Raw genomic sequence first — 144179 nt, 5'->3', positions numbered from 1 at the left:
CCCAATGCAAGCATACTTGTTCACTCTTCAACATGGAAGATGTCCAGAATAATATAGGAAATAATTAAGATTTGTTTGGAAAATGGAGGGAGTATATCAATAACCTTTGGCTAAAATACATAGGAACAATGTGACTACTGTTTATTCTTCAACCTACTTGACTGTCTGGCTAATCTCTAAACATTGTGCCAAATGGACACTGAGCTATAGGGCCTGGAGAAGTGTGTCCCATAGGAACTTCATTCGTTATCCCCTGGGTCTTTGTTTTGCTTTGTTTTGTTTTGAAAAGATTATATACCAGCATGTGGCCTATGTGCTGAAGGTACAGAGGTTTGCCAAGAAGGGACATCTTGCACAACAGCACCTCACAAGTTTGCACCTCTCATTCAGAAATGTACCCCAAATCCAACTCAGTGTATAGACCTAAAGAGGGCCATCTCATTGTATACTCATCAGGGTCATCTCTGAAGTAAAATGCAATATCTGTGGTGAGAGAACTTCATAGATAGATATTTTGGGATGAAGGAAAAACCAGAGTAGACAACAGAAAGAAACACAGAGAGGTAGACAGAGAATGTCAAGGAATCCAAAGGACTAAATGCCAACACTGGTTCTTTTAACTCAAATAAATAAAATTAGAAATGAAAGAGGAGATACTAAAAGTGATGCTTCAGACATAAAAAGGATCATAAGGGACTACAATTGTGGACAATTTTATGCCAAAAAATTAGATAACCTAGAAGAAATGAATAAATCCCTAAAAAATACAACCTATCAAGAATGAATCATGAAGGAATTGAAAACTTGAACAGACCATAATGAATAAGGAGATTGAATCAGTAATCAAAACCCTCTCAAAAACAACAAAAAAAGTCCAGGACCAGATGGCTCCACTGGTGAATTCCACCAAACACTTAAAGGAGAACTAACACCAATCTTTCTTAAACTCATGCAAAAATTTGAAGAGGGAACATTTCCAAACTCATTTAATGAGGCCAACATTACCCGGATAGTAAAGCCAGACAAAGTCACCATAAGAAAAGGTAACTACAGGCCAATACCTTGATGAACACAGATGCAAAAATCCTCCACAAAATACTAGCAGACTGAATTCAACAGTACATTAAAAGGATCTTAACCATGACCAAGTGGAATTTATCCCTGGGAGAGAAGGATGGTTCAACATACAAAAATCAATTAATGTGATACACCACATTAAGAAAGTGAAAAAAAAAAAACACATTGTAATCTCAACAGATGCAGAAAAAGCATTTGACAGAATTCAGCTAAATTTTATCATAAAAGCTCTCAACAAGTAGATATAGAAGAAACAGCTCAACAAAATAAAATTTTCTTCTTAAAAAAGAAAAAAAAAAACTCCTGTCATTGTGATAACATGGGTAAACTTGGAGGACATTGTAGGCTAAGTGAAATAAACCAGTTACAGATGGACAAATATTGCATGATTTCACTTAATATAAGCTACCTAAAAGAGTCAAACTCATAGAAGCAGAGAATATATAATGGTGGTTACCAGGGGCTGGAGGGTGAGGAAAATGGGAAGTTGTTTAATTGGTATAAAGTTTCAGTTATGCAAGGTGCATAACTTCTAGAGATCTGCTGTCCTACACAATGCCTACCGTTAACAATAGTGCACTTAAAATTTTCTAAACTGGGTAGAGCTTATCTTTAACACACACACAGAAACTTTTGGAGGTTATGGATATTATCTATTATCTTAATAGGATGGTTATGTTTTCACTGGTGTATGCATATGTCCAAACTAAATTGTGTACATTAAGTATGTGCAATTTTGGGTACATACATTATACCTCAACAAAGCTCTTAAAAAGAATAATGGCATGCTTTCCCAATCGACCTCTGTTTCATTCTTCTTTCTAACCCATTTTTCACATGGTAGCCAGAAGACTGCTGTAAAATATAGATTAGATCCTGTGGCTTCCCTACTTAAGACCCTCAAGTGCTTTCCCCTTACACTGTTGTCAAATTCTAACCTTCCTACACCCCAGACTCAATGTCTTCTTTCTACTCCTTACCCACAGAAGCCTTATTCACATCACAGACCATTGCATTTACTGTGTGAAATGCCTCCCCTCCCCAGAAGTCTACATAATCATCTCTTTATCTTCAGTCAGGTCTTTATGCTTCTATCGTTTCCTTCAGTATGGTGTCTCTGGCTCCCCTGCATAACTCAGCAGCAACCACTCCCCCCATTCTCTATCATATCTCTCGTACTATTCCCTCCAGATTGTATTTGTCAGTCTCAGAAATGATCTGTATATTCACTCATTTATTTTAATATTGCCTAATTCTCTCCCATGGTGCTTGGCATATAATAAATACTCAATAAATAATGTCTATGAATGGATGAGCTAGTTGTATGGCCTTGCTTGAATTATTTAATTTCTCTGAGTCTCAGTATCCACATTTATAAATTGAAAGCATTACATGAGGAATTCCCTAGATACATGAAATCTCTACCCTATGGCCTGAGTTTATGATTTGGGACTGGGATAGGGGAAAACATGGTTCCAGGATGTGACACGGGATTGGTCCTTGATAAATTAAATATCTTAAGAAAAAAAAAGTTATAATATAGGCAATAGCTCTAATTAAGTCCATATTTACAGACTGTCAGTGAAATGTGATTATAGAGAAAGCAAATGTCATTCTAAGCAGATGGTTATCTATAAAACCTCACAAAGACTGGGTGTTGTCTAGAATAGCGGGTATGAACTGGGCCATGAAGGATGAGCCACATATGGATAAATATCCCACACAGTATTGATTTATTTTAAGGTAATCTCATTTATCTCTGGCCTTGGGCTGATGGAATATGTCATGCTAAAGTATGGTGTCTGGCCAGATGGCATCTGGTGCCTAATTCTGCCACACTCCAACTTTGTGATCTTGGATAATTAGCTGATCTCCTTGAACCTGTGTCCTCCTCTACAAATTGGGATTCATAGTATCAATTAAACAGGATTAGGAGAACTTGACTAAGTTATATCATACAAGGCCTATGAATGTATAGAACAGTGACTCACTCCTATTAGGCCCTCATGAAACATTTAAAAAAAACGAAAATAGTAACATAAACAACTACATGTTTCAAGTTTTATTAGGCCATCAAAAAATTTTTTAAAAAGAACCAAAAGGTATGGAAGTATATAAGACTAAATGTTTCAAGTTTACAATCCACCATTAACTCTGGGCCATTCACTTTCTATGAAACTGTATGAGTCACCTCACATTCCTTGACTGTTTCTCAATACCATGTTAGGTGTCAGTCACTGGGTGACACTTAGAAGCTCATAGTCATGCGGGGGGGAAACTATTCTTCCCCCTGTCTTCTCCCCCAAATTAAATACACAGGGAGAAGTACAAAAAGAGAGGTACTGCTAACGTTTGAAACTGTTGACAAACTCTAAGACTTTCAGAAATATCCCAAGTTTGATAATATCACTTTGGCAAATACCATTTCTCTCATAAACTATTGAAAGATTGTCAAACTTGGAAGAGCTTCAAGATGGCGGAAGAGTAAGACATGGAGATCACCTTCCTCCCCACAAATGCATCAAAAATACATCTACATGTGGAACAACTCCTACAGAACACCTACTGAACGCTTGCAGAAGACCTCAGACTTCCCAAAAGGCAAGAAACTCCCCACGTATCTGTGTAGGACAAAAGAAAAAAGAAAAAACAGAGACGAAAGAATAGGGATGGGATCTGCACCAGTGGGAGGGAGCTGTGAAGGAGGAAAGCTTTCCACACACTCGGAAGGCCCTTCGCGGGCGGAGACTGTGGGTGCACGGAGGGGGGAAGCTTCAGAACCACAGAGGAGAGCGCAGCAACAGGGGTGCAGAGGGCAAAGCGGAGAGGTTCCCGCACAGAGGATCAGTGCCGACCAGCACTCACCAGCCCGAGAGGCTTGTCTGCTTACCCGCCGGGGTGGGCGGGGGCTAGGAGCTGAGGCTCGGGCTTCGGTTGGAGCGCAGGAAGAGGACTGGGGTTGACTGCATGAACACAGCCTGAAGAGGGCTAGTGCGCCACGACTAGCCGGGAGGGAGTCCGGGAAAAGGTCTGGAGCTGCTGAAGAGACAAGAGACTTTTTCTTGCCTCTGTTTTGGGGTGCATGAGGAGAGGGGATTCAGAGCACGGATGAAAGGAGCTCCAGAGACTGTCTCGAGCCACGGCTATCAGCATGGACCCCAGAGACGGGCATGGGATGCTAAGGCTGCTGCTGCCGCCACCAAGAAGTCTTTGTGTAAGCACAGGTCACTATCCTTAACTCCCCTCCCACAAGCCTGTGCAGCCCCCCACTGCCAGGGTCCCGTGATCCAGGGACAACTTCCCCGGGAGAACACCCAGCGTGCCTCAGGCTAGCGCAATGTCATGCCAGCCTCTGCCGCCGCAGGCTCACCCCACATTCCGTATCCCTCCCTCCCCGCGGCCTGAGTGAGCCAGAGCCCCCGAATCAGCTGCTTCTTTAACCCCGTCCTGTCTAAGAAAAGAACAGACGCCCTCAGGCGACCTACACGCAGAGGCAGGGCCAAAACCAAAGCTGAAACATAGGAGCTGAGCAAATAAAGAAGAGAAAGGGAAATCTCTCCCAGCAGCCTCAGGAGCAGTGGATTAAATCTCCACAATCAATTTGATGTACCCTGCATCTCTGGAATACCTGAATAGACAATGAATCATCCCAAATTCAGGAGGTGGACTTTGGTAGCCGTGAGATATATATATATATATATTTTTTTCCCCCCTTTTTCCCTTTTTGTGAGTGTGTATGTGAATGCTTCTGTGAGTGATTTTGTCTATACAGCTTTGCTTTTATCATTTGTCCTAGGGTTCTGTCTGTACTTTTATTTGTTGTTGTTTTGTTTTTTTAGTATACTTTTTAGCACTTGCTATCATTGGTGGATTTGTTTCTTGGTTTGATTGCTCTCTTCTTTCTTGCTTTCTTTTTTCTTTTATTACTTTTCTTAAAAAAATTAATAATTATTTTTTACTTTTTATTTTAATAACGTTATTTTATGTTATTTTACTTTATTTTATCTTCTTTCTTCCTTCCTTCCTTCCTTCCTTTCTTTCTTTCTTTCTTTTCTCCCTTTTATTCTGAGCCATGTGGATGAGAGGCTTTTGGTGCTCCAGCCAGGCATCAGGGCTGTGTCTCTGAGCTGGGAGAGCCAAGTTCAGGACACTGGTCCACGAGAGACCTCCCAGGTCCATGTAATATCAAATGGCAAAAATCTCCCAGAGATCTCCATCTCAACACCAAGACCCAGGTCCACTCAATGACCAGCAAGATACAGTGCTGGACACCCTATGCCAAACAACTAGCAAGACAGGAACACAACCCCATCCATTAGCAGAGGGGCTGCCTACGATCAAATAATACCACAGACACTCCAAAACACACCACCAGACATGGACCTGCCCACCAGAAAGACAAGATCCAGCCTCATTTATTAAAAGCAGCAAGGGAAAAACAGCAAATAACACACAAGGGAATCCCCATAAGGTTAACAGCTGATCTTTCAGCAGAAACTCTGCAAGCCAGAAGGCAGGGGGGAGGACATATTTAAAGTGATGAAGGAGAAAAATCTACAACCAAGGTTACTCTACCCAGCAAGGGTCTCATTCAGATTTGACATAGAAATTAAAAGCTTTACAGACAAGCAAAAGCTAAGAGAATTCAGCACCACCAAACCAGCTTTACAACAAATGCTAAAGGAACTTCTCTAGGCAGGAAACACAAGAGAAGGAAAAGACCTATGATAATAAACCCAAAACAATTAAGAAAATGGTAATAGGAACATACATACTGATAGTTAACTTAAATGTAAATGGATTAAATGCTCCAACCAAAAGAGATAGACTGGCTGCATGGATAAAAACAAGACCCATATATATGCGGTCTACAAGAGACCCACTTCAGACCAAGGGTCACATACAGACTGAAAGCGAGGGGATGGAAAAAGATATTCCATGCAAATGGAAATCAAAAGAAAGCTGGAGTAGCAATTCTCCTATCACACAAAATAGACTTTGTTTTAACGACTATTAAAAGAGACAATGAAGGACACTACATAATGATCAAGGGATCGATCCAAGAAGAAGATATAACAATTGTAAATATTTATGCACCCAACATAGGAGCACCTCAATACATAAGGCAAATACTAACAGCCATAAAAGGGGAGATTGACAGTAACACATTCATAGTAGGGGATTTTAACACCCCACTTTCATCCATGGACAGATCATCCAAAATGAAAATAAATAAGGAAACACAAGCTTTAAATGATACATTAAACAAGATGGACTTAATTGATATTTATAGAGCATTCCATCCAAAAACAACAGAATACACATTCTTCTCAAGTGTTCATGGAACATTCTCCAGGATAGATCATATCTTAAGTCACAAATCAAGCCTTGGTAAATTTAAGAAAATTGAAGTTGTATCAAGTATCTTTTCTGACCACAACGCTATAGAACAGATATCAATTCCAGGAAAAAATCTATAAAAAATACAAACACATGGAACTAAACAATAAAATGCTTAATAACCAAGAGATCACTGAGAAATCAAAAAGGAAATCAAAAAATACCTAGAAACAAATGACAATGAAAACATGATGACCCAAAACCTACAGGATGCAGCAAAAGCAGTTCTAAGAGGGAAGTTTATAGCAATACAGTCTTACCTTAATAAACAAGAAACAACTCAAATAAACAACCTAACCTTACACCTAAAGCAATTAAAGAATGAAGAACAAAAATAAACCCAAAGTTAGGGGCAGGAAAGATATCATAAAGATCAGATCAGAAAGAAATGAAAGAAACGATAGCAAAGGTCAATAAATCTAAAAGCTGTTTCTATGAGAAGATAAACAAAATTGACAAACCATTAACCAGACTCATCAAGAAAAAAAGGGAGAAGACTCAAATCAATAGAATTAGAAATGAAAAAGGAGAGGTAACAACTGACACTGGAGAAGTACAAAGGATCATGAGAGATTACTAAAAGCAACTCTATGCCAATAAAATGGACAACCTGGAAGAAATGGACAACTTGTTAGAAATGCACAACCTTCCAAGACTGAAACAGGAAGAAATAGAAAATATGAACAGACCAATCACAAGCACTGAAGTTGAGACTGTGATTAAAAATCTTCCAACAAACAAAAGCCCAGGACCAGATGGCTTCACAGGTGAATTCTATCAAACATTTAGAGAAGAGCTAACACCTATTTTTCTCAAACTCTTCCAAAATATAGCAGAGGGAGGAACACTCCCAAACTCATTATATGAGGTCACCATCTCCCTGATACCAAAACCAGACAAGGATGTCACAAAGAAAGAAAACTGCAGGCCAATATCACTGATGAACATAGATGCAAAAATCCTCAATAAAATACTAGCAAACAGAATCCAACAGCACATTAATATGATCATACACTATAATCAAGTGCGGTTTATCCCAGGAATGCAAGGATTCTTCAGTATATGCAAATCAATCAATGTGTTACACCATATTAACAAATTGAAGAAGAAAAACCATATGATCATCACAATAGATGCAGAGAAAGCTTTCAACAAAATTCAACACCCATTTATGAAAATAACCCTCCAGAAAGTAGGCTTAGAGGGAACTTTCCTCAACATAATAAAGGTCATATATGACAAACTCACAGCCAACATCATCCTCAATAGTGAAAAACTGAAACCATTTCCTCTAAGATTAGGAACAAAAAAAGGTTGCCCACTCTCACCACTATTATTCAACATAGTTTTGGAAGTTTTAGCCACAGCAATCAGAGAACAAAAACAAATAAAAGGAATCCAAATTGGAAAAGAAGAAGTAAAGCTGTCACTGTTTGCAGGTGACATGATACTATACATAGAGAATCCTAAAGATGCTACCAGAAAAGTACTAGAGCTAATCGATGAATGTGGTAAAGTAGCAAGATACAAAATTAATGCACACAAATCTCTTGCCTTCCTATACACTAATGATACAAAATCTGAAAGTGAAATCAAGAAAACACTCCCATTTACCATTGCAACAAAATAAAATATCTAGGAATAAACCTACCTAAGGAGACAAAAGACCTGTATCCAGAAAATTATGACACTGATGAAAGAAATTTAAGATGATACAAATAGATGGAGAGACATACCATGTTCTTTGGTTAGAAGAATCAACATTGTGAAAATGACTGTACTCTCCCAAGCAATCAACAGATTCATTGCAATCCCTATCAAACTATCACTAGCATTTTTCACAGAGCTAGAACCAAAAATTTCACAATTTGTATGGAAACACAAAAGACTCTGAATAGCCAAAGCAATCTTGAGAAAGAAAAACGGAGCTGGAGGAATCAGGCTCCATGACTTCACACTATACTACAAAGATATACTAATCAAGACATTATGGAACTGGCACAAAAACAGAAATATAGATCAATGGAACAGGATAGAAAGCCCAGAGATAAACCCATGCACATATGGTCACATTATCTTTGATAAAGGAGGCAAGAATATACAGTGGAGGGCTTCCCTGGTAGCGCCGTGGTTGAGAGTCCGCCTGCCGATGCAGGGGACACGGTTTCATGCCCCAGTCCAGGAAGATCCCACATGCCACAGAGTGGCTAGGCCTGTGAGCTATGGCCGCTGAGCCTGCACATCCGGAGCCTGTGCTCTGCAATGGGAGAGGCCACAACAGTGAGAGGCCCACATACCACAAAAAAAATAAAAAAGAATATACAGTGGAGAAAAAGAGAGCCTCTTCAATAAGTGGTGCTTGGAATACTAGACAGCTACGTGTAAAAGAATGAAATTAGAACCCTCCCAACCACCATACACAAAAATAAATTCAAAATGCTTTAAAGACCTAAATGTAAGGCCAGACACTATCCAACTCTTAGAGGAAAGCATAGGCAGAACACTCTATGACATAAATCACAGCAAGATCCTTTTGACCCACCTCCTAGAGAAATGGAAATAAAAACAAAAATAAACAAATGGGACCTAATGAAACTTAAAAGCTTCTGCACAACAAAGGAAACCATAAACAAGACAAAAAGACAACCCTCAGAATGGGAGAAAATATTTGCAAATGAAGCAACTGACAAAGGATTAATCTCCAAAATATACAAGCAGCTCATGCACCTCAATATCCAAAAAAAACCCAACCCAATCCAAAAATGGGCAGAAGACCTAAATAGATATTTCTCCAAGCAAGATATACAGATTGCCAACAAATACATGAAAGGGTGCTCAACATCACTAATCATTAGAGAAATGCAAATCAAAACTACAGTGAGATATCATCTCACACCAGTCAGAATGGCCATCATCAAAAAATCTACAAACAATAAATGCTGGAGAGGGTGTGGAGAAAAGAGAACCCTCTCGCACTGTTGGTAGGAATGTAAATTGATGCAGCCACTATGGAGAACAGTATGGAGGTTCCTAAGAACTAAAAATAGAACTACCATACGATGCAGCAATCCCACTACTGGGCATATACCCTGAAAAAACCATAATTAAAAAAGAGTGATTTACCAAAATGTTCATTGCAGCTCTATTTACAATAGCCAGGACATGGAAGCAACCTAAGTGTCCATCAACAGATGAATGGATAAAGAAGATGTGGCACATATATACAATGGAATATTACTCAGCCATAAAAGGAAACAAAATTGAGTTATTTGTAGTGTGGTGGATGGACCTAGAGTCTGTCATACAGAGTGAAGTCAGAAAGGGAAAAACAAATACCGTATGCTAACACATATATATGGAATCTAAAAAAATAATTTTAAAAAATGATCATGAAGAACCTAGGGTCAAGACAGGAAAAAAGACACAGACCTACTAGAGAATGGACTTGAGGATATGGGGAGGGGAAAGGGTAAGCTGTGATAAAGCGAGAGAGTGGCATGGACATATATACACTACCAAACGTAAAATAGATAGCTAGTGGGAAGTAGCCGCATAGTACAGGGAGATCACCTCGATGCTTTGTGACCACCTAGAGGGGTGAGATAGGGAGGGTGGGAGGGAGGGAGACACAAGAGGGAAGAGATATGGGGACATATGTATTTGTATAACTGATTCACTTTGTTATAAAGCAGAAACTAACACACTATTGTAAAGCAATTATACTCCAATAAAGATGTTAAAAAAAATGATTGTCAAACTTATGTGTCTCTAAAGTTTTATCCAAAAAGAAGAAGAGATTTTGTGGCGTGTTATATTCTAACAAAGAGCCACCAGTCTTTCAAACTTCTTCTTTTTCGCTTTATTTCTACCACCAGCAATAGAAGATGCCTTTTTTTCTTTTCTAGATCATTTTTCAGGAAGAAAATATTCAATCATTTCATTAAAGTGATTAGCAGGACAGGAATAAAGTTAATCAAATGAGTCTAGGTCTTGCAAGTATAGAGTCTGATCCTGTCTGTATTTTTAAAAAATTATATTTTGTTCAGAACAGACTTTTTTTGCATTAATTTTGAATTTTAACATTTCTTTAAATATATTAAAATAATCTATAAAGCTAATCTATTATTTATCTTATTACTGAGTCTTTTGGCACTGCTTAAATTTTGTTCTCAAGGTGAATGTCTTGCTTGTCTCACCCTAGTCCTGGGGTGAATGAGAATAGAGAAAACAAAGTTAGGCTCCTTAGAGATAGAAAGTGGTCAGTTGGACCCACATACTGATACAGCTACCAGCCAGCATCTACCAAGTAGTCCTTGCACCAGACACATTGAATATAATGCCTCATTTAATCCCTATAATAAATCCTCAAGGACACAATACACCTCCATTTGAGAGATAAGGCACTTAGTAGGCCCTTGAAAATATATGTTCAATGAATAATAAGAATAGTAGTGCCTGACTTTTCTTGTTTGTGTCAGGAATTTTACTGAAAGTTTTATATCTATGAGTTCATGACAACTTCAAGACCACAGATGAAGAAACTGATGTACCTGTTCAGGGTAATATAATGAAGAAATGGAGAAACTAGGATTTGAATCCAAGTAAGATCACTCAATAAAATATAGAATGTTCAGTTAAAATATGAATTTCAAATAAACAATGATTATTTGTAGTATACTTATACTAAAACAATTTTTTGTTTTTTATCTGAAATTCAAATTTACTGAGCACTTTGCTTTTTTCTTTTTTTTTTTTAATATTCAGATTTTATTTTTTTAGAGCAATTTTAGGTTCACAGCAAAGTTGAGGGAAGATACAGAGATTCCCATGCACCCCTGCCACCACACATATACAGCCTCCCCCAGTATCAGCATCCCACACCATGGTGGTACATTTGTTACAATTAATGAACCTACAATGACACATCAGAATCCTCAAAAGTCCATAGTTTACCTTACAGTTCATTCTTTGTGGTACATTCTATGGGTTTGGACAAACGTATAATGGCATGTATCCATCATTATGGAATCATCCATAGTAGTTTCACTGCCCTAAAAATCCTCTGTGCTCTGTATATTCCTCTTTCCCCACTCAAGCCCTGGCAACCACTTATCTTTTTACTATCCTCAGAGTTTTGCCTTTTCCAGAAAGTCATACAGTTGGAATTATACTGTATATAGGTTTTTCAGATTAGCTTATATCACTTAGTAATATGCAGTTAAGGTTCCTCCATGGCTTTCAAGACTTCATAGCTCTTTTCTTATCAGCACAAAATAATAGTCCATTGTCTGAATGGACCAAAGTTATTTACCCATTCACCTGCTGAAGAACATCTTGATTACTTCTAAGTTTTGGCAGTGATGAGTAAAACTGCTATAAACATCCGTGTGCAGGTTTTTTTGTGGGTAGATGTTTTTAAATCCTTTTGGTAAATACCAAAAGGTGTAACTGCTGGATCATATGGTAAGAGCATGTTCAGGTTTGTAAGAAACTGCCAAACTGTCTTCCAAAGTAACTGTACCAGATTGCATTCCCACCAGCAATGAATGAAAGGTACTGTTGTTACACATCCTCACCAGCCTTTGATGTTGTCAGTGCTCCGGATTTTGGCCGTTCTAACACTGGTATCCCACTGTTGCTTAAATTTGCATTTTCCTGATGATCAATGATATGGAACATCTTTTCATATGCTCATTTGCCATTTGTATGTCTTCTTTGGCAAGGTGCTTGTTCAGGTCTTTCTCTCAATTTTTAATCGGGTGTTTCTTTTCTTATTGTCGAGTTTGAAGAGTCCTTTATGTATTTCTGAGTACCTTGTATTTTTCTTCACTAAATCTGTCAACCTGAAACCCAGGACATCTGAGGACAATCATGCACATGCTTTTAAGCATCACGTTCCCCTGAGGTTTACAGAGTACAACCCCATAAGGCCACACACAGAGTTGGTGGAAATGTGTTTTTGGACTCAAGTTTGCCTGATTCCCTACCTCCCACTGTTAACCCTTAAACAGATGACACATGTCTTCCTTTGCCAAGACAGGCCTTAATTTGTTGCCCGTTGTCACCTCAATTATCCTTCCCCCTTTTGCTCTCATAAGTGTCTTTCTTCTGCTTTGTAGCCACTCACTATGTAAGAACCAACTTTATATCAACACATTTCAAGGTGTCACTGACATTGGAGGTTACTTGGATGCAGTTCGAACTGCAGTTTTTAGATAAGAGCTTTCGACACTGTAGCGGTGTTCCCCTACTTGGCTTCCTTCATTGTCTCCATCCATTATGTGGGGAGGTAATGCCCAAGCCACATAACCACCTATGATACTGTGACATCTGGTGTCTTGAGTGGGTAGTTGTACCTTATCCCATCCATTCCACCTTCTCCAGGAAGCCTTTCCCAGGCTGATTCTATGCACCTCACCCGTGCTCCCCCGGCCCTCCTTCTGCAGTTACAATGCCTTCCTACACTGCTCTGTAACTGTCTCTCCCATTGTTTTAAGTTCCCTGAGGGTGATGGCTCCTGCCTGTTTACTGCTATAGCAGCCCAGTGCTTGGGCATGTCGCAGTTACCAACAAATGTCTATTGAATGAATCAAAGTGTGACTATGTGGCTACATAAAGAAGTCTCCCAAGAAGACAAAGAATGCCTGGGAAAGTCGATCAGCACTTAGGACCCCATAGTGTCTCTGCACATCTGGTCCTGATGTAGGCATCTGACTGAGCAACTTGAAGGAAGCAGCTTGAAGGCATTATTCCTCCCTGGCCCACATCACCACCTCTACATGGCCAATCTCCCAGGATCCACAAGGGTTCCTCTGCATACATCACCCCTCACACTGAGTTAGAAACAGACATGGCAATAACAGTCACAAAAAAAAAACAGTGCACTATCTCCCTGCTGCTGATCATGCACTGTGACTTTTTGGGGGTCAGTGTCTCAGAGAGAGCACATCTGTCATATCTTGTCTCCTAGACCCATAAGCAGAGTGTCAGGTAGAAAAATGATATAATTTCTCCTGCGATAGACCAGTCTCTGAGTTGGCCATGCCATATTATGGTAAGTCCCATGCTCAGTGATCAAAGAGCCCAAATAGCTAGATTTGTATCTAAAATAGTCCAGAAATTCCTTCCTTTTCCTAGTGGAAGTCAGCATCTGCTGAATGTTATGACATGGCAAGTCCTGTTTATTTGCGCAGAGAGAGAAAGAGAGAGAGAGAGAGAAAGGAGATTATAATATTTAGATCTTTCATTTTCATTATAATCATATGAAGTAGATATGATTATTATAATCCCCATTTTACAGATGAGAAAGTTGAGGCACAGAGAGGTTAAGTGACTTATCCATGATCACCCAGTTAGTGAGGGGCAGCGCAGGGATCTGAAAGCAACTAGGCTGACCACTGGATGGAACCTGCACTGTACTGCCAGCTTCAAGGGTTTTCAGAAGCCGTCTCTCACGTGATGCTTTCAATACGTAATTCCCACAACATCCTGCTGAGCTATGTATTATCAGCCCACTTTTTTGAGATGACAACATTGAGATTCAATGAAGTTAAGAAAAACTATGCAAAGCAATGAAACTAGATGTGACAGAATCAGAATCCAAGCCCAGAAATGTGTGATGTATGACACCAAAGCCTTTGATATTCTTTCTCTGTGTGTGTGTGTTTTAACCCAAGTTTTATAAACAAATTAATCAATTCAATAAACATATCTCAATTCTCCCATCTGTGAATAGAGGTATTTATACTCAGTGATTGTGAATAATTCCTTCAAGTCTAATAGTGTCTGATTCAATTATAAGCATTTATTCATTGAGCACCAGTTTTGTGATATCATAGGAGGGAATGAAGAAGATGAGTAGGGTTCCTGGCTTCCAGAAAAGTAACTCATAAAAACATATATAAATGGTATTGTCATGGCCCATGACTCAAGTGAGGTCTAACCTCAGGATCTAGGGGTGGGGTCAGGAGGGAAAGCAATAGTGGATTCATTCACTCCAGTATTTAGGAAATGTCTATTGGATACTAGGAGTAAAATGACAAAAAAAACAGATGCGGACCCTGCCTTCATGAAGCTCACGACCTAGCAGGAGGCTGACAAGGAAATGGGCAAGAATCCATCCTCAAAAGTACTCTGTCTATGGACTTGAGGACACGTGGAGGGGGAAGGGTAAGCTGGGATGAAGTGAGAGAGTGTCATGGACATATATACACTACCAAATGTAAACTAGATAGCTAGTGGGAAGCAGCCACATAGCACAGGGAGATCAGCTCGGTGCTTTGTGACCACCTAGAGGGGTGGGATAGGGAGGGTGGGAGGGCGATGCAACAGGGAGGAGATATGCTTGTGGCTGATTCACTGTGTTATACAGCAGAAACTAACACACCATCGTAAAGCAATTATACTCCAATAAAGATGTTAAAAAATTTTTTTTAGAAAAGAGCACTCTTTCTGCCAAGGTAGAATTCCATGCATGGGCACCCTATGAAGGCTTCCCCCCAAAATAGTACAGCTAGGCTCCTCCAGTCCCTAAAAGATGAGTAACTAGAGCAGAGGTGAGAGTGGAGAGAGAGGTACAGCGAACCAGTGTTTTAGGCCATGGGAGCACCACAGCTCAAGCACCCGAGAGAAATATCAAGAACCAAGATCAGAGCCAAGGTCAGATAGAGGTACGTTGGCTGGGTCAGGACCTCATATGCACCCAGCTGCACTGAGGAGCTGGGATTTTGTTTTTGTTCTAAGTGCAATGAGAATGATTGCCTGAGAAATATTGTCAAGACACATGTAGCACTTCTGTGATCTGGGAAATGTACTTAACCTCTAAAGCCTTTTCCCATCTGTAAATGGGTTGATTGATAACACTGATCTCCCAGGATTCAAGGAGAGGATCCCAATAGTGTTTAGCACGGTGCCCATGCATCCAGTAACCATAGCTAATATTTTAATTACAGCTTGATCACCATTATTACCTTACTAGATGGGTGTGATCATCCATATATTTCCAGTTGAGAACCCTGAGAGCATCCTGGAGGACTGACATGCCACTACACAATGGGCCTACGTTAGACCACAGGAGAATTCATAGTAATCACCTACTTGGCCTCCTCTATATACTGATTCTAAAGAGATGACTTGTAGCTGTGTTACAGGTAGGAATGGGGGACAGGGCAACATCCCTCTCTGGGCCAGAGGATTGCTTGGAAAGAGGCCAAAGAAAGGAAACTACTCACTTGGAACAGGGAAGCTCCAGTTTTGGGACCAAGCTCCAGGCAGGGAGGCTTGGCCTCGAGGAGAATTTGAGCATGTCTGGAAAGAGGCCACTCAAATTCTAACAGCCAGATGTCTACATAGTAATGCCTGTCCCCAAGCAGGATTCATCTAGTGCCCAGAAATTAGATGGAAATATGTCCTAAAGTCATTGAACATTTCTTTTTCTTTTTTAAAATTTATTTTATTGAAGTATAGTTGATTTACATTGTGCTAATTTACTGTACAGCAAAGTGATTCCGTTATACATATATGTACATACTTTTTCATATTCTTTTCCATTGTGGTTTATCACAGGATATTCAGTATAGTTCCCTGTGCTATACAGTAGGACATTGTTTATCCATTCTATATACAATAGCTTACATCTGCTAATACCAGACTCCCAATCCATCCCTCCCCCATCCCCCCTCCCCTTTGGCAACAACAAGTCTGCTCTCTATGTTTGTGAGTCTGTTTGTGTTTTGTAGATAAGTTCATTTGTGTCATATTTTAGATTCCACATATACATGATATTATATGGTATTTGTCCTTCTGTTTTTGACTTACTTCCCTTAGTATGATAATCTCTAGGTCCATCCATGTTGCTGCAAATGGCATTGTTTCATTCTTTTTTATGGCTAAGTAGTCATTGAACGTTTCTTGATCTCATTCTATGGTTACTATATAACCCCCAGCAGCAGGCTTCTCTTCAGCTGTGGGCCAGGTACCATGTATGAAACACAGATGAGTCATGTTGATAACAATGATGGCAGCGGTGCTACCTTTATCAAGCACTTCCTATGTACCAGCTGCCTTTCTAAATGCTTTTACAATTATTAACCCTCACAGTCACTGCACTTCAAGAATTCACCAGTTACAGGGACAGGACAAGAAGCAATGAAGAGCAGAAGACTTGGGTCAGAGGATGATCTGTAACCATTTTGGGCATCACTCCCTGCTCTCACCTCCACAGAAGTTAAGATCTAAGAGTTCCCTGACACTCCCTGCTATAGCTCTTCTGGGAGGCAGAAGATGACCTTTGCTTTGTGGGAAAGGAAACTGAAGTTGGGGGAAATAAACTACAACTTCCGCATTAGTAAGTAATATTAATATCCTACCGATATGATTTGAGTTGGCAGAACAAACATATTAATTCAGGACTGCAGGATTCCATAGGCCATAAACTTTCTACGGACCTGGCTCCCCAGAGAGAAAGTTGGTGACCAGCCTTGGGGAAAACAAGGCAGTGGTGTGAGCCCAGGTGGGCTGGCTGGTCCAATCAGAAGAGTAGACTGTCAAAAGACTGCAAAACTTGACTTCCTATCTCCATCTTGTGTCTTTCACATGATCTTAATATCTAAAGTCTTGATACTTTGCATTTCCTGGTTCTCTCACAGGGAATCTCCATGTGTAGAAGTAAAACAATATGCCCACGGCAGTGAATCCAGCTCTGTTCCTTACTAGTTCTACGGATTTGAGGAAATGGAGTTACCTTCATGGTTTCCAGGCCTGCAAAATGTAGGAGAATAATAAAGACCCCTACTAAACCCCTGCTACATCCAGTGTGGTCCCTGGACCAGAGCACCCCAGGCATCAGCTGGGAACTTGTTAGAAATGCAAAGTCTCACCCTCATCATAACCCTGATGAATCTAAAACCCCATTTTATCAAGGTCTATTTTTCTAGACCACCTTTCTAAGTGTAGGGCCCCCTCGTCAGAGTCACTTGAGGAGTTAGTTAAATGGAGATTTCTGGCTTCTCCTTGAATCAGAATTCCTGTAGCAGAGCCCCCAAACTGGATTTTCAACAGGTTTCCAGATGGCTCTTCTGCATGTCTACTTCACTCATTATATCCTTGTGTGGAGGGTCCTCATATGAGAGCGTTATTGAATCCCTCCCTTCCAGGCTATGGCAAAAATTAATGGAGAAAATTGATGCAAATGGCAGAATTCCTTTAAATTGCAAAGTCCTGTGCACGTGCCAAGGATTGTCTCCCCTGTGCCCTGATTTGAGACAGATGGTGATGACTGCCTAGCACAGGGGTCTTTATAGTCACAGTAAACTGGTTCCAGGACAGTATCACTCTGCACTTAACGAATGAGGAAAAAGAAAGTGAAGGAACAGAAGGACAAAGGGAGGAAGGAACAAAGGTGACAAAATCAGATGGAACTCTGTGTGTGTGTGTGTGTGTGTGTGTGTGTGTGTCAAAGAGGAAGAAAGAGAGAGAAACAAAGATTGAGGGAGGGAAAGGCAATCAGATGCACAGGGGACTGTAGAGATTAAGGCAATAACTTGGGGGAAGAGATGAAATCCACATACATAACACATAAAATACACTTACAAAGCTCTCCTATGTGCAAGGATCTCTATAGATACCTGCCCGCCCTAGGAGGTACTCCATAAAAATTGCTTTTAAATGAGTTGACACTAATTTTGAGGAGCTACATCAAATAGAATCTATTCGAACCCTTACATTCTAACCTGAACCAACACTAGCAGATTGATTATCACTCTGGAAAGTGTGAACTTCACTGTTCATGAGAAGCCTATATCTTCAAAGTAAGAAAGTGCAAGGTGGTCTCTGAGACAGGAAGTCACAGTCTGGGGGATTTTTGTCTTTCAAGTACCCAGGCTGGAACCACTTTGCTGTCCTCAGATTTATTCCCAGGTCCTCTGGAGCTGCTGCCCAGCTCTGAATCCAGATGGCCAGCAGCCCATCTCTCCCTCCAAGAATCTTCAGGAACATTACATCCTGGGGCTCCTTCTCCCCTGCAGATCCACCTGGGACATCACCACTTACTCCTTTCTCTAGCCTTCTCTGATCTTCTCATTTTTGTCAATTCCTTTGCCTGCCCTGGATGTGAGGGTGAGTCCTCCAGGGACAGAGCAGGAGGGTCACTTGGCCACTTAGTGCCCCAAGGACTAGCCCTATGCTTGCTGCCCAGGAAGTGTTACATACATAGATGGTGAGGAAAGGATGAATAAATGAAAAAGTAAATGCCTACTGGATGGAGACCTATTCAACACTCAGGGGCGGATATTTAATGTAGCATTTCTTCTGAAGATGCCATCTAAATATCTGAAATTCTCCCTTCTTAGCCTCATCAAAGCAGTCTGCTTCTCCAAGAACCACAAACAAAGAAGAGAGGGACCACAACTTCTCATGAAATAAAATCTCTCTAAATCCCTGACTGTAACTCCTGACCGTCTCACTCATCAAGTTCTAAAACCATCACTTGAAATATAAAGAAACATTAACAAACAAATAAAACTCCCATAAACAAATATCTAAGAATGGAGCCTGGAGACTTAGCAGGCCAGCCTCTATATTATGTTTGTTCTTCTAGAAAGAGTGAGCTTTGCATCAGTCAACTCAACATTCAAACTCTCCATCAACAAACACCTATGCCACTTCTGGAAAGTTACGTGAACTCCTAGAGCCTTAGATTTTCCTTCTAAAAAATGGAGATAAAAATAGTTAACTTCTAGTGCTTTTATGAGGATGTAAATCTCCCTGCACAGTCCCTGGCATAAAGTAGACACTCAGTAAATGATCAATTTTCCTTTATTATTTAGGCTCTCACCTGCGTGTTTTTTGGACATGGTGGTCCCTCTTTCTGCCATTCCCAGGCTTAACTGCCACCCCTTGCAAAGTTCTTACTTTCCAAGACCTGGATCAAAAGCCACCTACTTAAGCATTCAAGGGCACCCTTGTTGTAAGGTTAAACATAATCCTTAAATTGTAATAAGGAAACAACACGTGCCTCTCTTCTGAGGGTGCCGTCATTGATCTGCAGACCGTCTGATGAGCAGCTTGCTTTACCAAAGGCAAGTCATTTTGAAGTGATTCTCTGTGAGAGATCATGCTATATTGATCTGGTTGGAGGCCAGAGGGCCCGAATATTAAAAAGCAACGGTTGGGAAGTTGGGACCAGGAGAGGCAGGAGGTTTCCTATTTTATTGTTCCCTGGAGGATCTAACAGGCAGAAAAGCTCTGGGGAAGCATTAAAATGGTGGACTTTCAGCTTTGTTTGAAGCTGCAGAAGGGCCCCCTGTTGTCTGGGTGAGGTGCCTGCCAAATTGTAGTTGGTTGGTCCTGTTATTCCTGATGTGGAGGCCACATCCACTCCAGATGGTCCAGCAGAGGTCCATGGTCAGCCCTTCACCCACCTGAGAAAGCAAGCAGAATCAGGGGTGTGTACACCCAGAATCTTTAATGTGTTTATTTACACTGCCATTTAAATACTAATTTTCTTTGTGCCTATGCCATTCGTAATGCTGGTTTGGAATAGGAGTCACACACACAAATTAAATATAGCTCCTGGCCTTGGGGGCTAAGGAGTTGACTGGGAAACAGTTAGGAAGGAGTCTAAGGAAATATAATTCCAGCAAGAATTCAGGGTTTGGCATAAGAATCACCATGGGGAAAAACTTCCCTCTGTCAGTGACTTTCTATGATGTTAGTGAGTTATTGAAACTCTCTGAGCTTCCATGTTTTGAACTCTAAAATGGGGAGAGTTACAACAAACCATCCTGGGCATCCTCACAGGATCGAAGATGGCATATGCAAAGGGCCTGGCGGGCAAAAAGCATGCAGTATAAAGGGAGTATTATTATCAATACATTTTATAGACTTTCACTTGCAAATTTTACATCTCTATTCCATATCCATCATCTCATGGAAGGGAAAGAGAGTTGCCTTTGAATCTTCTGTATGTTCACATACCCTAGTAGGTACTTTGCACAGATGCAGTGTCTTCCAACCCACCTAACAATTCAACGAGATAGGTACTATTATCTCAGTTTTACAGATGAGAAAGCTGAAGGTCAGAGTGTTTCTGTTTCTTGCCTAAGGTCACACAGCTAAGGACTGCCCAGGCAGGGATTAATTTTTCCTGGATGTACTCCATTCTGAAAAGTAGGCTCTTTCTACTATCCCAGACTTGGGTAATAGGGGAAGGTATATTTATATCTTTGAGAGATAGCATAAAACTATGGTTAAATGAATACAAGATCCAATGCTTACTAATTACGTGACTTTGGGTGGGTAGGCTAGACTTCTAGGGCAGCTATAACAAAATACCACAGACTAGACAGCTTAAACAACAGAAATTTATTTTCTCACACTTTTAGAGGTTAGAAGTCCAAGATCAAGGTGTGGAAAGTTTTGGTTTCCTCTGGGGCCTCTCTCCCTGGCTTGCACAAGGCCACTTCTTCCCTGTGTCCTCACATGGTCTTGGCCCCATTTGCACATATCCCTGGCATCTTTTTGTATGTCCAAATATCCCTTTCTTATAAGGACACCAGTCATATTGGACTAAGGTCCACCTTAACAGCTTCATTTAACCTAATATGCACTTTGAAGGTCCTATCTCTTATTACAGTCACATTCTGTGGGTTAGGGTTTCAGCACATGAATTTGGGAGGGACACAATTCAGCCAATAGCACTGGGTTACTGAACCCTCCTAATCTGTAAAATGGAGAGGATAAGTTTTTTATAAAGTGCTTAGAACAGTGCCTGGCACCTAGTAGATGTGACAGAAATGTTTTCTAAGTAAATGAAGTAGAAACATATAGAAATGAATTTTCAGGCCTGACTTAGCTGTTTACCAAAAGAACTACAAATGGATTCCAAGTCTCTGAACCTGGGGTCTCATATAAATAAGTGCTCCAGTAATATCTGTTGAACAAATGAATGGGGAAAAGTGATTCAATTAAGAAGGAGCGGTCAGGTCTGGAAGAAAGATCAGACCTGGAAGGAAGATCAGAGATTATCTCTCATCTCAAAAGAGGAGAAAGTTGAGAGGTAGGGGGTTAAGTGGCCAAAGTGTCATAGCTAGTAACAGGCAGAACTGTGGCAAGCTGTCAGGGGTCCTTCCTCTCAGGCCACTATTCTGCCTTGGACCAGGAAACTGAGTTACTTACAATATATGTTCTCCCTCTGTCCCAAATAATCACAAGTACCAAATGTGCTTAGGCTTGTGCAAGTTACTTCCAGCAATAACATCTCTTTTAAAAATGTTGCATTCCTATCTTTCACCTGGAAGGCCCTGATTAATTATTTTTAAAAAACCTCATAAAATTCTGGTTCATAGAGACAGGATGTGTGCTGTATAATTAGAACAGGGTGAATCACAGCAGATGGGGCATAGCACAAGTCCGTGCAAAAAAAGGATGAACCCAAAAGGGCAAAGAAAAGTGACAAAAGTAAATGCAGAAACCCTTGCTGAAAATAAGAGGTGTCTGGGAGTAATTGCTGGCTTTGGGACTCATTCCGACATCTGCTTTGTTGCTCTTACTACAAATATCGTGGAATTTATTCACCTTGCTTGTATAAATCAGAGGACTAATTATTCATGCACTGATATTATTATTTAGAGATATTTGTTGTACTTTGCTCTTAAAGCAACAGGACCTTATTTCAAAGGAATGTAAAAACATGGAGTCTTTCTAGCCTGTCTGCTCAGGTAAAAGTAGTAATAAAGTATAACTTTCTATTAAAATATTTGCCTATTATAAAATTTCTTTTTAATGCATACAGAGCAAATTCTTTTTTTTCTGTGTATATTTTATAGTCTTTGAGCACAATATTTTCATTTGCTACTTAATACTCCTGGCAAGTATTGGGTTGGCCAAAAGATTTGTTCGGATTTTTCCATAAAATATCTTTTATAATGCAAAACAGATTCATTTGTGAGGTGAAAAGGAAAGCACACTTCTGTCAAATGGAGAAGAACAAGATTCTTGGGTAGCTGACGTTGGGACCTCCTGGGTGGGAAGACTTGCTGTGTTGCCTTCAGATGTTGTCCCTTTACTTGATGTTTCAGATGCTTCAGCAGCCTTTTCAGGCCGTCCTTCACTCTGGTCTGCCTTTTCTAAGTCCTTACGATAGTTAAGCTGGTATTCCAGATAGCTTATATTCCTGGTCTGTTAATCCAGGAACTTTTTCATGAAGCGTGAGAGATTGACTTCTTTATTCTTAGAAGCCAAGGTCTTCAGTTCTGGCAGCAGCTTGTTTAATGCTTTCTCCAACTGCAGAGCAGACTTTATAGCTTGTTAGGCAGTTCCCCAGTTATCTATATCAGGCCTCTTAATCACCAGAACGAACCTTTTGGCCAACCCAATAGTATAACATAATTTACTCAATTTTCCTTATTGTACATTTTGAAAGTTTCCAATTTTGAAGGGTAAATGTAAGCTGGCTTAGTTTTATGCTTTGAATTTATTGGGGTTTTTTTCCCTAAAAAAACTAAGATTGCGGAAATCAAATATTATAAGTTGCACATACTATGATGTCATTAATTGATGGTCATATTGTCAAAGTACACTATTAGCTAAATTACCTGAAAGAAACAAAAAATGATTAATACATTTTCAGGTGTTAGCATTTGAATCCAGCTATCACTACACCATAAAATCATGAAATATTCGAATAATAATAAAACAAAGTGAGGGAAAATGGAAGGAACATAAACTTAAGAGTCAGACAAAGCCAGGTGTGATCCAGGCTGGTCAGGCATGGCTGTGCAAATTTCAACACCTGCCTTCCCTTTCTGGGTCTTGATTTCCTATCTGTAAACTGGGGATAATGTGACCTTCTCAGCATCATGGTCAGAGGAGTCAATTAAAAATAGCCCAGCAGCTGACATACAGTTCTTCCTTTCTCTTACTCCATTAAATCAGACTCTAAACTATCCTTCTCTAGGAATGTACAGATAATTACAGCCCAAACGAGTATTTATTAACCTCCATTTTCTACATAATTATATCAAGTCTCTTCTCTAATTTGCATATATGAACACAACATAAAATAGCTAATTGCATTCCTTTTTTTTAATAATTGCCTTTTTAATTCATTATCAGAAAGATTCTGGCTGAGTCAATGCAACAGAAGTGCTATTATGGAACAATCATCACCTCCAATGTGTCAGGACCCAGAAAAATAAAGTGCTCCAGCCATCATAGACCCAAGTCCCTTTAATGTGGTAGATGTGACCTTGTCCCTGAGTCCTCCAGGTTCATGCCACTCCCTCGAGCTTGCCTGGTGACAGTCTTTCCTCCTTCAAAGCTCAGCTCAAGTGCTAGCACCTCAATGTAGAGTCTCAGCTCCCCACCCCCGCTACTGCTCCACACAAGGTTGCTGGTCCCACCATCAAACTCACTTTTGTGAACTTGCCCATTTTCCCGTCCATATCCTCCACTCACCTGTGTGCTCCTTGAAGGCAAAGACAGGTGCCCCATGCATTGCTCTTCTACAAGTACCAGGCACAGTGCCATGAATCAAATGGGTATGATCCTTTGTGGATGGAGGAAACCAATGAAGCCTGGGTTTCAATAGAGTGGTGTCTCCAGAATTTTCATACACATTGGCTGGGGGTGGAAAAGCTGGGGGACTTTTCTTCAAACCATAATATTAAGTATTCTGGTTTTGCAGATTGTTTTGTAAAGGGTGAGAAACATTGTAAAATCTTCTAAGAATGCTTTTATTTACACTTTCTATAAGATGAGAAAAATATGGTGCTTCTTGTTTAAAATGATTGTGTCGAGAGCAATGTTTAGAGGCATCTGCTGGGAAAGGGCAATCATGAAATTTATAAAAAGGCTCCCATCTGCCCGCTTACGGCACTGCCACTGGACATTTTTCAAGGCACAGTGTAACCCCAGAATGTCACCCTCTTAACACAGCATCTGGAAGCTGAGATGTTTCATGCTCCCAAATAAAGAAAAAACGCTGAAGTGAATATCACATTCTAAATTAATTTTTTTTTAAAAAACTGTGTTTTATTTGGGGCTTCCATAAGATTCCCAGTAAGATTTATAAAGTCTAAATTAATTACCAAGTCTTCCCCCACAATTTCCTAATTAATTCTATATGAGTCCTGTTTTGATCAATTTACAGACTTCATTGTATTTAGTTAATTAAGAAATTGAAGGCATGGATTTTGTCATTACTACAGGCAGCTCCAATTGACCCTGGGTGATGTTTGATGAGCTGCTGTGAACCTAGAAAAATAGGGTCCTGACAACTGCTCCATTAGAAAATCGAGGATGATCCAAGAGATGAAGTTAAATCTGGCTTAGAAAAACAAGCATTCAATGTTACTTTAAAGTAGGAGGCAGAAAACTGAAAAGTATCATTCATAAGCAAGAGGAGGCAACCAGCACTGGCAAGTATTTTTAACTGTGTGTAGTCTGTAATCTATTATGGTGAAGAATAGGAGCTTCGTAATGAAAATGATTTGTGTTTGAATTCTTACCCCACCCTTACACTAGTTGGGTGACCTCAAGTTATCCAACCTCTCCAGAAGAGTTTCTTGGATGGCAAAATGTTTATAATGATATAATAAAGTTGGGGGGGATATAAATCATTTAACATAGTGCTTGGTACAGAGGTAAGGATTAAAAAGATGGCAATTATCATCATTGCCATCATCATCATTATCATCATTGGGTACATTCACAATACTGCATTTTTAATCCTCAAAAGCCTCTTAAAATATAGAGATAAATTTCCTCTTGTACAGACAAAGAAACTAAGTCTTGGAGCAAAAAAAACATTCCTAGTATCACACAGCTAACAAGATGTGAACATAGAATTCAAACCAGGGTCTCTCTCACAAACCTTTTTTCTTCCGATTAGCTAGTTATTCTTCAAGGTATATAAAAATGGGATGCTTTCAACCTCCATTTGTGGAAATTGATACCATTCTCTTACATATGTAATATAAAGTTTTCCATCTAAATAAATATAGGCATGTAAAAAAAGTAAGTTGATTTGAAAAGATGTGTGTTAAATAGACCATTGTAAGGGTAACACATGTATTAGTTATCTATTGCTGTGTAACAACTTATCCCAAAATGTAGCAGCTTAAAATAATGAACATTTGTTATCTCGCAGTTTCTGTGGATCAGGAGTCTAAGGTGTGGCTTAACTGATACCTCTATTCAGAGTCTCTCCCAAGGCTGGAATCAAGGTGATCACTGGGAGGGAGAGGCTCCACAGGCAGGTTCCACTCAGACTGTCTCTCACACAGCTATTTGCTGGTCTCAGGTTTTCATTGCTGATTGGCTGAGATTTCAGTTCCTCATCACATGGGCTTCTCCACAGGGCAGCTCACAACATGGCAGCCTGGTCTCTTCACTAGATGTCAGTCATTATCAGAGCCAGCTCACATGATTGATTAATGGTAGAATCCAGTATCAATATCAGGTCTCCTGATTCCTTATTCTTATGCATATTTTTGATCAAATATAAATGTTTACAAACCCATAACCCACCAAAGACCCCTTTGATTTCCATCCCTCCCTTCCCTTTATTCTCAAGTTTTGTATCTTTGTTAACTGAAGTTTACATTGATTCAGTAATAACAGTCTATACTATCTTTATCATGGGTCCATTTAAGGTTTTCACTGGGTGAGTGGAAAAAGTTGATGGGAGTCCAAATTGCTGTCTTTGGGGGCTCCCATATATTCAAGCTCAAGTTTGAGAATACTAACCTTAAAACCACTGATTTTGGAATCTTGTTGGATTTTCTGCAGCAGTGTTTGATGCTCTGGTTTTGTTTCTTTTTTCCGTGAAATTTTCTTCTTTCTCTTCTACCCTTCTCCTTCATTCTCCCAACTTTCTGGACATCCTTTCTCAGTTCCTTGGCCTGGATTCACTTCCTCTGTCAGCCACTTAATTGTGAGTATAACCCAGGGTTCTGTCCTTGGCCCTTTTCTCTTCTCAGTCATGCATAAAAAGGTTTCCTACTTTTTTTTTTTTTTTTTTTTTTTTTTTGCGGTACACGGGCCTCTCACTGTCCTGGCTTCTCCCGTTGCGGAGCACAGGCTCTGGACACGCAAACCCAGCGGCCATGGCTCACTGGCCCAGCCGCTCCATGGCATGCGGGATCCTCCCGGCCCAGGGCATGAACCCGTGTCCCCTGCATTGGCAGGCGGACTCTTAACCACTGCACCACCAGGGAAGTCCTCCTTTCTTTTCTTCATTGAAAACATTACCCTTTCAGGACTTCCCTGGTGGCACAATGGTTAAGAATCTGCCTGCCAATGCAGGGGTCACAGGTTCAATCCCTGATCCAGAAGATCCCACATGCTGCAGAGCAACTAAGCCAGTGCACCACAACTACTGAACCTGAGCTCTAGAGCCCGCAAGCCATAGCTACTGAAGCCTGCACACCTAGAGCCCGTGCTCTGCAACAAGAGAAGCCGCCGCAATGAGAAGCCCGCGCACCACAACGAAGAGTAGCCCCCACTCACCACGACTAGAGAAAGCCTGCGTGCAGCAACAAAGACCCAACCCAGACAAAGAGAAAGAAAAGAAAACAGTTACCCTTTCATCAAAATAGGGAATGGGTGTCATTTCCTCCGGAGAGTGTTTTCTTGCAGCGTCCTCCAGATTAAATGGTCCTAGTCTCTGTGCTAGCTCTTTATCATTTACTTTCTTCTACCAAGGTGTTTATCACATTCAGAAGTTATCTGGTGACATGTCTGTCTCTTCTACTAAAATCTGAGCTGCTACAGGTTAGGCTCTAGTCTTATTTACCTTGGTATCAGCAATGCCCAGCCTGGAGCCTAAAATCAAGCAAGCACTCAATAAACATGAGATGAATGGACCTGAACCAATCATTAACCTGGAAACATAATGTCAATGCACTCTGCTGTGCCCTGTAAATAACTGCTGCTTTTGTTTTCCCAGCTCATCTCTACTTGCTGAAACAACTTCTCAAGAAGAACCAGTACTCACATCCTAAGTGGAATCTGTTAAAATCATAGCAGACATTTAATTAGGCCTAAAGTTGAACAGAAGGAGAAGATTCCACCTGAGGGATGGTCACTAGGGAAATCACAACTCACTCCTGCTGAGAGGAGGGGAGAGAGAAAGAGGAATTTATCGCCTCTCAAAGGCTCCTAAATGCAGTCCAGGAAATGCCACTACTATAACTGGTGGAGTAGAACGTATTGGTTAGTATGTATTTCCACCAGGAGAGTGAGATAATTAACACTGGACTACCCCAGTGTTCTCTAAGTATACTCTATGGAACTTTAATGCTAAAAGATGCTTCCTGGGGGAAAAAGTGTTTCTGTGGACAAATAAGTTTAGGGAATGCAACAAATGATATCCTTCTTTTCTGGTCCACAAATCACATTTGCATATAAAAGCCATTAAGGAGTTTTGAAGAAAAGAAACCTGGATAAGTGTGTTTAACTGAGCATTTTCTCAAGCTTATGGGACTAGAGGTTTTTGTTTTTCTTATATCAACTTTCATCACCCAATGGAACTAACTTTCAGTGGAAAACACTATGGGAAATACTAGCCTCACTCTAGACTGCCTAATCATGATACAAATAGCATGTTCCAGGTGGATACTTCTGAGATGCTTGTGCAATCCTCTTTTCTTCAAACAGACTCAACCATATGGGTAATTATAGGCTCTATCTTGATCTTCATAGCCATGCCTTCCCCTCTGACAATGTTTGCTAAGAAAAGTAGAAAGAGTCCTGTCCTTCCTCTTTCAAATCAGGACTCAGAAGTTTTAGGTCCAGCTCAGATAGTACATTGGGCTAGGGCTCTGGTGATCATTTCCCTCCATATGTATTTGGAAGCAGAGAAAAGCAATCCTCAGAGACAAAATGAGAAGAGAATTCATCAGATCCTCAGAAAGAAGCAGGGATGACTGAGCTTAAGGTCCCAGAGAGATGGAGGAATGGACTTTATGCCTCTAGCATTCCAACTCCCATCAAGTTGTGCTGAACTTCACATGCTAGGATATTATTAATTACCCCTGCATACTCCTACTGAATCCCCTTTTTGGTTTGAATTTGTAGAAGGTGGTTTTATTTCCTTTAACAAAAGAGCCTTAACTAATACATGGAATCAGAAATAGAGACATTTAAATTCAAGGGGTTATTTATCGAGCATTCTTTGTGTTGGGTGCTATGGGGGGGATTAAGAAGGTATAATGCAGGTTCTGCCCTAGAAAGCTTCACTAATGACAGATATATTCACATCGTGTGCAGATTTCACTGGAATCAGGCAATTGCTAGATAAAGGTATGTTATAGACATTTATTTAACACATGATGGGTATAGGCAAAAAAAAAAAAATAAGGTTCCCAATGCAAGCAATTCTTAAGGTAAATCTTGGCCTCTCCCATTCCGGAGCACAGGCTCCAGACGCGCAGGCTCAGTGGCCATGGCTCACGGGCCCAGCCGCTCCGCGGCATGTGGGATCCTCCCGGACCGGGGCATGAGCCCACATCCCCTGCATCGGCAGGCGGGCTCTCAAACACTGAGCCACCAGGGAAGCCCTAGGGTACATCTTGAAGCTTGAGTTTTCCAGGGACACAAGTGCCATAAGGGTTTTCCAGACAGGAGGGACTGAATGTGCCTAGGAGTCCATGTGTGAAGCAGTGATGAGCGCGTGGAGGAAAAAGTAAAATGTTGTGTTTGGCACTTGTTGAACAAGGGGACCAGCTGTGGGAGATGAAGCCAGAGAAGTAATCAGTGGGTATAAGGGAGAGAGAAACAACTATTCTGCAGTACGGCTAAGATGTTAGGATGTCATCTTGTTAAAGAAGCAGGTTCCAATCAGGAAAGTAGCGCAGTCAGATTTGTATGTTGCAAAGATATGTTTTGGTGATTGTGCAGAAGATGCATTTGATGTAGGCCAAAGAGGAGGCAGAGACACTGGTTAAGAGATGATGCAACACAGTGGGAATGGAGAGGAGGAAGGGAAATTAATCATAGAGTAATAATTTAAAGTGAATTAATAATAAAATATTATTGAAGAGAAAGACCTTAGAGATTTAATAGGTACTTAGACATTCCTCCCTACCACTCCAAAATTCTTATCTCCTCATGAATTATATATTTCACAACAACCCTACATACCCAGCTTCCAAATGTGGTCTTCAGTATAGGGCAAATGTGAGTCTAAGCATTAACAGTATTGAGATATGGGGTCTTTTTATTGATTGACCCTGCCAGCAATGGTCCACAGAAGTAGGAGCTGGGAGATGATGGGATGTAGCTTGGGTTCCTGAAAGATGCAGATTCCTCCTGGACCCCTGTCCTCTCTAGGGCTGGCTTCTTCCACCTTCAGAAAGAGAGTGTATTGGATTAGATCAGTTATTTCAAACATTTTGTCCCATAGTGAACCTTCTTACCAAAGGAAAGTGTTCATGAAAGTCCTATATTTAGACAGCTTTGGCTGAGGCAGAGGGTAGAAAGCTTCAAACCCTCTTCTTGGCCTCTGCAGTGGACTCTGAGATGCCCACACAGAATCTTAGAAGTTCTGGGAAACAGAATTTCAAAACTAGAGCATTGCAGAGGTCCTTTTCAGCCTTTTATATGAACCTTGATGTCTCATTGGTGGCTTTCTCATGTCTGCCTGAGCTGGGCTCTGGTTTCCAGAGTACGTAATATGTCCCCTAGATCTCAACACATGGGCAGAGGGAGAGCCACTCAGTTGATTCCACATATGTTTTTCCAGTAGGTTGGGAGAGGTCTTGAATATGTCACAACAGGATCCCTATAAAGGAATTCTATTTAAAGAAAGCTAGTGTCCCAGCCCAGAAAGAATATTTCACTGAACAAAAAAAAAAAAAAAAATGGACTGAACCCTGACCTTTCAGTTACCACTGGCTTGACCTTGGGACAAATTAGGAACTTCTCAGCCTCAGTCAGTCTTTCTGTATATGGGACTCAATAACTTTCTTATGAAAGTTCAAATAGTGTGAGGTTTATGAAAGAGATTTTTATTCTACAAATATCAACAAATTTTATTTAAAAGCCTATCAATGCTCACATATTCTATGATAGAATCAGAACACCAAAATGAAAATTTTATTAACAAAACAAACAAACATCCACACTACAGATTAAATTAATATCATGGCAAAATGATCAACGACTAGCCATATGGTGAGGCAATACTAACATGTCATAATTGTATGAAAATTGCTGCAGAACTAGCTCTGGATTGATAAAACTGTTCCAATAACTGTTTTCTCATTTTGTTGGGAGTGCTTGCCTATTCTCACAGTAACGGCCATCACATTTTCTCTGCTGCACCTGATAAGGGCAAATTGGCACTGTGGGATGGAGCAGAGCTTTGTTGAGTCCCACAGTTCAGCCTCCAATTGACTGGAAGAGTTGTACAAATCGTTTTCCCTTCGTTCAGAGACACTTATCAAGGCCCACCAATGAAGGTAATTCGGGCCACTTGCCAGGCAGACACATCTCTCAAAAGAGACAGCACCAAGCCCCCCAGCATAATGAAATTGTAAGACTTTGCCAGCCCTGGAAAAAAGAAAAGAAGAAGAAAAAAAAGAACTTTCTGAAGCAAATTGCTTAATAAGGGGTACCCAACAGAGTAATTTAGTGAACTATTTCAAAGAGCTATTCAGTTGTGTGGCATTGTAACCTCCCAGCATCTGTGGGAAGAGAAGCTCACTGCACAAATATTCTGTTTCATTTGCAGCCGATTTTCCTCTCTTAGATACATATACTCAGTGCCTCTCAGGTAAGTGTTAGAATTATGGTTTTGTTAATCGTTAACCTCGGGATTGGAAATAACCTTGAAGAGAAACAAGCAAATAAGTCTAAATCCAACCAGCAATCAGATAATGCAAGTTCCATCGGTAGGCAGGCTATGTTTTATTATTCTCCCCATATGGGCAACAGAGGCTTTTGACCTCTTGAGGAAATATTATACAACTCCATCCATATCACTACACTTAGACTTCTAGCACCTACGTGCTTGTGTCCCCTCTTTGCCTCCTAGAATCGTAGGTGGTTAGAACCAAAAGGAACTTTATGTCCATGTAGCCCAGTGTTCATGTTTTGGAGTAGACACAACTGAGGCACAGAGAACATAAGTAATTTCTTAAGGTCCAACAGCTAGTAAATAGAAGATATGGATGATAAAAACCGCCACAACACCAGCAGTGATACTGGGTTTTGATCTATTGTTTTTCTACACTCTATCTGGCCTTATCCATATCCTTATTTCCATATGAAATGATAAATTAGAAAATGTGCTGGAGAAAGAGTCAGTAGAATAGGAATAATCCCCACTCTCTCCAAGAGACTTGAGATGCGACTTAATCTTTCTGCTTTAATTTCTACTGCCTCAAATTGAGAATGAAGGAATGCATGCAGTACACACACACACACACACACACACACACACACACATACACATATGTATGTGTATATATATATATACCTAGTGTGAGCCAGATATAGAGATATTGTTATTAGACCTAAGAGGTAAGTATTATTTGCTCCATTTTACAGCTGAAGTAATTGAAGAACAAGGATGTTAGGTGATTTGTCTGATTCAGCCCAAAGAGAGTAGAGCAGGAAAGAGAAACCAAGTCTGTCTGAAGCTAGAGTCCATTGAGTAGCCAAAGAGCAGGTCAACTGGAGACCAGGTTATGTATTTAGGGGAAGGCTTTCTCCAGGCACTTGGTTTTTAAAAGTGCCAAATGAAACCAAGCAATGGTAATGTTTCATTCTAAAGAAAGTCTTTGTTAAAAGACTGAGTTAAAATAGGTGTCGAGAGACCATATCTTTAGTTGTCAGCCTCTGCTTGGATCTCCTCAGAAATGGGATTTTACTACAGACAAAGCTTAGCAGATGATGTCAGTTCCATCTATATTCCATCTATATTCCATCAGATCCCTGTAACTATTTTTGTGTCCACCAGCTTTCATGTGCTTCTGCTACCAACAGCAGCAATTGGAGGGCTGCCTTCAGGCTACCAGAGCCTTCACTGCCTATAGGCATAAGGCAAAAAGACCCAGAAGTACCTGGGAATGTTTGTCATCCTAGGGCTTAACTAATGATAAGTGCAGGAGTATAACTACTCCAGCTCCCTTGCCCCTGATTCAGGAACTCTGGAATGTGCCCTTCACTGTGTCCAAGGCTCCCCTGTGGGATTGAGCCAAAGCTACCCTCCAAGAGTGGGTATATCTTATACTTGATATCATATACTTCCTTGGCCTCCTCTCTTTCCTCATCTGACTTCCCATGTCTCTGATTTGCTTTTGTGCTCATCATCATATCAGAGGCTGCTTCCGGGAAATCAACTTAAAACACAAGAGCAACCCATCTATTGTTTGACACCATGAATATTTTTCCTTACATTCAGTAAATTGTTTTTCTTTACATTCAATAAAACTTAGACTCCCTATAACTCCCATCCAAAGATCTATTCTGTCCTCCAAAGTGACAGAGCACACATCTAATCCACTTCCACTTGACTGGCCTTCAGATGGTTGATGGTACTTGCAGGTTCCTTTCTGTCTTCTTTTCTCCAGCTCACCAATGACTTAAAAGAAACTTGTTGTGTTGACTCAACACTTGCATTATCAGAAGATAACAATAAAGAGTTGTCACTGTCACTTCTTCATCTGTTGTCTGAGAAAGAGAAGGAAAAAAGAAAAAAAAAATCTCCTGTCATCCTAACAAAGGATGTAGAACCCATGGGTGTCCCCTTCCCAAGTCAGAGAAATAGCACTGCGACAAGTAATTAAGCACTATTTAGTGAGCTATTATTATATTCTGGAGAGTTCACAGTCATTTTACATTGATTATCTCATTGAATCTTCCCCAAAACCCTAGTAGGAGTTACTATTGTTATTATTCTTGATTTACAGCTGAGAAAACAGAGTGCGGAGGTTATGCTACCGACCCTATGTTCAATAGGAAGTGACGAAGCTGGAATTTGAACCCAGGAAATTTGATACCAGATCCCACAGTCTGAATCATTGCAAATCACTGGGAATATTCTGTGGAAAAAGGAACTCATAAATATACATTGTTGTAATGCACTGAATTATCTCAAGTATTTATTAAATAGATTGTGAGAGTACAGACTAGAAGCTCAACTGAAATTTCACACAAGATCTTTGTGAATTCACTGAATTCTTTCTGCGATGAGACATCAAGAAGCCGAGCTTCATTAAGTCCTGAAACCAGGTGTATGATCTCAGTTGGAAGACTGTGGGTTTTGGCCGGGTTCCAGTCCCGGCCGCGTGGGTTCAAGTTCCAATCTGAGGTGCACAGTTTCAGTTGGAGGAGATCTGCTCAGGAGAGTTGCCTAATCTGCATTGGACTGTGACATAAAGAGAGGGATAAATCTTTGCCGTTTGACCCACTGAGATTTAGGATTTACTTCTGATCACCTCACAGTCTAGCCTCAGTCTTCATTCCTGACATGTTATATGTTAGAAATAAACTAAACTCATTTATCCTTTCCTTTGGAATGAGTAATGAGAAAGTTTGAATTAATTTGTCAGTAAATGAGCAGATTCCCTTCAACATCTTTTTTTTCTTCCAGTTTTGTAGAGATATAATTGACCTACAGCACTGTATGAGTTTAAGGTATACAGCATAATGATTTGACTTACATAGGTCATGAAATGATTATCATATTAAGTTTAATGAACATCCTTCATCTCAAATAGATTAAAAAATTAAAGAAAGAGAAAAGTTTTTTTTCTTGTGATGAGTACTCTTAGGATTTACTTTCTTAACAATTTTCATATATAACATACAACAGGGCTAATGATAGTTATCATGTTGTACATTGCATCTCTACTATTTATTTACCTTACAACTGGAAGTTTGCACTTTCCGACCACCTTCATCCAATTCCTACTCCACCCCTCCCCCTGTCTCTGGTAACCACAAATCCGATCTCTTTTTCTTTGATTTTGTTTGTTTGTTTGTTTTGAAGTATAATTGACCTACAACACTATGCTAGTTCTTCCTCTGGGGTTTTATCTTGTCTCTTCATTTTGAATATATTCCTCTTGCCAACAAAAATTAATCAGCTGATCTGAGAAAGAAATGGAAACTTTTATTCAAGCCAAATTTGAGGATTATAACCTGGGTAGACCATGTCAGAAAGCTCTGAGAACTGTCTCACACGTTAGAAATCAAGTCACAGTCATACAGTTTTTTTGAGACAGAGGGCTATACATCAAATGATGTATTATTGACAGTTTACACAATCCAGATGTAAGCTCCATGTGACCCTTTACAAGATCAAGAAGGAACGTTATCTTTAAGGAGTTGTTGATGCGAGGAGAATGTTGCTCTTTATGGTTGAGCAGGTATTTCTGCTGATGGGGGAGGTTTGGTCAATGCATAATGCAGATACACAATGCACAGTGGGGGGAAAGAGGAGGCCAAACGGCAGAGAAAATTTTTTGTTTAAATTTTTATCTTGCCATTAAATATGAATTTTATTTCACACTCTGTTGCCTCATTTTGCCTAATTTGCTGTTTTTATTTCTATATATCTGGTAAGTTGTTTATGTTTCCTGTCCTTGGAGAAGTGACCTTTTGTAGGAGACATCCTATGTGTCCCAGCTGCTCACTCTGATCCCCAGAGCTATATGCTCTAGGGGTGTTCCCTTTGTGAATGTGTGAATTTTTATGTTGTGGTGGGCTGACTACTATGGGTGTCTAGTAAGTTGGCCACTCATAGGCGGGGCTAGTCATGAGGCTGTTGGCTGCAGGGTCTTAGGGGTCCTGGAGCAGGTATCAGCCCACTGGTTGGTGGGGCCGTGTCTCCACCTAGGTAGTTCCTTGGCCTGAGACATAGTACCAGTGCTAAAAGACTGCTGGGCTGGGCCGGTGCTAGTAATCTGGAAGGAGGCCAGCACCAGTGTCCACATGGTAGAACGAGCTCTCCAAAATGGCTTCCCCCAATGTCTATATCCCCAGGGGGAGCTCCAGTTGCCCTCCTGCGTCTCCCGGAGGCCCTCCAAGATCAATAGGTGGGTCTAATCAAGGCTCCTTTTAAATTACTCCTCCTTCCCTGTGTCCTGGAGCATGTTAGAATTTGTGTGTGCCCAATAAGAGTGGAGTCTGTATTTCCCACAGCCCTCTGGGTCTCCTGAAATTAAGCCCTGATGAAACTCAAAATTGAACATTTTGGGGGCTCATCATCAGGGTGCCAGAGCCCTGGCTGGGGAGCCTGATGTGGAGTTGAGACCACTCCTTGGGGAAAACCTTTGCATTTGTAACTATCTTCCTGTTTGTGGGTCACCTAGTATAGGGTATGGGTCTTAACTATACCACATCCCTGCCCCTCCTACTGTCCTACTGGTCTCGTGGTGGTTCCTTTTTTATATCATTAGTTGTAGGTCTCTTCTGCTAATCTTCTAGTTTTTCTCATCAATAGTTGCTCTGTAAATTGTTGTAATTTGGGTGGGCCTGTGAGAGGAAGTGAGTTCAGGTCTTCCTACTCCACCATCTTGGCTACTCCTCTCAGATTGCCTTCATCATCTTTAATCCAACATGGCAACTACTAGTGTGCACATCCCAGCTCTTGCATTCATTTATTCAATAGATGTTTATTAAGTGGCTAATAATTGTCAGCAACCATACGACAAACAGAGCTGTGTAGAAGAGTAAGGCATGGTTTATGCCTCTGAGGAGGTCACAGCCCACTGGGGAAGGCAACCACATTAAAAGAAAACTCTCAAAAGAAATCACTACAGTGATTAGCTTTTAAACCATGTACTGGGAGAACTTCAAGGCCTTGCTGAATAACTGTCTGGAGAAATCAGAAAAGTCTTCATAGGGAGGTGGTATTATAAATGGGTCTGTAAAACTGGATTTTTAATAGGCAAAAAGTAAAGAATACAAGGAAGTCACAGTCGAAACTCATTCCAAGCAGGAGGAAGAGCAACCACAAAGTAAATGGGAATGTGAAGTTTCTTGGCTTGGAAAAAAGTTGAGAATATTCCCCTTCACAAAAGTTGAGGAGACCAGGGTGATTAATCTAGAAGCCTATATTCTCATGTATCGCTCTGTTACAAACCAGCCCCAAACTTAATGGCTTAAAAAAACAATCATTTTGTTTTATCTCCTGATTTTGTGGGTGAGGAATTTGGGCAGGGCTTGGTTGGACAATTCTTCTGCCCCCTGTGGTGGTGATGGAGGTCATATAGAGGTATTTGACTGCTGGCTGGGCTAGTGCGGGGTTCCAAAATGGCTTTACTTACCTATGTGGTGCCTTGAGAGGCATGGCAGGGTTCAGCTAGTATTATTGATCTAAGCACTAATATCTGGCATTTCCAGTATGACAGTAAATGGTCTCAGAGTAGTCAGACTCTTTATATCGTTGCTTAGGTCTCCCAAAGAGAGTATTCTAAAAGGTATAAAGTAAAAGATGTCAGTTATTTTAAACTTAGGCGTTGACACTGACACACATATGACATATGACATACGTCAAGCATATGACACTCACATTTGCCATACTCTATGGTCATGGTTATCACAGAGCCTGCCCAGATTCAAGATTAGGAGTCACAGATCCTGGTTCTCAATGGGACTTTCATCAAAGATTTTTCAGGCAAGAGCAAGGGTCTTAGTGTCTAACACAAGATGACAGAAGTTTCTTCCTCACAGAAACTACCAGTAGGAGCATTAACACTCAACAGTTTCTTCTTGACCCTTTGGGATGGGATGAACTCCTACTGTGAAAAAGACCCCTGGGAACTGAAACCAGTGTCAGAGGTGGTCCTGAGCGATAAGGGAAATTTTAACAAGATAATTTTGGAGAAAAGGCCGCCCAAGTTAGACAGAAAATTGAGCCTGTTCAGAAGATAGAGAATGTTCAGTGGGACAGGAAGCTAAAGACCTACAGGGAAAGGAAATAGTGGGGGGATCCAGAGGAAAGTGATTGAAACAGTACATGAAAAGATATATTATATGTGTTTAATTTTAGGCTACAAACATTACTCTGGAAGTTATGGGAAACAGTTGTGAGGTGATGCTAAGAGTCTTGCTTTAGAACAGGGTCAACTCTGGCATCTGCTTATTACACAGCCACACTCATTCTTTTTTGTATTGTCTATGGCTGCTTTTGCACTACAATGGCAAAGTTGAGTCCTTGCAACACAGACCCTGTGGCCCACAAAACATAAGATATTCACTATCTGACCCCTTTACAGAGAAAGTTTGCTGACACTTGTTTTAAAGACTAATCTGATAGCCATGGTCTTCAAACCCCTGACCTGTCCTAGGAACAGAAGTGTTTGGAAGATGAGTTGTGAGGCTACTGCAACAATCTAGCTGAGTGATGGCATGAACATGGATCATGGCAGTGGGTTTAGAAAGGACAGGAAAAAGATAGGAGACATCCTGGGGGTAGAAATGACACAATTCTATGTTTAGTTAAATGAAGATGTATATGCTTGTGTGTGTGTGTGTGTGTGTGTGTGTGTGTGTGTTTATGTGTATGTGTGTGTGTGTCCTTGCAGTAGGAGGAGAGGTAGAAGACTCAGAGAGATGTTTCACTGCTGGGTGATACTGATGCTATTAGCAAAAATGAGGGTAGGGGCATGGGACACAGAAAGAGGAGCTGTTTTGGGTAGAGGGGCATAAATTTGTTTTTCTTTCCCCCTAGCTGACATCATTATTTGGACACTAGCTAAGACAGGTGCAATAAGCATGAATTCCTTCTGAAACTCTATTCTACCAAATAGAATAATTGTGGAAGAAAAGAGTCAGTGTCACAATTTCCAAATTTTTAATTTATTTCACCAGTTTAACATGCACCTGATTGACAAAGAATTCTCTACTGATCTCTTAGAATGGCTTACAATTTCTGCCTGGATCATGCCATATCCTGCCTCAGGACATTTATTCATGTTGCTTCCTTTGCCTAAACATTGTTGAGAAAGCTCTCACAACTCCCAACTTTCCTTGCAAACTTCTATTGATCCCTTAGGGTTGAGTTTAAACATCACTTCCTCCAGAAAGCCAACCTTGAATTTATGAGTTGGATTAGTTACTACTGGATAATTCCCTGGCAACACACCATATTTTCCTCTGCTATGTTGTTCTGTACAACTTATCTGTGCTTCTTCCCCAGGCCTCTTCCTCTAGATAAGAGGTGTTAAAGAGCTAGGACTATGTAAATAAATGTTTAACCCTCAACATATAATACAGTACTTATTAGCTGTTAATACAAATTTAATAATACAATAAATAAAAAAAACAGCTTTTATTGAGCATTTACTACTCTAAGTAACTAGTCTAAGGGTTTTATACAAATTATCTCAATTTTTCAAATCAACCCTCTACTGTAGGTACCATTGTTATATCCACCTTAGAGATGAAGGGACTGAGGCTCAGAGAAGTTGAGAATCTCGATTTTACTCAAGGTAACACAGCTGTAAAATGGCATAACCAAGCCTTTAAACCCAAATATGTATATGATTCCAGACCCTACAAATTTAGTCAATATAAATATAGGTCCTTGAGTGGATACATAAATACATTGTTTAACCCTCAACATATAATACAGTACTTATTAGCTGTTAATACAAATTTAATAATACAATAAATAAAAAAAACAGCTTTTATTGAGCATTTACTACTCTAAGTAACTAGTCTAAGGGTTTTATACAAATTATCTCAATTTTTCAAATCAACCCTCTACTGTAGGTACCATTGTTATATCCACCTTAGAGATGAAGGGACTGAGGCTCAGAGAAGTTGAGAATCTCGATTTTACTCAAGGTAACACAGCTGTAAAATGGCATAACCAAGCCTTTAAACCCAAATATGTATATGATTCCAGACCCTACAAATTTAGTCAATATAAATATAGGTCTTTGTGTGGATACATAAATACATAAAGGAAGAAAGGAAGGAAGGAAGGAAGGAAGGAAGGAAGGAAGGAAGGAAGGAAGGAAGGAAGGAAGGAAGGAAGGGAGGGAGGGAGGGAAGGAGGGAGGGAACGAGGGAAGAGAAAGTATTGGCTTTATAATAGAATGACTTCACAGTGTGCTATTATCAATAATGTTGTGTCTATCATAAGGAAAAATACAATTAACACTTACTTTGTACATTATTGGAAGTGCTTTACCTATATCAACACATTTACACCTTGTAAGAGTAACCTTATGCAGTGCTTTCAACTAACATCATCTTGTATCCAGAATTTAACCACTGCATACTGCTTCCTCATCACCTCACCTTCATCCAAGCCACCATTATCTGTTGCTTTGGATTATGGCTGCAACCTCCCAGCTGCTGATCTTGCTACACTCTAGTCCATCCTCTGCCTAAAAGTTGGGATGATACTTTGAAAATATCTCATATCCTATTAGTTATCCTTTCAAACCTTCCAGTGTTTTCTATTCTTGGAGTTAAAAACCAGTTATTACAGGTCTGTTCAGGTCCTGAGCAATCTCACTCCCATCTCTGAATCCATCTCTACCCCCTCTTCCTCTTGCTCAGTCAACTTCAGCCATACTGCCACCAACCTCATTCTTCTCAAATCTGCCAGGTATGCTCCTGTGAATTTGCTGTTCCCTCTGCATGAAATGCTGGTCCCACAAATATCTACATGGTTTATTCTATATTTTGCTCAAATGCCACCCTATCAGGGAGGCATTCCCAGACACTACAAATTACACCACTCCTTTCTTCCTAGCACTGTGCTTCGGATCCATTCTTCCTTGTTTTATTTTCCCCATTACCCTAACAGTCATGTAATATGCAATGTTGTTTACTTATGAATTTGTTCATTTCCCTCCATTTCTCCAACTCCCAGAAGGTAGAGTTCAGGAATTGTTGTCTCTTGTTTTCTCCTATATTTTCAGCACCTGACATTAGTAGGTACTCACTAAATGTTTATAGAAAGCATGACCAATGAGTCCCCTTTTCACATATGAGGACACTGAGAAACAATTAATGATTTGCCCAATGTCATTCTGCAAGTCACTAGAGGACTAGTTATTCAAAGGCCATCAGCTATCTGGCCCTAGATCTGAGCACATACCATTCTCCTCTACTGCCTTCAGATGAAACAATGGCTTGGGAATCATAGGTCTTTAAATCAGCAGGCCCTGGATGGACCTCTGATCAACACTGCTGTGTGACTTAGGCAAGTTCAGTTTCTCTAGCTACAAAATGGTCATAACAATATCAACTCTGCAGAGATTGCATGACTTTTAAGAAAACATATGCTAAAGAATTTGCAGTCTCTGACACACAGTAGGTCTTGGATAAGTAAATGTGTAAAGTTAAGTCTTATTATCATGATTATTATGACTATGATGGACAAGGTACCACCCAACACAGTCCTAGAATGAAACCAGTGGGTCTCAGGTACATCTGGTGCCTGGTCCTTTGCTCTGCTGCAAAGGCAAAGATTCCCTTCTGCATAGACTGCCCACCCGGGATGCTAATTCCTCTTATTTTCTGTCAGTGCCCCTGGTTTTGAATGGCAGGCGGACCGTAACACAGCACGTAGGGGTGAAGTTGGTTTGACTATGATTTGAAGGCCCTTGAGAGAGCCATGTGACAGCCCAAGGATGAGTTTCTCACTCCAGATCCTCTTTTCCAGGGCTGAGGGAGCATCCTCATGACATCTCTCACCATCTTGCCTTGAAGAACTCATCGGCGGTGGTGACAAAGGCTGCTGAGTGTGGAGGGAATTTAAAGTTGTTTATCACAAGCTGGGTGGAGGATGCATGGGTAGTTAAATGTCTCAATGGTAAAATGTAGTGTCAAACCTTCTTTTCCTCTCAAGTAATTTCCTGTCGCTCCTAAAGTTTAACTGGGGGTAGTAGTGTTAAAGAAAAATTCAAGGAAATAAGACCAAAAAAAGATTATAAGTAATACAGTAAAATAAACACATTAGCAGCTTCCTTATTAAAAGAGGCTTCCTGAGAATCACTGGACTCTCCCAGGGCTCTGTAACCAGAGGAGGTGAATGTACATAGACATGAGAGAGTCAGAGCCTATCCTGCCTAAGACAGAGTGCTCTCTGATAAAGGGGTTCAGCCTTGGGCCAATCACTGCTATGGAGGCTGCCTTTGTTTATGTTTGCCTTTGTTAAGTGCTATACATAGAAACAGAGTGTCCTGGGAGTTTAGAACACAAACAAACCAAAAAAAAGAACTATTAATTTGGCAAAAGTATTAGTTTTGGTTTTGCAAGAGTTGAGATTGTTTACTCTTCTGTCGGTTGGTTGAAGGTGGGGAGCCCAGTAAGGAGAGTGTTGGCACCCCTCCTGCCTTCCCCAGAAGCAGAATACATGGCAGCCTCCTGAAGGGTTGGGTCCACCCCAAGCCCCACCCCAAGCCCCACCCCATCCCACCAACACAGCTAGAAGAGTCTGACCCACTTGCTCATATGAAGAGCTTCTTCCCCACCCTTCAGGGGCCTGGAAAGAGTCCAGGGTCCTTCTGCTAGTGGTGCAGGACTGACTGAGCCAAGGAGGGCCATGTGGGTATCAGAGTACAGGGCCCTATTGAGCAACTCCATTTATGGTTGGTCCATCTTGGGCAGGTTCCTGGTTCCTACTTCCCTGTCTACACCTTGCTGACTTTGAGCCAGGTGCTTGCTAAGCACTTTACAGGTGTTATCCCTTTTATTCCTCACTTTGGTCATGGGATAGAGGAACTGTTATCCTCAGTCAGCAAGTGGTAGAGTTAGGCTATGAACACGAGCACTTTAACTCCAAAGTCACCCTTTTAACCATTAGTCACTCTGTTCTCTTGGATCTGATGATCTTTAAGTTCCAATGTTCCCTTTCTCTAGGGCTAAATCTTGCTCCTTGGACCTCTGGTAAAAACTGTGCTGGACTTCTCTGATCTAAAATGTAGGTACATGTTAGATTCTGTATTAGTCTCTTAAGGCTGGCTTAACAAAGTGTCACAAACTGGGGACTTAAATAACAGAAACATATTTTCTCACAGTTCTTAACTCATTATATCTGCAAAAACGCTATTTCTACATAAGTCCAGATTCTGAGACTCTGGATAGACATGAATTTTAGAGGGACATTATTCAACCCACTATGGACCTTGTTACTGTTTAAATTGTATCCCCCCAAAATTCATATGTTCAAGTCTTAACCTTTAGTACCACAGATTGTAATGCTATTTGGAAATAGGTACATTGCAGATGTACTGGAATACGGTGGGGCCCTAATCCAATATGACTGGTATCCTTATACAAAGAAGAAATTTGGACACAAACAAGTACAGAGGGAAGACAATTTGAAGACACAAAGAGAAGACAGCTGTCTATAAGCCAAGGAGATAGGCCTGGAACAGATCCTCCCCTCAGATTCTTCAGAAGGAACCAAACCTGCCAACACCTTGATCTTGAACTTCTAGCCTGTCGAACTATGAGACAATACATCTCTTTTTGTTAAGACACTCAGTTTTTGGTACTTGGTTATGGCAGCCCTAAGAAACTAATACAGAAGGGATCAGCCAAAGAGCCAGAAAGGGGAGGACAGCCAATGAAACAGAGATGACCAGGTCTTTCCTTAAGCAGGGTTACACCAGCCCTAAGAATTGAATACAAGGTCTAATATGGGTCTACATTTTAGATCAAAAAGTTTGACACAGTTTTTGCTAGAGGTCCATGGATCAAGGTCTAGTCCTAGAGAAAACTAATGCAGACCCCAAGAACTATAACACAATCATGCTCTTCCCTGACTTCTCAGATTCTTAAATTATTGATCAGAGCTAATGATGATTATGGTTTCCATCCAGTCATTCATCCCATTTATTCAACAAATATGTATTTGGTGTCTCACTCTATGTCAATAGAGTGCAATGCCCTTGAGGTTCCACAGTGAACTCAGGGGATCTTATTATGGTCTAGTGCGAGAGACAAACAAGGAAAGAGACAAAATCCAGGGCAGGGGTGCAGGGTGACAGGCACAGTGATGGGGCTAAGCATGGAGTGAAAGGGAAGTACACAGAACATAGGTAAGCACCTGGCCTGGGTGGCAGGAGTGCCATTGGCTGGCCAGGGTAGTGATGTCAAAGCTAGACCTCAAAGGATGAATAGGTATTTTTCGGGTGCATCAGTGGGATAAAGGGATGTTGCAGCCAGAGAAGAACATGTGCAAAAGGCACAAGGGGGAATAGTATATTTTTGAAGTGGCAGTGAGCTCAGTTTGTACAGACAAACTGATAAGAGGAATGGTGAGAATACAGGAGCCAGACTGTGAAGTCATCTAGTCCCAGAAGGAATCTGGCTTTATCGTGATAGCGAAGAGGACCCACCCGGCAGGGAAGTGACAGATCAGATCTGAGCTTCAGAATGATGTCCTGCTGACCTGAGTAAAGAGAGGGGATGAAAGGGGACAGGACTGTGGACAGAGAACTTCCTGTTCCTGCCTCCACTGTCCCCAACTTACTCCTCCACGGCTCTCACCTCGCTGGCCACTCCCCACTGCCCTGGGCTGGAGATAGGAAGGGTGTGGGCATTATCACAACTCTAAGGATAAAGGAATTCTCAGCCAGGAGTCAGGAGACTTTCAGACCAGGGTTTCTTTGTTTCCAGAACTGAGAAAAGCTGATCTCACAGATGCCAGGACTTTAATATCTGCAGCTGCCCAGGGAAGAGGCTGATTCACCAATACACAACAGCTCAGTTAACTCTGCAGTGGAGTATTCTGGATGAAAATCAACCCGTATTGTCTCAGCTCAGTCTCTTCTACTGGCCTCTGTTTCCCTATCTATAAATTATAAGAGCTAGGCTAGGATAACTTTAAGGCTGCTTCTAAAATTTTCAGAGTTTTACACAATGTAAAAAGTATGATGGGATGGCTAATGCTGCTCACATGCTGTGCCTTTGCTTAATAAACAGAGCAATGATACTGGGAACAAACTGGAATTTGCATTTTTGAGCCCTTATGATGTTCTAAGGACCATGTGTCTTATCTTACATATATTATGTTCCTCAGCAAAGCTTTTTCTGACCAGTTGGGTTATCACATTAACCTAATTTATCACATATTGATACAGAATTTATATAGGCTTCTGTCTACTTATATCTCTTTACTAGGACCTTGGTTATTTACTATCATGCCTCTTGAATAAAGAAGAATGCCTGGCACATAATGACTTCTCAATAAATGTCTGTTGAATGAATTCTGAGTAAGGCGTTATCATTGTTGGATATGGGGACAGGCTCAGAAAGGCAAAGTTGTCCAAAGTTGCATAGACAGTGAATTTAGAGCAGATCGGCTGGATTCAAATCCAGGTCTGGATTGCAAACCCTACAGTGTATCCGCTCCATTGCAAGGTCCTTTCTAATCCAATTTAAGTAACTTTTATTATTCCTAAACTCAACCTCCTAATTTTCAAGGAAAAATCTGGTGTTAGTTGTCTGTGTTTGGTTCAGGAAATATGTATCATGAGAGTAGGAATATGGTAATAAGGAGAGACAATTTTTAAAACTCTGAAGCTCATTATCATCTTACTTTGACAGTCTGTGCAAGCACTTGTCAATTCTCACTTAACACTTCTTTCCTTTTCTCCTTTCAACTGGGTGCAGGAGAAAGTGTCTATTGTTGCAAGAGGGAATCACTGACTCCATTTCTTTCTCTTTTGAAGATGGACTAAAGCACTCAGTTTCGAAGAACTCCCTTAAGCAATTAGTATCATTTTGTGTAGTGCTTCTGGAGTCCTGGCTTGCAAACTTCTGGGAGCTGGCAAGACCCCTCGAACTTTTGATTCTCTATTTGAAAAGAAATGAGAGACAGCAACTTAATTCTTCGCTAATAAAGTACAATCTAGCTCTGGTCTGGAGACTGGGGAGATAAATACCATTCTCCACTAAATATACACTGCAATTTTATACATAATTCTTCAACTATGTACCCTGAACTCCATTTTTCCTGTCTAGGATTGTGTGAAAGAACAGAGCTGTGAACACAGAGTAGTACCCTGGTCCAATGTGGTAACTTAATGGCTCCTCTGGGTTTGGCATGGTCTGAGGACATTGTGATCAGCCCAGTCTAGAAGTTCTGCAAGAGAGCCCAAAGTTCAGACAATCAGCTGTGAACTTCCCATATGGACAGGCCCAACCTTTGTGGTCTTGGCTGAGAGAATGAACTGCTATTTTTATTAATTGGCAGGAGATGTAGTAGATTAGTTGGAATTAAAATTGCAGTTGAACTTATTTACTTGCTAAATCATTCAAAAGGTACTATAGTAGGCAGCTTCTGAATAGACTCTCAATGGTCCTCACCTTCCTGGTTTTTGCTACATGTGTAACCCCTTCCCCTTGAGTGTGGTCTAAACCTGACCTAGTGACTCACTTCTAACCAACACAATATGGCAAGAATGATGGGATGTGGTGATAAAAATTGTGACTTCCATCTTGCTGGCTTTCTCCATCCCTCCATCTGGCTATCCTCACTCTTACGAAGCAAGCTGCCCATGGAAAGATCTGGGTTGCAACAACCTGAGGGGTAGCCACTATTTAAGAGTCAGCAAGTAAATGAGGCCTTCAGCCCAATGGCCCACAAAGAACTGGATCTTGACAAAAGCCAAGTTAGTGAGTCAAGAAAAGGTTCGTCCCACTGTCAAGCCTTAAGATGACTTAGACTGTCTTACCCAACATATTGATTACAGCCTGTGAGGAATCTTAATCCAGAAGACTCAACTAAGCTGTGTGTAAATGCTTGACCCACAGAAAATGAGAGATAATGTGTTGTCTAAAGCCACTCAGTTTGGGGGAAGTTTTCTATGCAGCAAAAGATAACTAATACAGGCACTTTTTACCTGAAGGAATCACCCAAAGAACTATTGGAATCAGAGTTCAGTAAACTGAATGAATGGTAAACATATATTTAGCAAAAACTGGATTTAAAAATACTTAATCAGGAAATATCTCATTAACCATAGCTAAATGAAGAAAATACTTAGAAGTAATATCAATGAGAAATATGCAGGGAAATTTGTAGAAAACAACAAAATATTCTTGAAAAGTATAAGATAGTACTGAGTCATCAGCATATAGATCATATTTCTGGATGAGAAGACTAAAGACTCTAAACTATTATTTATTTTCAAGTAGCTTTAAAGTAGAACGGAATTTCTCTCAAGATCATGACAGATTGTCTACTTAGTTAAGAAAGATTAATCCAAATTTATCTTGTAAAAAATAAGCTTGTAAAAATAGCGGAGAAGTTTTTCGGAAACAGAAGTCCATGGGGGAGAACTAATCTAATCAGAAATCTAAATTTTATAAAGCTACAGAAATTGAAACGGTGTGATTCTGACCCAGGCCTGACCAAACAAATGAATGGAACAAAATATACATACCAGGCACATAATTCCTAAATCATAATAATTTTCTAGTTATTTGATAAATTTATCAAAATACTCAGATCAGAGTGCATTTAAGTTAAAACAAAGTAATGAACAAATAAACCTAAGGTATATAAAAAGACATTGTAAATTTATTACTAATAAATCATATTTTTAGGAAACACAGAATAGGATTGTTATCAATAATAATCAGATAGCCCAAACAAATCAATAAGAAATGTACTTGTATATCTGTAGATAAATGAGAAAATAATATGTCTCCCTTAGTGGAAAGGCATTTGCTTAAAAAGCAATGGGAAGATATTCAAACTCACCAGTCATCTGAGTCATGCAAAATTGAAATCATCACAATGAAATCTCATTGCTTAAATATCAAATTTGCAAAGTTTTTTTAAAATATCAGAATGGAATGCTTTCACATGTACCAAAAGTTGGAAAAAAAAAATCTCATGTGTTGCTAATTTTTGTGTAAATTGGTATAACCCCTTGGGAGAGCAATCCAGCAAGATGCATCATAAGTTTTATAAATATCCCTGATATTTGCTGTGATAGCTCCATTTCTGAAATGTATCCATAAAAAGAGACTATATATAAACATATTCATCACAGCATTATTTGTAATTGCAAAAATTTTGAAAGACCTTAAATGTCAAGAAAGAAGTTTGATTTCACATATCCTTTTATTTTTAGCCATAAAATGATATTTGAATGTGAATATTATAACATGAACATTTCTTATCATAAATGGCAACTTAAAGTAGAACATGCAATTACCCATACATGTTAGACATGTGTATATTAACATACAGTTCTTGGTGTATGCTGCATTTTTCAAGTATAGGTTGTAAAGCATATGTTAAAATGACAATAACTAAGACCTTTGCATGCTTTTTCCTGGAATGGACTAACGTTTCACAATTAAATCCTCACAGCCCTATCAGGCAGTTGTTGGTAACACCTGGAGCTCACAGATGAGGAGACCACCATAGTGACATCAGAACACACATCCAAGGTCAGACATCTTCTGGTGGAAGACTGAGATTTGAAATTTGTTTCCCTCAAAGGAAAGCCCACACTCTTAACCTATGTCTTTGAATCTATGTCTTTACATATCCAAATAATAATAATAATGACTATCTTTGGGGGATAGGACTAGGAATGATTTTACTATTATTATTAATAATATCATTATCATCACACTATCATCATCCTCAGTACCATTCTGTCTTCTTGTATTTTCTAGGTTGTATTTAATGAATATGCTTTCACTGTTTATTTTGTATTATGGGGAAATAAGAAAAAGTAAGTCACATGTGATTATTTTTGGAATGGATTTCTTTGCTACACATTTGAGGAGATGTAACAAGTATATATAACTTGCTCTAACAAGCTGATAGAAGAGGAGAGGTTCACATGGTAAATTTTGGAGTCAGAGGAGGCACAAAAATTCTCTCTATACAGACTCCTCTCATGCCTCACTTGTCTTGCCTATTTCCATAAATGGAAAATGATGTGGTTGAACTAGATTATTTCTAGGCTACCTTCCAACTATAGAATTCATTTTGTGCCCCAATAATCACATATCTATTTTTTCTCAATAAAAGTATATGCTTTTTGAAAATGTTGGGGTTTCCTACGCAAAGATGTTTTCCTTAATGTTTTCTATAAATTAAAAATTCCATCATAGGAAATTCCCTGGCTGTTCAGTGGTTAGGACTCCCTGCTTTCACTGTCGAGGGCCTGGGTCCAATCCCTGCTCAGGCAACTAAGATCCCACAAGCTGAAAAAAAAAAAAAAAAAAAAAAATGAGAGAGAGAGAGAGAATTTCATCACAGGAAGAGCTGTATCTCAGAGTGTTACTTCAGCTTTCCCTCCATCTCAAATGCCCAACTGGAAGCTACTTGCAGGATCCTCTTTTTCCAGCCTCTTTGGTAACTATGCTTCCATGATGAATTTCAGGGACTTCTAGGATGCAGTGGCTCTCTATTTGGTCAATACACAAGCACTTAGCTTCTACTAAGGACCACACCCTACCCTAGGTGCATGGGCTGGAGAACTTTTTCAAGTACGGGTTAAGCGTTTCTGTGAATTTCTGTCTCTGAAACTCCCTCACTGCTGTATTTTGCTTTGTTTCTGACACATCTCCCTTGGAATTTAATGGATGGTGCTTCAAATCCCAGTTCTCTTATTTTATTAGCTATTTGCTTTATGTCCCTCAGCACCCCTGAATATCACAGAGCAATCTTTATTTATGTAAGAATCTTCATGAAAGCTTATGGACAATATATAAACAGCTAAGCTCTATATCGCCTATATTTACTTAAGCTATCAGGGAACAACTCAGCTTTGCAGAAATAAATCCAAATTCATAACCTTAAATTAACTACCTCTTTGACATTTGATAGGATCTTTTCCACTAAATTATTACTGTGTGTTCAAGGAATTCCCTTTCATCTTTCTAGAATTACTATAAATGGGGCTTTCAATAAAATAGAAGCCCTAATGCTGTCAGTTATGCTCCGTTATGCCTGTTTCTGGAGAAAGTATGCATAAAATACCAAATGGTAGAATAATGGATCAGAAGCTAGTTCAAAAGGGAAGCTTTTGAGTTCTGCTTTGGACATGTTTAGTTTGAGATCCTTGTGAGAAACTCCTATGTAGAGGTTGAGTGGACAGTCCGGAACTCTAGATATAAATCTGGAGTCATCAGCACATGGCTTTTGAAACTGGTAGTGGATGAGATTACCTAGAAGAAAATATACAAAGTAAAAAATACCCAGAAAAAAAATCTTAAAAAAGTACCAATAGTCAACTGTGGAATGGTGGAGGAGGATGCATAGAACACAGGCATAGAAAGGGCAATGAAAGAGTAAAAAAATAAGTATGTCACAGTCTCCAAGGAAAGATACCATTTTGAGGGAACTTGGTTAATTGAGTCAACTATTGAGAAATCAAGCACAAGGAACATTAAAAACGTTTCTCAGATTTCTGCCACAACCTTGTTATCAGAGTCTGTGGTAGAGAACGATTATCCTTTTCCTCACACAGTACTCCTCTTTACTGACAACTGTTCTCTTCACCTTTTCCCCTTTGTGAAACATCTCCTTTCCTCCCTACTCAACCTATATGGTTACTCTGGCAGATGCCCGCTAGTATAACTTCATCCCATCTCCAAGCCACAGTTGTTGGAGTCGAGGAAGAACACTTGGCCCAAAACATGCCAATAAGAATACTTAGCTGGCAATTGGGAATTAAATTAATATTTAAGCTAAACTTGACTGATATTTTGAATTGAAGAGAAGTAAACCAAGAAAGTATTGACTGTGGCCATTTTTGCTGCATCCAGACTATAGAGAAGGGAAAACCTGTCCACACCAAGAATGTATGGTGGTGTATGAGTTTATATGCCCAGCTCTCCCGAATTTCTAGCTTCATTCTAGCCTTAGTTTCCACAAACCTCATGTCATTTTTGCCTCCGTTATTTCAAGTATGACTTTGTTATTAATAAAGATAATATTTTAACAAATAAATTTATACTGTGATAGTTAAGGAATATCATGAAACGGTCACACACTATTTAATATGCTTAAATCTTCACAATAACCCTATTATTAACTCATCATAACAGGGAAAGTGAGACATGTAAAGGTCAAGGAACTTGTATAAAGTCATGCAGCCAGTGGGTAGCAGAGCTAGGACTTAACACATATACTCTATATCCACATTTCATATTTTTTAACCACTACATCATACGTTCACCACAAGCAGAATTATAAGTAGCAGATGCTCAGGACTAGAAGAGAAATGGGTATTGGAAACAATGACAACATATTCACTCTGGACTAGGAATCTTGCCATTCTTGTGTTCTAGTGAACTAACTAGATAAACTATTATCTGTTGATTTTTGGTCTTGGATGTGTGCATTGAGACTAAAGCTTAAAAGCACTTTATCAGGTCATTATACTGTGTGTGTGCAGTTATTGTGAGATACTATAAGAGAAATACTCTCCAATTCAAGCTGTTTTACCTTAAGACAAGGAATTGAGTGTCAGGACAGGAACATACATTTATTAATGTTCCTAGAGATCTGAGAGCCCAGGTAACTGTGTATGATAATGGAAATGTGGATTAGGGATATGTGGGAGGAGTCAGATGACTTGACAATCTGAACCAGCATGCCTCTCCAAAGGACTCCTGCTTATGCTTCTCCCTTATCCCGTGGGATTAATGTGTTAAAGTCTTCTTTCTGTGGTGGTGAAGTCTTCTTCCCTAAGTACTCAGTTAAAGTGTGACTCAAAGCAGGGACAACATTCTACAGTAGATGATAAAGACTTCCAGTAAAAGTTTATATGCAAGAGAAATCCTCCCAACTGACAGAATTAGATGCAGCCATATGGCTGACCATGAATCTCACTCCCTGATCAAAGAGGTAATTCAGAAAATTTATCTCCGTGAGCTCCATTCATCCTCTCAATGACCTTACTATATTTGTCCAACCAAATGTGATTTGTGGTCTGGATCAATGATCAGCATATGCTCCGTCATCTTTCCTCCTTGCTTTTTCCTGGTAAAGTTTATTGCCATTATCCTGTTTTCCTCCACTATTGTATATTAGTATGCTTGAGAATCCACAGAACAGAATGGTTAAAAGTTTCAATTCTGAAGCAAAAATGTAAGGATCAAAGTCCAGGGTCTATCATAGACTAGCTGCATGAACCTGGGTGAATTATCTAATATCTTGACGTCTTATTTTGCTCACATGACAATACAGGTAATGTGGATCAGAACATAGTATTCCATGACGTTATTTCTCGATGCCAAACCTAAAAATGACTTGGTGTTCCTTGGGTCATTCCCAAACATTTATTAGGTTCCTACCATTAGAGCCAGATCCTGAGCTAAACAACAAACTGGACTCTGCTTTAATGCAGATATAAGCTAGTGGGGAAAATAGACATGAATCACATAATTGTACAAAAAACAAGAATAAAGCTACAACTCTGAGAGCTGATATTAAGACCCACAGTGTGAAGATTTTTGCTCATTTAGGGTAGGAAAGTTTTAAAAATGTGTGTGTTGATAGAATACATGATTGGAAACCAAGAGGTAAGCTCTAGTGAACAAAAATTGCTTTATCTGCCTAGTTCTACCACATTTCTGGGAACTTATCCTTTTCTGAGATTTGTCCCTCCCTCCCTCATTTATAACTGCATGGTTGTCATAAGAGATTCTGTGTGATTACACAGTATGACCCCAAACCCTAGACACAATGAGTCATTTCATAAATTGGTGTCTCCCTCAAGTAGGGTTAATAAAAAGATACTCAGGGAAGATGAAATCCATCTAAGAGATGACAGTTAGGCCTAGCTACTATCTTGAACTTGAGTGATGCAACCCAGAGGATTTTGGCTGCTACCTTTTTTTCTGTTTTACAGATTCAGGAACAGAGACAGTTAGCTTGCAACAAGAGAGAATAAAAAAGGAAACATGTGGAGAGGTCCAAAGGTGAGACCCAAAGAGAGAAAGACTTGGTTCCAGTGGTGGCTGAGGTGTTGGTGAACCCCATTCTTGGGTTCTGTGAGATACTCTATACCATAATTATAACTTTCCTTTTTAGTTTGTGAGTTATTCAATTTGGGTTTATGTTTCTTGTCACTAAATTATAGAGTCCTAACCAATCCTCAATAAGAACAGTTTCAGTGAAGTGTTAGGACTGGAAATCAGACTGAAGTGAATAAAGAGTTACCTGAAACTAAAGAATAACATGAGTATGCAATAATTCCAAGAAATGTACAAGTGAAGCTGTACAAGTGATGCTAGGGCAGAGCTAATGTCTAAGTAGTAAATTAGAGACAGCTAGTGACCCCCAAGCAAAGCTGTTCCCCTTCAATGGTATAGACTTTTTACTTGAAGCAGCTGCCTTGCAAGGATGACCTGTGGGTTTGTTTCTTTTTGCTTGTATTATTTTATTGTGTTAAATTAATAGTGAAGACCCAAGAGCATGCTTGAATACTGATGCGAAGTAAGTTAGTTTTGCTTTCCTGCATAACAAGTTGATCTAAACTTAGTGACTTAAAGCAATATATATTTTTTTCCATTCCTGATTCTGCAGATTGGCAGTTTGTGTTGGGTTCAACCAGATGATTCAGCTACGCTGGGCTGGTCTCACTCATATATCAACGGTCAGCAGGCAGCTTCTCGTTTTCTGGGTCTGGATAGTGTAAATTGGCCACATTTCATGTGTGCCAGTTGGCTTGCTGCCATCTAGGTTGATAAGACAATTGGACTACATGCTTTTTATCATCTAATAGGCTTGTCCAAGCTTGCCACATTCAGGATTCTAAGAAAGGGAAGAGGACAAGCCCTAATGTCCAAGCACTTTTCAAGTCTTGTTTGTTACTACTTTTTGACCAAAGCAGGGCATATGTCCAAGACTGGAGTCAGAGTCAGTATTGAAGGGCATTACCAAGCGGTGTGCATTCAGGGAGGCTTGAACAAATCAGAACCATTAATGATCAATCCACCACAAGAGGAATAGCGAATGAATGCAGAAGAATGAAGTGGGATAACTGTTTGCACTGACTATGTACAGCTTTCAGGTCCATTATAGCTTGAAAATGGAAGGCAGATTTGCTAAGAGTTCAACAATTTAAAAAGCATCATTTTGGGGGCATTTCAAATAAAACGTTGGTGGCCAAAGCAGTATTTCATTTTCTTGGATTTCAATCATTTATTTCTCGAAGAAGAATTATACAGCTGCAAAAAGAGGATTTTCCTTTCAGAAATCAGGACAGCCCACTGCAAGCAGTGTACTCCACTCAGCTCTCTAATTACTGTCATGCTGATGGAGGTTAAATATTTATGAAGAATGTGCTTTTTATCACCCAATCTAATTTTTAAACTCAGATTCTCTAATCTCACTGAGATGCTCATAACCTGTGCTTTTCCCCCTTTCCTTTAGGTTTTTGGCAGGAGTAAAAGATCTCTTTACTGTCATTTGTTTGGTAAAGAAACACATGTTGGTGGGCATGAATACTGTGTAAAGGGTGTTGCCAAGAATGGGGAGTGAAAGAAATTGACAAGAAATTACCCTCAACTCAAGCAAAAAATTGGTTCACGCAGAATAAGCAACGCTGGAGCGAGAATTTGCACAGTTTAACTAGTTCTGCCTTTTCTCAGCATTGTGACCCTTTGACAAATTAACCTCTCTGAGACTTGGTTTCCTCATTTCTAAAATGAAGATGATTTTGCTTTTTTATACCTGACTCCATGAATAAGCTTCCTATGGTGTCTGTAACAAATTACCACTAACTTAGTGGCTTAAAACAATATAATTTTTTTTTATCTTACAGTTCTGGAGGTCAGAGGTCTAAAATGGTTTAGCGGAGGTGGCTCTCTCTGGATGCTCTAGGAGAGAATCCATTTAGCTTCCTTTCCCAGGTTCCAGAGGCTGCCCACATCCCTTGGCTCATGGCCACGCTTCACTCCAACCTCTGCTTTCATCATGACTTCTCCCTCTTTATCTCTGAGCTTCCTGCCTCTTAAGGACCTTTGGGATTATAGTGGACCCACCTGGATAATCCAGAATATATTCCCGTCTTAAGATCTTTAACTAAATCACATCTGCAACGTCCCTTTTGCCATGTAGGATAACATTGGGAGATTGGGACACACACATCTTTAGGGACCATTTTTCTGCCTGCAATGTCCCATATGGCTGTTACGAACATGGCATAATCATTGTAAAGCACTTAACACAGTGCTTGGTACCTGGTAGAGTATGAATAAATGCTGCTCTCCCTGACTTGTCTCACTGTTTTTTCCTGAATCCTCCTGTATCTGCAGGAAAATGTCCCAGCTCCCTGGTACAGCCTGGGAAGTACCCAGAGACTCATTCTGACACTGGATGTCTTGAGTTAATGCTCCAGCTACTCAAAATTTACTATGTCCCATCCAACCCCCTTCCTTATGCATCAGACCTCCATGCTTTTGTTCAAACTACCTCACAGAATAATCTTTCCATCTTTATTAGATGATATAATTCCATTAATTCTATAAGACTCAATTCAGATATTACCTTCTTCTGAAAGTCACCCCTGAGCCCATACCTGGCCTGTTCCCTCTTCCCTAGCCTGGCCAAATTCTTCCTCTGAGATTTTCCAACCTTGGGCTTTCCCTCCTCTCCTCTTTGTCATGGGACTTTCCACACTGTCTTGTGATTATTTCATACATATCATTTCCTCAGTGGACTGCATTTTCTCGAGGGCGGGGCCATCTCTGCATCCTAAGTGCATTTCAATGTTTGCTGCACTATTTTGTGCTCAAGTTTGTTACTATAAACTCCCTCCGGGCAGTGGATGAATTGTGTTGCTATCCAAGCTGCTGTTCTAGGCAATCAAACAATAGCAATTCTAGCTAGTGGCAGAGGCCACATCGGGGACCTATACTGACTTACCGAGTGCTTTTAATATTGAGACGAAAAACCTGAACGACTAATACCAGTAATGTATGACATGGGGATTCCAAGGATGCCTGCTTAGAGGCAAACTCACCTTGGGAATCATCGGGACAATAAGGAGGGTGGATGGTTTTAGATGCAGTTTAAGTGAAAGTCTATACACTAACAAGATGTGTTGGGATTTACCAAATGGTAAGCCCTGCTTTCCAGACAGACAATCTTTGCTTTCCAGGTGCCTATAACCCCACTGAGGAAAATAAATATGCACACACTAAAATGGCAAGGAATGGTCCAAGTGTATAAATTATGTGGAATTGACCATCAGTAACTGAGACCCCAGGAGGAGAGCAGTCACATGGCTCAGGGGCAACACTCAGCTTTAGCGGCTTCCAGATCTGAGTTTGAATCCTGTTTCCTCCACTTGTTCAATATAGGACCTTAAAGGAGTCTCAACACTCTCTGAAAGATGATGTAATACATTTGAGCTGTTTATTTTCTATGTGCCAGACACCACGCTCACTACCTTACCTGGGTTGATTTACTTAATCCTTACCTTCACTCTATGAGATTACGTTCCTCTTCATTTACAGAAGAGGAAACTAAGGCACAAAGTGATTCAATTATGTTCCCAAAGTCATGACCCCAGTATGGGAGGAGCAGAAATGTCACCCCACACCATCCCTCTGTGTTTCTGCCTCTGTGCCGTGCTCATCTGACCACCTCTCAGAGCTGGTGCAAAGGCTGAACATTGCAATGGATGTGGAAGAAGTTGTGAGTTCTTGGGACATACCCCAATGCAGAGAATGACTCCATTTCCCTCCCTCAACCCCTTCCTCTCAACCTCACTTTGTTGGCTTAGGTTGATAACCTTAGGATTTGATCTGCTCTGAAACATGCATAATGATATTGTATATGATTTGCCTACTTCCGTTAGCAGTTGTGAGAAATCAAGTGAGATCACAAAGATTAAATGACTTAGTCGTAGGAACTGAACACATTTTTATTGATGTAGTTAGGTGTTCATGTTTCCACCAGTATTCTAGCTTCTCTTCTTTTATAAAGGTTCCTAAGTTTTCCCAAACCATTCCAAAGCTTTGTAAATCAACTAAGCTATTTCACTCACTCAATCATTCAGTCATTCATTCAACAGGTGATTATTGCCTACCTTTTTTGTTCCAGGCACTGGGGGGTTGGTATAAACAAGACAGACAAGGTTTCAGTTCTCACAGAGCTTACTTTATAGTAGGGTGTCCACAGACAATATACAAGTTAGCAACTAGATAAACAGGGTAAGTTCAGATAAAGGCAACTGCTAGGAAGACACTACAATAAAGAAATGTGACAGAAAATGGTCTATGTGAGCAAAAGTATGTTAGAGGCAGGGGTGTGCACAGGCCTTTCACAGGAAGTGACTGAAGCTAAAATCCAAATGGTGAGAAGGATGCCCAAGGTCGGGGTGTTTGAGGCACAGAAGGAAAACCAGGAAGCAAGGGAGATGGAGGTCATGTTGAGGTCAGAGAGGAAGACAGGACCCAGATTAGGGAGGGCTTTGCAGCCAGGTCAGCAGAGGAGTGTTGTGATCCGAAAAGAAAGTTTAAAAACTCTCTCTGGATTTTGCATAGATGGTGCATGATGGCAGTGGGGTGGGGCATGGAGAGGGAGATGAAGGTACTGAGACCAATTAGGAGGCTATTCTTATGCCCACGTGAGAAATCATAGCTTGGAGTGGGTGTGACAGCGACGGCTTCAACACACAGTGTCTAGTATTTGCAAGTGCTCTTTTCCTATATGGCACGAGCCCTCACCTGGAATGTCGAATCCATTCCATCCAAAACCACATCAGATACTTCCTTCCGTCCTCACATAAGTATCTGAGCATCAGTCAAGAGTGAAAACTAAAAATTTATCTCCAGATGAATTTTATACTCTCATCCCAAAAGCTCAGCTTTCTACTTCAACAGACCTTTAGATGTTAGGCTTTGCCAGATGTGTATATTTTGAGCAAAAGCAGAAGCAAAAATTAACAAAGCTAGTGTAAAATATGTTGCCACCATTTCATCTCTCCTTCCTCAACAGAGCAGAGCATGCCACACTGACTTTAGAGATTAACTTCGGTTAATTTTTGGTAAACTTACCAAAGTGCATTAGTTTCTACAGTTCTCTCTTTCCCATCCATGGGATTAACTTGTAATGTTACATTTGAGGAGCAGCTCCACCCTCTATTTCTAAATTACCTGCTATCCCTCTGTGTGTGTCATTGAGGCCCTGGGTATCCCTGTAGAGCTTTGGAGACATCATTCCTTTTATGGGTTTCACCTCATCATCACAAAATGTATTGGTTATTCTAACCTTTCTTCAAGAGGCAAAGAAGGCAAGAGTCCCTCCAGGGACTGTTTTGTTTTTTCTTGTTTTTTGTTTTTGTGTAATTCTCAATGTGTAGGCTATGGGGATGGGAGGCATAAAGTGATTTCAAGAGCTCTTGAACCATATATGTACTATGCTTTGTCTCTACCCCAGATAAAATGCCTTGCCCTTTATAAGTTCTAATATTTTTTCAAATGCATATTAATGATGGTTTGTGAAATAAAATCCTGACGCATTTTACATTTTTATTAATACATGACAGTCTTGTATTTTTTTCAATACTTGGATATTTAATTGATAAGCACTTTCCCGTGGTGGTTGCAAAGCAGACTTTTAAAAAGGTGTTTCACAGTCCAAAATGTGATGATGCTCTGAAGTACGGGCTGGGGAGTCAGGCATGTGGGTCCTTGTGCCTGGCAGACTGTGGACTCCATGAGGGCAGGGTTATCCCTGACGCTGTCTATGTTTCTCACATCGCTGAGCACAAGCTCCAGGACCTCCTAGGAATGAAAACAAAATCACATTCCTGGGTGTTCACACACTCTGTGCATTAGACTTGGGAGGCTGACACAATTCATTTTCCGAAACCCAATGAAGGAGGTATTTTCATGAAGATGATTATACTGATGGTGAGAACCTTCACTTTATAGAGAAAGAAACAGGTCCAGAGGAACCTGGAGCTCAGAAAGATTAGGTAACCTCCCCCAAGTTCACAGCGTCTCAGAGGCAGAGTCCAGACTTGAGCTCTAAAATGTGAATCAGAAGCTCTCGGTAAGACCTCATGCTGTTTCAAATAGAAATGTGTCAAATCGATGAACGAATGACTCACCTTACAAAGCCGAGTCCCAGACATCTCAAAAATCTTCACTTTCATAGCTGGGACCTGGGACCCTCTTCAGGGCTTCATGCCAGCCTGAGAAAAGGTGGAGATGCAAAAGGAGGGAGGGAGGAGGAAGTGTGGAATGCTGTTTGCTTCTCTAATAGTCCTGTGACACCAATATTTAATTTTCTCGCTGAGGATATTTCCCATTGTGTCAGCAGAGCTAAGGAAATTGCTCATTGCAGAGAAGGGCCATACTTATGCATCTGTCGGGGAAGAGCAGAGTGATCCTGTTCACTGATACAGTTGGTGCCCTCCGCTGAGAGCCGACAGCAGCCCTGACGTTTATTATCCACTCTCTCATCCATCCTCCCCCCGGCCTTGCAGGACAGGCAGCCGGAACTCTCCTTGCCCTGCTCTAAATGAGGAGCCAGCTGTCCACATATTCCTGTGTGCCCTTGGGCAAGTCACTTTCCTTCGCTGAGCTCATTTTCTTTTCATCTGTAAAATAAGAAAATTAATCTTGTATTACATGGTGATTTTGAGGATTAAATAAGACGTCAGGTAGAAAGTTCACAGTACTGCGGTAGCACCTTGTAGATTTGACTGATTTTGTCATAGGCATTGGTAAGTAGTGACATGCAGGTAAAAGCATGGGCTTGGAGCCAGTTCTGCCCAAGATCAAGACTTCAGTCTGTCACCTACCAGATCTGTGATGGTGTCATATCTCCAAAATTTGTCATTTGCCTCTGGGAAACCACAGTATGGCCATTTCTTTTCTCTGGAACCCTTCACTTGCCCCTCCACCTACAGGCCCAACTCTGGGCTAGGTCAATACTCAGGGTCCAGCATTTGGCCAGCAGGTTCTGGGCTTACTCCAACCTGCAGGTCACCAGGTATCAGAGTTGTTATATTTTCCCTTGTGATTTAGGTCTTGTCAAATGCAGCAGCCTCTTCCCCAGAGGCTGAGCCCTGTCCTGCTCTTACCATTGGGGATACTTACTGATTGGCTAAGGAGTGTCTGTCACAGGGAGCAAAAAGGTGGACAAAACATAGTGCCTGCCCTAAACAAGATCAGATTTTAGGGAAGAGAAAAATAAAGGAAAAATACCAACCATTTATTTGGATGTTTACTGCAGGCCAGGGACACTATAGCACCTTCCTTACAGCCAGTTCTGAAACAAGACTTATTTTTATAACACAAATGTTTTCCAGCATAATTGATATATCAGGGAACAATTTGAGCATAACACAAATTTTGTGTTTGCTTAGCAGAATTTTGTCCACAAGAAGCATTAGATAAACAAAGAAAACTGCATCCATGTGAACAGAGACATATGAAAATTTAAAAAACGAACACAAAACGTACCTCAGACATCCACCAACTACCCAGTCGCTCGCGTGTGCCCTAAGCCACACTCTCCTATCCACATCCTGTGTTATGACTTTCCACCCAATTTTATGCCTCTCCTTCCTCACTTCTCCATCACTCACAGTATACAAACTTCAGGTCTTTTTCAAAGTCAAGGGCCATATTTATTGAAGTATTTTATTTCTTATCTACTGACTATGTGTAAAGCTGTGCCACCACTTTTATTAAGTTCCTATCTGGTTCTTCTTTAAATGTATCAGTGATGAAGTTTTTGAGTGCTGTGCCAATAACTCCATGCTTCCCTTGAGCCCTGTCATTTTTATTGCATGACTGTGCATAGTGTAATGATTTTTAGGGACTCATACGTCACATTACAGCAAAATTGACTGTATATAATCTCATTTAATTTAGCTTCATAATAGCAGGTGGGTATTATGTCAGTATTTACTAGGCGGATATTACTTTCACCAATAACATCTGTGGGAACTAGGGCTTAATCCAGGTTTCCATCTACTGCTTGGTAGAGCTGAAATTAAAACCCAGGTTAGTCTGATGCCCAAGCATGGCTCTTAGCCATGGTGCTTCCAGAACTGAAGAAATCTACTTCCCTATTACTCAAGAGATTCACAGAAGCAGGATCAGCTTTTCACAGAGCGTTTGAAGATTTCCAACTACAATTTTCAGAGCTTGGATGCTATCCAGGGGAAAGTAAAGTGTGACACAGTCCACTGCTTCTGTTTAAAAGTTTATCACATCTCAGAGAATGAAATCCAGGTCTTCCACCTGGAAGAATCGAGGTATTCATTAGTTCCTTTCCCCCAAGGGGTTTCACTGTGATTCAGGCATTGCCAGGTGTGTGGATACTGAAGGAAGCAGACATCTTCCCCACCTCACTCTGCTTAGGGTCCAATGGAGGGGGTGGAGGAGGAGACAAGCCCGGGGAGACATGTATCACGCATGCTAAGAAATGGAGCATTCTAAACTGGAGGGTGTGGCGGGTAAGGTCGAAGACTGCGGGAACCTCCTGTAAAATAGGTGTCAGCATGCAGGAACCGCGAAGGGGAGGGCTGGGGATAGAACCCAGGTATACCTTTGGATTGAGCAAATGAGAGAGACGCGAGACATAGGGGCAGGCGGTCCAGGGAAACCCTTTGGAAAAGTTTCACTAAAAAGCAGTATTGGGCTTCCCTGGTGGCGCAGTGGTTGAGTCTGCCTGCCGATGCAGGGGACGCGGGCTCGTGCCCTAAAAAAAAAAAAAAAAAAAAAAAAAAAAAAAAAAAAGCAGTGTTAATAGGTGGGGGCATGAGATTATGGGATCTTTTATTTAAAATGAGAGGAAATGAACCTGCGTAAATGCCAAAGCGAAGGAGAAGATTGAAACCTCTGCTGGGGGCAGGTGATTGCTAGTAGAGCCCAGCCTCCACACCCAGGAGTTCTCTTTCTATCCTCCCGCACCCTCGGGGGCCGGGGGCGGGCGGCTGTTCAGAGCATCTTCCCTCTGATCACGCCCCTGTGCCCCATCCCCAGCAGCCAGCATCCTTTGAAATGAAAAGGCTCTTGGGTGTGTGTCCCGCGTGATTCCAGCAGTCTGGCTGCCTGAGCAGCCAGGTAAGACAGGTTCACCCAAAACCAACGGCCTCACACTTTCCTTCTCATCTTTAATGGGCCGGATCGGCACCTGAAACAGGGAGGAGCCGTCATCGAAGGCGACAACCATGGCGAGGGAAACCCGCGTGCTGACCATGAGTGTGATGTGTGGCTCTAGCTGGAGCTGGGTTCCCTAGTCTGGAACCAATTCTCCTTCCTTCTTCTCCTATTGCCCCTGCCATCTCCTGCAATTGCTGAAGTGAATGTCTGCAAACATTCGGCTGAAGTAAAAGCTGGGCTTCCATTTCAATCAGCTTGTGGCAACATCAGGCAGAGTGGGGCAGAGATTTGGAGCCAAAAATAAAAGGTTTGCATTGTGGTCGCCCTACACCTAGACATGGCAATTTTATAGCACACAGATGATGATTTTTTTAGTTGAAGCTGAAATTCACATAAATACAGTTAACCATATTAAAGTAAATAAATCAGTTGTTTTTGGTATATAAATAATGTTGCACAACCACCACCTCTCTCTAGTTTCAAAGCTTTTCATCATCCCATTAAAACATCCTGTACCTAGCAAGTAATCAGTCCTCATTCCTCACATCCTCTGGTAAATGCGTATCCATTTTCTATCTCCATGGATTTGCCAATTCTGGAAAATTCATATAAAAGGAATCATACAATATGTGACCTATTGTGTCTGGCTTCCTTTATTTAGCATAATGTTTTGAGGTCCACCCAAGTTGTAACATGTATCAGTACTTCTTTTTTGGCCTCATAACATTTCCTTTTATGCATATACCACATATTATTTATTCATTTATCATTGATCGATATCTGAGTTGTTTCCATTTGGGGGCTATTATGAATAATGATGCTCTGAACATTCATATACAAGTTTCTATGTGAATATATGTTTTCATTCTTTTTGGGGGGTGGACATATACCTAGTATTGGAATTGTTGGTCAGTGATTCTAGAGGCAGGGCAGGAATAAAGATGCAGACATAGAGAATGGACTTGAGGACACAGGGAGGGGGAAGGGGAAGCTGGGACGAAGTGAGAGAGTGGCATGGACATATGTACGCTACCAAATGTAAAATAGATAGCTAGTGGGAGCAGTCGTATAGTACAGGGAGATCAGCTCGGTGCTTTGTGACCACCTAGAGGGGTGAGATAGGGAGGGTGGGAGGGAGATGCAAGAGGGAGGAGATATGGGGATATTTGTATATGTATAGCTGATACACTTTGTTATACAGCAGAAACTAACACACCATTGTAAAGCAATTATGCTCCAATAAAGATGTTAAAAATATTTTAATATTAATTACATATTTATTTAAATGTGTATTTTGTATGTTTATATATAACACAGTAAGCCCTTAATTATATATATTGTTTCTCAAGACAACTCTAAGTAAAATTAAATCAGTTTAAAGAAAATATCAAATACAAGTGGTAGGTATATGTGGCCCAGACTGTGTAGGTGATACAGGAATTATTTGGGAAACACTTAGGCAGACAAATAGCTCAATGGAAGATATTCAGTCTCCTCATTCTTAAAATAGGACATAATAACCACTCATGGGTTTTTATAAGGTTGAAATTAGATGACAAATGTGAAACCTCCCCAGTGTCCTCAGCTTAGGCGTACAGATGGAATCCCGTAAGCATTGTTTACCTAACTTTCCAGCATAATCATATGACCTCAGTTCCCTTCAAAGTGCCCCCTATGTTGCAGTATTATTTCTGGGAATTTTTTGAGCCACTGACATCCAAGATGGAGACATAGTCCAGGCCATCTCAAACCTATAAAACCCTCAGGTGCCTAGTTGGTTTGGTGCAAACTTTCGACTCCTCAACAGGCTTCCAGAGAAGAGTTCCCTTTAGCTTCTGCTCCAGATTCTTCGACTTCTAAGTTTGGCCCATAGTCTGTGACTATGGCCATAGCTATGACTCCCCCAATGCCTATTCCTCTGCCTCAGACTTCAGCCAAAAAAGGAACAAGTCCAGTGTGAGCAAATTGATGCTTGCAGCCCAACCCACTCAGCCCCTTTTAGATAGAGCAGGGCAAACCTGAGTTCCCCATAAGAACAACTAGAGTCATACTGGCATATGGTAGGGGCTTATCAAAAGTTCTTCACTTCCCTTATTAGGATTTGAAATCCAGGTGCCCTGACAACCCCTCCAGGGCTCTCACATGCATGAGGCATGGTGACATCTCCATGGCCTAATACCCATGAGTAGCACTTGGGCAGTCACAAAGTACCTTTCCATATATCTTCAAAAATTCTCATGTACCTCCTGGGAGGTTTGCAGTATGAGCTTCCTCTCACAGATGAGGCAACTGAGACTAAAGAAAGGTCAAATAACTTTGCCATCACTAGAGATAGTCACTGGAAATGTCAGATATTATAAGCTGAATTGTGTCTCTCTCCCCCAAAATCCATATGATGAAATCCTAACTCCCAGCACCTCAGAATGTGACTATGTTTGGAGATAGGGTCTTCAGAGAGGTAATTAGGTTAAAATGAGGTCAATGGAGTGGGCACCAATCCAGTAGGACCAATATCCTTATAAAAAGAGGAAATTTGGAGACCGGTATGCACACAGGGAGAATGCCATGTGAACAAAAAGGCAGAGATCAGGGTGATGTTTCTATAAGTCATGGGATGCCAAAGATTGCCAGCAAACCCCAGAAGCTAGGAGTGGGGCAAGGAACTGATTCTTTCTCACAGTTCACAGAGGGAAGCAACCCTGCTGATATCTTGATCTTGGACTTCTGGCCTCCTGAAAGGTGAGACGATACATTTCTATTGTTTAAGCCCTTAGTTCACAGTATTTTGTTATGGAAGCCCTAGCAAACTGATACAGCAGGATTCAATCCCAATTCTATTTTAAAGCACAGCACTCACCACCCACCTACAAGCAGGCTTAGAACAAAGAATATACATATGTGCACACACACGCACACACACATACACACACACACACTCCCTTTAAACCACCAAAAAATTTCAGAAACTAAAGTTCATGTACAACTTTCAAAGGACTACTACTCAGACCAGCATGTAGCACCTGTTAAGTTTTATTTTATTCACAGTTCTAAGTAGTTTGACAATATATTTTCCAGCCAGTTAGGAAAGAGATGAACTAACATGTACCAGGTACTGTGTTTATGGTTTACAGTTACTGTAGACCATTTGCATCTAACAAAACTCCTCCGATTTAAAATGTTTATTCCAACATTTCTGATAAGTTGTGTCTAAGAAGAGACAGGAATTCCAAAAAAATTAGTACCCCAGAGTAAATAAAGGGAAAATCTTACGTACATAAACATATCCTCAGGGGACTATGCATTTCAATGCAACTTAAGGGTACATATGATGATTGTACAAATATAATGAACATGATAATAATTTTCCAGGAAAAAGTTTTTCCATCTAAGAACACAGGAAAATGTGCTTCATTGCTATGAATGAATCCATCAAGATAGGATCATTCTAAATGTAAAAGTTTAAAGGAACCAAGTTTTACCAATTCCGAGAAAATGATTCACTCTAGAAAATGTAGTTTCCTGAGATTCGAGAAGGTAAGCATTGTGTGAACTCACATTACCATGTTCTCTCCTGCAGTATTACTTAGGCATGATCACCTGGAGAACAAGGCAAAAGAACTTAAGTTACAGTGGTGTAAACAGTGTTCCCAGGAAGGTCTCATGCTCCAAGGTCTCCAAGATGCCAGAAAGGACATCTCCTCCAGTCCACCATGGTATTTGGAAGTAAAACGTAACCCCTGTAGTCATCTTTTACAAATATTCCCTATTTGATGAGTTATCAGGAACCAAGTACAAAATAAAACAACAAAGACCCAAGAGAATGACCTGAAGAGAGACTAGGATGAAACAACACAGGACAGGAAAAACTTTTTTCAGGAAATAAACTTGGGTACAAAATAGGCAATGTTATTTTTCTAGAAATCAGTTGCATCTTTATACCTTTGCACCTGGTGGCTGAAAACTCCAGCTAGGCACTTCCAGGTAAACGTTGTGTTAGTTTTCTGTGGCTGCTGTCAAAGTACCACAAGTTCCTTTCATTTTCTCATAGTTCTGGAGGCTAGAAGTCCAAGATCAAGGCATTGGCAGGGTTGACTCCTGGCTGTAAGGGAAGTATCTGCCACAAGCCTCCCTCTGGTTTGTAAATGGATGTTGTTTGGGTGTCAACTGTATCCCCCCAAAATTTATACGTTGAAGACTTAAACCCCCAGTACTCCAGAATGTGACTGTATTTGGAGATAAAGAGGTGATTAAGTTAAAATCAGGTCCTGTGGGTGGGCCCTGATCCAATAACATGACTGAAAGAAGAGAGTAAGAGACAGACACAAACAGGGAGACCATGTGAGGACACAGGAAGAAGACAGCCTTCGACAAGTCAAGGAGAGAGTCCTCAGAAGAAATCCACCCTGCTGACATTTTGATCTCAGACTTCTCAAACAGAATCATGAGAAAATACACGTCTGTTTTTCAAGCCGCCCAGTCTGTGGCACTTTGTTACTGCAGCCCAAGCAGACTAATAGAGTCATCTTCTCCCTCTGTCCCTTTACATTGTCTTCCTTCCACATGTGTCTGTCTCTGTGTCAAGAATCTTTCTTTTCACTGGGATAACCGTTATATTGTATTAGCGGCCACACTGATGGTCTGATTACCTCTGTAAAGACTCTGCCTCCAAACAAGGTCACGTTAAGAGGTATTGGGCATTAGGACTTTAACATGTATCTTTTGGCGTCACACTTCAACCCATAACAATTATTTCAGCTTTAAACGCTGTTGAACTATTCTTTTTTCCAAACTACACAACTTGGCCAATAAATATCATAAGAGAGAGGGCTTTAGTTTCTTCATCTATGAGGAAATGAGGGGAGTGAACACGTGACACTGAGCTCTGACTTTCTATGACCCGAAGCCACTGTGACTTTCCTTAAATGCTTGCACTGTTTCTCTTCAAGACAATGAACCTGATTGATTCCTGCTAGATTTAAGGAAATGGCCTCTGGGTTTCCCTTAACTTTAATTTAGAGTGATTCCAGTGTGGTAAAGGCCCCGTTCATATTAGTGCTTTGCTGAGGGCTACGTACATTATGCTTGCTCACGAGAGGAGGACAGGAAAAGTGCCAAGAACAGTATCACAGGCGGCAGGTTTGGGCAGTGAGTCAGTGAACAGAGGCTAATGCCTGCAGAAGGGATTTGTTGTAGAGTTTGGCTGACATCCTGCCATCAGTTAGGGCAGTTACCAGTGTTACTATCTCTGCTTGACAGGGTATAAGTGAAGGAAACCCAGGCTTCAGAATCAGACAGCCCTTAGTCACGTTCCTGCTCTGAGATGCTTGAGGCCTGTAACTCTGTCCAAGCCAACTCCAACCAAAATGGGTTAGTGATTCCTAACCCATTAAATTAAATTAAATGAGGTATGCTCATTGACTTTTAGTAAATGTCAAAAACATACCAAAAAACAGCAAATCAAAAAATACTGTGTCCTTTCCCTGTCGTGCAACCTACGTGAGTCTTCACTGAAGAATCAGTACAACTTTAGGACAGTTATAAAGAAAAGGAAAACACACTAGCTATACCTTCCTTGCCTCCGTGTTCACTGTTCCTGTATTAAAAGTCTTCAATGAGGAAAGATCAGTATAAGCCATTCAATTATGAATTCATTTTTAAAGCAGGGAAAACTGATTAATTTGTTAATGGATGAGTGTACTTACTGGTTAATGAATTTTATAATTTGGTTAAATTCTGTACCTGTTCAATTAGGTTTTATTTTATGCATATTCACTTAGCACAGGTATTCATTTTGTAAATGGTATTTTATGAATATTTATTTAGCAGAGTTTCACTTTTCAGTGTAGCAATGTATTTAGTGCCCCTGTATGAATTTTGCCATTCTATGGAAGCAGTAAGAACGGGAGTTGTGATGCCTGCTCTGTACCTCTACCCTCAAATTGAGGGGTCTGCTTTTCAGAACATGGGCTGTTTCATAAAAACAGAAACAAAAACAAAACACAGTGCAAGCTGACTATTATAGGAATGAAAGAAGCAACATCAGCAGCTAAGCACAAAGGTGGGATTCTTAAGAGAGCAGACCCAACACACTGTGGGTTCAAAGATTTATATAACTCAGTTTTGCATACATTTTGATATAAATTATTGAGTAGCAATGCTGCTGGGGAATTTTATTAAACACTTAACATGAATTAGCTCATGTAATCTTTACACTACCACTAATGATGGTATGATACCCATTTTACAGATGAGATAAGTAAGTTGCAGATGAAATAAATTTCCAAAGTCACTAAAAGTGGTGAGGCTTAGCATGACCCCATGAACTCTGAGCTAGTGGGTCAGTCATTCTTTGTACAAGAATGGGGACAGGCTTGAAGCAGAGTAGATGGATTGCGACACAGTAGCAGGGGCCACCTGGAGGGAGAGGAGAAAACAATAACGATGAGAGTTTACATTTACTGAGGGATTATTATGTATCAGGCACTTTACACATAATATTCTGGTTAGTCCTCAAAGTAAACCACTGAAATGGGTGTTATAGTCTCATTTTATAGAAGAGGAAACTGAGGCACAGAGAAGTTAAGTAACTTGCCTAAGTTCAAAGAGCTTACAAGTGATGGAGCCAGGATTCCAGGGTCACTTCCAGTCTGCTAGACTCCCACTGGGGTCTGGGGCTGAGGCTGCAGACACATTTCCTGTCCTGAGCAGACATAGCTCAGACACAGGGACAAGTCTTGTTCTTAAAGGATGCCCTGGGGTCCATTCAGGAGCTGGAGTGTCATAGACTCAAAGGTAGGGCTTACAGATTCTTCTCAGGAACTGAAAATAAATATTTTATTTGCCTTTTAGTTTATTTCTCACTGGAAGACACATGTGGGAAGAAGGTCTAAAATGGCATACTATAGTATAGAACAGTATTGAAAAGCAATTAACACAATCGTATGGTTCATGAAAGCCACCAATTATCATAAGAGCACAGAGCCCTTGCACCCCAGCCATAAGTCCATCTCACTGTGATGCAGTCACCTACTCAAGGGCCAAAAATTCCCATACACTTAGTATGATGAAGGAATCATGGCACATCACGTGCATATACCTATGCTTGTCAACATCAGAGCTTGTCATGCAGAGAGATACATTAAGAAGTAAGCTAGAGAACAAAAAACATTTTTAAGGTTTTTAGAAATCATGACATATTCAACAAAATCCTTTTTAAGAAGATAATTCAGTAAGATGCATTGTTCTTCAGAGAATAGTATAATTCTTCCAGAACCTATAGGAACAGGAACGAGTACCTGCTGTCTGTATTTCACAGTGCAGGTAATACCTGAGGGACCATTCAGTGGGACTTTCCAGGTGTTCTAGTATATTCCAAAGGAGCCCTTTAAAGACCAGATAAGCAAAGAAATGAACATATCCAAAGGAGTACTGTGTGGGACCTAAAATTTGATTTCTCAACAAAACCTATATTTGATGGAGATAATTAATAATTATTTTAATTTAAAATAAACAACCAAAGGAGCAAAAACCTATAACAGTCTATTAATTATATAAAACACGAGTGGAACTTCCAAGTTCTAACAGGCCATCCTAGACTTTCTTGGAATTTAAAACAGTGGAAATTCTTTGTTAGAAGTTCTTGAAAACCCTGAAGAGCTTTGAACACTTAACAATATGGAAAGAGAAGAAATGGGTACCAAATTAATGAAAATATCATGGACAATACCAGCAACCATTTATTTAGGTGCTTCTGCCTGTCAGCAAGGAGGCACTTCATTCATAATTTCATTTAATCCTCCCAAGAAGAAATCCCAAGAAAGGGAACGTTATTATCCTTCTCCAGTGGCAGGAAACAAGCACGGAGAAGTTAAGAAAACTGTCTAAGGTAACACAGCTCATTATCAGTACAGCCAAATTCTCACCTATGTTACTCTAAAGGTCATTCCAGCCCCCAGGATAGCACACTGCTTCTCATTTTCGATTTTCAAAATGGTCTAAAAATTGTTTGTTTTTTTTTTTAACTTTTTAAGATGGATTCAAGTAAAGAATGATTAGAAATAGTTGAAAGTACAGTACTTTGTTGAAGATCAGATCATAATGAGAAAAAATCACCTCCATGACTCACTTTTTTCCCTTAGAAAAAGCAACTTCTGCCATAAGCTGGGACTGTAACTCAAGTGCTTGTATGAACTTGATTATCAAGTTCATAAGATATTCTGGGAATGAGATAAACAAGTTGGGAAATCAAAATGAATTCTCTTGAGTCCCAGGAATATAAAGGAAAATGTCAAATCTAGACAGAGCTTCTGAGTAGGGTGTCCTGAGTATATTCATTGGCAATTTCATGAGGGGAGGAGTATTGTAAATGATAATATCTTATGCACTTGTGGGCAATAGATTCAAGAGCAATCAATTTAAGTAAATCAAAAAGTGGGTCCAAATAGGGGAGAACCGTATTATTTATAAATGGCTTTGTGGATCAGCTAGTGTCCTAGACCCTTAAATGTTCACTGACTCCTCCAAGGAACCCATGAGTTGGGGATGGAGATTCTCTTTTTTTTTTTTTTTCATATAATTAAACAAAGCCTCAGGGCAGTCAGTGTGTCTGAGGTTTCACAGCTGGGAAATGTTAGAACTGGTTACATTCACATCTGTCTGAGTTGCCTCAGGAGAATGAGAGTGAAGAGGCATCTGAATGCTGCTCCATCATGAGGAATGAAAGAAAGTATCAGAGGTGTTTTCCTGAACAGCAGAAGTCTCGGATCAGATACAAGAGATGTCTGACTTCAAGTCAGGTGAAATAAATAAAGAAAGCAGGGATGCTTTGGTTAAATGAGGATAGAAGGGGTTCCAAAAAGGTGTTCCTAGGCAAGTTAAGCTAGTCAGTAACACAAGAGGCAGAGTAGTAAACAGATAGTTGAGTCCAACTGCCTGGGTTTGAGCCCCAGCCTAGGTCTGTGAACTTAGGCAAACACCTGAAACTCCCAATGCCGCATGCATTAGTTTGGGTCTACTGAGAACCAGATGTCAAGATGGGATTGTAGGTGTAAGACATTTATTGGAGGAGTGGATTAGTATCAGCACAGGCTGCCATAACAAAATACCATAGACTGGGTGACTTAAACAGAAATTTATTTTCTCACAGTTCTGGAGGCTGGGAAGTCTAAGATCAAGGTGCTGGGCAACTGGGTTTCTAGTGAGAGCTTGCTTCCTGGCTTTCAGATGGCCACCTTCTGGCTGTGTCCTCATATGGGAGAGAGAGTGAGAGAGAGAGAGAGAGAGATTAGGAACAGGGGAAGGGGATATAACACAGTCCATAGCATGGAGGGAGCAGAAAGCAGGCAGAGCCTTCCCCCTATGTGGATCTGATATCTGTGAAAGAAGAAAAGGGAGGAAGATTTGAGTAGGAAGGATCTTTTACTGCAGCCCACTTTCAAGAAAGGTTAGGCCAGGCTAATAAGTATTTTTTTGTTCTTTTTTTAGCTTTATTGAGTTAAAATTGACATATAAAACTGTAAGATGTCTAAAGTATACAATGTGATGATTTGACATTCATAGACATTGTGACAGTGCCCCCATTAAGTTAATTCGTACATTCACCACCTCACATATATACCTTTTTAAAATTTCTTTTTATTTTATATTGGAGTATAATTGATTTACAATGGTGTGTTAGTTTCAGGTGTACAGCAAAGTGATTCAGTTATACCTATACATATATCTATTCTTTTTCAGATTCTTTTCCCATTTAAGTTATTAGAAAATATTGAGCAGAGTTCCCTGTGCTATATACTAGGTCCTTGTTGATTATCTATTTTATATATCGATATAATAGTGTGTATATGTTAATACCTAACCCCTAATTTATCCCTCCCCCCACCAACCTTTCCCCTTTGGTAACCATAAGTTTGTTTTCTAAGTCTGTGAGCCTGTTTCTGTTTTATAAATATGTTCATTTGTGTCCTTTTTTTTTAGATTCTACATATAAGTCGTATCCTACGATATTTGTCTTTCTCGGTCTGACTTACTTCACTTAGTATGATAATCTCCATGACCATCCATGTTGCTGCAAATGGCATTATTTCATTCTTTCTTATTGCTGAATAGTATTCCATTGTATATATGTGCCACACCTTCTTTATCCATTCATCTGTTGATGGACATTTAGGTTGCTTCCATGTCCTGGCTATTGTAAATAGTGCAGCTATGAACATTGGGGTGCATGTATCTTTTTGAATTATGATTTTCTCCAGATAATCTCCAGATGATGTTCTCCCAGGTGTGGGATTGCTGGATCATATGGTAGCTCTAATAGGTGTTCTTGAGATAGTCACTCTCTGGAGGAGTCTTGCATCTCACTATGCAGTAGAGTGTCCTGTCATTGGGCTGGGAGTAGCCCAAGGGAAGTGTGCTTTTGGCACACATGGTAATGAAAGCAAAGGGGCAGCAGCTGGGACTATCAGCAAATTGTGCTCTTACAGAAGAAATCTTAGTGGTACATTTCCTTGGCTGCTTCTGGGCACAGATTGGAAGACACTAACCATAGTGCATAGTTCAAACAACACTTGGCAGGATGAAATGAGTTAATATAAAGTACATGGCTCAATGCCTAGTGCATGGTGGCCATTTAATATTCATCAGCTCTTATTAAAATGTGCTTCTCATCCACCCTGGTCTTTGGGTGACAAATGTAAAGAGGGCCAATTACATATTCATCCCAGGTTGTGTTTGTTGATCATCAACACCCACACTTCAATTAAATATATCATTGGTTTTATTGCTTTGTAAAAATCTTCCAAAGATAATCAGTGTGAATGCTGAAAATTGTTATTGCACTGTAAAAGAAATAAAGAGCTCAATTTTCCTGACTTGAGGCTGGTGATCATAATACACAATTGCAGCTGCATTGGTTATTTATATGTTTCTAGTTCAGTGGAGGTACCTTAGAATTACAAAATCTCAGAATTAAATGGAAAAATTTAAGCCATCTGGTCCAAACACCATGCTCTGCTTGGATTTCCCAAAGAAATGATCCTTCAGCCTCTCTTCACCAACAGCAATGATGAAAAACATACTCTTTTATTGGTTGGATATTCCTTTTTTGACATGATTTTCTCCATAAGGATGGTCTCTAGGGACCATATTCTCATTTCCAGTTAGATTGAGCCAATAGGTTTAGCCAACATCCAGCAGGATATTGGTGGGTGAGAGGAGAGGAGTCAGGCTACTTCTCTCCTTGGGTCCTGTCCTAAGGGTGATGTAGGACAAGCGAGTCCCCGATTGAAGTCACCACTCCTCTCGAACTAGTGGGTGCTGATAGCCATCTCATCGTGCTCTTTTACTAGCCGTGGTTATCATATTATCCTTCGTGGTTCTCCCATACCTTTGTAGTTAGCGCCATTTATAAGCCCATTTCAAACAACCCCAGTTTGAATTTGCCATCTGTTTCTCATTGGTACCCTGACTACCACAGACTGTTCCTAACTAATAGAAAGGTCTCCCTTACCAAGGTGATGGGACCCCTTGTTCCATTCCTTGGAGTCAGGCAGAAAGGGTCCCATGTATCTTTCCAAATAAAAGTTCTTCAAGTCCACAAGGCAGATCTTAATAGAAACCTAAAAATCTGGACACGTTCAGTTTGAGGCTTTTGTGATAAAGATTTCGAAAGCATTTCAGGAAAAATCAAATTTGAAGCTAAGTACTTTCCTTAAATATCTTGCTGAGCTTAACAATCCTTTGTACACCTTCCATTCAAAAAATGTCTAAGACTTTTAATAGTCTACTTATATTTCCAGTCTTCACATCTTAGGAAAACACTTTCCCTTTGCTCATTCTTTTGTGATGCTAGATGCTTCCTCTGTGTTGAATAAAGTATTATAGCCTTTAATTTGCCCTCAGTTGACTATGCAAAAGATTCCCCTGAAGACAAATTCTACATCTTTAATGTTATTATATGTTTTCATTTTAAGAGACCAGTAAAAATCGGGGGTGGGGAGAAAAGGAGAAAATGGAAAAAAAAAAAAAAAAAGAAGAAAGAAATCTACAACCTCACTGTTCAAACCACCCAGTTAATAGTTTCCTGAATAATTTATAGTCCTCTGAATGTATAGTAACCATATATTTATTTTTAGCCTGCATTTTCTATTTCACTTGACAAGCATTTTCCCATATTTTCACGTAGCTTTCTGAAAAGCTGCTTGAAGACAACATAATACACCATTGCATGTCTAGGTCACAAGTTACTTGACCATATCCCACCATTTGATAGGTAGGTTGTTCTTATTTGACTTTTTAGAAGCTTTGAGTATTATAATATTTGTTACAATAAATATTTTTGTAAGTAAGACTTTCCGTTGTTGTTGCCCTTGATTTTAGTTTTCTTCCTCAGGTTTCATTCTCAGGATTAACACTAAGTACCAAAATGTTTAACCAATCATCCATCTCTCCCTGGAATGTGTAAGAATTTCTGTACAACCACATCTTGGCCAGCAAGATGTTGCTATCAATGCACTCTGCTAGTGTTTCATTTCCAACATTTCTGGAATCGTTGTGGTCTTAGCTAATACTGAATCAGTTACACAAATGATTACTGACCCAGAGGCTTGAAAAATTAATGGTTAGAGAGTGTTTTCTTCACATCAGGATTTATTCAGACCTTATGCCAGGTGGGCTGATGTTTGTAAAATATTCAAGCAAGATCTCTCATTTTATATATTTTGTAATAAATACATTTTAGATTGATATATAGCACATGTGTGTCTTAATAGACACACTTAGTTGCTTTCAATATAACTTTTACAATATCTGTATTACAATATCACTTCAATGCAATCTTTGTTCATAAGTCTTTGCTTCAGGTATTGCTATTTTCTTAACAGAGATTTGTTGCAGCAGAATTAGTGAGCCGAGGACTCTACTCATTATTAAGGACCTTCATATATATTATTCAATTGCTTTCTGGAATGTTTTCACCATTTGAACTTGAGATTATATGAGCATGTCCTAATCTATCCATAGATCTTTATCAGTGTTAAATGTTACACACATGTAAATTATATATGCACATATATATTTAAATATTTAATAATTTGGTGGGTGAAATCGTCATTCACTTTTATTACAATTAATTTAAAAATTATCCCTGGAGTGTTGGAGCAATTATCTATATCTTCTTTTAGTAAGTATTTTACCTCTAGGGAGTATACATTTTTCCCTCCTGCTCCTGGAATTATAGGTGGACCTTGATAGAAAGTCTCCTTACTCTACATATACATTTCTTAAATTTGGCTACACAGCCCCTCAGTTTCTCACTTTTCAAAATGAAGAGAACAAAGAGCATAGGAGCCCCAGAAGGAGAATGTCCAGCTGGCTGGTGGTTATCGATGCATGTCTTGCTAATATTCTAATTCCTCCCTCTCTGGTGCTGTTTGTGGTTCTGGCTAATGCTTGTTCACTTACACAAACGGTTACTGATCCAGAGGTTCAGGGTATCAAGTTTTGAAGTGTAGCCCATTGTGGGCTTGGGATGTCCCTGGATTCAAAAGCAGGTCCTTCTCTCAAAGTGGAGAAAGAAAATATTAAATGAAGGCAGGTAGAAGAACACCAGTATCTATGAACTATCTATTAACTATTCAGATATTCTTTCACCAAACATTTTTTTAGCACTTCTGCTATGAGGTCCTTGCTGTTTGAGGTGCAAGGGAGACAAGGTGACACAGGAATATTGATGGACTTTGTACCTGGTCAGGGACTCGGGCCCAGAATTGACCATGACACTGAATGGTCAGGCCTGCCTCACAGACGATATTCTTAGAAAGTGCTTTGAGGATGCCATGGAGGTGCTAAGTCCTTCCACCAGTGAGGACCAGGGAAAGTTAAATCCAAGAGGGCTCTGAAAGCCATGGAGACCACTGCTGGTTAGCAAAGGGGAGAACATGTTTTGAACAAGGCATAGAGACATGAAAATTTGTGGCCTGTTTGGGAATCTAGGTTAGGGTGTCTGACACTCTTGTGTCTTAAAATGTGGCCAAGAAAGTAGACAGGCAGAGAAAGTAGACAAGAAGGTAAAGGTGGACCAATCTTGCAAAAGGCTTTAAATGCCACATTTAAAAAGAAAAAAGCAAACTTACCTTCCATCAATGGGCAGCCATCAAGGTTTGTGAGCGGGAAATAACAAATACCCCTCCAAAGATCACAGTCAACATAGATAACTTGAACTCCATGCAAATGCCAGCCAGCTACAGAAATGGAGCTCCCAACACCATCCACTTTCTTTCTGCATAGAGGTTCCCGTCCCTTTATTTACTGACTTTTATCTAAACCTCAAAAACACATTTGTGTTTATTAATGACTGTCTATAGTATATCACAATTGTGACATTTGAAAACCTGAAGTCATTTGAATTATGACATTGCCAAGGAAACAACAAATTCCTTTACATTTGAAAGCTTCCCAATTCTATCAGTCCCCATGGTGTTGGAACAAGAGCTTAAGGGTTTTCAAACTCCAAGCATGTTTCATAGGGAGAGGAACCAAGCATGAAGTATTTCAAACATTAGCTGTTGTTGTTTTCTTTTTTTTTACACTATGAATATGTCAAGGTCTGCAACAGGAAAGGTCTGTTGTCTCTAGTGTCGTGATAGTAAGATACATAATGGGGTATGATCATGCATACTTCAAAATGACGCATGTGCAGGACAGAGATGAGAGCAGAGCAAAAGGGAAGACAGACTCAGTGCTGTCTGATGGGGAGAGTTGGCTGCAGTGTGAGACAGTCCTGGCTCAAACCCCAGCCTCAGTGTCCTCTCCTCTAAGTAATCATTGTCAAGGTTCAAGGGGACAGAATATACCAAATACATTAATGCTGAATCCAAGCAAGATCTCATTTACATGCAATCTAAAACCATGGTGTCATGAACCCTACTGACTTGATTACAGGGTCTCATTTCCTCTCATCATCATCTTCCAATTCTTTATTGGATCCCCAAAAGGAGTATATCATACACTCACAATTATCAACTAGTTACCACAGCCTGGTGGGTTTTTTGTCTGGTTAAGCTTAGGTTGTATCATATAATGTAAGGTTTCTACAATAGCGACACCCCTGAATCTCAAGGGCTTGACACCCACTGTCTGTATGGCTGGGGAGGAAAGGGCTGGGATGTGGACACTGGCCTCCCCCCCATTCAGAGTCACATTTTCACTGGATCCTAAGAAAACCTTGCTCCACCCAGAATTCCACAAAATCTCCCGTGAAATCAACTCCTTCATCTACCCTCTTCCATGTCTCCTCTCCTGCACGCAAGTCTCAGAAAACAAACTTTCAAACACCACCTCCATCTCTCCAATGATAAGGTATGGTTTGCAGAACATTCTAAATCCATTTCCTCTCACTAGTCCCTTGCCAGGCTCCAACTCTAGACCAAGAGAGCCTATCTTAGCCACTCACACCTCACCAATGACTGACCAAGATAACATGTGAAATAGAAAATGGATTTGCATTTCTAAACCCATGCTGAAATCCTGTCTCTAAATCCTATCAGGATGGAGGGGTGACTTTTCAAGAAATAAGATTTGTAAATAGATGCTCTCAGGACAGAGGCAACAAAGTTGTCCTCCAGTTTCCTCCTCTAAGAGCATAACAAAATGGTTATGGCTTTTAAGTGATTATTTTTCTGGCTTCTACCCAGGACAATTTCAAAAATTTAAGGTACTAATTTCAGCCAGAGCAGCCTGTTACTTAAAATCTTGGCACAAAGAAGAAGAAGAAAAGACAGAAAAAGGAAAAAGAAAGAAAGGGAAATGAAGGAAGGAAGGGAGGGTGAGAAGACAGCCCTTTCTTCTTTTTCTTACCTAGGAGAAATTATAGCATTCTAGAACTTGTCAGTAACATAAAGATCATCTAGTTCTATGACCTTTTTCAAAGAAGGAAACCTGAGGCTCAGAGAGATGAAGATATGTATTTAAAACCACAGAACCAGTGAATGGATGAACTGAAATTTTGTACAGCAATTTCCACAGCCCCCTGTTGCCTAGATAAACAACAGCTTAGGTAAGAGGTGATTTTCTGGCCCAAATTTGAATTGCAGAATCCAGCCTCCCATTTGTATAATGGTACTTTATTTTTATGCTCAGAGAACAGTGCTTGTTTGAGCTCCTGGCCACCTGCCAGAGGAGCTGGGCTCTGGACAGGCATCATAGGACTGCAGTGAATGGGAGGGAGGCGCCCAGCTGGGAGGAGAATCTTGGCTCTCTACTGAGGAGTGTGTAGGAATCCTGCACAAGAAACTATTGAGAAATCCCTTTAGGATGGTAAACAACATCAAGTGCAGAATTGTAGGCCAGGATGAAATACCGATGTGGGCAAATAGTCAATTAAAAGCCCTACTTTGTTACTCTCTTTGTTCTTCCTTCTCTTCTTCCACCTCCTCCATCTCTTCCCCACCCTCCTCCTCCTCCTTCTTCTTCTTCTTTTTCTCTTTCTTTCATAAACACTGAGGTGATTTATACTTTCATGTATCTAAACCTTAGCTCTTTAGACATCTACTTTACATGGAATGTATGGTGGTAGAGTGTAGAGAAACTGTGTGTGTAACTGAGGTCTTTGCCAATCCTTCACTCTTTCTTCTAGTCACTAATCAGTAAGCTTGCACTGCTCTGAACAGATACAGTATATAGAGCATGGAACTGGGGGTCAAATAGACTCTGTCCCAGTCTAGCTGTGTGTCATTGAGGAAGTGATTGGATGTCTCTGATTCCCACTTTCCACACCTAACCATAGGGACAAACACAGAGCACAGGAAATCATGAGGGTTAAGTATGAGATGCATTCCATCCCTTCAATCTCTACCTGTGAGATATCTTCAAAATTTGTACCCTTTTTCTCCCTGGGGTAAATTTCTATGTGACAGATTTGAAAGATCATTTGTTCATTCATTTACTAAGTGTTAACAGTAGGGCTCAGGCACTGTTCTGGCTCTGAGGGTTCAGGAATAAACAGAAGATGCAAAGTCCCTACTCTCATGGCGCTGAGATTCTAGCAGGGGAGGGCGGTAAACCAACACCAAAAGAAAGCTTCATGATGGAAGAAACTTTACTTTTTATCTACTGTGGCATTCCCTGTCCTGTGAACAGTGCCTGGCCCACTAGATGCTCAGCTAATATCCATGGAATAATTGAACAAATTACATTTGGCACAAGAAAACTGAAATAAGAGAGATGAGTAAAATATATATATTTAACCTACAAATAAATGTATATCATCTCCAGTAATGATCAGTCCTATGACAGACTTCTAGAGCCCTGTGGTAAGCTGAATAATGACCCCCAAAGATGCCCACACCCTAATCCTCCAGAGTCTGTGAATATGTCACCTTCCACAGCAAAGTGATTTTGTGGATGTGATTAAGTTAAAAATCTTGAGATGAGGAGATTATCCTGGGTTATCTGGGTAGACCCATTATCTGGGTGGACCCAATGTCATCACAAGGACCCTTGTAAGAAGGAAGCAGAGATCACCTGAATAATAGGTGAGGTGATATGGGCCTGCTCGTCAGGGAATGAGGACAGTCTCTAGAAGCTAGAAAAGACAATTAAATGGATTTTCCCCTCAAACCTTCAGAAGGAATGGGTCCTTGATCACAGTTTGATTTTAGCTCACTGAGACTGATTTTGGACTTCTGAGTTCCAGAACTTTGAGATAATAAATACACATTGTCTTAAGCCATTAATTAAGTTTACACTAATTTGTTATAGCTTCCATAGGAAGCAAATATAAGCACCTTGATGGGTCTTCTGGCTTGACCTAAATCCACATGTAGGTGAACAACCCGTTCCTATACAAGGCAGACACTCTGATTACATATATCATCTGCTTTTGCTTGCTAAGGAGCTTTTTTTTTTTTTTATCATTTATTTCCAACTGTTTGGTCAGTTAGGCTCAACTCATGATGGGAAATTATTGTCAAACAGAGCTGACAGAGTCATGGGCTAATTTTCACTCCGGAGAGACCTGACTGATGATGCTGAGACCCCAAGTTTGTGATGTTGAACATTTCACAGGTAGATTGGGAACAATACAATTTAGAGAGGCAGTAATGTACTTCTCAGGATGGGAACAATACATTTTAGAGGCATTAATGTACTTCTCAGGATGGGAGGAATTGAAAACTGTGTACAGTAGCTTAAATTAGAACTGTAAATAGTTTATTTTGTCTGAAGATAAGTCATAAGTTAGGTACATGAAAAGTAGGGGTAATTAGGTCTGCTTTACATTAAGTATCATGTTTATTTTCCATCTATAAACTGATAAATAATGCAGTAATTGGAAACTAGAATTGTCATGCAATTGTTGGTGACATGTGAAGTTAACACTTTATGAAGGTCCTTCTGCATAAACTGCAGATGAATTAAGAACATAGCTGACTTGCTTGCAATTAAGTAAAAAGTTAATATAGAACCTAAGGTTGGTTATGTGTCCTTTTCTATATGTATCTATATCTATCTATATCTGTATATATATATATATAGGTAAGAAATATAACAAAACATAAATTTTAACCATCTTAAGTATACAATTCAGGAGTTTTAATTAAATTCAAAATGTACATCAGCCACCACTGTATATTTCCAAAACTTTGTCATTACCCCATTGGAAATTTTATGTTTATTAAATAACAATTCTTCATTTTCCACTCTCTCTTCAGCCCCTGATCACCTCTAATTTACTTTCTGTCTCTCTGAATTTGGCCATTCTAGTTATTTCATATAATTGGAATCATACAATATTTGTTCTTTTGTGTCTGGTTTATTTCAGTCAGCATAAAGCTTTCAAAGTTCATCCATGTTGTAGCATTCATCAGGATTCATTTGTTTCCATGGCTGAATAAATTTTCATTGTATGGATAGACCACATTCATTTACCCAGTAATCTGTTTATGGACACTTGAGTTGTTTCTTCCATTTGGTGATTGTGAACGAGAGTAAGACTGGATTTTAATAAATAGATGGTCATGGCTAAAATATCCCTTGAAATTTAAAACCCTTTCCAGTTTCCTTTTCAAATTTGCCATACCCCCTGGGTCAGGGGGGAGGGGGGGAACTAAGGAGGACATTGTACATTGGGAGATGGGAGAAACTGGATTTTAAAGGAATGATTTTGGTACAGATGAGAGAAATGACAGTTAATTGAAAAACAGTAATTTTATGTCCTTGGCAAATAGTTAGGAGTCTTCTTTATCAAAACAGGTAAATTTACAAACTATTTAGCAGACTATATTTTCTTTCTAAATTACCTTTAATCTGCATCTGTCATGTATAGAAAAGAAAGGAACAAAGAGGCCATTCAAACTTATCTTCTTCATTATTTGAATATTTCAGGAAAACAAATAGACTTTTATTATTCAGATAATTGTCTCAAAAGCTGTGTTTGCCTGTCAATGGCCTGGATTTATGTGAATGTTTATGTTTAGAGGCACAACAAGATCTCACTGATTTTGGATGTGTTGCCCTTGATGTTCATAATGGGCAGTGATACCCCCAAGGGCTATTCTATTCCAAAAGCCAGTTCTTTACCGCAGACCCTTTGGAGGGGTCCACAAAGAGGGTATTAAAAGAACAATGGGGCTTCCCTGGTGGCGCAGTGGTTGAGAGTCCACCTGCCGGTGCAGGGGACACGGGTTTGTGCCCCAGTCCGGGAAGATCCCACATGCCGCGGAGCGGCTGGGCCCATGAGCCATGGCCGCTGAGCCTGCATGTCTGGAGCCTGTGCTCCGCAACGGGAGAGGCCACAACAGTGAGAGGCCTGTGTACCGCATAAAAAATAAATAAATTAAAAATAATAAAATAAAATAAATTAAAAAAAAACATTCATTAAAAGAACAATGAATGCACATGTGTTGAATGCCTACTATGCACCTGGCTGTGCTCTTGGCCTTTAAGATAAGTAAATAAAAGACTGTGCTCCTGGCCTTTAAGATAAGTAAATAAAAGACTGTGCTCTTGGCCTTTTACTTAAGAATTCCTTAAATAAAATCTTATTCCCATTTAACATATGAGCAAACTGAGCCTCTAAAATAGTTAATCAAATTTGTCTAGTATTACTCACAACTAAAGTCAAGATTTAAAACGTAGTTTTCTTACTGGGAAGCAGGTAAACAGATAAACAGAGGGGAAAAAAATGTAAATCACAGCTGAGGTAGAGTCCTTAATTGTGTGGAAACTGTAAATTGTTACTAAAAATAGAACTTCCAAATTAAAGAAAGTAGAAATGGAATCTGCCATGCATTCTTTTCTGAATGTTATACACAGTTTCTAATATGCAGTGTTAAATGTCTCAGCAACTTTTTTTTTTTTTCAGCAACTTTCTTTTGTGTTTGACAGATTTTCTAAGATGTTCTGTAGGTTTGCCTACATTAGAGGACAAAATTTTCCCTGCTGACCAGAGTCCACAATTTGTTCTAAGTATATCTTTTTCTCATGTGGTTTCATTGGGCTATAATAAAAATACAGTATAAGCAACATGGAACAAATGATTCATGCAAAATCACTTAACACCATCACATGTGATCAAAAGATTGGACTGAAAATAGGCAAATGCTTTAGGTCAAAATTGCTGAAATTACATAGTAGGCCCAAGGACTTGTAATAATGATAGCTTACATTTGTATAATGGACTCTAAGGTTCATGAAAGCTCATACCTATATTAATCTCCCTTTTAAATATGACCAAAAATCCATTAAGTAGGTGTTCTGTCCATTTTATTGTCAAGGAACAACCAAGCATGAGAGCCAGTCCCCCCAGTGAACTACACCTCCTATTATTCAGCTCCTTATGTAGTACTTTCCTACAGAATCTGGGCTGGCCTCATTGGAACAACACAATGTAGCAGTAGTTTCATTATGTAACACTTGCAACTTTTACTTCATTCTTCTAGAACAATCACTCTCATGGGAAAGTCAGGTACCATATAAAACATTCCACCAATGACCTTAAGTCTATCATGCTATAAGGAAGCCCAAGTTGGCCACATGGTGTGTGGGTGGTGGGGGAGGGAGGATGCCCAGCCAGCCCCCAGGCATTTTAGTCATTCCAGCTGAGGCATCAAACATGTAATGAAAGAAGCCATCTTGGACCTCCAACACAGTCCAGACTTCAGGCAACTTCAGTCCTAGCCACCATCTGACTACAACTGGGTGAGCACCCAAAGAAGAATTGGCCACCCACAGAACTGTGAGTGATAATAAATTGTTGCATTAGGCCACTGAGTTTTAGAATAGTTTTGCTACACAGCCATGGGTAACTGTAATACCACGTCTGCCTAGCTTTTATTGTTTTTCCCATTGCACTAAAAACACTGCTAAATGAGAACTTTAATCAGCCACTCTCACCTAGATATCAGCTTCCTGCAAAACACTGTGAGGCACTGGTTTCATAGGAAGTGCAGGCCTTCACCTGGGGAGCAAACTCTCTGGTGGGGAGTTAGACAAGTGATTAGACATCAAACATACAGTGTGGAAGGTATTAGGAAGTAGTTCTGAGTTCTCATATAGATTCAGCATGAACAGTGACCTGACTCCTCCAAACCTCACAACCTTCTTCCATAAAACAAGAAGATTAGCTTAAATGACTTCTAAGATCCATTTCAACTCTATCAATGGATAGGTATCAGCTGATGTTTACTCTCAGGTTGCTGAGTTATCAAAAAGATGTAATTTATTTTTTAATACACACACACATTCATGTGTTGGAAAAATCTGAAACTATACAAATCAAAATGTTGACAGTGATTATTTCTGAATAATCTTACTTGAAGAATCTGGTTTTTGTATAATAGACATGTGTTCCTTGGGTAGCAAAAAGTCATGCATTTTGTTTGTTTTCAAGAGAGAGTATAGAAAAGTGAGTATAAACTGAGAAGATGGCTAAAAAGTAGATTTAAGTCTTTGTATTAGTTTCCTATTACATAAAAAATTACTACAAACTCAGCAGCTTACATCAACATACTTCTACTATCTCAGTTTCCATAAAACAGGAGTCCAAGCAGGCCCTCACTGGGCGACAGTCAAGGTCTCAGCCAGAAGTGTTTTCATCTGGAACTTGGGGCCCTCTTCCAAGCTCACAGCTTGCTGGAACACTTGAGTTCTTTGCAACTGTAGGACTACGACTTTTGTTTCCTTGCTGGATGCTGGCTAAGGGACACTTTCAGTATTGCTGGCCACTGTAATCCCTTGCTAGCCCTCTCACATAGCAGGTGACTTCTTCAAAACTAGTAGGAGAATCTCTCTCCCTTCCCAGTCTGCTAAGTTGGAGTCTTAGATAACCTGATAGGTCACATCCCATTATCCTTATTAATTATCCTTATCCATTATCCCATTAATATAACCTAATCAAGAGGGTAAACATCCCATCTTATTTACAAGTCCTGCTCACATTGAAGAGGAGAAGATTACATGGAGTGTGTACACCAGGGGCTAGAAATCTTGGGAAGACTTTCTTGAATTCTGCCTACTACGTCTTTTTGCTGATTTTTATCTTAAGTTCCTAATCTCTATTTTTTTCTTCTTTGTGCTCTACCTCTTTTCATGGGCAGATATGTTGGAGAAAGGGTTCTCTTTTGCACTGAAAGGTAGGGTAACCAGGAGGTTAAGTATGCTAGCCATGAAGACAGACAGCTCAGGGAATAGATCTGGCTCTGCTATTTACTAGCTATGTGACTTTGGGAAAATTACAATATCTCTGTGCTTTGGATTCCCCATCCATAGAATGGAGTTAATAGTAATATCTGTCTCAGAGGTTGACCTAAAGATAAAGTGAGATAATATACACCCAGCTTTCATTAATACTCAGTAATTATCCCATTAGCCTCTATAAGGGATGACACCAGTCATAAGATCTGAATTACTTTTCAATATTAGATGAATTTTTATAGAATTCTGATCTCTTATATTTATACATTGGTCACTAACCATGCAATACTCATAGAACCTCTGTGAAGAAGGCATGATTTATACTGTTTTGCAGAAAGTTACCAGAATTTCAGAGAAGCTAGGGAAATTGCCCAAGGTCACACAGCTATGAAAAATCTCTAAGTTCAGGACTTCAGAACCCAAGGCCAGTGTTTCATCCAGTGTGCCAATACGGAAAAGTGGAATGAGACTTGTTCTCCATGACGCCCTGTGGTAAACTCATTTCTATTGGAGGAAGCTACGGAAATAGAGATTTAGTTACAGGAAGTGTGAATTTTTGTAGCCAATTTGGAGATGTAATGGGTTGCCTTAGAGAATACTGGATTCTCCACTAGTGCTATAATCAGGAAGTGTGGTTGTATAGTACTGCGTAGTGGAGAGAGCTTGGGCATTAGAATGATTCATTTAGTTAATAAATATTTGCAACTCCTATGTCAAGCATTGTTCTATTTGCTGGGGATATGATGGTAAGGAAAAAACAATGAGCTTGGATTGATTATTTCCCTAGGGGTTTCTAAGGATTAAATAAAGCAGTATATTGTGAAGTACTAGCAGTGCCTGGCCCAGAGAAGGTGTTCCCAGGAGGTCAGATCATGAAGCTGGGATATAGTAGAGGGGATTTTCACATCAGATTGACAACTGGGCTAGAATTACAATTCAATCCACAAACAAGTACTTTCTGTCTACCATGTGCCAGGCACTGTGCTAGGTGCCAAGTTGTTGCAACCAAGAGCAGAAAACATTCATGCACAGGCTCGAAATGAAATACTTATCAAACAATAGAGATACGATATCCTGTAACATAAGATAGCGTGATGCCCTTATATTTGTGAGAACCAGAAATCTTTCATGAAGTTAAAGTTTGATGTTGATGCATGAACACTATGTTGATAGTCTGATAAGCCAAAGAAGAGACAACTATTATACTTGGTAACAATTGTGTCTATTATTGTATTTAGCTCTTTTATGTGTCAGAGGATAAAACAGACTCATTCCTTATTGTCTGTTATTTAACTGGAAAAATTATAATAACCCTGTGGGCTGGTCATATTACTCATATGAAATATAGAGAGAATAAGACATGTATGCAAGTTTACTATCTTAGATTGTATACCCTAGAGGCAAACCTGAGATGGGGATTCCTGTATTCTTGGGCAAGTCATTTACTAAGAATGGGATTACAGAAGAAGTGGGTAACAAGGGGCACAGGATAAAGTAGAAGAAACTAAGCAAAAGTGTGGTTTCGGAAGTCTAGCCTCAGCCTGACCAGGAGGAGTTCTGGAGCATAAGTTGTACCATAAAGGTTGCCCTGCCCAGAGACCAGGAATCTGGGCTGCTTCCCCAAGACCCCACTCCACATCCCACATCAATCAAGTGTTACTCACAGGCGACCCCAAGGAGAGTAGAAAAGAAGGGTGGGCATAACTTCCCAGGTACCTCCAGGGAAGGCAGCCGCTGACAACTGAGAGAAATGCTCCAGAACACAGTACAGGGTGAGCTTTTAGTAGCCAACTCTTCTGATGGTGGGGAATGGGGACACTTCCCTGGTAAATGGGCTCTGGATGGTGCACCAACAGCAAAGGCTACAGTCCCGAAGCTGGGAAATGGATGGAGAAACCAAGGCAGTGGGTGCCTGCTGACTGTTTCAAAACCAGTTTTGGTCTACTTCCCAAAGTTCTAAATGCTCTTAACCACTAAGCCACATATCCACAGATTTTACAGTTTTTACTTATCTCATTGAATTCTCCCCCAAACAGAGTTAAGCGCATTTACATTGAGAAAGAAATTGAGCTTCTGAGAATTTGAACCTAAAAATTGGTAGAGGTGGGATTCACATCCAGGTCTCCTGGCTCTACTTGATTTTTCTCTCAGGTCACCTAACTGGGAAACTTGAGGAAAATGGAGTAAAGATATTGATATCAGGGTGAACCGAAGAACCAAAGCCATTTCTTACATCAAAATACTTCAGTCAAGCATCTCAATCAGAGACAGTCTGTAGCTTTGGTCCTCACCCCTTGCTTGCCATTTGGAGAGCTCCATTGTGTTGCTTTGGTCTCTAGCTCAAGCTTAGACTTTCTAAATGAATATCTGCTGGTAAGGAACATGCTTTATCATGTGTCCCTTGTATCAGGTCCCAGCCACTCCTGGCTTGAAGGTGATCTGATATAACTCTCTGTGCATCCTGGCATTCTGGATGCCCATCACTCTTCCAGGCTCTGCCTAACAGACAGATGCCTATGCTTTATTTCTTCCTCCCCCGTCCCACAATTGCATAGACTGCAAAGCAGCAGAGCATGGACATTAGACCCTAAATTTCAGTTGTGGCAATCAATGGCTCTGGCATCGTGGGCAAGCCCTTTAGTGTCTGAGTTTGAGTTTCCTCCTTTGTACAATTAGTACTATGCCATTTCCTGCTTCTCAGAATTGTCACATGGATGAGAAGCAACCTATTTCAAATGCCAAGCACATAGCAGGTATGCAAAAAATGGTAGTTATTTTTATATGATAGATACACCTGCACAGGAGACAGAGACACATGGGTGCCTTCTAAGCAAGCTTCCACCACTTGGAAAGCAGATGTCAAGGCCACAGAGTGAGTTCCCAGTGTGCTTAACTCACTCCCATGACCAGTAGACAGTCTCTTGCCTGCATCTCTCTACTTCCTTCCCCCTCTTCATCACCACTGTCGTGATTCCTCAAGCTGCCCTTGTTCAGAATGCCCTGCTCTGGTTATGTCCTTTGCCTCCTGTACTCCAGCTCTATGGCAATTTCACCAAGACTTCCTGTGGAAAGAACAGGGCCCTGTGGCCCACAAGGTAAGTGATCTGGTTCACAGCTTGGCCGTGCAGACTTCGGGAAGATTTCCCATCTCTTGCTACTCCTGAGCAATGAAACATGTCTCTGTCATCTCTCACTTTCTGTGTATGATCCTTAATTCCAACATTCCCCATCTCTGGGACAACCATCCCCCTACCGTGAGTAGTATTCCTCTATTTATTCTAAAACAATGAGTGTAGGTCCATTTCTTATGCCCAGTTTAGTCCTCTCTATCACAGGGCTAGTTGATTTCTCCCAGGGATGTTCTTGAATTCAATGAGAATGACTGCACTGGTCAGTCTACACACAGTTAATACTACCTGCCTTTTTAGCCTTTCCATCTTTTCCATGTGTGTCTTTTTGTTTGTTTTGTTTTGTTTTTAATTTAAACACAGAACAGCCTTCCTAGCCCTTCCATATTGCTGTTGTTGTTTTTAATTTAAACACAGAACAGTTAATGACTATTCGTTATTGCATTAACATTTTCATACTCCTGAGATCTTAATACCATGCTAAGCACATAGTAGGGACTCAAAAGAAAAATACAATTTTAATGAATACCTGAACTCTTGGCAGTGATCTCTGATTCCACCTCTGTAAGTAGCAGGCACCCTGAGCAATGGCCTCTTCTGCCTCACACCTCCCTTCTGCTGAGTACAGCCTCCCAGGATAGAAAGGGCAAGGCACTCTGCTCAGAGGCACATCATCATTTTTGCTAAAATGGCAAATTTTCAGGCTGTGAGCTGATAACCAAAGTGTTACCAGGGTTTCAGCACTATCCAGTTCCTGGAGGATGGGAGGGGACTGTCCTGACTCAGAAGCATCAAGTGAAGTGAATATTCCAAATATAATAGCTGAGGCCCTTGCTCAACTGCCCTCAGCCACCTCTGGGAGGCTGTCATCCAGAGGCCCCCAGGCTGCCCCTGAGCCTGGACCAGTCCAGGCAGCAACCTCACTCCCTCAGCATCTCTCTCTTTGTTAACAGACTTAGTATTAGGTGTGTTTGGAGAGGGATCGGGTGCCCATCTGGCTCCCGAGTCATTGCATTTGTCTCTCTGTGCAGGTGGTCTACTGCAGGACCTCCTCTGAATTTGACAGAGCTCAGATGAGATCTAAGTGCTTGGGCTAGGTCTGGAGCGATAGGCTCCTACTGCTTATCTCTTCCAAATGGCTGGCTCGGGTTGTACCATAAATAGATGAATAGAAATATTCATCTGACCCCTGACCCCTTGCCCATGGTGGACCCCATGAATGCATTTTTAGTCAAGACTCATACCTCCAAACCAACAATTATTGAATTTATACCTTCTGATCATTTTAAACTGGATCATCCCCTACCATCAGCTGTGTGAGCCGCAGCAGCTAGATGTGTCTCCAGTGCTTGGTCTTCCCCTCCTCCAGCCCCACCCACCACCTTTTGCCCCAACAGTGCAGGCTTTAAGCACACCATCCTTATCAGGGAACAGACATGCATAAGTATTTTGCAAAGAGCACCCTCTTAGGAGTCAGAAAACACACCCTGGAGTCTCCACTCTGTCAGCCAATTCCTGGGCGAACTTGATAACTCAATTTCACCTTTGTTGGTCTCTCTCTCTTTTTTTTTTTTTTTTGGTGGTACCGGGCCTCTCACTGTTATGGCCTCTCCCGTTTCGGAGCACAGGCTCCTGACCTGAAGGCTCAGCGGCCATGGCTCACGGGCCTAGCCGCTCCGTGGCATGTGGGATCTTCCCGGACTGGGGCGCAAACCCGTGTCCCCTGCATCGGCAGGCGGACTCTCAACCATTGCACCACCAGGGAAGCCCGGCCTCTCACTTTTTCAGTCTTGAATGAGTGTGATAAAAGTAAGATCCAATGATGTGCTACAGAGAGAAACACTCTGCAAATGGCAAAGTACCATGTCAACAGGAAACCTGCTATATTTCTGCCACACCCTCTGGGGAGTTGGTTGTTTAATGACAACCTTAATAAAGGAGGAGAGAAGACATTCTCTGCTGTCTGTGCAAGGCCCAGGCTGGGTCATGGGCCATGCTAAGGTCAAGCCAGGGTGCAGCTGCAAAGCACAACCAAGGTGACTCATTTCCCTGATAGCACTGCTGAGAGAACCTCAGGCTCATTCTTGCCCTTTTCCTCTGGCTCAGGCTCACCTCTTGGGGTGGAAGACATTTGGCACCAGGGAAGGAATATGTCAGGAAGAACTGTCTCTGAGTCTGGGCCTTTCCATTTGAATTTAGAAAAAATTGTGTAGAAAAAAAAAAAAAAAAAACACAACCCAAAAACCCTGTGCTTTGGCTTTAAGTGGACTCTGAGCTCTGGCTTATAGCCAGTGTGAACTTGCTCAAGTTCCTTATCTTCTCCATGCCTATTTCTTCCTCTTTGAACTTGCTGTAATAATTCCTTCTTCCTGGGGTTGCTTGGGGGAAATTTCAATGAGTTCCTATATATAGTGTCTATTTCATTCATAATAAGAAAAAATATCCGATTTATTTAATTCTGTAAAAGGCTGACTGAATGAAGAACACATGAGAAAACTGAGGCACAGAAGGGCTTATTCTATCACTTCTAACAACCCAGTTGTTCGGGGCAGAAGTGAAACTGAAATTGGGCCTCTGGCCTATCGAGGCAGGTGCAAGGGATTCTTTACCTTTCACCATTTGCTTTGCACTTTTCTCTTTTCAATTGCAACCCTTGGGAGTTTAAATTTCCTTTCACCTTCAGGACTCCAGAGTTGATTTTTAAACATACATACACCTATGTCTCAAAGTATATGGAGTATAATATTTATATTTCAGGAAATAGATTAATAGACTCCCAACTCAAGGAAACAGTTACCACTTTAGTCAGCTTTTTACAAATGGGGACATGCATAGGTTTTGCAATTCCCCTTTTCTATTCTAAGTGGCTTTCCAGAGACCCACTGCCACCTGGGGCAAAGTACACAGCCCCAAGATCGTTCTGAAGACCAATGGTTTAATTCCCTTTATTGTAGTTTCACATATTGCTGCAGTCAGAAGTAAGTGCAAGCACTCTCTGAGGCAAGCCTCTTGCTGGTTAGTAACTACTTCTCCAGCTTAATTGTCCACTTGGAGTTTACATGGGGTTAAAATCCACATTCAGGTGCTTGCTGAAGTTGGGAATGGGTGAGACTATCACCTCCAAAAATAATAGGGGATCTCAATGAAGAGAAATCTCACGATGCAAGTAAAAAAATAAATCTGATGACCACAGCGAGCCATTAAAAATTTTAAAAGGTAATGAAGAAGGGAGAGAATGGGAGAGGAGTATAACAGCTATGAAAAACATTTTTTTTTTAAGTAAGTAATAAAGGAATATGTGCAGTGAGTGAACACAGACAGCTATCTTGAGTTGGGGGCAAGTTAATTACATTCAAAAAAGACAGCATCTCCAGAATTTTTTTTTTTTTTGCAGTGAAATATTTTAGTTCCTTCATATAGAGACATATTACACATGTTAACAACCATGAAAAACAATACAAAATGCCCTCAATTTAACAAGTAGAAAAATATAACTAGTATATATGGCAATTGTGAATCTAATACTGTACAGAAGTAATTTATGGATTTTACAAATAAATTATAGCTTAAATGCCCTTTTAAAATTCTCTTTCCCCCCTAGATGTACACTAGAACTTACAATAGGAAAGGTTCTGAGCCTAGCTTATCGCAAATCAGTGCCAGTCAAATGTTCTGCCGACAAGCTCGAAGAATTTCTTATTTGGCTCGTGAAAATATTCATGCAGTTTATTGAGGAGCTTGGGGTCGACTTGCGGGTGTGCCCGGCCTTTGGACTCGTGTAAGCAGCGGTCCCGGCCGCTGTCCCGCAGGCAGTAAAAGCCCTTGGTTTTGTTAAAGTAGAAGTTCGAGGCATTGATCTGCGGCGACAGCCTCAGGAACCTCTCGACCTTTTGGATCTCGGGGAAGGGGTCCCTGATGAGGCGGTCGCCGTCCACGATGTGGATGCGGCGCAGCGAGAAGAAGCGAAGCCAGTTCTGCATATGCACGTGATACAGGCTGCGGTTGAGAGCCTTGTAGTCCACGTTGAGCCGGCCATCACGCACCAGGAACTCCTCGATGGACGGGTAGGGCTTGTGCTTCTGCATGTGGTTGTAGAACACTTGGGTGTAGTCGGACAGCACGCGCTCTGACGGGTCCCGCAGGATGAGCAGCAGCCGGATGGACGGGTTCATGCTGTGGACCCGCTCAGGCACTTTGGGCGACGTGAAGTACGCGGGGGTCTTTTCCACCGTGAGCTGGTGCGGGGAGGAGAAGGGCATCTGGCTGAGGTACCAGCCCAGGCCTTGGCTGTAATGCTCCTCCCAATCGAAGAAGTGCACCTCGTTCTCTGCGGCCGCCACGTCGGGATGCAGGCTGAGCATCTCCAGTAGCGCGCGTGTGCCCCCCTTGCGCACACCGATGATGATGGTCTGCGGCAGCTGCTGGGCGGAGCCGTTGGGGGCCGCGCCTTCCCGGATCTCGTCCTGCAAGGTCGCCCCTTTCCTCACAAGCTCCAGCTGGCCCAGCTCGGCCCCGGGCACGGCGGGGCGGGAAGGCACTAGCTGGAGCTGGACCACCAGCATCACCGCGCCCAGAAGCAGCGCGGCCATGCTGGACACCACGGTGGCTTCACTGGGCGGGGCGCCGCTGGGTCATGAAGCGCTGCCGCGAGGGATGCCTCCAGATCAGTGACACATGGGTGTCGCAGGCTTCCGATTACTAGGAAACAAAGGGGAGAAGTATTAACCCCACATAAATACAGGGCTTAATCAAGCTGACAACTCTGTCGTCTTGGGCACGACATTCACCTCCTGGGGCTTTCTCCTCCTGGGGTTCCTTTATCCTATGAAGCAGGGGCGGCGAATGGTTTCTGTACAGGCAAGAGAGTAAATGTTTTAGGCTTTTGGTGACATATAGTCTCTATGGCAACTCCAACTATGCTCTTTTGCTCTAAAGCGCCCATAGACGATACACAGAGAAATGGGTGTGGTTGTGTCCCAATAAAACTTTATTTATGGACACTGACATTTGAATTTCATATAATTTTCATGGGTCATTAAATAGTCTTCTTCTTTTAATTTTTTTCAAACATTTGTATTTTTACAGCTCTGTTGGCACTAAAACCAGGCCAAGCTTTGGTCTGCAGTCATAGTTTGCCAACATCTGCTATAAAGGAAAAGGTTGGGAAGGACTTTTGGACCTTGGCAAACATCAGAGAATATCTACCAGCTGCCAGCCCCAGGCAGAGGGGCAAGCGATATGGAAGCAGGCATTGTTTCCAACCCACCAGGGGCTCCTGATCTAACAGGGCAGGCGAACCTGTTTGAAAGATTGAATGATTAACTACAATTCTTTACTCTTCCCTGAATCCAATTCTTGCTCTAGCCTCTTTGTAGGGGGAGTGTACTTCCTAGCAATTTGATTTTTTTTTTTTTTTTTTGCCACGAGAAGAACATGCCCTGGCCAGCCAGCTGCTGGTCCCAGGAGGAAGACGAGAGACACCTGCAGTAGAGCTGCCCCATCAGCCCCCTGTGTGCAGCCCAGCCATCTCCCTCAGGAGTGAGAATGCATGCTTGTGGTTTTAAGCCAGTGAGTTTTGGGGTGGTTTGTATTACAGCACCAATTTGGCAAAGGTTAATTGATACAACCGGACTGCAAGCATCAGTGCCATATATGTTACGATTATAATTTAGGGAGAGTACTGTGAGGGCCTATGTTCATTCATTTTGCCTGAAATGATTAGGGATGTCTTCCAAGTAAAGCAAATGTTTGAAGTGGGCCTAGAGGGATAAACAGGCGAGGTTATTGGAAAGAGCAAAAAAACTTCATGCATGCAAAGGTTTACTATTTATCAAGAACAGGTCTTGCAGTCTGCTCAGTGGATTGTCATTTTAACACTACAGTGTAAGGGAGAAACGCAAGACAGTTATAGAAACACAAGGACACAAAAATTTAGTCCACTTCAAAATTCACGGTCCAAATTTAAAATTCGAAATTCAGGGCTCTTCCCGTGAACTGCCTCCTTTATACCTTTTTCTCTTTAACTGAGACTTATCACATTTGGGCATTAAAGTTCCTCAGGAACACGGGCACTGCTGGGCTACATGGCATGGAGTTCCCAAAGACACATGAGCTATGGTTGTTGTTTTTAGGAGTCTGATAAGCAGCAATCCATGTTCGACCCTCTCCCGGAAAGAGCAGATTGGAAACTCTCTTTTTTTTTTAAAAAGTTTATTTATATTTATTTATTTATTTTTGGCTGCGTTGGGTCTTCATTGCTGCGCGCGGGCTTTCTCTAGTTGCGGCGAGTGGGGGCTCCTCTTCATTGTGGTGTGCGGGCTTCTCAATGCAGTGGCTTTTCTTTTTGTGGAACACGGGTTCTAGGTGTGCGGGCTTCAGTAGTTGTGGCTCGCGGGCTCTAGAGCGCAGGTTCAGTAGTTGTGGCGCACGGGGCTTTGTTGCTCTGCGAAATGTGGGATCTTCCCAGACCAGGGCTCGAACCCGTGTCCTCTGCATTGGCAGGCGGATTCTTAACCACTGCACCACCAGGGAAGTCCTGGAAACTCCTTTAAGTAATCTCTGTCTAAACACAGCTCAGGAAGAGTTGCAGAGAGGCCCAGTTTGGGGACTATGGGATTTACAGAGCCAGAAAAATGTTTTCTATCAAGAGGGCCCATCATCTTCTTTATGCCAGGTTTAAAATTCACTTTATTAGCTTAAAACTTGTCTAGAATGTGTAAACAAAGAACAACAGGCAGGACTTCCGTGTTTATGATCAGACCAATTGATCTACCTCCCTCAGATATTAACTGTAATAGCCACTTTGTAAAATGTATATTAAAGATCAAGCAATTAAAAAGCTGAAACCTTTAGAAAATCACAGAACACTAGAAAAGGGACTTGCCAAATCGCCTGACATACTTATTTAGGAAAAAGAAAGAGGAAAATTTAAGGAGGGATGGCCAAACAAGATGGGGCTCAAGGCTGGTCTTACTGATTGGATGAGCCCAATTTCATGGGCCATTTGCTTCAGTCAAATGAACGTTTTAGTATGTTTCAGTGAAATTCTATTTCCTTCTCAACTGCCCATGTGGGTTGACCAAAGGGACCAGTTGTGCTTGCTTTTTACATGTTTGGGGTATGTGTGTGCCCGTGCAAGTGTATGCTTTTGTGTGTTTATGTATGTATGTGTGTACACGTGTGTGCACACATGTATGTGTGTGTGCGTGCGTGTGCAGGGGGTGGGGTGGGTGAAGTGATGGAGAGAGTAGCTTCTCCACACTAAACTGCTATACTCTCTGTGGTGGGTATTGTCATCCCCATCATACAGCTCTGCATCCAGACTTAGGAAACAACCTGATCCTACAACATCTAAGGGTTAGAGTCAGAGCCCAGATCTGAGATTCATATTATCTGACTATTTGTGCTCTTTCCATTCTGTTATGAGGCATCTTGATTAGCACAGTGCTCATCTGAGATCTTTTTCCTAAAGGGAAATTACCAGCAGACAGCAGAAACAAGAAACTAAATATAGTTTGTCCTTTACAAAAACAAAGCAAAAAACAAAAACAAAAACCCTCCCAAACAACCAAAAAACTGGGCAGTTTGTAGTTTAAAAGCTCCTCATTTATAATGTAATAGTTTCTAAAATGTATATTTACTTATTCTAAGCCATCTACATTACATTCCAAAAGTACTTGAGGTATATGGAAAAAAAAATCTTAGCTAAAGTCTCATATGTACATGTGTGTGTGTGTGTGTGTGTGTGTATGAAACTTTAGCTAAGTTTTATGTATATATTATACACACATATATATTATGTATATATACACACATATATTTGTACATCTAAATATATATAAAATGTAGTTACACACACAACAGTGGCCATTGAGAGCCAAGTTCTTCCTGTTGTAGTTTGATAATGTGAATTTCTCAGTGGTACAGATAGAATTTTTGTGCCTTTTAGTAACATTCTCAGAAAAGGAAAGATCCCCAAGCTCAGGTGAACCTGTAAGCCAGGACATCTGGGCCAGCTGATCTTGACAATGGAATTATGAGCATCAGAGCATCATGTCATTAAGTCCCTTTTTTTCATTTTATGGGTGAGGAGGCCCTGAGGTGACAGGCCCAAGATCAGGTAGAAAATCAGAGCCTAGAACCTGTGGATCCTGAGTTCCAGTTCTGTACTCTCTGCTATTATTGCTATCTCCCTAGCATGTGGTCTTAAAGCAATGGCAGTGTTTTGGGGATCCTAAAGAAGAAAGCCCCCCGAAAAAACCTACCTAGCAGTGACAAGCCCTGGCTGCCAACTCCAGAATCAGCTGGTACACAGGGGATATACATATAGCACGTGGGTGAAACTCATTCATTTGTTCTACTCAGTAGAAGAGTTAAAGGAATCACACAGGCTATGGAGTCAGGAATCCTGTCTCCAGTTTTGACTTTGGTCCAAGTGCCGTAAACTCTCTTAGCCTCAGTTTCCTCATCTGTAAAGTGGTAATAATTCCACTTGACTCAAATGGCTACTTTGGGACTGAAGTGAGATGGGTTATCAGCACTGTCCTATAGAAATGTAATGTGAAGCACATATGCACTTTTTTTTCCAATTATCAAATAAATATTTATTGAATTCATGCTACATAGCTAGCATTTTAGCTAAGTTATGAGATGAATTCCCCACTTTCACCAATACTTTCTCCCCTCCATTATGCCAACCACGATGCCTTCCCCATAGGAGTTATGCAGCAGATGAGTTGTGTTAATAGAAAGTGTAACGCAGTTTTACTACATTCGGAGAAAAAAACTCAAATCTCCTTAGGCGATCTAGAGATGCTCAGGAAAGTAACAGCAACTCCCCTCAAAGGTGATAGCAGCCACTATTTATTTATGTCCCTGACACTTAGTCATATCTTGCCCTAAGACAGATCATGTCTTATTGTTACTTTTATTATAGGTGTTAAAATGACCCACATACGCACTTGTACATTTTCCAGGAGCCCCTTTTTAAAAAGGCATCTTTTATGTAAGCCAGTATTTCCAAAATGTTATCACTCCAACCCATAATCACTATATAAAATTAAGGAGATATTTTGCATTTTTTTTGTTTTCAAAATCCAGTGTGTATACATTTACTCTTACAGGACATCTCAAGGCCACATGTGGCTACTGGCAACTGAGGTGGACAGCAAAGAGATATTAGAACACTGAGCAGTGTTGCAGTTCTTACTCGGAAATCCCTTTAATTGTGGAAAGTGCTTTCTTAATAAGTAAGATACTCTACCCCATTCACAAATTAGGAGCTTCCCAAACAGGAAAAGGACCAGGATGGCAAGTTTGAACTTGCAAGCAGCACAAAGATAAGTTGATTATTCTCCCTCCAGAAGTAAACTAGGTACTATCAAAGGAATCTTCTGAAAGTCTGGAGCCCTGAGCTGGCACAGGCACAGACAAAGACTGTTCAACAGAACCTGGAACCCGAGCCACATTCCTCCCAAAAGCAATGATGGCAGCTGCCATCTGCCCTCGCCACTAAGCGGACACTAGGCTGGCAACTTTGCACACAGGACCCCTGTGATGCTCACTGCATTCTCGATAGAACTGATATCATTATAAGAAAGTGAGGCTCAGAGAAACAGAGTGGTTTGTCTAGAAAGTTAGAGGCAGTACTAGGACTCAAACTCAGTCTGAGCAGGCAAAGCCAGGAACCTCACCACCCCTTACACTAGGTGGCAACACCCAGAGTTAGTGTATAAGTAGTTAAGGGGCTCCTTGGTTTGTCTTTGGTCTTGTTGAACCATCATGCCAGCCACTGATTCTTTGATGAAGAACAGGATTCCTTGGAATGGCCCAGTCTTGCTAGAATGAGCATAAAATGAACCCCATTCTTCCCTTTGTAGATGGGTTAAAAGGTCCCCAAAAGAGATCCAGCCCACTCCCTGTTCACTCACTTTTATCCGGGAGGCTGTTTGCTTCATCCTGCAGTGATAAACCAAGCCCGGAGTTTCAAGAATTCCAAAGACAAGAGTCTTTCCCATCAGCAGCACTAGGCGTCCTTGGGCCCCACCATGAAGATGCTGACCATACACCAGGCATTGGGAACACATGGGAGAGGACACAGGATTTTCCAGATGGAGATTTCCTTGCATTAAAAATTAAATCGAGGGCTCCCCTGGTGGCGCAGTGGTTGAGAGTCTGCCTGCCGATGCAGGGGACGCGGGTTCGTGCCCCGGTCTGGGAAGATCCCACATGCCGCGGAGCGGCTGGGCCCATGAGCCATGGCCGCTGAGCTTATGTGTCCGGAGCCTGTGCTCCGCAACGGGAGAGGCCACAACAGTGAGAAGCCCGCGTACCGCAAAAAAAAAAAAGAAAATTAAATCGAAACTCCTCTTCAGGTCAGGGAGGAACCTAGGATGGGACCTGCCTGCCCCTCCCGCCTCCTTTAAGCCAAGCCCTGATTTTTCTGTTCATTTGAACACACCAAGCTCACACCAGCTCTGAGCCTTGGCATTTAATACTCCCTCTTTCCAGGATGCTAGCCCCAGGCTTTGCGAGGCTGGCTCTCTCTTGTCATTCAGATTTTATTTCAAATGTTGGCTTTCCCGCAATGTCAGCGCCCCCACTCTCCTTTAATCACTTTCTTTGACATCATCTTATTTTATATTCCTCATATACTATCCAAAATTGTTTGCTTGTTTACTGCCTGCCTCTCCACCCAACAATGTTAATTCAGAGCTTCCTTATCGATGTCCTGTCTTTCTTTGCTGCATCCTCTGGGGCTGGCATGATTGCTAGTACACAGTGCGTACTAGAGATGCTATTTGCTGAATGAATACATTGAATGTTGTGGAAAGTCAGGCAAATGATTGAAGGCACTGAGAAAGGCTTTTAATTCAGCAGAAAGAGAAACTTAACAGTCTGTCCCTTTATGAAAATGTCTGTGTCAAAAAGTAGTGAGTTTTCCCTCCCTAGAGGGTCAAGCAGAAACCAGATGTTAAGAGGGGGACTCAAACTTTCTCACGGCGATTGGACAAGATCACTGAGAGTCTAAAACATATTTTCATTACAAAAGGAGGGGAAGCAGTGAAATCACCCTTCAAAAATATTTTAATTTTCTCCTTAAGTCTTCTTACTACATAATTCACATCATGACCCAGATTTCAAATGTAACTAATACAATATATTTGCTCTCAGTCCCACCACTGGAGTATATTTGCGGATAAAATGAAATAACTAGAATATTTAACAGGAGGGAAATTCAGTGCATCGGGAACAGTGACGCCTGTGGTCCCTGTGTCTGCAGGAAAAACTTCCCAGCCTCTCAACAAAAGACGGTGACCCAGCTGGCACAGGTGAGAATCTCCTTGGATAACAGGGACGATCAAAACATGGGGACCCAAGTCGTCTAAGGGATCTGACAAAAGGGTTGAAAAGAAATAGATTCCTCCCTGGGTGCCCACTGTGTATCAGGCGGTAGGCACTCGTGTATAAATTATCTCCTCTAATACTTGTAACAATAGTAAGAGGTGGTTAGTCTCCTTTTATTTTATATATTTTTTAAGCAATGAAAAGGCAGTGTGCAGTAGTAGAAAAGCAAAGAAGCTTTTGTAATTGGACAGAACCAGGCTAGAATTCTTATACCTAACTGACCTCAGCTAAGTTTCTCACCTCCCTGGGGCTCAATGTGCCGTTCTGCAAAATGGGCTAAAATCTACTTCATAGGGATGCCATCGTGACTCAGTAAGATTACCCACGCCAAAGAGATAGTGCAGTGCCTGGCACTCGGTGGGCATTCAACGAATGTTAATGGCCTGTCTCTCTCCCCAAGGCAGACATGGAAACGTGCTATTAAGGTTAAATGACCTTCTCAAGGTCACAGAACCAGGAAGTGTGATGACTAAAATTCCGCAGGCCATCTGTAAAGCCCATTGTGCTGCTTTGCCTTTGAATGGAGATGCCTTCTGTGGGCAGCGGCAAGTGCATTCCCGGCAGAGGGGAGAGCTTACTCCAAAGAATGATGATAACATAGCAGGAAGGATAAGAGCTCTTGTGCTGCTCTACAAGAATTGTTTCTCTCCAAGCATCCCCAAGTATTGAGTGATTTAATTTTCTGGAATGCACTGATACCTGAGCCAAGACAGTTTGATCAGAACTGTCATTTCCATATCCAACCAAACTTCTGAGCAATCAACAGTATACGATTTTTTGTTCATCTTTAGGAGAAAAAAAATGTCTTCTCTTTTACCTTTGCACTGCTAACTTAAGAGTGCATGGCAGAGCTGTCAAATTTCTATCCTTGGCAGATCATCTTGGAAACCAAGAAAGAGGAAACAGATTTAGCTCATGCCTGTCAGTCTACAGAAGGACAGTGAGATCTCAAGACTTGCATTAATATTTATTTTCTTGAAATTGCCTACACATGACACTTGTCATCCAGTGTTGACATTCACTTCTGTTTGGGTTTACTTATGGTAATTGCTGTGAGGTAGGATGGGGTGGAAAGAGTCCAGGGTAGAAAAGACCCCAGGTCAGTCCACATAATGTTAATAAGTTTCTCTGGGTCACATTGGCTATCTGGGAAAAGGAGGAGTAATTGGCCCTGTTTTCCCCTTGAAAAAGATCAGGACTCTTCCAACACTCCCTCTTCCAGACATTCTGTGCTCTGTTGCTTCCATGGCACGGCTGGGAGGTTCCATATATACGAAAGGTTACCTGCATAATAAATGTAATTCTTCAGGATTGAAGGAAGGAGGGACCTGGGTCAACCAGGGAGGGCAGCATGGTGGGGCAAGGCTTTAGGGCCAGAAGATTTCAATCACAGTGTTTTACGGAGCTTCTGAGAATTCCATGATACTATGAGGATGATAAAGGAAAACTGTCCCCTAGGTAGTCTGAAGTCAACCCATACAACGTTGTTTTCCAAATTAGTGAGAGATTAGGGTTGAAGCATCTAGAAAGGAGTTGCAAGTGGGAGGTGACTAAAGCATCCCCCCAGGAGCTCTGTCTGCCCCATGACAATCACCAGCAACAGTGCTTTGAAAACTTATACGTGCACAGCGATCCGCCAGAGATGTAGTTCAAAATGCAGATTCTGATCCAAGAGTTCTGGGGAGAGGCCTGCGAGTCTGTGTTTCAATAAGCTCCCAGGAGAACTGGTCTGCCCACCCATAGCCCTCAGAATGGCAAGAACTCAGTGAGCTTGGAACAACTGTGTTCATTCACATTCAGACCCTGATGCCCTTGGCCTTGGGCTGTGAAGGCTGATGTGCCTGTGTTTTTTGTTTCTTGTGATTGTTGGGGCAGTTTGTTTTTAAATCCAGGTTTGGAACCACCTGCAGTAGACCAAATAGAGAGGGATCAGTCCCGTCACAGAGGTGGTGTTATCTGTGGAGGCGGGCAGAGGGGAGATGTTGGAATTGAGAGGATTAGAGCCAAAAACCCAGGCTCAAACCTCAGCTGTACAACTTAAAATCCACAAGACAGTATTGAAATCTCAGAGCCTTAGATTGAATGCCTTGGCCCAATATATACCAATTTTGAGGATTAAATAGAACAGTCTGTGTGGTGCTTACGAAGTTGCCATATTGCCTGGCCCAAGGCAAGCCCTTCAATCGTGGTAGCTATTTCTGTCCCTAAAAAAGAAGGCTGTGTGGTATAATGGGAATCAAGGATGATAATTAGTCAAACGCATTTGTTCATGATCCAAAGTACTGCAGTGACTCAACCAGACAGAGGCTTACAGAAGAAAGGACAGTGACACACAGAAGCAATCCAGGCTCTCTATCTGGGGAGGGGGCACACAGAGGGTCCTCCATGAATACCCCCTGCCTGAGTGATGGGCAGCCATATGTGTGCAGTGGGGAGGCCCCCAGGAGGGCTGAGGAGGGGCTACTTCTCCTCAACATGTTTAATCTGCGGTGCTGTGCACAGAAGGCAGCAGTGACCTAAATAAATCCTTCATTAGAAGCAGAAACACACTGGCACAGGCAGAGTTCTGTGACAGGAGGGCGGACAGGGCCTCTCTTATTACTCAGTGCGGCTGAGTGGAAAAGAGGGCCATGCTAGCAGACAGGAGACAGGAGCTGGGCTGCCTCAGTGCACTTGGATATGCATGGCTCGATCCCTGCTCCAGCTGTGACTCAACCTCCCAACAGGTACCATCTGACTGTGGGAACCTCCCTGGCTGAGGTGGACGGTCATCATCACCCCACAGATGGCCAGCACCTATGAAATCCATACATTTCCCCCAGAAATGGCAAGGAAAGACACACAGAGCATCAGAGGCCAAAGAACCCTGCGCTGTCATCTTGTCCTGTCCGTATCCCTGTTGATGGAGAAACAGGTGGGCACAGAACGGGAATCCCAAGGTCAAGTGTGTAGGGGCTGAAATGAATCAGAAAGCAAGGTCTCCTGATTCCCATGCCACCAGGGCCCAAACACATGGGAATCTGTGTTTCTTTTATGTTGGGACAGGGAACATTAGAATACTTTTGCAGCTGAAAATACATATATACAAGCCAAAGTGAATTCTTCCCCTGGGTGGGCAAAGGTAGAGGGCAGATTTGTCTCATTTCTTGAGCCAGACTGTACAGAGAGAATTTTGTTTCCCCCCAAAATTCAGAGGTTGAAGCCCTTATCCCCAGTGCGGTGGATATTTGGAGATGGGGCCTTTGGGAGGTAATTAAATTTAGATGGAGTCCTGAGGATAAGACCCACAATGGGATGAGTGTCCTTATGAAAAGAGGAAGAGAGATTGGTACTCTGTCTGCCACTTGAGCACACTAGGAGACAGCAACCATCTGCATCCAGGACAGAGCTCTCACCAGGAACTGAATCTGTTGGCATCTTGGTCTTGGACTGCCCAGACTGGAGAGCTGGGAAAAATACATTTTTGTTGTTGTTTAAGCCACCCGGTCTATGGCATTTTGTTACAGCTACCTGAGCAGATTCATACATAGCCCTTAGAAGAAATAGTAAAGAAAAAGAGTCGGCTTGGGACTGCTTCCACTGTGTAAGTTTTCCCAGGGGTAGCACACAGCGGTCTCCTGGATCAGGCAAGTGACATCCACCTAGGAAGGCTGCTGGCCAGTGGGGACTGCAGCAAGCAGCCACGTGTGTACGTGGTCTGTCTAAGGAGCCAGCTGCTGCCGACTCTGGCAGATGTGGTTGGGGACAAGAGACCTGTGTGGGCTGATCTTTGGAGTTCTCAAGATTGAACTATGGATATTTATGTGAAAACTCATGATTATTATTATTTATGAATGTAATAGATGGCTATCAGTTGCCAAGACAGGTGAAGATGAAAAAAAGAAAAGATTAGAAAGCAAGTCTGCAGATGCCTCAGGTCTATACTTTGCCCACAGGTGCCCCCCCAAACTTTTACAAGGCACCTATGACGTTTCTAAGATTGTAATGAGTTCCCAGGGACACAGAAATAACCCAGTCACCGTCCTCAGAGCACCCTGTAAAGTAGAAGATACAGGCGGAAGGAGACCTATTACCGTGTTCAGTGTGGGCAGGATCAGGTACAGTTGCATCAGAGCCCAGGGGAGAGAGGCCACACAGGTAGAAGACCAGGGAGGGCCTGGTGCCATTCTACTAAAAGGTGATCAATGGCCGGGTATAACCTGAGAGGAGGCTTGGGGTCTGCTCAGCAGGCAGTCCCCCAGGGACAATCATCCCAAATGGAGTTTGTAGCAGAATCAGGGCAGGGCAGGGCAGGTTGCGAGGACTCGGCCAGTGCTGGGGTTGGCTGTGGAGGTACAGTCTATGGGGGAGGGTGACAGATATGAGGCTGCAGGAGCCAGCAGGGGCCACGACTTGAGATTCGGAAACACAGTGGAGGGAAAAGAGCCATGGCAATGGAACAAAGCAAAAAGTGCTGAGCTTGAATCCCAGCAATGCCACTCACAGACTCCAAGATGGGGCAAGTTAATGGAAAATCTTGGAAACTACTGCTATCTTTTGGTCTAAGAGCTTGATTTTGTCTTTGCTTTGGTTATGCATGTTCTTGGTTTAACATGATCATTTAAAGGCAGACATTTAAGTGACAGCTTAGTACTGACCTTGAAACACACTGGGGGTGCAGTGAGGACTGACATCCCTGCCTGCAAGTCGCTGAGGGGGAAACAGGCATGGACAGAATTAAAGCATGGTGCCATGGCTGGTTTTGATTTTACATTGTCTGTATTTTTTTTCTTCCTTTTTTGAATTAAATTGCTGCTGTTCCTGTAACAGCACTGAATACAGCAATGGTGGTGCATGGCTTTTTCCTCCATCCCCCCGCATACACATAGGGCTGTGATTTCTGTTCATCCCTTAAAATTTTTTTAAAAACACTATTCAAGTTAAATATTCCTTTATTCTTAAGCTTCAGGTTTTAAAAAATGAATTAGTGTCTCATGTGCCTCTGATTTGAGCTTGAACTTATCTATAATGAATTTACTTTAAACAGGAAACACCTACCTTATTATCTCAGTCATCTTGAAATCTTTAAATGCCATTTAATCTATCGAAAAGATCTTGCACTTGACACAAGCTTCTCTGTGATCTCTTGTTATCTCTTGTTATAATTTCAGTATCTTCAGATTAAATATAACACTACAATAAGTTCAATCATCATCAGCCTGGTCATTTATTCTTTCTGAATGTTGCTGCAGAGTGATTTATGGTTTCTTCTTTTAAAATATTTTCAATTTATTATTAGTTAAATAACATATTTGAAATGATCTGGCATCTAAGGGAGACATTCAGGAATCCTAAGATGAATTACAAGAGCTCAGAGGGAGCAGGCTGGTGGTTAAGAGTGTGGGTTTGAATCCCATCTCCATCCCTTACTCCCTCTGTGTGACCAAGAGCAAGTTATGTGTTCTCTGTGTGCTTCATCTGTTTTTTTTTTTTTTACCTGAAATGTAGGGATGGTTACAGTATTAATTCTGTAGGATTGTCATGAGGCTTAAAGGAGATATTTACTACATGAGCGCTAAGAAGAGGGCCTGGCATATGGAAAACCCTCACCAAAAGTCATCATCAGCCCTGGCAGAACTCTGTTTTCCACTGTAGTGGCTGATAAAGGTCTTATTCAGGTAGTCAATATTGCTAACAACGATCATTTCAGGCACATAAAATGCATCTCCACAAAGTCACCTTTGCTTGAAAGGACCAGTGCACAAGAGTGAGCATGGTGCTGAACTGGGGTCAGGAGCTGGGGTCTAGTCCCAAGTTCTGTCCTGACTTCTGTGTGACCTTGGCCAAGACAAAGAAATACTCTAAGCCTCTTTTACAAAAGGAAACAATCGGACCACAAATGCTAAGAACATCCGCCCTCTTATATCTATCTACAACGCAAAGGCTTTAGAGAATTAAGAAACATTCTTGACTATCAAAGCAAGATACTATTATCCAAAATTCCAAACAAAACAATTACTGTTAAAAATAAATCATAAAGCTTTGTCACTTGGCATCAGTCTAACATTTCATGGGTTAAAGGTAGCAACATGTCTTGAATTTCTACACTTCCAAAGTCCTTTTGATATAAGGGAAAATAATACAGCTTCTAGCAGGAAAGACTGTCCCCTTGGGTAGGGTCTCCCAAACTACCTGCTGCTCTGGTTCTATTCAGATCGTATCCAGCGTTCATTCAACAAATATTAATTGAACGTAGCACCTGATTAAGAGATGGATCAGCTAGATTAGAGAACCATCTCCAAAGGATGCTTAGTCACCACTAGAACAAAACAAGATGAAGAAAAATAGCATTATATAAAAGGCTTCTCAGTGATAAGAAGATATACATTTAAACCAAGCCCTTCAGGCTGGGGTAGGGGCTGAGGGGTTGTGTGTGCTGAGATAAGCCTTCCCCACACCCAACTCCAAAGGGTCAGCTTCAGGACCTTCTAGGCTGGATAGAAGCAGTGGACTCTAGGGCTTTTGCTTGTGTAAGAGAGGGATGTAAGTTTGGGAGTGAGCAAAATTGCCTAAGACAACAGAAAAGGGCTGAGGGCTGCCACAGGGGTCCATTTTCTTGGTTCTGACCACACATAACACTCAGTCTCTCCCTAAGTAAATGAAGATGCAACCTTTGAAGAATAGTAGGACGTGCAAAAACCCAATTATCAGCCTGCTCAGCGTAGCCACAATTCAGACAAGCCCTAAATAGACTAGCTGTGTATCAGGCACTGGGGAATTGGAGATACAGCTTGCATCCTGTTCCTTCCCTCAAATAACTCAGGTACACGCAGGGGTGTAGGGTGTACTGGGAGGCAAATGGAGGGAGAGGGGGCAAAATATGTGATGACTGCACTAAGGTTAGGGCTGAGAGATGGCTACAGATATGCTGCTTATTAGCAGAAAGATTCATAGACAACAGAATAATGGGAAGACATACATCACACATCAAATTATTTTGGTCTTATTAATGTGTCAAGAGATGAGAAGAATTGTAACAGAGTTACATTTAGAAATAGCTTGTTTGTGTTTCAAAATCAAAGATGGAAAATGGCGTGGGAATGAGTTATCATGTCCCAATAACTGTATTTCTTTCTCCAATTCTTAGTGAACAAGAAGGAAAAAGCAAAGGCATTGGAAGAGGGAGTCTTCATGTGATTTTCTGCATTGCTCTTTGTTTTCTGGTGTTGATTAGATTTGATGGAACTTCAGTAGGGCTCATCCATGGGATTCCCCATTCCAGTTCCTTCTGAAAGGAATTTGCTACATAAAATTGTGTGTGTGTGTGTGTGTGTGGGTGTGTGTGTGTGTGAGAGAGAGAGAGAGATAGCTCCAATGATGAACTAAGTTTTCAAGACTTCCTGCAACTTTCACACCCTCTCAAGGCCATCAATGCACTAATGAAGCTAACACGTGTCTTGAGGTCCTGCCCATGTGATGCTTCCATGACAATGAGTTTCCAAAGTTGTCAAAGAAAAAATCTGACTGTGTCCCCCTTGATCATTGAGCCACACTGCTTTCCCACCTTGACAACTACCTTCATTCCCCCATCAGCTGGTAGGAACGTGCAGGCCTGGCTTTGTACTCCAGATTAGGACCAAACTCAAACTAGCATTGGTGTCCAACATGCCAGGGAAAAGGAGGGGCTTGGCCAAAGCACAAGTGTTCAAATTAAATGAGGTTTTGAAGATTGTGCTGAAATTCATAGTTTGGCTTTCCACAAGTCTCCTTCAAATGTTTAGAGTCATAGGAAGAAAGACATTTAGTGTGAGTCACTAAATTAGATTTCAAGAAGATTTCTTCTTACACATATTACTCTCCTTCTTCCCTCAGACACCACCCAGGAGTCTACGTGATTTGCTCAGGACACAGACACCAGGCCTCCTGAGGGCAGGTCCCTTCCGGGCATTGCCCAGGGATACAGGAAGGAGACAGGTCCCCCCTCAGGCTCCAGGAGACCACTGTGGAAGGGGAAAGATGGATGTGGAAATATATACTTACAGCCAAATGAGATGGAAGAAGCTCTGTGGTAGACACTATTTTAGCAACTTAAAGGAGGCCAGGAAGAGGAAGTTTGTGACATGCTTCATGAAAAAAATACCTAAGAAACATTCAGAGGTCTGATGAGGACAAAAACCAAGCTCAACGCTTTTAACTGACATCCAGGGTAAAGTATATAAACAGAAAAATAGAGAAATAAATAGAACGGTGTGGGAAGATCAAAGCAAGTGAGTTGATATCTGCCGGAGTTTAAATCCTGGCTTAGTTATTTGATCACGGAAAAGCTACATGCCTCCCTGGGTCTTATTATTTCCCATCCAAAGATAGGGTATGCTTCCTACCATGTAGAGTGGCTGTAAGAATTAAATGAGATATTGCAGAAAAATACCTCAGTCCATCTGACACAGGGTTAGACCCTCAATGCATAGGAGTTCAATAAAATTAGTTCAATCAACAGTAGTATGATGAATTAGCTTGAAGAGAAAAATAAAAGGACAATAATAGCAATTAAAATTCAGATTTTTGTAACAACTAGGCTGCTAAATAATTGTTGTAAGAAAGGAATTGCAACATTCCAAAAATTGACAAGGAAAAGCATTCTTCAGAAAAAGTGGAAATTTTTGAGTATTGAGAGCTATGCAGAGAGAGATAGATGGCAAAGAAAACAGCAGAATGAAAAGCACCAAGTGGCTCAATCTAATGTTTTTAAAGGACAACAATTATGAGATAATTACCCTTTGAACCATCTTTGCAGAGGACTGTAAAGAACTATTTAAGTAAGAAAAGGCGGCAGGTGAAGGCAATTCTGAACACATGCGATTGTTTAAATCAGCAGGGCCCGGTGGCTTGTGTAATCAGAATCCTCACTAATGGCTCCATGCCAACCCCGAGCCCTTCTGCTGCATCTGCTGAATTTGTGTGATGGAGGAAGCGTGGCCGGGATCAGAGCAAGGCCAAGGCTGGCTCCACTTTCAAGAGTAAACAGTGTAGAGCCTTCCCTGGGGCAGGGGCCTCCCAGGCTAGGGGAAGGCTTATGCACACAGGGCTGCCTGCAGTGAGAGGGCTTGGGAAAGGACAGAGCGCCGGGTGGCACTGACTTTACCCAGAGGACATTTTCTGGGGTCACTTTCATTCCTTGGTGGGTCACTAAGGACAGCTGCCCACGTGAGCTCAAAAAATCTGAACTAAAACATCAGGCTTCTCTCAAAGACTGATGTTTCTGTTTATGATAACGGTACTTTCACTTCCCAGCGGTACATTCTGTTGAGCAATCCTGCACTGAGATCAGGGAGCAGGTGGGAGCGGGTGCAAAGCTCTAAGAGCAGCGGTTTATCCTGCTCTCTGGGGGCAGCTGTTTCCTGAGGGATGCGGTGAAGCCCACAGCAATCACAGCAACGTCATGGCGCCAGAAGGAGCCAGGAGAACTGAGAATCGACCCCACATCTCAGTGCCTCCTCCGTCCGCAGCTTGTCCCACTCAGGTCGGTGGCAGGACTCTGCCTTGAGGCTCTCAGAAACCTAGAAAGACAGTGCAGGCCATCACGCCAGAGTGGGGAGAAAATGCACAAAACTTCAGCTGGCCTGTCAAGCTCCAGGAAGTGACACTTCACTTCCGCTTGCTTTCACTGCCCACAGCAAGTCACAAGGCCATCTAATCTTCAGATAGGAAAAATGCAACCCTACTCTGTGCCTGGAAGAGAGAGAGCCGCAGAGCTGCCACATGCAACTGCCACATGCACGTTATTTATTATGGATGGAGCTGGGCGGTGTGGTGGTTGGAGAGCATCCAGGACAGACCTAAGGGAAGGACAGAGTCTGGAGCTCAAAACAGGGGGAAGGGCTTCCCTGCTGGCACGGTGGTTAAGAATCCGCCTGCCAATGCAGGGGACATGGGTTCGAGCCCCGGTCCGGGAAGATCCCACATGCCACGGAGCAACCAAGCCCATGTGCCACTACTACTAAGCCTGCGCTCTAGAGCCCGCGAGCCACAACTACTGAGCCCATGTGCCACAACTACTAAAGCCCACGTGCCTAGAGATCATGCTCCGCAACAAGAGAAGCCAAGGCAAAGAGAAGCCCGTGCACCGCAACCAAGAGTAGCCCCCGCTCGCCACAACTAGAGAAAGCCCAAAAAGCAACAGCAACGTGTGCAGCAACGAAGACCCAACACAGCCAAAAATAAATAAATTAATTAATTAATTTAAAAAAAAGGGGGGGAGGCTGTCAGAGGGAACAGCATGGGCAAAGGGTGGAATGTCCACATTCCTGATTTATCTGGGGAAACAATGGGCAGTCCTGTAGTCAGAACACAAGGTGTGTGTCAGAACAGAGGATGGTGAGGGACGAGGCTTGAAAGACTAGAATGTGAATGCCATGCTGCAGGATTTGAATTGCATCATTACTTATAATTATATTTAAAAAAAAACAAAACAGCAACAGAAAAACTAGGTTTTGAGCACCCACTCTGAGCATTAAATGTTCCCTAGGCACCACCACATTTAATCCTGACAAATCAGAATTAAAAACAGAATATATTGGGTTCTTAGGTTTTTCTAGTCAACAGTTATTTCCTGGGTGCCAACTGCCTACCAGGCATTGGTTCAGAATTGATCCAGGGTGGTAGCTTCCATCCTCCTATGATTTAATCTACTGGAACAGATTAAACATTAAATAAGTGTATGAAAAAATCCATAATTAAAAATCACAGAGTATGTGAGGTTTAGAGAGACGATTACCTTGCCCAAAGGGATATTGTGATGTAGCAACATGGCTGAGCCGAGATCTCATCTATGTTTAAGTGTCCTGCACTCAAACACTAATACTGTAAATCACGGGGATCCATGGGACATTCTTCATCAAGGGACAGGGCAGGGACCTGATTATAGTTGTGTTTTGTAAAGATTGTTCGGGTCAGGGCTGGAGAAATTAACATAGAGAAATACTGCAGATGCAAATGGTTGTAAAAGTTATGGAGCTGGGGAGGGAAAGAAAAGCATAACCAGGAGAATACAAGATTTGTATTTCAGCTGAAGACAGAAATAAAAGATGTTATGAAGCAGAGCAGGATCCATTGCCAATTGCAAGATACAAACATAAATGTAATAGTTGCTCAAAGGCAAGAGGGATCAATTCGGGATGACCATATTCGATTAATTGGTCTCTTCCACAGTTTCAAATGTCTGTGCCTTAGTTTCTCCTTCTGTAATTCTAGCCTGTGGGCAAATTTTTGGCTAATGGGACCTACGGGGAATCTTCTGCAGGCTTTTGAGAAAGGTTTCCTTCCCCAATTAAAAGAGTTCCCCAAACTTGCTCCCTTCCTATGTTAGAGCAAAGGGATGAGGGAGGCTGCTGGGGCCACCATGGGCTTCTCACCACCTAGACAGAGATCAGCGGAAGTGGGAGGTGAACTGGAAGGCAATACACAGCTAGAGTCTTAATAACATTCTTGATCTGCTTTTCACACAAAATCAGGCTTACCAGCAAGAAAAGCTAATGATCACTACTAAGTGCGGCATTATACACACTTCCTTGGTCCAGACTCTCAAATCAATGTTTCACATATGTTATTAAATGTGATTCTAGCAGCAAAAGGTCCATGAAGTATAATTCCATTTAACAAGGCAACCAAGGTTGGGAAAAACAAAATCATTTTTCCCAATGTCAAACACCTCAGATAATACACTACCTTTTGGAGCAGGGACAGTTCTTTTTCGTGACCTCCAGAGTGCTCTGGCCCCGAGGATGCTCCCAGCTTGCTGAACAAACTGAGGAGGACCGACCTGTCCCCCCAGAAAAGGTCAGTTCCTCTGATGTGTGGTGTGGAAAGTGCTTAAAGATCAGAAGGGAGGGAACCATTTCACAGGGAGAAATAGGGGCAGGAGAGATGCCACACTGAAACTCTCTCTAATAAGAGTCCATGTTTAATGAAGGGAAATGTAAAACTAAACCCAAAATAACAGACCCACCCCTCGCAGCAAGAGGAGGACCAAGATGGGCACGGTGGCTGTGTCCTCCACACAATGTCACTGGGTTCCCTTGTGTTCAGTTGTCATCTAGGACTTTATGCTGTTACAGAGCAGGGGGAAAGGTTCCAGTTTCTCTATTTCCATCACGTTCCACACTCTTTCCAGTTTCACCATTACAGTTCTTGCAGTCCTTCCCTCAAGGTCATAAGTATTAAGTTGGGGTACTGAGAAGACTTGGGAGAGGGAGAGGGAGTGGCATTTACTTAAATGACTACATCGGGATGGGATTTAACCAGGGACTTATTGTTACAAGGTGTCACTGCACTTCCCTGGGCTTCAAATCCTCTGTCTTCTTACATTCCTTTTCTGCCCTGCTTCTCTCCCTTCTCTTCTCTTCCCTCCCTCTTCCCCAGGTTCTTCCTCCCTCCCTTTCACTCTCTGTACCTTGTGTCTTCCCCTAACAGTAAAACTTTTTCTACATTACTGCTTCTAAGCTATTGGCCCAGAAAATGAAATAATAAGATCTGTACGGATTATATAAATAAAGACTAAAGAAACAAAGGGCAAAAGACTCAGAGAGTCTCCCATGAGTATGATGCATGAGATTCAGTCCATGGTCTCTGTGACATGACATTGAGTTTGCAATCTCAAGGTCTACACTGCTTTCTTTTGTCGTCTTATTAATAACATTTTTTAAAAGGCTGACTATGAGCCAGGCACCACGTAAATGCTTGACATTGCTTATTTGGTTTAATGCGCACGAAGCAATCCTCTGCTATAATTTTAATTGTGCCCCATTTGAAGATGTGGAGACTGAGGCTTAGGGAGGGGAAGTAACACCTCCTACTGCATGGCCAAGAAGTAGCAAAGTAGATCTAACCAGATCTCTCTGGCTGATTAAGGCTGCATCCTCACCAACATGCCCCTTTGCTTTCTTTCTGGTCCATATTCCATATAAACATAATGCTAGTAAGCAGCTCAGGTTAAATGAGGAGTTAGTAATATAAGCTGCAACAGAAACTGATTATTTTGGCATGAGCAGTATCTCACTATAGAAGAAAGCATTAAATTCTGCTTGGGAAAAGTCTACCGGCAGCCAAAGTCTTGCTTATTGAATTCCCCAGCAGGTTATTACTTGAAATGGAAACACATTTTCATGGCCATCCTCAGAATAACATATTCTAGCAGTCCTGGGGAGATCTCAGACTCAATTCATAACCTGAGTTCATCTACTTGGGAGGAGCGGGTCTGAAAGGCCCTCTCACTGTTTTATGAGCTTTGGATTCATCAGACGAGGGAGACATTGCAGGTGTGAGTTTTCAAAGCACAAAGTATTCCTTCAGTGTACTCAGTGGAACCCTTGTGTGTGCCTCGTAGTTCCAACTCCAGCCCTGTGCAGTAAATGAGCTCGGAGCAATATTGTTGAATCATGTGCTACGTTAGCGGACTGAATGCTCCCCTGGTAGCCTCACGGGATTAAAATACCTTCTTCCCAAAGGGTATTGGGAATAATCTGGTGCATGCATGGGAGATATCTGACTAACTTATTAAATGCACTCAGAGATCTGACTTGTCCACAATTCTTCTGCTTCTTTTAGCAAACAAGTAAGCTTGCCTTGGTTTAATCTGTTGCTAAGCTCATCAGAGAAAACAGCCCTTCCTGCTCTCCTTGGAACCCTGGCTAAGTCATTTCACCTCCAAATTACTGTATTCTCCCCTCTGTAACTGCCTACAGCTCTGGAACTTTCACCAAAGGCATCACCCAGAACTCTCACTGCAAGAACAGAGATGCTTAATAAAATATAGGACTTCCGGTTAAATTTAAATTTCAGAAAAAACAATCAATCATGTGTTAATATTGAGTATCTGGGATATACCTATACTAAAACAGTATATGCTATTTATCTGAAATTAAAATTTAACTGGGTGTCCTGTATTTTTATTTGTTAAATCGGGCAACTCTGCATAAGATGAATATAAGTTTTCTTGAGCATTACACTAGGCATTTGATATGGGCAATCTCTTTTAATCCTCATTAGAATGTTGAAAAATCTGAGACCCAGAAAAACTGTCTTTTTCTCAGGGTGATACAATCAGTAAGGAGGGGAATCAGAAATGCCAACAGACATGACTTCAAAAGCCATGCTGTTTCCACCTCAAGAATAACTCCGAAATCTAATCCCAGAAATCTGTAATTGACACCTTTTCTGTCCTTCCTGTCCCGGACACTGGGAAAAATCTGGTTGAAGACGTAATTTACATCAAGTGCAAGTGAGTTTTCCAGAGACAGTGCCAGCCTGCTTTCACTCCATGCCACTTGAGTATGTATTTTTCTGAGCACAGCTAAAAGAGCATGCCTTTTTATTTCAGCTGCATCTGCAATCACCTTTCTCCCACTGTATTTTAACTGCTGATGCAGGACTCTGATTTACTCTCCTAAACTAAAGAGTGAAGACATTTACATAAAGCAACCCTATTGCAGGGTGTACCTAATCTGCAGAATTCTAGGGGAAATTCAACAAGACACAAAACACATCTCAGAAAGTGCTGAAATGGAAGTTCTTAACGAATCAAAGGAGACGTGAATGTTTGAAATCTAAATATATTTCTTCGCTTATAGAAAACTCAGTCCTCCAGGGATTTAACCAGTCTCCACCTTGAGCGATCTGCTCACTGCAGGTGGAGAAGCACAGCCCTGGATCCAGGGTCTGCTGCCTTCGTTCTGAGGATCTAAGAAAAGTCGCTTCGCTCCTGGACCTTGGTTTCCTTAAATACAAAATGAAGATGCTAAGAGCTCCCTGTCTGCCTTGAAGGACTGGGTACAGAAGAAAAAGGAGACAGTGGGTATTAACATACTAGATGGAAGTAAAGAGTTATCATTTTCACTCTTTTCTCTCTTTTTCCATTTTTTTCAGTCTTTTTTAATCGTTTTCATTCTTTTCATGCCAGAGTGCTTTGGAGCTGCCAGGATCTAATCAGGGAAGGGTTTGTATTTAGCATGTCAGCTCTTCACCTGGGCTGACCACACTAGGAATCCCTAAAACCCACAAATGAGATCGCACCTAGGGCTTGGGGCCATATTTTGATTATCTTGTATCATCATCGTTCTTTGGCTTTTCTCTGCAAGCCTTTCTCTTTCCCCCATGAAGCCTTTCCTAATTCCCCCAGGCAGAAATGTTGCCTCTTGTTTCTTTTCTGAGCAACTACTTGGAACCAGACACACTGTTCTGGAAGCTGGTGGGAGAAACAAGCCTGTGCCTCCAGATGCCTGCTCACACAGGGTGCATATTCTGATGGGGGCGTGAGAGATAGTGAGCAAGTGAACCAATGAAGTAATGAGAGGACTCCAGATAAACATTATGGCTACAAAACCATGCTGTGGGAGCGAGTACTGCAATGAGAGAAATAAATAGGGTGATTGTAAAGAAGGTGTTCTCAAGGACAGGCTTACCTGATGACACAGGCAAAGGCTCAAACAGGATGCATTTCTCAGCTCATATGCAAAAAAAAAAATTGCTAATTTATCTGACTACCATACTAAACTGTAAGTTCCTCAAGAACAAGAACTATTTTCTTTAATTTTCTGCACAACTTCCCTGGCAACAACAGTCACTGTCAATGGCTGGGCCGACTGGGGAGAGGGTGTACTAGAGTTTCAAAAATCATAAGTACATTTCACACTTAGAACAGATTTTTTAAATACTTTGTTTTCTTGACACAAAATGAAATTTGGTAATCACACAAAATGTCATGGCCAAGTAAAAAAAGCTTTAAAAAAATCTTCACTGATGATGGGGTCCAGGATTCAAATAGGTTGAGAAGCACAGACCTAAACTGTTCCTGACACATATCAGATGCTCCATTAAAAAGATGCTGAATGCCAGCATTCCGAATGTCAAAACTCAATAGTTATGATACCCTTTCCACCCTCCTTGCTCACTTTCGCCATCTACTCTTTTGCTATCATTTATTCATGTCTTCCATGCTGGTCTACAGTTTCCTTGAGGACTGTCCCTTGATTGGTTTTGTCTGTTAGTGGATTCTAGCACCTAATCCAGCGCCTGGCACCTGCTAGACACTCAATGAATGGGCTCAATAGTTGATTTCATTAAAATTAAGATAACAGTCTGTTATTAGGGGTTTACCCACAATAGCGACTCCCAGAATATAATCCAGGGTCCAAATTCCCACACCCCAAAATCTTTTATTTCCGACAGTGAAACTTGACTTTGGTTATGCTGAGTCAGAGACTGAACTTGGAGATTCCTGCCCCGCCTGCCGCAGGTTTTACCCCAGCACCCTGATACTTCTTCTGATTTATTTTTATTCTTAGCACATCTCGATCTAATCTAGGATAGATTGTCCTTACCCATCTTGCTTTTACCTGTCTCTTCCACTAGAAGACAAGCAGAAGGGCAAGGCTTTCCCTCTGTTTTATTCCCTACTGTGTCACCAATGAGAAGAACAACTCTTGGTACATGACTGGAACTCAATAAACATATGTTAAAGGGATAAATGCAATTGGTGTAACTGCTTACAGGACAAGGAAAAGGAATACCGCAAACACAAATTCTGTAGACATGAAACTTAACTCACTGGAGCACTGTCTACACTACACTCCCAACATACCCTTGCCTCAATACTCCCAAGAACTGATTTTACTTAGCCTCATATTCCAACCAATTTCTTTTCTATTCCCAGAACCCAGAGGCCATAAATTGGAGGCCTGTGGGATATAGATGAGGAGGCCTACCTATAGAATTGCTTTGAATTACCGGCTGGTACTTAAAAGTCAGTAGATTCTACATAAAATTGTGAACTTGCAGCCTATCTTGGAAAAAAGAACCCCAAAAAAAAACAGATGTGGCAAGACAGGGCCTGAGGTCCCAACTTGTGTGCTGGGTCAGAGCTGCAGCCCCCCACCCCCTTTACCCTGATTGTTCCCAGGCCTGTTTTGCTCAGGCTATTCCTTGCCTGGCTGCTGAAGTCATTTGAGTGAGCGACCCCTGCTGGAAAGTTACCAAAAAGCATGTAACATTAAAAAAAAAAGAAAGAAAGAAAGAAAAGAAAAGATGTCCCCTGGGATCTATTTCCGTTATGTTTACGCTATTTCTTGGAAGAATAATATATTCATTTTTCTAGAACTCTGGTGGTATCACATAACAACTGACAAACTATGGCCCAGTAAATATTATTCTAACGGCCTGAAAAAACTATGAGCTTAATTCCCTGTGGGTAGAGGAAGCTGAGAATGCTTCATGCCAGAGGCAGGCCTGAAGACAAACTGTGAACGGCTGTGCATCAGCTGGTTACAATTCTGGCTAAATCAAACAGAGAAAGAATTTACTTGAAGACTATGAGTTACCTCTAGGAATTAATGAGAAGCCGAAAAGCCAGGCTTGGAAATGAAAAGGAATGGAGGGAACCTGGCACCAGGGACCGTCAGGATAATGACATAGGAATGGCATCCCTGGGACATCCTGTGACATTGAGGCTGCTGCTGACACCACTTGATTCATGACCCATGGTCATAAATAAATGCTCAATTGTCCCTTTGTCCCTTAGTTAGTCCCTTGAGATTCCAAGTCACAGGTGGGATCAACCAGCTGAGCCCCAGTTCAAGGCCCAGAGATGTGGGCACAGAGAAAGAGCCCCACCCCACCATGGAAAAGTCCCTCCATGAGGGGAGGGTGGTACCCCCTAAATAAGAAGGGTGTTTGGTTGCTGGGAACCTTCCAAAATGCATAAGTCCACTGTGGATTAGGAGGAGATTTTAAGTGGTGATGGGAGAGGGAGGGCAACACAGGCAGTACAGAGGAATGGAATGAGAACAGACAGACCTGAACTCCAATCTGGAATCCTCTGTACCCTCAGAAAATTAATTAACTTTTCTAATCAGCAGATTCCAAATCTTTACAACAGAAATGATGCCATCTGCCTGTGTACAGCATGGAGTTGCTTGTGAAGATTCAGTTCAATTGTTCATTCACTCACTTCAAAAATACTTATCCAGGGCTTCCCTGGTGGCACAGTGGTTGAGAGTCCGCCTGCCGATGCAGGGGACACGGGTTCGTGCCCCGGTGTGGGAAGATTCCCCCATGCCGCGGAGCGTCTGGGCCCGTGAGCCATGGCCGCTGAGCCCGTACATCCGGAGCCTCTGCTCCACAACGGGAGAGGCCACAACAGTGAGAGGTCCGCGTACCACAAAAAAAAAAAAAAACAAACAAAAAAAAACTTATCGAGCGTGTATTAGCCACTTAGCTAGGTCCTGGAGACAACTTTTGAACACCAAAATGCAATAGAGAGACACTTGATGTTGATGACAGAGGTAGACAAGGGAAACCCAGGTCATCTCCTGAAACTGATACACTCATCTGCAAGTTCCTCCTTTTTTGGTTAATCAATATAAGGGCCCTTCCTGAAACATATATTTCCTGAAGACATAGGAAATGCATTAAGCTAAAAAAACCAAAAAACACTCAGAAATTTAACTCTGGTTCTACAAACAAGAAACTAATAGTTCTCAAAAGCCAGGAGCCCTGATGCTGGTGAATTTCAGGTGGCATAATCACAAGGAGATACTGGTCCATTATGTGGAATCCTCTCCCTCATTTAAAGTTTAGCATATGTAATTCACACAGACATTCACAAACTATAATAAAATTTAGCATTAAAATAGACCAAATGAAATTGGCAGGAAAAGCATATTAAGTAACCTTGTACATTTTTCACCAGTGTTTGAGAACTGCCCAAATGCTCTTCACATACATTTCTCACTTTTAATCTTTCAGTCTCTATTTTGCAGAGGTAAAATCTGAGGCTCAGAGATTAAAAAATAATTTGCTTAGGGTCCTGGGGCAAGAAGCTGGCTCCAAATTCAGCTAGCACTCTTGCCATTCCCCACTGGAAAATGTTGGCCTTGCTAAGAAGCACTGGGTCATTAGTGAGGTTGAAGGAAGATACTTACATCAAAGTGATGGGGAAAAACCCAGATCTTTTCCAACACCAGCTGGAAAGTTACTGCATTTCCCACAGAGCAGTTAGAAAGTTGCTACTCCCCTAAGTTGCCTTTACTCCTTTACACAGGCCTTTACTCCTCCAAGACTGTCTCTCATACAAGGACCCTGGCTTAGAAGCATGCCCTGGAACCTGGATTCTCAGCTGTGACCCTGAATACAGGCTCAGTTCCATCAGGACATCACTACCTTTTACTGTCCCTCTCTCCAAACTGGCCTCAATAGAGAGAAAATGACTCTGTACTCCCTGTGGGTATGGGCCACCCTGGGTAGATGCCCTGTTCTGGGAAAGGCACTGTTTACCCATCAAGCAATTTTACATCAGCCAGTCCACCTCCCTAGCCCCTTTCTATTCGCCATCAAATTTTAGTTCAAGATAAGAAAAGCTTCCACTTTGTGTTTCCCTTCAAGGAGCACTCCAGACTTTTCCAGTAAGAGGATTTCTTCTTTTCACCACAAAAGTGCATCCCCAATTATATTGTGGAGTCCAAGGGTTCCTGAAAATCTACAAAGTGGAGGACTTGAAATTTCACACAAAGCACACCACAACACAGCTGAGAACCATGGGTTTTTCCTGATGCCCTTTGCAAGTTCAAGGTAGCACTTTCTCACCAGTTTCCCAAGCAAAGAATTTCCCATCTTAAAGCTACGGTGCCCTGAACAGCCCGCAGCTTCAGCCTGGATCTCTAGCCCGGAAACACCGCTCAAGATGTCTCCATAAGGGATCTTCACTGGATGTTACCTCCGTAATTAACTGCTTCGACTTAAGAGTGCTTAGTCACGAAGTTGCTGATCCCAGTCAAACTCGGCTGAAAGAGTTAGAAAGGACCCACTGAAGCCCTGAAAAGCTCCTTGAGAAGCTGATCTTTCCCTGCCTAGCGCTGGAGAAACCTTATGTAACACAATGGTCCATTTCAATGTTATTTGTGCAATCCTATGGGAGGGAAAAAAGAAAAAAATCTAAGCACTGGAAACACAAAGAGTAACGCGGGGATTTGTAGCAGAAGCGTCCATCTCCTGAGATTTCACTGGGTCACGCTTATTCGAATCGCACCCAATTGTTACTGAGAAAGCAAAAGGCAACAGTAATTCCGAAAGCCAAAGGAGGGGCGTTGGGTTTTAGAAACCCATTTAGAAATGCAGAGAGGCAGATGTTGGGTTATCTCCCCTTCCTTTTTTTTAAACATGAAATTCCTGAAATTAACACGTGAGTGGAAGTTGGTAATTACATTTTAACAAAATAAGGTAAGATTTTGAGGCAAGGCGAGAACGCCCGTGTAGGACCCAAAGGATCCTGCGTGTAAAAGGGCTGTGGCCACTAAAGTCGGTCAAGCACCTGCGCCCGGGCCCTAAGGAACTCTCCGGGGATCGGCTCCCGCAGCAAGCGGCGGGCGGAGCAGCCGAGCCGGTGGTGCCGGGGCTTCGAGAGCTCAGGCTGCAGAAGAAGTGGGCGCACTCCATCCTCATCCCTTGGCTGCTCCCTGCTAGCAGGGCACCGCTTCGGGGAGCGCAGCGAGAAGGCAGTAGATTTGGAGTCGCCTCCCTAGAATCCCCTCAAAAGCATCTCTGTAGAAGTAGTGGATAAAAATAGCCGGCGGACAACGCTGTGGGGAGGAGCGAGACTCGCGCAAGACAAGGAACGGATACAACTGGTCCTGCAAAGTGGAGGGCGGAGGAAGAGGGATGCAATCCCCTCCCGAGAGAGGGGCCCGGGAGTGCGAGGAAGCGTGGACTCCCGCCCGGCAGAGGGGATGAGACGGAAGACTCACAGAGCCGGCAAACGTCCGCAGAGCAGAGCACACCTCACACCCCGCGCCCTGCATCCCAGCTCTTGCCCCCGCTCGCTTCTCCATCCCATTTTTTTTTGCCGGCTCAGGAAGCGGCCCTCCGGCTCCCGGCACAGGCAGGGGCCAGAAGGGTGAGCAGCGCGCAGTCGGCCACCTGGCTCGGAGGGCGCACCTGGAGACACCAGGCTCCGTGAGTGTGCCCCTGGTTCTGAGCCGGGTTCTACGCGTTCCCACCGCAGGTTGGCGCCCCTCCTCCCCTCACCTTCATCTGCCGTCACCACCCAAGGTGCTCGAAATAGAAACAGATGCAGGGGAAAAAAAAAAAAAAAGAGTAGAAAGTAACACGAAAAATCAGAACCGTGCATAATTGGCATTAGGGGAAAAGGGTACTTACTGTCTGTCGCCTCGATCTCTCTCCTCCCGAGCATCCCCGCCCCTCGGGAAATGCCCCATCTCTGCTCCGCTCCAAAAGCAAACCAGACCAAGGTTTCCCCACCCTGGATGCTCCCTCAACAGACTGACTTTTTGCTGACTGTATCCGCGCCCCAAGTTCTCAGCCAGAGTGGTACCCGGGCTCCGCTGCGCTTTGAGCTCCTGCTACCCCTCACGGTCGGTCCTAGAGAGAAGCCTCGGGCAGGAGCGAACCTCCTGACTCTGCTAAGGGGTAAGGGAAAAAAAAGAATCCAATTCACCAAATCAGAACCCGGATACCTGCCTGTAAAAGCCAGTCCCTGAAGACTTGCACAGCTGAGGGACCAAGTCAGGAGGTTAGAAGGATGGGAAAACCTCTGGCCTCTCCTTCCTTTTTCCCCCAATGTACACTCCACTTGCTCCAGCCTCAACTCACCTTGGGCTCTGCTCTTGCCCTAAGTCCGGGCTGCCAGGTCAGGGCACCTCGACGGCCCCTCTTCTTGCCACTCCCCAGACTGACGGCCCTCGCCTCGCGCGCTCGTCACTCACCTGAGCCGCGCCACCTTCCAGCAGGTCTGGCGCCCGAAGTCGGCTCTCGGGCTTGGCCATGGGCAGCGCCGTGGAGCACCGGCGGCCGGCGGAGCGAGCCTCGGGACGACCTGGGCAGGCGGATGAGGCACGGGCGCAGGCACCCACTGAGACCAGGCAGTGGCGGAGGTTCGTGGCTGCCCGCGAGCCGGGGACTTTGCAGGCGCGAGGCTAGGTTATCAGACCCGAGGAGGGGAGGGGCAGGAGGAGGGGCAGGAGAGGGAGGAGGGGACGGAGGAGGCGGGCGCTGAGGGAGAGCGCGTTGGGCAGAGGAGGATCGCGAGCGCCCACTGCTGCCCGGCCCGCGCCGGTGCTGCCCCGAGTCGGGTCCGCTCGGTGACCTGCTAGCTACTTAGCGCTCGCCGCGGCGGGTCTGGGCTGAGGACTCCCGCCGATAGGTATTGAAAGAGTCAGTCCCGCCCACCTGACACGGCAGTTCCTCGGGTTTTAGTCCCGGGAGGCTGGGGGGTGGGGATGGGGGCTTGGGGAGGGGACCAGCGCTACCGGGAGGATGGAGTCTGTTGTGGGTTGGGTGACTCTGCCGTCGCTGCAAACCTGGGAAGTCCTGTCTACTCCGTCACTCTTGCTAGGGAAAGGTAGGTCCGAACCCCATCTCTTCCTCCACTTTCCAGCTTTGCAAGGTCCCCGATACCTGCGCTCCTCCCACGTGCGTCAGCACGGCCGGTTTCCTTCCCGGCAGGTGCCCTCTTTAGGCGTCGGTGCTCCCCGCGCCGCCCAGGAAGTAGGGGAAGCCATCCTCACACACCGCAGCCCAACCGGGACGCCAGTGGCTGGGCACCCCGGCCCAGGATCAGCGCGAGCAGCCGGCTCCCAAGCGCTCCGTGTCGCCATGAACGCGCCCTCCAGCTTCGGTTTCGCGTCCGCGAGCCGATGCCGGTTCACCAGGGGAGCGCAGAGCGTTCAGCTCTGCCTTTGCTAGTGCACCAGGATTGCAAATGTCAGCTCTGAAATTAAGCAGGTCTCCCTGCCCCCTACCCCGCGTTCCTGTGGCTGGGAAGTTTTGTGTGAGAACTAGACCGGCCTTCAGTTCAATTTCAGATTTAAGGTTTCCAGGGGCCTGGAGTTGGAATCTCCTTGGAAGCTGGGCTTCCTGCCTAGCCGAGCCAAAGCAAGTCGCCCTCAAAGGCAGATCAGCAAACACGTAAAAAAAAAAAAAAAGAAAGAAAAAGAGAAAAAAGAAGGAAAGAAAAAAAGAAAAATGCCAGGTGAGCGTCAAAGTAATTTATTTTAGATGAAATTTCAGCAGCTCTTCCATATCTTAAATATTGGAAGATAAATACTTGGAAGAATTCGAATCTGTCCTTTAAGTTTAAAAAAATCTTTCATTAACTTTGCTTAGATTAAAAATACTCTCCCATCTAAGTAATTAATGCTGTAGGAAATTGACCCCTTTCTCACGTACTGTTACCCAGTGCCCTTTTACAATAGAAAACAAGATAATGACCAACATTATCTTGCTGTCTAATAAAGCTAGTAGTATCTGGGAGGCCAAGGCCAAGTCTTATTTTGGAAAATAAGCTTTTAGGGGTTTTAATGACCCTGGTTACTTCTTTGAGCCAGACTAATTTTGACATGCCTATTTTAGATTGAAAAAAAAAAAAGAGGAAAAGAAAAAGAAAAATATATATATATGTTTTAAAAAGTCACTTTAATCAGACTTGTGGTTAGGGGCTGAGATTGGAGGAAGGTGGTCAAAAAGTACAAACTTCCAGTTATAAGATAAATAAGTACCAGAGGTATAATGTACAACATAATGACCATAGTTAATTAACACTGCTGTACGGCACATAGGAAAGTTGCGAATAGAGTAAATCTATTTACTAAGAGTTCTCATCACAAAGTGAATTTTTTTCCTTCATTTGTTTCTTCTTTCCTTACTTTTTGTCATGTGTATATGAGAAAATGGATGTTAGCTGAACCTATTGTCGTAATCATTTCACAATATATGTAAATCAAACCATCAGGCTGTGTGCCTTAAACTTACACAGTGATGTATGTCAAACTTATACAATGATGTATGTCAATTATTTCTCAGTAAAACTGGAAAAAGCGAAGTCAGTTGAAAGCCCCACTTTGAAAAGCCTTAACATTCAAATTTACATTAGCTTTAAAAGAAGTGCTTTTTCCCCCCTATTCTATGAAGCCGTGTAAAATCATGTATGAGGCTGTGTGGGTCAAGTGGTAGTTTAAGATATACCCTTGCCAATTACTGGTGTCCTTAAGCTCCTACCAGAGGCTAAGCCCTGCACAGACCATGAGTTCTTCGAAATAGGGAGCGGCTTTGATGTACTAAGTTGGCATGATTACTTTTCCTTAAGAGTTCAAAGTGCTTTTGTGCCCATAGTCCGAATTTCGCAACTCATTTGTAAGATGTGAAGGGAGGCTGGCAGTGATCCCATTTGCACCCTGGGAGCCAAAGTCGGGTGAACTGATCTGCTTAGTTCCCCACTACAAGTCCAAAAAGGGAACTAGAACCTCAGGCCCCAGCCTTGAGTCTCTGTTACAAGCTTCACTCGCACCAAGTGACTCAAAGCAGATCTGGCAACTGGCAAGAGTTTAAGGACTGGAATTTTAGCTTCTTTCAATTTTTGATTTTAGCCAACATTCACTGATCGATGGTGAGTATTCTTGTGCTTAGATAACTAAGAAAGAGTTAATTGGTTATTTTGTTATTTAGCATTTTTGTCTTTGCCAAAACATTTGTCATTTCTCCTGAACAACCTTCCCTGACCTCTTCTGGGCCTGAGTTAGGTTTTCTATCCAGGTGTTTATGTATCACCAGAACTCAGCTCTGCTATAACAACACAAACACTGTACTGAAAATATCTGCTTAGAGATCTGTCTTCCCCTCTAGGTTAGAAGTGCTTTGAACATGGGGAGTACAATTTAGTTATCTCTTCCAGAAACTTGCATGGTGTCTGAAACATAGTATACTCTCAAAAAAGATTGTAAACTGAACTTCCCTGAAGGAGTCAGGGTTTAGGTCAGATGTGGTTCCGTTTTTCCATTTCAAAGCTATCAGTGTAAGAATGGATGGTCATAGGAGACACAGTAACAGTCAACTAGAAAAGTGGGTGTCACTCTCAGATGGGTGGCCTAAGACCTTCTTACTCAGTGTCATCAACTAGAAAATGAGAGGGTGTTAGTAGGTGATCTCTCAGCTGCTCATATTCTAAGATATCAAAGTCTTTATAGAGCACCCAGTAGGTATGTGTTTACTACTATGCCAGGTACTCAGGAAGAGATCGCCACTGCCCTAAGGGAGCAGAAAATCTTATCTCAGGAGAAACAAGACTGACAGAACCCATTTTTACCAGGACTCACTGGCATCAGTTAAGTTTCAGACTGTGTCCTGCAGAAGATAAAGGCTGCAGGAAAGAAATGGAAGCGGAAGTAACTGGCCTGTGTTGGATCAAGAATCAGGAATACCCCCAGCTGAGACTCATCCCAGGCTTTTGTGCCAGGTTCTGTACAAAGTGAATGATATGAACCTCACCATTTGTTCTTTCATCGACCTTCTTGGAAACCATGATGTCCACATTTTACAAAGAAAAAAAAGGCACAGAAGTTTAAAGTCATGACATGAGTGAGTGGGAGTAATGAGGGCACCAGAGGAGGAAGTGATTTATCCAAGGCAGCTACCCTTCCAGTAAAACTTAGACTCCTAGCCCATGTTCTCTGTACTTGAATAGTTTGCTTATGTTTGTTTTTGGTATTTTTGGTTGTTTACTTTCCCCCAAATATGTGATGGAAGAGAGAGGTCAGGAGAAGGGGAGTTGGAGAGAGAGAGAAAGAGAGAGCTTGCTTCCTTGGAGCACCTCCAGGACCCACGGTCACTCTACCTGCCTGGGCTCAACCTGATTTTATCTGTAAGGCTACCCTGCACAGCCTCAGCCTTTCTTCCCTTAATGGCCGTTTGACTCTTTCAGGTTAATAGCATGAATATTAAGGAGTCCAGTGGGATTCTTTATAAGCAGAGGAAATAGGGACCAGGTTAAAAATCCAATTTTAATAAACTTCTCAAGTCCTGATTTAGATAGAGCTCTAATGGCTCTCAGTGCTGAATCATCTTAAAAGTCAATATTTTGGGTTTTTTTTTTTTTTGCGGTGCACGGGCCTCTCACTGCTGTGGCCTCTCCTGTTGCAGAGCACAGGCTCCGGACGTGCAGGCTCAGTGGCCATGGCTCACAGGCCCAGCCGCTCCGCGGCATGTGGGATCTTCCCGGACCGGGGCACGAACGTGTGTCCCCTGCGTCGGCAGGCGGACTCTCAACCACTGTGCCACCAGGGAAGCCCCTAATGTAGTTTGTAAAAGGTCCTTGCTGTATAGAAAGTTTGATGGGTATTGTTTAATTGTAGATTGTGCGTTCCTGTCTTCATAGGAAAGATCACATGTAAAACTGATAAAAGCAGATATGAAATGCCACCATCCACAGAGCTGGTTGGGTAGAGGAGAGGGAGTTGGGTTTGAAAGATAATTTTCACTCATTTGACCAAAACAAAGAGAGTATGATTACACTGTGTGGAAATGGTATCCTCAAATAACTCCTCTAATTTGATTGTGCTGAGGTCTAGAATTGTTTCTATATCTTTTGACTTGCTAATTAGCTGGAGCAGACGGCTTGTGAGAGAGAAAATGAGGGTCATATCCAGAAAACATGTAGGATTGTGGTTCCTTCCAATCAGCACACCCATCACACGCCTCCCCCAACAGCCCGACCAACTCCCAACTTTATCTATATGTCCTTGAAAACGTTTCACGCCTCTGTGATTAATAGATTATTGGATGTTTTGCTGAAAACAGAACTTTCATCCCCTTCCCGATACCAGATGTATTCTTGGCACATGTGGTTACAGGGTTTAGTTCTAACTTTTGCCTTTATAGGACCTATCCTTCACCAAAATGAATTAATTAATTAAAAATTAAAATTATATTGAATGACTACATTGGTGTAAAGAAGAGTATATTATTCTTATTTATTTAAATATTTTCTGAGATATAAAGCTTGTTATTTCTTCTGATTTTAAAAGAAATTAAAACTTTTTTGAGAAGCACTGAAAGTACCTTAGGCTCTCATGACTTCTAATGGAGAGCTTGGCCATGTGTAGATGGTGATATTGCAAGGGATGAATGCTTAATTGATTCTGGTGAAGAATGTATGATAAACCCAATTTCATACTCATACCTTAGAGTCCATTTGTTGTGTTGGGTAAACAGCTCTAGACAGCATACTGCTTTTATTTCTGATCCTATGTCAAACTTTGCCCCAAATTACACACATTAGTGCTGCAAAAATTGCAATATTGCAGGTCCAAAGTGGTCCCCTTGTTCAAATTATTAGACCCTGCTGAGTGCTGGAAAGCCTTCAGGGCAATGGGAAATTTTGGCACTCTCTTTGATTTCAGGTTTGCTCCGACCAAAGCTGACTGATGCTTTGATGAGCAGGTCTTGCTGATTCTCTCTTTTAGGTCTTATTCAAGGATCCTGGGAGGTTCAAACTCTCCAGGAAAAAAAAAAAAAAAAAAAAGGACCTTTTCCTCTCTCTTCAGCCCTATCAGTTCAGTGGAAACATTTACTGGGTACATCCTATATAGCAGCCCCGTGGTACGTACCTGGGCTGAGATTTATAGAAAGAATAAAATGTAATCCCTTACCCGAAGGGGCTCACAGATGAGCAGAACAGAAAAATGACAATTCAGTCTGACGATTCTCATGTGCTCCTGTTCTCTGTATACTAGGAAGGTCAAAGGAACATTTGGGCTGTGATTCTCACACCCTTACATTCCTACCCTGAACTCTCAGCTTCAAGCAGCACATGATATTTCTAGCAGCTCTCTCCTCTCCGAGTCCCCACTGAAGTCCTCCAGAATGTGGCCTATTGTCCGTGAAAACCGGCAGGGCTGCCTTCTCACTTCTAAGCCTTGTTTTGATTCTATATTTAAAATAGAGCCAGAGCTATGAGAAGAGTCTTGAAAGATGCTCAAGTTCTCTTTCTGACTTTTGCTATACTTTTCTTATAAAGAGTTTGCAGTGACACTCAGAAGAGCTAGCTATATTTATATATTTTTTCTCCTTTATGGTAGCAATATGTATTTCAAAGAACACTTTGAAGCTCAGACAACTTAGGTCTAAATATAAAACAAACATTTTATATTTAAAATGATCAAGCTGACATCTCAATATATTAGTAACAATATTTATTATAAAATGTAAAAATGACTAACCTGCAAGTATGATACCTCAATTCCTTTTTGTAGCTGTCCTGTGACCATGAGAGACCTCAGCAGGGAAACAAAATCTGACCTCTGGTACACAGAAGATGTAAAAACAAGTGGATCAGAGAAGAATTAAGACAGAGCCCTGATCAAACCATGCTTGAATTCCATGTTAAAAAAAATGGTTAACTTGTACAAAGTTAGGAAAATATATTAGACAACATGGGAAATAAGGAGGAGGTAGGTAGAGGTAAATAAAAATCATGACATTTATTGATATGCATTATGCTAGGAGATTCGAATACATTCTCCTTTTATTCCCATTTTGCACATGGACATATAGAAGTTAAGTACGTTCTTAAAGGGCATTACAACTAGCAATGCTGGATTTAGGGCCAGGTGAACGTCAAGTCCTTCTATGTCTTTTTCCTGTCTCATGATGTAATTCTCTCTTTCCTCTCTCTCTTTTTTTCTTTTTCTTTCCTCTTTTACCTGCATGTATGCACTTTAAAAAAGTACAAAGAAGAGTCCAGTGGATTTTATGTCCTGTCTCCAAATGTAGAAGAAGAGATCTAGGGTTCTCTTCATACCTAGAAAATGTACTTACATTCTAGGAATTATCCATAAGGTATTTACATCCAATATTCATGCTGTAATTGCATTCAGTAAACTCACTCTAGACTTAAAAGCTCAGTTCTCAGTGTAATTGTTTTTCTCACCCCACATACAATCAGCCCTTTAATATAGTAGCTGTTATGGAGATGTATTTGCTGCAAACTTTATCTCACATTGGGGCCCTTGATTTCATGTGGTGCTTCAGATCTCAGCTCTAGTGTCTTATGGTCACTAGTTCATTTACTCCAGCATCAGGTAGTTTTCTAACTCTTACTCTCTGCCAGGCACAGGGGTGGGCCCTGGAGATACAGGGTGAAGTGGAGACAGCACCTGCTGTCGTCTTAGAGCTGAAAATCAGGAAGCTGTCAGTACATCCTTTGGAGGATTGAATGCACGTGCCAGCTCTTGCTCTTTATTTGGAGACAGCCTGCCTTTCTGAATTTGTTCCTTCCTGGAAGCTGTTCTGGTTGGTGGGGACACTACCTGTCTAGGGAAATGGATGGACTGATTTGTGAGCAGATTGCAAAGAAGAGTAACTTCAGATGCTTCATCAGCTCTGCCCTTCCTCCTCATGGGAGCAGGATGCCTGCAGAAAGCATCCAACCTGCTCGACTCCTCTGCTGCTTCTCTGGGCTCCTCCCCTGTGGGAGAGAGGTCTTTTCTGGCCTGGGGCTGTCTCTTCCTCCCTACGTAAGTGTACCCAGTTCTGGGGTTCAGCTAGCAGCCCTTTTGGCTCTCATGTGGTACGTTCTCCAGTGTAACTTCCCTCAGTAGTGAAGGACTTATTTAGCTTTCACCTGTCTTGGTGTTTATTGCACAGGCACGGACGAGGGGTGCCACTTATGGAGGTAGATTTAAAATCTCCCAACTGATTAACCCTCTTTCTTTCCTGGTCCTAATTCACTTATCCCTTGCACACAATTAGCACTCATTATGTACTGCCCAGTTCTCTAATTGTTACCATGGCCAAGGTCATTTCCTGGGGTTATTGTATGTCTATTGGGCTCATAGTCTATGCCTTTTAGGCCCTACTCATACTTAGAAAGAGAACATGAAGTGAACTCCTCCAAAGTAAACATTCAGGAGATATCGCAAACCCCAGGAGGGCAGGTTCCAGAACCAGATCGCTGGGGTTCAGATCCCAGCTCTGCAGAATGAGCTCTGTGACTTCACCCAAGTTATTTAGCCTCAGTTTCTTCTTCTCTAAAATGGTGAAAATAAAAATGGCCCCCTTCTCTTCGTATTACATGTAAAGCATACAGTACACACTGAATGCAAGCACATTATTATAAAAGGGAATTAAATCAGATGGTCCCGCCTTTCTTAAAAAAAGTACAACAAAACCCATCTACTTTCTTAAGCACCCTAAATGGCCTCTGGATTACAGACCCTTTAAGGGAACAGTTCTTCTTGTGAACTGACAACGTCTGCCCCAGAGGTCATTGCTGCTTGAAAATCATAGCAGTGAAGGGAAGGAGAGTTCTCAAAGAGAAAAGCTTGGGAGTCAGACAAAGCTAAGTATGATTCTCTGCCTTTCAAGTCTATTCACATTTTCCCTCTGAACCTCAGTTTTCCTTCTATAAGATAAACACAATGGTACTTAGAAGACAATGTTTTGAGATTTAGGTAAGATGATGCAGCTAACAGCCACTGACTGTGTGGCACATATATTTTGGTTTTACTGAACACAAGGAATATTCCTTCTGTCACTGATTTCAAGTAGTGCCATTAACCAGAGCTGATGTTGTTTCCTGAGTGGACTTGTATTCACTTGAAAGGCAAGTGACACGGAAGGGGTGGAACAGAGCAAGAGGAAGAGACCCCAACCCCATGGGAGATCAAACTGGGCCATTATCTTCTGAATAAGCGAGAATGGGAGGTGTTTCTTTTGCAGAGAACATCATTCTACGTTTGCTAGTTGAACTCCACTCACAGGTGTGGCATGTTGAAGCATAAAGGAAACTCTCTTTCATCATCCACCCTTGATATATGCAGAATAATGGCCTCCTAAGATGTCGACATCCTAACACCCAGAACCTGTGAACATATGATCTTATGTTATGAGTTCAGTTGTGTACCCTGACTCTCAAATCCATATGTTGATGTCCTAACTCCCAGGACTTTAGAAGGTGACTGTATTTGGTGATCAGGTCTTTACAGAGGGAATTAAGAGAAAATGAGGTCATTAGAGTGAACCCTAATCTGACTAGTATATTTATATGAAGAGGAGACTAGGCCACAGAAATGCACAGAGGGACAATCATACAAGGTCACAGGGAGAAGATGGTCATGTACAAACCAAGGAGAGAGACCCTTAGGAGGAACCAACTCTTCCAACACCTTGATCTTGGACTTCTACCTTCTAGAACTGTGAGGAAATAAGTTTCTGTTGTTTAAACCATCCAGTGTGTGGTGCTGAGTTACGGCAGCCCTAAAAAATGAACACAGTTCCATAAACACTTTGTTGTTGGTTTGCAAGAGAATAGAGAATTCCTGGTCATTACTACAAATAAGGACATTGACTTTGTGAAGTCACATTTATACCACAGTACCCTGTTTCTGTTCTCTTTGCGTATATACTATCTTTTAAAAAAAATTATTGGAGTACAGTTGCTTTACAATGTTGCATAGTTTCTACTGTACAGCAAGGTGAATTAGCTATACATATACATATATCCCCTCTTGTTTGGATTTCCTTCCCATTTAGGTCATCACAGAGCATTGAGTAGACTTCCCTGAGCTATACAGTAGGTTCTCATTAGTTATCTATTTTATACATAGTATCAATAGTGTATATATGTCAATCCCAATCTCCCAATTCATCCCACACCCCCCTTTCCCCCTTGGTATCCATACATTTGTTCTCTATGTCTATGTCTCTATTTCTGCTTTGTAAATCAGATCGTATATACCATTTTTTTTCAGATTCTACATATATACGTTAATATACAATATTTGTTTTTCTCTTTCTGACTTACTTCATTCCAATGAAAATTCTTAGTGTATTTCTAAAAGACATTTTAAAACAATTATACTCACCACATGTACTTCAAATAATAACAACATGAAGTGATGGCAGTTGGGTGTATTAGCTATATATTGCTGTGTAACAAATTAACCCTAATGCTGGTGCCTTAACACAACACACATTTTTCTATTGGTTTCTGTGGGTCAGGATGGCTAAGCTGGGTCCTCTGGCTCAGAGTAGCTCAGGTTCTAATCAAGGAGTCTGTCTGAGCTGCAGTCATGCCTAGGCGCAAAGTTGGAGGATCTGCTTCTAAGCTCACTCACTTGGCTGTTGGCAGGATTTAGTTCCCCACAGGTCATTGAACTGAGGACCTGGTTCCTTGCTGGCCATTCTGAGGTTTCCCTCAGTTCCCTGCCGTATGGCCTCCCCATAGGGCAGTGGGCTTCATCTGAGTTAGCAAAAAGCACACCCCAGATGGAAGGCAGAATCTTTTTATAACCTAACCTCAGAAGAGACATCCTGTCACATTTGTCACAAGCAATTTGTTATAAATAAGTAGCTAGGTCTAGCCTATGCTGTAGGGGATGAGGTTACTGGAAATATGAAGTTCAGGAGGCAGGGATCATGACAAGTTTAAAAACTGACTGCAGCAGCAAGCAAGTCCATCAACAAGCAGGCAGCGACATCAGCCTCCTGACACTGCTTGGCTGACCACAATGGCAAGATGCCATCAACTGTGGGATAATCCCAATTTCACAAATATTAAAATGTAAAAAAAAAACCTTAAAGTCAGTGAAATACAGTATGTTATTTCTTAAAATCTTTGAAATGGCACCCTTAAGTGATGTATTATAACGTTTTTTTTCCTGTAATTTTTCACATTACCTTTGTAATTACATGTTATAATAAGAATAAAGAAAGCCAAAACCATTGAATCAAATTTTGAGGTACTTAATTAGTAAATCATTCAGTCATTCAAGAGATGGATACTACTGTGTTCTATGCATGTGAACTAATCCTCAAAATGTTTGATGTACTCAGAGAAAAAGATCATTTTAACTTGACCATCAAGGGTCCTGCTTGACCATCAAGGGTCCTGCTTCCAAATGACTAGTCAGAGAATGGAAAGCCTCACAAAGAGGTGGGATCTGGGCCACATCCAGGAATCATGGGCTTGGTTTCAATAGAAGAGTTTCAAATGGCAAAATTCTCCACTGAATTTACTGAAAACGTCAGAGGAGAAAGAAGCATTTACAGGCCCCAAGTGATACATGAATAAGGACTACATGCTACTTTTAAACTTCTGCATCTCAGTATTAAGGGTTCAGCTAAATTTTAAAGTTTACTTTTGCATTTGTTCGATTATAAAGTAATACTTGTTCATTATAGCTAATTTGGAAAATCACAGAAAATTAGAGGAAAAAACAAAACAATAACACCACTACCCAAAGGCAATTCCTGGATTAAGACTGGGTAGATAATAGCTGAAATGAAAAATGAAATTGAAATTGCCAGTTTGTCCTACTAGGGTATTTCTAAGCCTGTAGCATTTTTTTTTTTTTTTTTTTTTTTTTGTGGTACGCAGGCCTCTCACTGTTGTGGCCTCTCCCGTTGCGGAGCACAGGCTCCGGATGCGCAGGCTCAGCAGCCATGGCTCACGGGCACAGCCGCTCCGCGGCATGTGGGATCTTCCCGGACCGGGGCACGAACCCGTGTCCCCTGCATCGGCAGGCAGACTCTCAACCACTGCGCCACCAGGGAAGCCCTAAGCCTGTAGCATTTAAAGTTGTTTAGTTTTAACTTTATTTAGCATAACATTTATTGTATATTTGGATTTCTAATTTCTTAGGAACAGGCACAAACAGGGGCCAGGTCTTTGCTTTATATTAGTTTCAGGTGTACAGCATAGTGATTCAGATTCAGATTTTTTGCAACTTATACTTGATTAGAGGTTATTATATGAAAATGGGTGTAATTCCCGGTGCTGTACAACATAATCCTGTTGCTTATCTATTTTATATATAATAGTTTATATCTGTTAATACCATACCCTTAATTTGTCCCTCTTTTATGAAGTGCCTATTTATGTCTTTTGTCCATTTTTCTGTTGTGTTTTTGTCTTTTTGTTATTGATTTGTAGAAGATCTTTATATGTTTGGGGCAAGTTACTATGCCTCTGTTTCCTTGTCTACAAAATGGTAATAATAATAATACCTGCTTCACATGATGCTGTCACAAGGATTATACGAGTTAATGCATGTAAACACTTAGAACCATATGTGGCACACAGTAAGTGCTCCCCTAAGTGTTTCCTATTGTTATCAGCCAGGTTCCCATGGCTAGCAGGTTGTGGACACAGAACTCCAAAGAAGCTTCTAACTTCCATTCACCAGACATTGTCTTGCCAACAGCAACTTTACACATCCAGAAAGATTGAAACTCACCATAGTTACCCCTAATTGGGCCCACCCAGGGCCCCAGTGGTAGCTTTAGAGGAAAATGCTGGTTGTGATTTTATTATCATCACCACACTATTTTTAAAATATTAAAATTGTATTTTTCCTCTGAAGAGAACAAGGTAGCTTTTTAATTGAAAATTACTGAAGAAGCATTTATCTCACAGCCACTGTATGGTGCAGTTGGCATTTGGCATGTTGATTCCAAAAGTTTTAACAAAATGATTTTGCACCAGGAGGGTAAAAAGAAAAGAAAAACTCCCCGAACACAGGAATTAAATGTATTAAAAATTAAAGGACACGCAATGTGAGCAATGAAGTATTTTAGGCTAAGTGCCCATCCTGGCTTCTTCCCTTGGTTCACAAGCCACACTTAGGAAAAAAGGGATATTTTTTTCTTTTCTACTTTATTGCTCCCAGGGGCCATGGCAATAGAATTTCTTATAAACAAACAAATCAACAGACTATAATCAGCCTGCCTTGGCTCCTTCCATTTGTGAAATTTTCACAGATAGATTAAATAAATTATTTTTTGAGGAGGGAAGTGTGCAAGGGACCATAATTTAGACCTTTACAACCAAAAATGACAATCTTTCATTTATTATTCCTCACGGAGAACAGCTACTAATATCTTCCTTCTAGGTCCCTTAATTAAATTCAGCTTCTTATTTTTTTCTTGATTCACTCCCTTTCATTCCTGGATTAACCTAGTTCTTCATAGTTGTAATTTCTCTCAGCTGTTAAATTTCATTTACCTCATTTAAATTTCTGGAGGTTTCTTTCCCGAGTGGAAAGTGTTTATTTTTTCACTTCTCTCCCTAGGCAAGAAAACCATCCCACTTAGACCAGAGTTAACTAAGTTATAAATGTTCACACTGAAATATATTATCCTATATAGTAAGTACATGTGTGAATATAGAGTGATTTTTGGAAAGAGAGAGTGATTGGCCCAAGACTGTCAAGAAAACAGTTTTCTCCATCCTTAAAGTCCCTTCAAAGGGTTACATCTCCCACAAAATCTTGTTCTCTCAACTTCCATAGAATGACTGTGAGGGTACTATAGTAAACTGTGTGGTTATTCCTGATATTTGCTCCCACCTTCCTGTATAGGGTTATACATACTTGCCTGTTGCTGTGTCTTACAGGGCCCCCTGTGGCAAGACTGTACTATTTTGTCCATGGACATTGGCATTGAGCATGTGACATGCTTCAGCCAATCAGATGTGAGCAGATTAGTCTCCTCTGAGGGGAAACTTTCAAAGGCATCACAAGTTTCCACCAACACTCTTGTTCTTCCCCTGTCCCAAGTTCCTTCATTCTGGTTCTAGAATGAGCAGGCAGATGGAACCCCAGGAGCCGAGCTGTGGCCTCCTACATGGGACATGAGCAAGAACTGAATGTCTGAGGCTTGGAGGTTATTGGTTACTTCCTGTCATTGAAACTGTTTATTGACTTGTCTTATTCAAGGTATGTTCCTTGAAGACAGGGAATGCATCTTCTTTGTTGGGTATCTGCATATTTTGGTGCTTGTCCATCAGTAGGAACCAATAAAAGTTTGTTGAATAACTGAACGACTTGATGAAGATCTCCAGCAATAAGCATCTACCCTCTTCTATGGCAGCTATGCCTTTTGGAAAATGTTTCTCACCCTGAGCAGAACTCTGATTCTCTAGGACTTCCACTAAGTGTATCAGTTCTCTCCTCTGGGCTCACATAAAACCACCTGATACCTCGTCCATAAGACAGACCTCTAGTGTTTGAAAACAGTGCTATTCTCCATTTGGGAGATTGTTCCTTTTGTTTTGTTATCTTCCATGCTTTCCAACTCCTCAACCTCCTGGGGGCTCTCCTTTCCAGGTTCAGGGATGTCCCCATGTCCCCTCTAGAACGTGAGATCTGGAATCAGCACCAGCCTCTGTGTGTGGTCAGAGTAGCACAAAGTGAGAAAAGGTCATCTCCTCTCGGGTAATCCTCCATCTGGACTAATTACACTGCATTTAACACAGCCTTTGCTATTCTTGGCAGCCACATCACACTGCTGACTCATATTGAGTCAATCAAATCCCTTAAGCCTTATTCACGAGTCTTTATGACCAAGTTCTGCCCCAACTTGTGAGGTAGGTTTAGGGGACCCAAATACTTTTCCTTGTTAAATTCTTTACCTCATTTCATTTGGTTTGTGGTTTCTGTCTACCTGGGAAAAGGAAAGCTTTGATTTCTGGGAATGGAAACTCAGCTATTAGCCAAGAGAGAGGAGAAACAACCTTGTCTCATCAACTGTGGAATGATTAGAGAGCCCCACTGTCTGGTCCAGCAGTCTGTACTTAACTATGTGATGCAGTTCATTGCCAAGCCTATGGTGTCTTCGCTGAATTTCTCAAGGAGAATGGAAGAATATTGAGAGCCAGCACCAATAAGCAGCTCTACTTATGTGTGACAGACTCAGAGTGGCTCCTGTGATCCCCACCTCCTACTAGCCACACCTTTGCATAATTCCCTCTGCTTGAGTGCAAGTGCATCCTCTAATTTGCTTCAAACCACTAGAGTTTGGCAAAGGTGATGGGATGTAAGTGACTGCATGTACACTGTTATATTACATGAGATTGTAATATTATCTTTCTAGGAGACTCTCCCCACTGGCTGTGAAGAAGCCATGAATGTTGTGAGCTGCCCTGTGGAGGAAGCCACAGCAAGGAACTGAGAATAGCAGTTTCTAACTGACAGTCAGTTAGAAACTGAGGTCTTCTGTCCTACAGCTTGTAAGAAATGGATGCTGCCAACAGTCATGTGGCCCTGGAAGAGGATCTTTCCCCGGTCAAAACTTGAAGTGAGACTGCAGCCCTGGCCAGCACCTCCCTTGCAGCTTTCAAATGAGACTCTGAAATGGAGAACCTAACAAAATAAAGCCTGGACTCCTGATCCACAGAAACTGTGATATAATAAATGTGTGTTGTTTTAAGGTGCTACGTTTCTTGTAAATTGTTACTCAGGGATATGTAACTAATATACCATGAACTTAGGTGATAGAAACCAAATTCAGCTGGATGCCAAGGATATCACGAAGCCCAGAAAACACACACCCATTGTCTTTTTTTTGGTAGGGTTGATTGACTTATAGAATCTTTGATGAGCCCCATGTACCATACCACCAGGATGTTAAAAGGCCACCTTAATATCCAATCTCAGACAATAGAGATTTTTTTCTAGTATTTGTCCAAAGGACCTTCTGCTCTTTCATCTCATTCAATGGTCTACTCTTCTCTTTTACTACCTTTGGATTCCTTGGTACTGTACCTGAGTCTGAATGTTTTCTTCCTGCTCTCTGGTCTCTTAACTTTGATTCTCCACTGAAGCAGGGTTCCTAGTTTTGATGCCTCCTATACTTTTATTGAGAGGAATCTCCATCTTGGTTCTGTCATATCTATGTCTTCCTGGTCTGGTTTTCCCAGACCTCCTCCCACCAAAGGAGAAGCATCTAATGTTCTAGACCATTTAATGGTGAAAATCCTCCAGGCAATAGTATGACCTTCAATACAATCTTAGATATTGCTGATGTCAGTGGGGTCACCTCAAGCCATTTCTTTATTTCCACTGGGGTTCTTTTCCTCTTTGAGCATAAACCTGATCATTATCATCATCATATTAAAATTCTGTGTATATCTTCACATATAAAAAGGAACTTGTGAGTACCAATGGCTGGCTAAGAGTCATTTGTATATACATGCTGATGGCCCATTGGTATGACCCAGCCGTGGCTTGTAGTTCCTGGGAAAGTGCTTGAATCCAACTTGTTATCTCAGAGACTCGACGCTGAAGCCTGAGAGAGAAGCTGATGAATGGGCCTTAGTGTTTATATCAGCCATGCTGTTTTTACATGCAATTGAGCTTACCAGAGATAGAAAGGGCTCCTGGATTTCTTTAGACCTAATGTACTTTAAATACTATGTATATAGAGATAGAGAATCCAAGAGCCGAGGTTCTACTCACCCAACCTTGTTCTTTAAAAGCAAAGCAGTCTTTGAGCTTAGGGACACAGGGCCTCCTCATAGACTTGACATTTCAGGTTCAGGCAATTTCCCTTAATGTATTACTGCTGAGGAAAAACATATGCTACGAGCAACTTGAGTCATGTCCACGGACGACCTTAGAATAATAGAGAGATCAGAAACGGAACAGAGCTAACCACTCATTCCAACCCTTAATTTTTCCAGCAGAAAAACAGAACCTCAGAAAGATCAAATGCCTGGATCAAATTTATGCATGGCAGTGTCCAGACTTGATTTCAGACAAGGTAGCCATGGTGTTCTTTAAAAGCCCATAAAGAAATGGAAGTCCAGAGGAGAAGGTCAATCACTTCTAATTACTCAGAGGAGAGGTGAGTTAGAACATACAAGGCCAGACCTGAAAGGACAGGCACCAGATCCAGGGAAGACTATTCTCCATCTCCTGTCTAGACTTTGAGGAGTCCAGATAACAGGTGGGGATGAAAATAGATATCCACTATCTCAAGGGAGACTAGGGTCTAAGAAGAGAAGGCGTCAGGCATGATGCCCTTTCCGCAGGGATCCTGTGTGGAAGGAGAAGCCCTCTTAGACAAAGTTGTGATATTATTAGGACTGTTTATTTCCTTGTTTCTGCTCCTGAGCATTTAGTAAAAGGCTTATTGATTTCCATTATTTTTAATTCCAGCCTGGCCTCAGCTGTACAGTGGGGAGTTAATAGAAAGGTCTTTTCTGTCTGGTCCAGAATATTTGAAGATTACTACCCTCTAAGGCCAGCGGGATGGTGATAGTGGGAACCAGAAAGGGATGCAAAGCAAAGGAGAATCTGAAAAATGAGGTCAGGGCCTCAGAATCACGTGCTTCTTTCTCCAAGATATTCTCTCTTAAGTACCCACCTTGCAAGGACTTTTTTTTTTTCCGGCTTATAATACATTTAAAGCCTAGATTAAAGGCCTCCTCTATCACCAAGTCTCCAAGATTTACCATTTACTCCCTCAACACTCTCTTCTGCATCCCCACAGCCTTTAACTGGATGTAGATGCCTTGCTAGCTGTAAGTATGTCTGTCCATCCTACCAGAGGGTAATCTTTCTCAAAGAAGGGAAAGTATCTTTTTTATTTTGTATCCCCCTCCTCTAACCCCCACCCAAAGTGGCTAAAATATAAACTTAAAGGTGGCAGATAATCACAAAATACATCTTCTGTTAAGGAGAAGTAGCAGCACATTGAGGTTGAGCCTAGAGTCGCTGAAGTCACATGGCCTGGATTGGATATGTGGCTCCAGTGAGCGCTCATCTTGTGACTTCCACCAATATCCTTGGCTTTTCTGTGCCCTATTTTCTTAATCAGTAAAAGGCCATGTTAATAGTACCTGTTCACTGGGATTAGTGTGTCTTAAGGGAGTTTGTTTCATGAAAAGTTCTTAGAACATTGCATTTTCTGGCATTTACAAAACCCTCCGAAGGTAGATTGTATGCACTGGGTTCCATGGTCCAACTCTACACGTGGTGGCATCCCCCCAGTGTATGGCAGAGTCATTCTGGGAGCTTCGGCCTGGTTCTTTCAGCTGTGTCCAGTCCCCACCCCAGCATGCCCTCCCCTTCCTCTCAGCTGTCTTCTCCCTGACGCACTAGGGATGTGTCCCAAGGCCCAGGTGTTTTTGTATCAGTTTCCTTGCTTTGACTCTGCCATGGGCCTCCCAAGGCTGTACTGTAGAAACATTGCCTCTGTACAGGCATCCATCTCCCTCCAACCTCCTACTTTATTCAGTTTCCGGAGGGTTAGGATTTGGGTTTCATCTGTGAGTCTACTTGATGACCACAATCGGGATTCTAGATTTTATTGTCTGATATATTGTGCGGGATGGGGAATCTTGGCCTCTGGTGCCTCAGGTTATGTAATTCTGGATTGAGGATCTCCTGTCCTTTTCTAATAGTTTATCGATTAGGGGAGGGGTTTCCTCTGGGAGAATAGGTGAGTGATAATTACCATGGCCTGACATCCAACATGAACACCTGTGGACATTGTGTTCCTTCTAGGTCAGTCATTCTCAAAATGTGGTCCAGGACCAGCAGCTTCAGCATCACCTGAGAACTTGTTAGAAATACAAATTCTCAGACCCCAACCAAGACCTTCTGAGTCAGAAACTCTGGGAGTAGAACCAGCAATCTATATTGTCACATGTACAATATTGGTATGTACAATATCAAGAACCACTATTCTTGGCCTTCAAACCACCTTTTTTCTGTGATGATACTGCAGATGGCCAGGGAAATCCCTCCTAGGCATCTATGTTATACCTTTATCAGGTAAGAGACTTTACAGTGGTGTTTCCCAAACTTCCATGATGACAAGAATCCTATGGCAGAACATGGTAAAAAATCATTCTCAGCTTTTACCCCGACCCTCTGAATCATGATTTCTGGGGGCAGCACCTGGGAAGCTACATTTTTAACTGGAGTTGCAGGTGAATCTTACCTATGAAGTTTAGGAAACTCTTCTTGAAGGTGGGCGTGGTGGCTATAGGCTGGGTGGACTTTTCCCGCCTGACATGTTGGAGATGAGCATTGAGGGGTCAGGAGCTGTCAGAAGAACAGATTATTATCAATTTTTCATTCTTTCTGGCTCCACAAAGTGGACAAAACACAGCACTGGAGTCTACACAGGCTGCAGGAAATGTCTCTCTCGGCATCCTCATTTGTCCCTGGATTTCCCAGACAGGTATACTTGCAGCCTCTGTGTCCCTTGTCTTTACTTCCCTGGTGTCCTGAGCCTCTGTGTGATGGGAAGATGAGAAGGTCTTTGCTCCCGAGGTGTCAGCCACTCTGAGAAGCCTTCTTTCTGCTCCTTACCATCCAGGAGCATTCACTCCTGTGTGTCCTTTTGTTCTGATTGCCACTAGTTTTCAGGGAGGTCTCCATCATCCCTGGAGAATGAGTGCTGTGCTGAAAGAATTTTTACCCATTAGTAGCTCTAGAGTCCAAAATCCTAAATGCAGCCTGGCCCTGCCCACTGGTCTCCGACGGAGACATCTTTACAAGCACCAAAGACTGACTTGTAGCAATTTAGTTGAAACGGGTGATTATTGTAGGGTTTTCAGGGCTCATAGAAACAACAAGAGGAGAAAGCGTAGATGGAGAAACAGGTAATCACCAGGGAGAGCTGACCATCAAAGACTGCAGCAAAGGTCATTACAGAAGCATGGGCTGGCCCTCTCAGGGCACCACGGTGATGAAAATGACCTCTGTTCCTACATTATTACGTCATTCTCTCAAGATCCAAACCCTGGAATTGATTGCCAACTTGCAGAGCCCAACTCACGAGCCAGCTTCTTGCTGACCCAAGACAGGGAGAGAAGAATTGTATTGCTTCTTCTTCTCTAGTGAGGGGTTGGTGTTTCTCACCAGGACTCCAGCTAAGAGGAGTTTCCCAAATGGGAGACTGGGGATGATAGGAAGAGAAGGCTGGTTGTCCCAGAAGCTAAAACTTCTGATAAGTGTCTACTATGTGGATGCTCCAGCTTTTGACAATGCAGATATTTAGAGAAAAATATAACTTAAACAACTTCAACTGCTTTCTTGAAATTAAAGGTAGCAAATGACCTTCCCTTCCCTTCCCTTCCTTTCCCTTCCTGTTTCTCTCTCTCCCCCTACCCACCTCCCTCTCCTTTTACTGGCAGCAATGTCCTACCGCTCAGTATTAGACAAGTTCTATATCCTTGGACGTAAAGGTAGAAAAGTAATATTCTGAGTTATGAGAAAAGAAATTAGAAATTGTGTTCATGGAAATTGCTGAATTAAAACTGCCAAGAGTTTATTTATCTTGTTTATGGGTCGATCTGGGGTCCTTTCTGTCATTCCATAGCATACTAATATTCATTTTAAAAAGAGGTCCTTAGCAAGTACCTAATAGTAGAATCTAGGTTTGAGTATATGGGTGTTTACTGTAAAATTCTTTCAAATTTGTTGTATGTTTGAATTTTTTACTATAAAGTTATAGATAACCAACAAGGAACTATACTCAATATCTTGTAATAACCTATAATGGAAGAGAATGTAAAAAAAGAATGTATATATGTATATATATTACACATATATGTATAACTGAGTCACTTTCTGTATACCTGAAACTAATGTAACACTGTAACTCAACTATATTTCAAAAAATATTTTTTACAGTTAAAAAAAATAGGTCTTTAGAGTTTGTCATCTTAACATTTAACTTAGAAATTTCCTTATTTAAAATTTTTTTTTAATTACAAAATAATTGGGGAGAAGTCCTATACAGAAAGATGCTCATTTTAGCATTATTTGTAACAGCTTTCAAATTGGAAACAATCTAAATGGGATGAGTATCTATATGATGTACATACTTTATGGTATACTATGCTGACAAGCCATTTAAAGTTTGTTTGTTAAAAAGTGAAGTGAAAAAAGCAGTGCATAAAACCTAATCACAATTATGTGGAACAAAACCTACCAACTGAGAAAACAGAGGAGTTGGACACAGCATTATTACAGGGCTCGCCTTTAGATGATAGGGTTATCAGTGATTAATTTAGAACATGTTTTTTTGGTCACCTCTTGCATTTCTTTAATTCCCCCTAATTTCAGTCAGAACATGCATGTATTTCTTTACACCAAAATAAAGTTGACTTCTGTTTACAGCGGCAAGAAACTGTCCTTCCTTGGGCATAGATCCTGTGTGCTTCCACTTTGCATTGGGGTCTTTTGAGATGGGCACCCTCTTGCTGAGATCACCAATCATCCCTGGAACCAAATCCTGTAGTCATGTTCTGCCCTCATTTTACTAAACCCGCCAGCAACATTTAATATAGTTAATCAATCTTTCTTGACACTCTGTCAACTACTTTCTGAAACATTATTTTCTCCTGGGAACAAGCTTGCTTCTCTCCACACTCTTTACTCTTTTGCTTCCTCAATTTTCTTTGATTGTTTTTCCTCCTCTGCTTAAGCTCTAAATGTTAGAATTACCTCCTATTTACACCTTCTTTTGTTACTGAAGGGATCCCATTCACTTCCCTTTCTGTTCTGACACCTTGTTTGTTTGTGGCTCCAACAGGTCTTCTCTTGTGATTGCTGGTCTAACTGCTTACCTGACATCTCCACTCAAATCTCTCTCAGATATTTCAAACTTATGTCCAAAATGGAATTCTTTATCTTCCATTCTATGACATGGAGATGAAATGAAGTTCAATGTGTCGATTGATATAGTCAACACTGATCAAATGTGATTTTCTTATTCTTTTAAATTTACAAATGAATGAAAATAGAAGTTCTAATAGTTTTTTTCCTGAATCTCAGTGGCTCATCTTGGTTACCCTCTAAAGTATACACAATCCCTTTATAAACAAGTATTTGCATTTGCCGAAATTATGGATGATTTTCTTCTCTGGGCTAGCTAGTAGGATTCTGATTCTCTTAAACCAAGAAATGAAACAGAAATTCCAGGCCTCAAAGAGACGTGGACATAAAAGGGTTTTTCTACTATCATTTTATTTTATATCCAATGCAATATTAAATAACATTAAGATAGTACCTACAATAATTCCTGTAGGTGCCATCTAAATGTAAAAAAAAAAAAAGCCTGTGTTTGTGAGGATTTTTAAATAACATCCTAGGATATCTGGATACTACTCACCCACTCCCACATCACTGTAATGGGGGAAAAAACACAGAAAGTTTTTACTTCAATCAGAAACTATTTCAAAGTATTTTGGGGTCAAAAAATAATTGATTCCAATAATGTACAAATGTAACTATTTCTTCATTGGAATGACTTCAGTGCAGGGGATCCCTCTTTGTTCTTTAGTAGCAAAATTTAAAAAAATAAAACAGGATAAGATAATTTTGGACAAACATTTGTTACGGTGACTCTGTGACATAACCATTCAAGGTCTAGCAATATGTGTTATGACCCGTGGAAGAGATACAATTATCTTAAGGTATTTATTAATTCCATGTTTTTCTTCTAAAAGAAAAGGAAGATTTGATTACATGATGAGTGTTGGTCAGCTCTGGGGTAGAAAAGGGAACTTAACCAGGATCTTTTAGACTCTTGTTAGTTCAAATTTGACATAGGCACCAGCGGCACCTGGGAGCTTATTAGAAACACAGATTCTCAGGCTCCTTTCCAGACCTACTGAGTCAGAATCTACATTTTTAACAAGATGTTCAGATGATTCATTAGTACACTAAACTTTGAGAAGTACTGTTCTATAACTAAATATGTGGACTTCTTAAAATCTAGGTGTCTGTTGTTACCACTGATTCACATTCTATTTATAATAATCTTGGGTATTTGGATTTTTCTTGGTGAACAAAAATTGTAAGCTTAAATATAGTTGTTGAACTCAGGAATGAGAAAACAACTCATTTAAAATCAGGCAAAAGGTTTGTGTATACACTTCACTGAAGACAATTTACCACGGCAAGTAAGCACATGAATAGATGCTCAACATCATTTGTCACAAGGAAAATGCAGATTAAAACCACAATGAGATGCCACTACATGCTTATTAGAATTGCTCTAATAATAATAGTGCTACTACTAATACTAATATCTGACACTACTAAGTGTGGTAAGGTTGTAGATTGACTAGTACCCTCATGCATTGCTAGAGGGAATGCAAAAGGGTATAGTCACTTTGGAAAACAGTTTGGCCGTTTCTTATAAAGTTAAACACACACTCACCATGTGATTCAGCAATTCAACTCCCAGGTATTTACTCAAGGAAGTGAAAACTTATGTTATACAAAAACATGTATGTAAATGATTATAGCAGTTTCACTGGTAATCATCAAAGCCTGGAAACAACCCAAATGTCCTTTAACTAATGAATGGATGAACGAACACTGGTGTAACCATACAATAGAACGTTACCAGGCCATAAAAAACACAAATTACAAGACAACATGGATGTATCTAAAATATATGATACAGTATGTAAGTGAATGAAGCCAGATTTCCACTTATATGACATTGTGTAAAAGGTTGGGGCTTCCCTGGTGGCGCAGTGGTTGAGAATCTGCCTGCCGATACAAGGGACGTGGGTTCGTGCCCCGGTCCGGGAGGATCCCACATGCCGCGGAGCGGCTGAGCCTGTGAGCCATGGCCGCTGAGCCTGCGCTCCGCAACGGGAGAGGCCACAACAGTGAGAGGCCCACGTACCGCGGAGTACTTGAACACAAAAGGACAGCAGTTGTGTGTTGATGGAGCTGTCTTGCATCCTGAATGTGGTGGTGGTTATTTGTCAAAACTCAAAAAAAACTCTAGGCATTTGTCAAAACTCAAAAAAAAAAAAAAAGGTACACCAAAAAGTATAAATTAGGTGGCTTTCATGTCTTGGCTATTGTAAATAGT

General features: G+C 41.5%; 1 protein-coding gene and 1 long non-coding RNA gene across 2 annotated transcripts; both read right to left on the bottom strand.

The window, feature by feature from the left end:
- Positions 1–57963: 57963 nt before the first annotated feature.
- LOC112397599 (uncharacterized) lies at positions 57964–87931 on the bottom strand. The gene is made up of 3 exons (XR_003002824.1): positions 87859–87931; positions 58506–58997; positions 57964–58176 (listed from the first exon to the last, which is right to left on the bottom strand). It is a non-coding gene; the product is annotated as an uncharacterized LOC112397599 (long non-coding RNA).
- A 2724-nt stretch (positions 87932–90655) lies between these two features.
- Positions 90656–120708, bottom strand: HS3ST1 (heparan sulfate-glucosamine 3-sulfotransferase 1). Its single transcript, XM_024741811.1, has 2 exons — positions 120482–120708; positions 90656–92027 (listed from the first exon to the last, which is right to left on the bottom strand). Exon 2 carries the CDS (start codon positions 91916–91918, stop codon positions 90983–90985), a length of 936 nt encoding a protein of 311 aa, XP_024597579.1. The 5' UTR covers positions 91919–92027; positions 120482–120708; the 3' UTR covers positions 90656–90982.
- Between the last annotated feature and the right edge of the window lie 23471 nt (positions 120709–144179).

The sequence above is a fragment of the Neophocaena asiaeorientalis genome, unplaced genomic scaffold (genome assembly GCF_003031525.2).
Source record: "Neophocaena asiaeorientalis asiaeorientalis breed wild unplaced genomic scaffold, Neophocaena_asiaeorientalis_V1.1 scaffold218, whole genome shotgun sequence".
Lineage (NCBI taxonomy): Eukaryota > Metazoa > Chordata > Mammalia > Artiodactyla > Phocoenidae > Neophocaena > Neophocaena asiaeorientalis.
Note: the sequence above shows the minus strand (reverse complement) of the source record. Positions and strands in the feature narration are given on the sequence as shown.

Bases quoted from the DNA above. Each gene is read 5' to 3' on its own strand.
- HS3ST1 (XM_024741811.1), bottom strand. From the start codon at position 91,918: ATGGCCGCGCTGCTTCTGGGCGCGGTGATGCTGGTGGTCCAGCTCCAG.